Source organism: Homarus americanus, unplaced genomic scaffold (genome assembly GCF_018991925.1).
Source record: "Homarus americanus isolate GMGI-L3 unplaced genomic scaffold, GMGI_Hamer_2.0 scaffold11022, whole genome shotgun sequence".
Taxonomy (NCBI): Eukaryota; Metazoa; Arthropoda; class Malacostraca; order Decapoda; family Nephropidae; genus Homarus; species Homarus americanus.
The window spans coordinates 9,013,825-9,158,003 of NW_024737068.1; the positions used below are offsets into that span (position 1 = coordinate 9,013,825).

A 144,179-nucleotide genomic window follows, 5' to 3' on the forward strand; every position below is an offset into this window, starting at 1 on the left:
ATATCAATAAGTGTCTCAACCTGACCAGTTAAAAGACGGAACAATTATTATACCAGAGGGGGAAGGAGGTGGTGACAACAGTGGTCTATTTATATAAGTATTGTCCACCCCAAAAAAGTCAGTCATATCTATTGTAAGATTATATATTGTAAAATTAAATATTGTAATTATCTGTCATGGAAATTCAGGTGTAAGGGAAGTGGTTTTTCTTTAATGTTCGGTCAATTGTGGACTGTGGGTGTAGTAATGGATGCTAGGGTGAGCGATAGTGAACCATGGATTGTGGGGAATGGTTATTTAATTGTGTTGTATGTAGGGGTAGTTGAGAGTAATGTCTGTTATTATCAATAGAAGAGATTTGATCGGGGGAATGGAGGGAGACTAGTAGTAGTAGTAGTAGTAGTAGTAGTAGTAGTAGTAGTAGTAGTAGTAGTAGTAGTGGTGGTGGCATAGAACTAAAACACTCACTTTCACACTTGTTGATATAATAGTATAATGATGATGATAATAATAATAATAATAATAATAATAATAATAATAATAATAATAATAATAATAATAAACTCCCTGGTTGAAATCTTGATTAAATCTTTAACTAGCGCGTAATTGAATCTCTCTGTGTATCAAATTTAAATTAACCAATGAAAATAATCGTAGACGTTATATCTTAAAACGACTACTGCTAATTTATTTATCAACAGCCTCCCTCTCCCGTCTCCCTTTTCCCTCCCCTCTCTCTCTCTCTCCCCTGCCCCTCCTCCCCCGACACACCGAAATTGAATTCAAACACCATAGAAAGTGACATATAAATAATTATTATAATCCCCGAAGGAAATAATGATCGTTGGAAGGTCAGGTAAACTTTAAAAATGTATTTATCTGGTGAAAATAATGGTGTTTGGGTGTACCAGCTGACCGCCTGGCCCGCGCTGACTCAAATGGAAATATGAGTCAGCTGCTCTTCGTTAAATTGGCTGAATATCAATTATTTATTATTATCATTGTTTATTATTATTAATGTCTTGAGCCATTAGTGAACGGGTGCATCAAGTGTACCTATTGGCAGGTTGAGAAAGAAGATACTCAATCTTATCTTTAGGCTAGCTGGAACATCGACCTTGGAGACGAGCCTGCAGAAGTGTCTACCCGGCTGCTACTCCCTTCCCCTCTTCCTCCGTCTGTAGGTGTTGACAGATTTGATGTTGTTAAGAGTATAAGGTGTTGACAGAGTTGATGTTGTTAAGAGTATAAGGTGTTGACAGATTTGATGTTGTTAAGAGTATAAGGTGTTGACAGAGTTGATGTTGTTAAGAGTATAAGGTGTTGACAGAGTTGATGTTGTTAAGAGTATAAGGTGTTGACAGAGATAAGAGTATTGTTGACAGAGTTGATGTTGTTAAGAGTATAAGGTGTTGACAGAGTTGATGTTGTTAAGAGTATAAGGTGTTGACAGAGTTGATGTTGTTAAGAGTATAAGGTGTTGACAGAGTTGATGTTGTTTAGAGTATAAGGTGTTGACAGATATGATGTTGTTAAGAGTATAAGGTGTTGACAGAGTTGATGTTAAGAGTATAAGGTGTTGACAGAGTTGATGTTGTTAAGAGTATTAGGTGTTGACAGAGTTGATGTTGTTAAGAGTATAAGGTGTTGACAGAGTTGACAGAGTGTGATGTTAAGAGTATAAGGTGTTGACAGAGTTGATGTTGTTAAGAGTATTAGGTGTTGACAGAGTTGATGTTGTTAAGAGTATAAGGTGTTGACAGAGTTGATGTTGTTTAGAGTATAAGGTGTTGACAGATATGATGTTGTTAAGAGTATAAGGTGTTGACAGAGTTGATGTTAAGAGTATAAGGTGTTGACAGAGTTGATGTTGTTAAGAGTATTAGGTGTTGACAGAGTTGATGTTGTTAAGAGTATAAGGTGTTGACAGAGTTGATGTTGTTGTGTTGACAGAGTTGATGTTGAGTATAAGGTGTTGACAGAGTTGATGTTGTTTAGAGTATAAGGTGTTGACAGATATGATGTTGTTAAGAGTATAAGGTGTTGACAGAGTTGATGTTGTTAAGAGTATAAGGTGTTGACAGAGTTGATGTTGTTAAGAGTATAAGGTGTTGACAGATATGATGTTAAGAGTATAAGGTGTTGACAGAGTTGATGTTAAGAGTATAAGGTGTTGACAGAGTTGATGTTGTTAAGAGTATAAGGTGTTGACAGAGTTGATGTTGTTAAGAGTATTAGGTGTTGACAGATATGATGTTAAGAGTATAAGGTGTTGACAGAGTTGATGCTGTTAAGAGTATAAGGTGTTGACAGAGTTGATGTTGTTAAGAGTATAAGGTGTTGACAGTTGATGTTGTTAAGAGTATAAGGTGTTGACAGAGTTGATGTTGTTAAGAGTATAAGGTGTTGACAGATATGATGTTAAGAGTATAAGGTGTTGAGAGTTGATGTTGTTAAGAGTATAAGGTGTTGACAGAGTTGATGTTAAGAGTATAAGGTGTTGACAGGGTTGATGTTGTTAAGAGTATAAGGTGTTGACAGATATGATGTTGTTAAGAGTATTAGGTGTTGACAGGGTTGATGTTGTTAAGAGTATAAGGTGTTGACAGAGTTGATGTTGTTAAGAGTATAAGGTGTTGACAGAGTTGATGTTGTTAAGAGTATTAGGTGTTGACAGATATGATGTTGTTAAGAGTATAAGGTGTTGACAGAGTTGATGATGTTAAGAGTATAAGGTGTTGACAGAGTTGATGTTAAGAGTATAAGGTGTTGACAGAGTTGATGTTGTTAAGAGTATAAGGTGTTGACAGATATGATGTTAAGAGTATAAGGTGTTGACAGAGTTGATGTTGTTAAGAGTATTAGGCGTTGACAGAGTTGATGTTGTTAAGAGTATAAGGTGTTGACAGAGTTGATGTTGTTAAGAGTATAAGGTGTTGACAGGGTTGATGTTGTTAAGAGTATAAGGTGTTGACAGAGTTGATGTTGTTAAGAGTATAAGGTGTTGACAGAGTTGATGTTGTTAAGAGTATTAGGTGTTGACAGATATGATGTTGTTAAGAGTATAAGGTGTTGACAGAGTTGATGTTGTTAAGAGTATATAATCCACTGTTAGAAAATTCAGTATTTTTTACATGTTTCTTCTGTATTTCCGACCAGGAAACCGTATAAATTTGAATTACATTTTTTTTCTGTAAAATATTTCAGACACACTCTTTCTCTGTTTCAATTTGTATAATTATCAATATGAACTGACATTTTATCATACTATATACACTTCATGATGCAAAGAACATTTATAATTACATGTTAATGCTGTTATTTCTATATGTAATTACTGAATATGCGGTTGGCGGTTGTTTGTGCTTCACGGTCGTCGTATGTCCGTGTTTGTTTACATTATTCCAAAGAGCGCCACATCATCACATGGGGGCGCTGGTGGAGTGGTACCGCTCTTGCCTCGCAAGCAAGATGTCACAGGTTCGATTCCCAGGCCGGCGGAAGTTGTTTGGACACTCTTCCTAGTCCCCTTGGTCCCTGTTCACCTAGCAGCAAAGTAGGTACCTGCTGTAAATCGAAAGTTGCAAATTCGTGTTCAGGGATAAGTTGTTGGAGCTTCCAATAACTTCCAACAATCTGTTAATTCAACAGATATTTTATGTAAAAATATATACAGGATCTCTCTAAATTATACAGAAAATGTTTTGCAATAATATAACCAGTGAATTCTCTGTAAATTTTACAAGACTTTTTTAACAGTGTTGGCAGAGCTCATATTGGCAGATTTACTGTTGTTAAGAGTAGGTGTGAGTAAAGCTGATGTAGTTAAGAGTAGATGTTGGCAGAATAGGTGTTGTTAAGAAGTAATATTGGCAGAACAATTTTTTTTCCAGCAGGTCATGCGACATTTTTGGGGGAAAGAGAAAATTAACGTGTTTATATAGTAAAGATAATCTATATTATTAAAAACAAATATATAAAGGTGATTTAAAACTTACGAGCATAGTATAACTGCCTTTAAATATGCTAATTACCTTGACTCTTCAATTATTTCAAAGATCATTAATTAACACTACTCAGAACCTCAATTAGAATGTAAAGTAGTACCTTTGTATGAAATCTGAACCAAATTTATTTTACGACCCTAGTGTCACAACGGAAGGTTAAGTGAGAGCAGGAGAAGGGGAGGAATCTCTGATATATAAACATTCGATAGTGACAACCACCACTCAAACAGATTATCACCTGGGACCAAATTCTATTCAGATAACTTGCGATAACCACGACTTTAATCACTGTCTTGAGGGTTAGGAGGAGTGAGACCCTGATAGAAGAGACGTCCCCGGCTTTACACTATCTACACCACCAGTATATACACCCAGTTACCACCTGATCACGTTCAACGTTTTAGTACCCGCCTGCAGAAGAGGGTAATCACATAGGAAGATCGCAACACTATACTGACGGAGAGATGAAGTGGGCAGCAGCGATTATGGCGGTGACGGCCGCTCTAACTATGCACCAGGTATAATTTATCCCTGTTTTTGTTCGTAGATAATGCCACTGGAGTGCTTTGTTATGCCTCTTAAGGGGGTTTTAACGTTCTGAGTGCCAGAACCCCTGTGCATGCTAGGTAGTTATGCCTCGGTTCCCAGTGTTATAAAACAAATACTCTTGAACATGCTTGTAAAATGGGTATAAGGCTTCAAATATACCTTAGTTACTGGGTATAAGGCTTCAAGTATACCTTAGTTACTAGGAATAAGGCTTCAAATATACCTTAGTTACTGTATATAAGGCTTCAAGTATACCTTAGTTACTGGGTATAAGGCTTCAAGTATACTTTAGTTACTGGGTATAAGGCTTCAAGTATACCTTAGTTACTGGGTATAAGGCTTCAAGTATACCTTAGTTACTGGATTAAGGCTTCAAGTATACCTTAGTTACTGGGTATAAGGCTTCAAGTATACCTTAGTTATTGGGTATAAGGCTTCAAGTATACCTTAGTTACTGGGTATAAGACTTGAAATATACCTTAGTTACTGGGTATAAGGCTTCAAGTATACCTTAGTTACTGGGTATAAGGCTTCAAGTATACCTTAGTTACTGGGTATAAGGCTTCAAGTACACCTTAGTTATGGGGATAAGGCTTCAAGTATACCTTAGTTACTGGGTATAAGGTTTCACATATACCTTAGTTACTAGGTATAAGGCTTCACGTATACCTTAGTTACTGGGTATAAGGCTTCAAGTATACTTTAGTTACTAGATATAAAGCTTCAAATATACCTTAGTTACTGGGTATAAGGCTTCAAGTATACCTTAGTTACTGGGTATAAGACTTCAAGTATACCTTAGTTACTGGGTATAAGGCTTCAAGTATACCTTAGTTACTTTGCAAATGGCTTCAAGTATATCTTAGTTACTGGGTATAAGACTTCAAGTATACCTTAGTTACTGGGTATAAGGCTTCAAGTATACCTTAGTTACTGGGTATAAGGCTTCAAGTATACCTTAGTTACTGGGTATATGACTTCAAGTATACCTTAGTTACTGGGTATAAGGCTTCAATTTTACCTAAGTTACTGGGTCTGTACACCAAAATGCGGGCCTCTCTTCCACAATCCCCATCTCACCTCCTTTCCTCTCCTGTACAATCCCCATCTAATCTCCTTCCCCCTCCTCCACAATCACCATCTAATCTCCTTCCCTCTCTTCCACAATCCCCATGTCACCTCCGTCCCTCTCCTCCACAATCCCCAACTCACCATCTTCCTCCTCCCACAGGTGTCAGGGATGCCCTTGACTGCCGACTCACTGATCGACACAATTCGTGAGGGCTTCTCCGTGCTCGACACTCGGAGGGACTTGTGGTCTGAAAACTACTCTTCCCTGAGGAACATGACCACCGAGAACAAGATGAAGCTTAAGGAACTTCTCTTCGTCAGCAAGTTAGTGGAAGTTAAGAAGTTAGCAGAAACACGTAGCTTATAGGGCTTGATTTGCTGTGGTTGCCAGATCGTTTTAGCAGAAGTTTAGGAGTTGGTGGTAATTGTCACTTAAATAATGAGATGAGGAATCTTTACTTTGGGTATCTACTGTAGGGGTAAATAACTGGTAAGGTGAATGCCCAACATGTAAGAGAGTTGTTGTTAGAGGGATGTGATGAATGATACTCTGTACTTGTGAGGAACGAAAGAAGTGGGTGATGATGATGATGATAATGATAATGGAGTTCTAGTGAGAAGAAAATATATACTGTAGAATAAGGATTGCCTGATAAGAGTCTTGAGGGAGGTAAGATAATGAATTGTATTTCATTAAAAGACCATGGGAATGGCAGTAATGAGGAAAGGGTGAAGACATTTACTGATGTGAATGGGAGTTAAAGACGAACCGACAGATTGAATGTTGATGAGGTGAATGCATGTAGATTATGTTTCATCATTTCTTTAATTGTGATGTGTATGACTTTGGAGCGCCAACCTACTGTGAGGGTAAACATGGCCATTGTAAAGGCTAATAAAAAGAACTAGGGAGTAGATAAGCCCAAAAGAGAAAACTGTGTTATTTGGACACATTGTTTGTCGTGTTAGAAATTTATGGCGATTCCAAGAGATATTCATTGGACACAGAAAGACCAAGGAGAGAGAGATATTCTCCCATATTCTGCGTGACCGCTCGTTTTCGTATAAACCAACAGTAATACTTTTATCCTCTTCACCACTGATCGGCTCGTTATCCGCTTGAGCGAACGGTAACTTCTCTGTTACGCAATGTTGGCAAGTACTGGGCATGCACCGGCTCCTGAATGTACCTAAACCTGCTCCAGTGTTGGTCAATTCTGGTCTTGAAAGAGCTCACACTCAGTGCCGACACAACACTTTCTGGTAGATTGTTCCAAGAGTTCACAACTATCACTCCGAAAAAGTTACCCCCCTCACAGTTTTCTAGACCTGCGGCTTCTTCAATCTTGAGCTGTGACCCTGTGTGGGGCGAGCGTCCGCCAGCTTCAAATAAGGACACTCGACTGAGTAGTGCCTAGTTTGTTTGGGAAAACCCGAGAAAAGAGTTCATATTCTCAACTGTTCAACTATGCTGTACCTTCTTCAGAAACAAATATAGTTCAGGTTTGTTTTGGGTTTCATTAGAAACAAGGCTGCCAACATGGTCATATAACTAATGGAACATAACAAAACGTATTTCATATTTGTTTGAAATGTATAACTCGATTATCTCTCTCAGGCGATTATTACTGATTATTATATAAAAAAACACTGAAACAATTATCTAATAAGAGGTATCAGTGATTTGTTATAAATCTGTGTGTGTGTATATATATATACAGGTATATGTATAATCAACGACCTCACCAGCCATGACTCGAACCCTCGACCTAATGCATGGGACCAGGGAACACTACCGACCATACCACAAGAGCACTAAAAGCAGTTCTAGACTATGTGATATTTCACACAAAGCCTGTTCATCGAGCTGATGGCGCCATGAACCTTTCATTGGGAACTGCCCGTGCTGCTTATGTGGATGTCAGTAGCCTTTTACCGAATTCAGCTGGTATGAAACACGAGGTACCATGTATACTTATATGTTCAAAGTCCGCGTGTTATATGGACTAAAAATGAAGTGTGTGTATATATATATATATATATATATATATATATATATATATATATATATATATATATATATATATATATATATATATATATATATATATATATATATATATATATATATATATATATATATATATATATATATATATATATATATATATATATATATATATATATATATATATATATATATATATATATATATATATATATATGTGTGTGATTTTCAGCAAAATCTAATATTTGGCCTAAAACCACCAAAAATGTAATTCTTCCACCTTACAATTTTTTTTACCAAAACATACTTTTTTCTCAGAATTGAAATTTAAGGGGTTTAAATAATTAAGTATTTTCAGAATAACACACAAACCCTAAATCACACCTTGGAAACCCATAGTTGATGTGTAATTAGCCTTGAAAAATGTCAGTAAAATATTTCAAGGTCATTTTGGCCACTAATTACTCTGCAATCGAATCGTTGACCACATATTCATAATCAGCAAGCTCAGGAGTACTCATACTGTGATTTTCAGCAAAATCTAATATTTGGCCTAAAACCACCAAAAATGTAATTCTTCCACCTTACAATTTTTTTTACCAAAACATACTTTTTTCTCAGAATTGAAATTTAAGGGGTTTAACTAATTAAGTACTTTCAGAATAACACACAACCCCTAAATCACACCTTGGATACCCATAGTTGATGAGTAATTAGCATTGAAAAATGCTGGACCACATATATTTATAATCACGATTCGATTGCAGAGTAATTAGTGGCCAAAATGACCCTTGAAATATTTTAATGACATTTTTCAATGCTAATTACTCAACTATGGGTTTCCAAGGTGTGATTTAGGGTTTGCGTGTTATTCTGAAAGTACTTAATTGGTTAAACCCCTTAAATTTCAATTCTGAGAAATTAATATTTTGGTCAAAAATATACCAGCACTTCTCCAACTCTTAAAGTCAGGTACCCATTCACAGCTGGGTGGACTGGGGGTGCCCCAAGTTTAAACCAACAATCCCTAAAATATGACATTAGTACTAAACCCGCATGGTTGCCAAACCCCATTTCATATTTTAATACCTGTATGTTCAAAGATTCACTGAGAATGTTTTGCATGTATGAAGGAGCTGTACAGGTGTATGTAAAAGTATTGTATGTGTGTGTGTTTAAATTTTATCAAATAGGTCACTAAATCCTCACTGCTGAAAATTTACAAATATTCTTTGCCATTTCTTACTTATAGTACAGCATAACTTTTAAGGCATCTTACTGTAGGGTAGTAACAGCTGCATACCTCATCCACATGCAGGTTGGCCTTACCCTTTGTCTGGCAACTGTACAAAACCCAGATCCAGGACCTTAAGGATTTCCTGCAAAAATCTCCTCAAGTGAACCAAGTCCTGCCCTACTCTACATCTGTATCAGGTTACAATGCTAGCGGTACTTACTTCCATGCAGAGTTGATGCTCTTACTTAACCGTTACCACAAGTAAGTTGTACATTTAAGTTTAGGGAGTTGGCACAATGCTCTTTTTGATGCATATGGTATGTGTGAGAAAATGATGTTTAATGTATTTATAATCCTAACAATAACACATTAAGGGGTCACATTAGGAGTTGAGTGTTGCTATGGTACTGGTTTTAGAACCTACTATACAGTATGCAGTCTTCCCAGGACTCTGCTGGGTCACAGCACTGTATTGAACTCTGGCTCTTTGGTTGGAGATGGTGAGTGTATAGTACAGTATACTGAGAATACTATACTTAGTACTTATCAAATATGTTATTTATATCCCAGAAAATGTTCAGTTTAAGTTAAGAGAAGTCGGTAATAGGCATGACCTAATCTTCTCAAGGAATGTCCTAAATTTCCATAATATCTGAAGTAAACTTAAGTTACTAGTACGTACCAAAAGTAAACTTATTTTAAAAATTATAGTTCTGTTTATACACATACCTTTATACACATACCAGATAACTTTAGTTTTCATTAAACTCAAACTCATTTACCAGTACAGCACTGTGTCATAAGTAAACTCTAAGTACATAATTCATTTTAAAGGCTACAGTTCTGCTAAACTTCAGCAAAATTTAATAAAGTTTACTTCATTCTGGTATTAATTAACCTTTGATAAATACATTTCAGTACTCAGTAATCTCTTGCTAAACTTCAGTTGGTGGAGTTCTTTTTTTGTACAGTATTTCTGTGCTTCAACAAGTAAACTGTTTAAGCACAAACACAACAGTCAGTTCAGACAGTTATCATTAAAATGCTGAGAGAGATGTATTTCACAGTTTGTTTCTTGTTGCTTCATTGTATGCCTGTATCTGTGCTTCAACAAATTAATAATACTGTAATAATAATACAGTAATAAAAATTCATGGTTTATTGAAAGAGCATGGCAGCCAGAAGACTGAAAATATACTGTAACATAATTGGGAATGGATCGCTTGATTGGCAATTAATATACAAGTAACATAAGTCATAAGTGATACAAATATGATAATTATAATAACAAGGTGGGGAGGTCATACTACAGGGCATTTCAACATCGTAACAGTGCAAAAAAATAAGAATGGCAGGGAGTGAACACACTGGTTGACTGCGAGTTGTTGATAATTTTTACAATGGTTGGGACTGGACTGTTCTTATAGCAATCATTACATGCTCATATGGGCTGGATGCGGTTATGATGTCGAACAGCAATTCACAGATGAGGGATCTCGGGTAGAAGCAGGAGCCAGTGTTGAGGATGGTGCAGAATCTTCTCCCCAAATTTGCAAATGAGGTCATGATGATGACCAGAGAGAGCCGAGAGGGTCAGTGTGTTGAGTGCTTCTTGATATGTGGAGTAGGAGGAGGAGAGAATAATCTTGCACGCTCTCATCTGCACCTTTTCTAGGTGTTTCCGTTGTGTGGCATTTAGAAGTAAGCACTGAGGAGCTCGGGCACAGGAACTCCAAGGGATTTGAGTCGGCAGAGATGGAGACGAAAACTGGAGGATTTGACAATTGTACTGACTATGTTTTCCAATTTAGTTTGTTAACTTTAGTGATGCCGAGGAGCTTGGTGGAGTCCACAACCTGGAGTGTGTTGAGGCCGAAAGTAATGGTGCAAGGTGGAACAAGGCCAGAGGAGAGGTTGATGTGCATAACCATGGTCTTGGTATGGTTGATGGTGATATGGTTGTTGGTAGTCCAATTTTGGAGACTTCAGTATATTCTGGAGGGCACTGTAATTGAAAGCCAAGTTGTTCACACTGATCCCAATGGTGGAGTCGTTGACATACTTCCAGCGAGCAGAGGTTTCTCTTATGGCATCATTGATAAGCATGAGGAAGCAGAGCGGTCCCTCTTGGTGCCTTGGGGGATGTCACAGGTGAGTGACTGAAAAGTGGAGCCAGCCCCTTGGAAGCATACAGCTTGGTGTTGGTCATTGAGGAAGTCTGTAAGCCATGTTAAAAGACTTCTCCGAAACCCGAGGTCGATAGCTTTGTTGATGATTAAATTGTGGTCGACTAGGTCAAACGCCTTGGTGAGCCTTGACAGCCACAGACATCTTTCGTTTTTCCAGATGGCGGTACAGTATATGTAGTTGAGAAAGCTGACAAAACAGTGAGTGGTGGAAGAAGTTTTCATATTGCCAAATTGCTAAGGATCTATGGTGTAGCATCTTACATGATTTAATGGGAGAATGAGAAGCCACATGCTGATTCTTACTCAGGTCGTTTATTGTTGTTGTGTACCACGTGCCTAACACATTCGTGATTACACAGGCCTGAACACATTCTAACTTTGCTAAGAAGTAACAATATATAATGTATATATAATCAATAAAGGCAGCATATAAACATACACATATATATCATATGGCACCTACAATTTCAGCATAGAATCAGTCAAAAATGAAACTTTTGCAGATTAAGCTGGGTATTGGGGTGATGGCAATGGGTAGTAGTTCATTTAAGGATTGTGGGCTGGTTGACTTGGGCACTGGTGACATACATATTAAGTCTTCCAGTCTGCACACTGAATCACTTCATACACTAGAGTCTAGACTACAGGTAGTAAATATTGTGTACAGCCGTTAAGACAGTGGACTCGTAACACTTGTCTTGCCCGTGGTGTCCACCGTTTCTGTGTGGATGTTGGTCACACTAGAATAACCCGTTATAGTACATCCTTCTTTCCTCACACAGCCAAACTGTGGAAATGCTCTGCCTTCTTCTGTGTTTCCATACTCTTACAATGTCTCGCTTCAAAAAGCTGGTTTTCTGGCATCTTCGTGGTGTAGATTAATACAGTCTTTTTCTCTTCTATTTTTAATTTCTTTTTAGTCTTATTTTTTGCCTCCTAAGCCCCATTAGGGGTCAATGACCTGTGTCCAGGTGGGCTATTCCCCGTAAAATAAAAATATTTAAGTTTCAGGTGCGATAACATTTTCTGATTCTTAATACAGTATTAGTTTTCAGATAGATATCATTCAGGACACAACAAAACACATCTTCCTTCTGGCATTTGACTTCAAAGCAAGGTAATACTCTACTGTATATTCTGTACTGTGTGGGATGGCCTCCTCTTTTAATAAAATCTCTCATTTCCATTTTCATACAAAATTCTCATTCTGACTTTTCAATGCCCCTTATTTCAGGTTGTTGCTCTATGCAAATGTTATTATTAAGCATATACAAGATGTTAGTATAGATACTGATGGTGAAATCACAAATTCTAATGTAATGTACTGTACTGTACAGTACAGTACTGTACAGTATATGTAATCTTTTAATGACTACTGTACTATTAAACCTTCTTACAAATATAATTACTGTAATACAGTACCAGTACTCTTCTGTTCTGTCTATACAGTATTCCTTTTATCTGAAATTGTAATGCCTACTGAATGTCGCTATAATCTCAGCTACTGTATACTGTAGCTGTTTTAAGTTATACACAAGACTGCGCATATCTAAAGTACAAGCATTAAGATGGACGGTCATAAAAGAGGTTACACACTTGTAAATGTTGACTGAGAAGAACAAGTAACAGAAAGATGTGTGATGCTATAATGGGAGGTGATATTTAAATGGACTACTGTATACAAAACTGGGCAGATTATTAGCATCTGTATTGTGTTTAAAAAATACTCACATAGGAGGAAGTGGACTGGGTGAACTAATAAAGTACTGTATTTAACTCACTCAGCCCTAAACCTTAATTATCAGATATGCTTCTTCTTATTCTCCATCTTTCCATGAATCTCAGTGTTGTTGGCATCTTTAGAAATTTGCTTTTAATGTTTTGCTCGAGACGATTATGGAAGGAACAGTGTGGAAAATGCTATAATAGGGATCAAAAGAAACTAGCTACATTTCCTTTAGTATTTCATCCTAAAATCTGACTTTCTCTGCGTTTTCCATTATCCAGGCGTGCGGTACTTGGTAACAAGAACACTGATGGGGAAGTCAATGAGCGTGTAGAACTGGAAGGTGACCAGTTCCCTGCCATCAACCTACATGAGCCCTTTAGAGTAAGTCACTGTCTTTCTATTGTGACATTGGTGCTGCCTAACACATGTAAACTCACTTCATTATCCTGCAATACATTATTGTTCCTTTCCTTTTGTCCATCTAATATTGTTTCTGTCCTCAGTGATGAATTCTCTACCTCACCCCACCTGTCCTCCTACACTGGCTTTAACATCCTGGCAGCTGTGATAGATTTCCTCTTTCTCACTGGTACAGATACTCCCATCTTCGTACGCTGATATTATATGCTTATGGACATCAGGCATCCAATTTTATGTACAATATACAAGAGCCATGGTTAAGAGATGAAACACTGCACCTAAATGAAAGTTTAGTCACTGTATTGTAAATGTAGCAAATATGTAACATTATTTGTGGATGTTCTGTAAATTAATGCTGCATACTGTACTGTACAGTTTATTGTAATATTAGAATTCAAGTACTGTACACTAAACTCTTGCCAATATAATTTTGTCATGGGTTTTGGGTCGATCAAATTAGCCCATTATATATATATAATTACCCCAACATAATGAAATTACAGGGTACAGGGTACCTCAAAAAAAAAAAAAAAAAAACAGAAACCAGAAAACACAGTAAAAGGTAAGCAATTTTGAAAAGGATATAATAGAATAATAAAAACATCTAAGGCCACCTCATATACACAGTATAGTATAATTGTATGTATACACAAGTATCCCTTCTTACTTATGAGGGATAGGTTCCAGAAACCCACTGAGGCTCTTATTCAGGAAATCCTTGGATCAAGGTAAAGCACCTAGGGACTGGAAATCAGCCAACACCACCCCAAAACACAAGAAGGGTAGAAAAGGTGCAGCAGAAAACTACAGGCCGATCAACGTAATATCCTTAACCTACACATTAAATAGCCAACTTCAATAAAAGCCTAAAGAAGCATATGAAATACTATTGGCAGGTGTATGCATAATATCCATCTTTCAGTCATTCGTCAACTGACCATCTACAGGTACTACCATGGTCCAGTGTGGTCCATACCATCAGCTAGTCACCACCACCATGGACAACCCCATCAGCTAGTCACCACCACCATGTACAACCCCATCAGCTAGCCACCACCCCATCAGCTACATTTTTATTACTCTTATGACAATGATACAATACAATATGCATGTATGGTAAAAACTAAGAATGAGTCATATAATTATGCAAGTTGTGGTAATGAAGGATAAACTGTACTGAGAAGATTCACCATCGTGTTTTCCCTTTCATCATGGCTATTCATCAACTGTTGGTTCTTCACAATGCTCATGTCATTTAATAGTGTCTAATTTCACTATAAAAGGACATTTTTTCACTGTTTCTTAATACTGTACAATACATGTTGTGCTCAGCAGAGGACAGGTGGGTCTTCTTCGTGTTTTCCTTTTTTGCACTCATTATGCAGTGTCTTGATACATCTATAAGCGTCTAGTGAGTATATGCATTATTTTATTTTTTATCATACATATTAAAGTATCTTAATACGTGTACAGGTATACGAAAAACATTTGTAGTCTTTGAGAACTTTCAATATTTCACTAAACACAACCATATTGTATGAAGACAATTTTAGACAGGTGGTAGATTATATCATTGTAATTCATTGTAACTGTGTCCTTCACGTCTCATTATAATTGTAATTTTAAGTACAGTATATTCATTTACACTAATTTTTATTATCATGTAGTACACACTATTATGCTACTGTATTCAGTTAATTTTTTTAACTGTTTATTTAATTATTTTGTGATATTATGGTGATAATCATGTAAAATGATACCTGTATCGCTGTTCACCGGAACAATCGGTGCAGAAAACTTCCAGGAATGAGAGATTTCCAGTTAACGAGACGACTCTCTCAAAGCTGGAAAAAATTCCTCACCCCCCGCAATTTTCCAGGTACAGTACTCCCTCTTTATCGACGGATTTTTTATCGACGGTTTCGATTATCGACGGATTATTTAGCCGGATTTTTATTTTGGCTTTATTTGAACTCTGCGGGCCTTATTTGTACTTTCGCCACTAGGCGGCACTAGTGGCGTGACTAGCGTCTACCCGCGGCCCGCCTTCCCTGAACACAAACATCAGCCAAGCCGCGTGGGCAACAGTCTTTGATTTTCAACTTTTGCTGGTGGTTCATCACATCAACTTATATCACCATGCCTCCCAAACGACCTGCTGCTCCCTCTGGATCTACACCTAAGAGGGCAAGACGAGTGCTGACGCTGAATGAGAAGAATGAAGTGCTGAAACAACTCGACAGCGGTATGAGCTATGCAGCTGTTGGCCGCCACTTTGGGCTCAACGAATCCAGTGTGCGTGGAATTAAACAACGTGCAAAGGATCTGAAGCACGCTTTAGCTTCAAGTGCACCAGTGACATCAAAAGTGACAAGCCATGTGCGTGATGATGCCCTCATTAAAATGGAAAAAGCACTGAACATTTGGATAGAGGACCTAAACCGCCGCCGCATACCACTTGACTCGAAATTTATTAGGCAGAAAGCTAAGGAACTTTATGATAAATTTTCTAAAGGTGATGATCATGGTGTTGGTGATGGTGATGGTGATGATCAGGGTGATGGTGATAATCAGGGTGATGGTGATAATCAGGGCGATGGTGACAATTTGAAAAAATTTGCAGCTAGCAAAGGATGGTTCGAGAAATTCAGACATCGTTATGGGCTGCATAATATAAAAGTGACTGGCGAAGCAGCATCAGCAGACACTGTGGCAGGGGAAGCATACCCTGCAGAGTTTGCTAACCACATAGCACAAAAGGGTTATAGGCCGGAACAAGTTTTTAATGCTGATGAGACAGGCCTATGGTGGAAGAAGATGCCACGCCGAACCTACATCTCTAAAGAGGAAAAAAGTGCCCCTGGATTTAAAGTTGCGAAGGACCGAGTGACAGTGATGCTATGTGGGAATGCGGCAGGGCATATGATTAAGCCCATGTTGTTATACACTGCCGCACGACCTCGGGCTCTCAAAAATAAAAACATGAACTTGCTACCAGTTTTCTACAGGAACAACAAGAAAGCGTGGATGACATCTTATTTGTGCGTGGATTGGCTGAAAAACTGCTTTGCTAGAGAGGTGAAAAATTATCTGGATGAACTTGGCATGGAGTTCAAAGTGGTATTATATCTAGATAATTGCCCTGGCCACTCTGAAGAACTCAAGACTACCCACCCCAACATTGAGGTGGTTTTCCTGCCAAAAAACACCACCTCCATCATCCAGCCAATGGACCAGGGAGTCATTGTCGTGTTTAAGGCTAAATATGCAGAGAAGACTTTCAGCATGATTCGTGAGTGCCTTGATAAGGATGCTGATGTGACACCCAGAGAAATGTGAAAGAAATTTGATATTGCACAGTGCATAAACTTCATCGCTGAAAGCCACAATGAACTGTCGCAGAACTGTGTCCGATCATGTTGGAAAAAATTGTGGCCTGAAATTGTCCCAACATTCACAGGGTTCCCAACAGCCGAGCCTCAGTTACGCAACATAATAACTATGGCAAATGAAGTTGGAGGTGAAGGGTTCTCTGACCTAACAGCGGCAGAGGTGCAAGAAGAGTTATTGGGAAATGTTGGGGATCCATTTACAAGTGATGAACTAGAACAATTAGTGGAGCTGCAGGATGAAACAGAAGATGAAGTGAGTGATGATGAAAATAAGAACTTAACTTTAGATAATCTTGGTGAAGTAATAAGAATGAGTAAGGCCCTCTCTGCTCGTCTCTATGACATTGATCCCTCCCTTGATAGGTCCCTTAAAGCAAAGAGAGCTATTGAAAATGTTATGTTGCCATATATAGAACTGCAGAGGGAAATGAGAAGCAAGAAAGCACAGACCACCATCACCAACTTCTTCAGTCGCCGAGTGCTTGCCATCGCCGAACCTGCCGACACCTCACAACAACAAGACGTAGAAGCTGCCGGCACCTCACAACAACAAGACGCAGTACCTGCCCACACCCCTCAAGAAGATGCAGACCTTGACTAATCATACTCATCTGACCGGTCAGGCTTTTAATAAGCCTCAATCATCACACTTGTATATACTGTATACTGTATTGTTTACTGTAAGGACCGATGTTCACTTCAATAAATGAAATCGTAAGTTTGCTAGTATTTTTGTCCACTTATTATATTATTATTTATACACTATTATTTAAGGTTATGTGTAAAGGAAACGCATTAATGCTTAAAGGTACATTTATTCAACATATGCTAATAATAGTTAGAAAAATTACGTAACCATCACGGTATCGACGGTTTCTTTATCGACGGCCGTTTACAGAACGTAACCCCCGTCGATAAAGAGGGAGTACTGTAATGGGAAAAATATTTTCGGAAGTTCCAGAAATTTTGCATTTCATCATCTCTCAAACCTGGAAAAAACTCACCCATTTCCAGAATTTTCATGGTACTGTAGTGGGAAAATTTTCTTGGAATTTTCCAGAAAATGTGCCCCTCGGAAAATTGTTCCCAAAGCCGGAATTTTCCAGGAGATAATGCTGAACTTCATGTTATTCTAATGGATTTTTAAGTGTTACTGTAGAATATTTTCTTTTAGGAGGCAAGACTGCAAAAATGACCAAAATTGTTTGAGGAAACAAATTGTATCTTATGAAATCTATCAAATTAGCTCAAAATATTGAATTAGTGAGGGTTCAGTGTACATTCATATCTTTTGATATTACCTTTTAACCTCCTTCCTGTTAGAGGCCTTAAAGGGTTTCTCACATAATATATAACAGTAGTTAAGACGAAGACTATGAGCAAGACATTTTGTAAGCTTAGCCTTTATAGATCATTAAAGGTTAGTGCCCCCCCCCCCCACCACACACACACATAATTTTTTAGTGGTTAAACTTAAGGATGGCTAAGCTGGGGTAGGGGTAATCTTTAGGTGATCCATAAAGGCTACAATTTTGAAAGGTCTCGGACATGGTCTCAACTACATGACATCACTTATAAAGATTTTACATTTGTTCTCTCCATCATACCTTTCTTTTACAGTACTTATACTGTAGTCCTTTTTTTTTAGCTGATGGTAATAGACTAAGAAATTCTTTTTAAGCCTACTTTTTTAAATACAAGACTCATTATTGTGAGTTCATATTACTTATAGGTGAATATACAAGTAGATGATGACTGCATCTTTACTACAATCTGGCTGAAGAACTTCGACATGGATATACCAATGCCACTGCCAGTCAAACATCACTGGTGCTCAAAGGTTAGTCCATGTAGTTAGGTATCACCTAGGGAAACTCACTTCTTCTCTGTTCATTAGTGATGGCAATGGTAGAAACTCTTCCTATCATTTTAATGTATATTTTATACCAAAATATCTCTAACCCCTTCACAATGATGAGGCCACTTTTATTATTTTATTTGACTAATGCCAGGTGATTTTATTCAGCTTAATGGTGAACCTGTACACAGCGGGTTAAAGGAAGAAAGCTTTTCTTGGAAATACAGTACAAGCTTCCAACCTTTGTTCACTACAAAATCTGACAATCCCAAAATTTGATCCTTGTTGTAAAATCACCAAGTTACCCGGTAACGTTCACAAAAGAACTAAGTTATAATAAAGATTGTTGCAAGAGACTGCATTTATTTTTACTATGGTTCTATATTACTCAAGGACGACCATAAGTAAATGCTTTGTGTCATTTCATTTTACATTTTGGTAAAGTCAGTACAGTACAGTATTTCATTTGCTGAGGCAACCTACAAATTTATATCTTTTTCTTGTACAGGATTATTACCAAGTACAGAATACTGTTGTCAGAGTTGATTATGAACATGAATCCCCGAGCTCTGCAGTGTCTGAAGAATCCCAAGATAATGGTAACCATGATGAGGCAGATGACCATGATGAGGTGGATGACCATGATGAGGCGGAGGACCATGGTGAGGTGGATGACCATGAGGAGGTGGAGGACCATGGTGAGGTGGAGGACCATGGTCAGGTGGATGACCATCATGATATTCATCTCATTGCTGCAACCATCTATGAAGGCATTATCATGATATAGCCTTTTACAATGTCTTGGTAAGGTAACATAGCCAGTGTTTGCCATACCTGTTCACTAGATTTCATCAATTAGCTTTGTAACATAATTATGTTGAGACAGCAGTGTTAGACTCGTAAACTGTTGATGAAGAGAACAAAATAAACACATTTCAAGTTCCACACAGTGTATAAATGTCCCATGTCCTATGATGTTGCTTTCAACTATCTTAAATTTTGTACGAGTTTTATTTATTTATTTTTTTTTTTTACTAAATGATGGGCTAAATCCATCCTTAAATACTACCTTCAAAATGAACAACAAAACATCATATCTATTTTTATTTTGAGTTATTCATCAATAGGAAGGTGGATAATCTATGATTACCTCATGGAGAAGTGACCTTGCCTTGCTGGAAAAGAGGGTGCTCTTATGTCCTACATGTTGTCTAAGAAACAAGTATCTTCCTGAGTTTGGGCAAATACATTGCGGAAAAGTAGACTCATCCAACGCATGTATCTGTGTGTACGTTACTTTGTAAACAGTTGGCAGGCCTGTGGAACCTTGCAAAGGGGGAGGCAGTTACAGCACTGATTCACATAATTGCTTTCTCCGATGATCATTCATTATTGGGTATACGTGTTTGTATAGTATTCCACAACTAAAATAGAAAGTCAGCTATTTCAAACCATCATTTGTTGAACATCTCGAAACTTGTATCTAGTCAGGTGTATCAGATGAGCAGATGTAGCCACGGTTACACTTTTAGAATAATCTGCCAGGTTTCAATATTCATCAGCCAAAACTGGGAAGATACTTGTTTCTTAGACCATCTAGTAATGTGCAGTTTCCCACTCTAGTAATGGGTTGGTTATGAGAAGGGCATTGCTGCACTTGATGGAATACACAAAACTAATGCTGACATGCTGCTGCTGACATTGGAGGTAATGTAGCTAAATTGTATCTGGCAGCACTTCTTCTTTAGCTATTGTTCATAGATACATATGGTATTTCTTTACAGTGAGACTGTCAACTGGTTTTGCTCCATACTTGGCAAGAAGAAATGCTTTACCGGCCATAGCTAAGTCATGTGCAGGATACCGGGGGTTGTTGAAGACTTGCATCTGAATGCGTAATACAGGATCATCTTGAAGTTTTTTAAATGGGAGCTTCTTTCCTCTGTAATGCAGAGCGGGTGTTGTATCACAGCCGATAAGCGCATGCAGAAACAACAAGCTGTTATCCATTTCACACATAGCAATCTGTAATCTTTTGGTTCTATAAACCTTAAAGCTTTGTTTGCAGGCGTCAGCATCGTAGTATCTATAACAGGGTTTGCAAGAGCAATCAAGAGGATGAGAATATCAGTACTAGTACTGATTCAACTCATAAATCTCCTCTCCCTGCTGCTGTAGCTACTACTAGTCTGCCTGGTGAACTTACAACCAGCAGCCTCAAGCTGGGAGGAGAGTAATAAACCTTGTCTTGCTTTTTGTTTCCCAAGAACTCCTGCTGTGACATGGAAACTTGTACAGTATGTGATTTTCTACTACAACATCTCAGGAGGACGGTTTTCCTATACAGTATGACAAAAATGTTCCCCATCCTTTGTGCTAGGAATTCCATGCCCATTGAATACACTGTGAGCATTTCCAAACCCTTCATTGATGTACAGTCACAATCCAAAGTTTCGACACCCCCCTGGCTGGGCGTTAGTCGAGGCCAGGATTGAGGTAAGGCTGGGTGGTTGGACGCAGACATTCCACCACCACAACACTCCGAGACTCACAGCACACGAGAATGGAAGGAAATTTTTACGAATTTTGACATGACATGCACCTGCGTAACAAAATTGAATTCATATCATTGTTGGCACATATACCAATAGCAAGTTAGGAGTGAGGCATGAGAAACTTGGGCTGTTGATGGACTAAATGTATCGCGACACTACTACAGACAAAGATACTGTACCATGGTTAATGTGAATTGCAATTGCAACATTCCAAGTCAAAATACTCCAATGTAGTTACTGATACACCATTAAATATTGTAAACATGACAATATGAATTCCTAGTATGTGTGAAACCATAATATTCCCAGGGTTATGGTAATATCTATACTGTACATGTATAAGCCTCACCTTGTCGACTGACCGCTCACTCCTTGACGAAATTCGACCGCCGGCCACCCTTTATATATGCTGCCTTGATTCATGTATAATATGAGGACTCACATCTAGTGGTTCCAAACCAGTGTTTTGGGACCAGGCAAAGTTTTTCATGCTCCAATCTTAACATGTTATTGTTATGTGTAGCAACAATGCATTTGCATGCATTTGTTATGCAAGTTCATACCGTGTCAAAGTTCGTAATAAGTTCCTTCCTGTGCTCGTGCACTATGAGTCTCGGACTGTTGTGGTGGTGGAATGTGAACCTCACCATCGTAGTGCCTCGTTACCACATTGCTGAACTAGTCTGCGTCCCATCACCCAGCCTTAACTCAACCCTGGCCTCTGCAAACACCCAGCCAGGGGGGAGGGGGGTGTTGAAACTTTGGTTTGTGACTACAATGTGTACTGGGTGCATATCTGACTATATGATGCCAGACACTGCCACATAACATGGAGAAGAAGGTAGTTACCATCAATGATGTACACTGTTCCAAGGGAAAGAACCACTTCACAGGGCATCCAAGCTTCTTGCACTGGAACAAGGGAAGCTTTGTTTCCTTTTCACAAAGAGCAGTCATCAAAGGGAGCAGGGGGAGGGTGGGCAAACAGCCAGCTCAGATATTAAATTATAGCTTGAGCATTTTGAATAACAAGCTAAAACTTTCAGGCTATGCACAGGTCCCTAAGCTAATATAAAACCATCACTGCCAGTTAGAGACAAAATACAGCTTTTATTATGAGGGTCCGTGGGAAAATGTACTCAAATTTACAAAAAAAATAATATTGACAAAAGGTTTTTCAGGAATGGAGCCCCTTTTGCATAGAGGGAATGCCTGTAATATGAGTTAACGCACTTCAAGTACACCACAATATTAAATCACATTAATCACTACTAACAATATAAAATTTATACAGATCACTTCAAACACTCAGGATATTTATGAAAATAAAAAAATTGGAAGTTTTATTATGCAAAATTACTAAATCACATCTTATAAATATTTTTTTTTTTACTTTAATAAAACTACTGTATACAGATGACAATAGAGAGGAATATTCAGTATTTTAATAATGTCTATAAATCTTAACAGTACAGTACAGTACAGTAAATTTACCAGACTGCACAATAGTATAAAATTTGTTCAAACCTGTTTATACAAAATTCACTACAAATGCCCTTCAAAAATTCTCTTTAACGAAATCCATCATACACTGTACCTAGATTGTCTTGACAAGTGAGCGAGACATGTTTCTCATCCTCACCCAATAAAATTATGGAAACCTGAAACACTGATAAATGTACGGTGCATAATTTTAATTTACCTGTAATTTGTGACAAACTCATGTGAACATTTAATTTACAAAGACCTACAAATAATATATGATAAATACATATTTGTATGACTAACCAATAGGCAGCTTCACACTAGTTTCCCAGCAGATGCTTTCAAGATGAAAGTACAGCCCTAAGGTTTTAAAACTATAATGAATCAAGAAGAGTGTGTAACTCTTAAGACACCAAAAATCATTCATTATGTTAATCTTATATTTAAATTTTATATCAAATTTATCTACAGTGTTGGAGGAGGTGGGGAAAGGAGCAGAAGTTTTGGAAAAAAGTAATACATATTTAGAAAAACTGAAGATTCAGAGTTCCTGTCATACTGGAAGGATCAAGCGAGTAATGAGTCACAAAGCTCAACTGATATTGATAATGCTCTGAATTCCAAGCTCATAAGATAAGAGTCAGACCTGGGAGAAAGTGTGAATCACCTTATGGTGTGTACAGAGCTAAGTCATTCTGTCGTGTCAGTGCCCCTGAATAAGCTAACACCTCTCATCTGGAGGATGCTACCCAATAGCGTTAATAATAAATACAGTAAGGTCCTGCTTAACGTGGAGATGTGTTCCAGAAAAGGTGGTTTTTAGGTCTCACAGATGAGTATCTACCTAGCTCACAGTGCATTGTGGATGTGTTGTCAGCCCACAAGATAACTGAACAGAAGTAGGAAACACGGCAACATTATTATGACAACAGTTTAGTGCATATAGTAGTTTGAAGACTAGAGCTGTTTAAGGGTAGTTATACTAAATTAATTCTTTGGTATTTTCACTAAAAACTCACCAAGTGCTGTAATTATAATGATCCTGCAGGTATTAGCTAATGTAAACTACAGCTAGACCCCGACTTACGACAGGGTTAGGGACCCAAATCCAGGTCGTAAGTCCGAATGGTCGTAAATCCGACAAATAAAAAAAATAAAAAAAAAATTAATAAAAAATCTACAATGAAATACAGTACAGTAAAAGTAATAAATAATGAGGAATGGATACAGTACAGTTAAAGTAATAAATAATGAGGAAAGGATACAGTGTGACTGAGCACTTACCTTTAATGTAGTCAGCTGAATGCACATGGGGCCCCCATAATTTTCTAATTATACATGGAGACTACATTAACTGGAAACGTTTCGGTATAGAAAATGCATGCGTCATTTGAAGAAGAAGAAAAAAAAATGGTCACAACTGCGGCAGTCGTAAGTCGGGGTCTAGCTGTATTGGAAAAATTTTCCTTACTCATAAATTTGATATGAAAACAGAATGCAACAGTATTTTTTTGTCTTCTCTATTTCCCTATGTTAATTAAAATGGAACTGCAGTGTTGGAAAATAAACAGGCGGGATGAAAAAGTGGAGGCCTGAGTCAGCAGGCAGACATGTACAGCTACGATCGTCTTTACGGCAAAACAGCCTTTGACACAATGCATTCTGTTTTCTTTTGCATTATTGCACTCAGTACCATCACTCTTGCATCGTTTTCAGACATTTTAATGTCAACACACCTGGTTAGAATCAACAATGAATTGTGAGTGAAGAAAGAGAGCTGTAGATGGCATATATGCACTCGTGATGCTGGTCTGTGCTGCACCCAGAAAACAAAAACTGCCATGTAATGCAGTTTCACTGGCTAACAAAACTGGGTTAGCCTGCCACTGACTTCATCTCGATGAAGATCAGTTCACTCACCTAGCTTAGGGTTGCCATACGTCCGTATTTTCCCGGACATGTCCTCCATTTAGGTCTCGAAATCTTCATCCGGAAGGAATTTTTAAAATACTTCAAAAGTCCGGAATTTCAGCTTCCATCATTTTCTCCGCGGAAAAAAAAAACATGAAACTGTAATGACGGGAGAGAGAGAGAGAGAGGGAGGGTGGAAACCGTAGAGATCTCGTTCAGTTTTCGTCAGCTGGTAAGTAACTTGTACGCCTGTACGGTGTTGTCAACTTAGCTGTCAAATATTTGATTGATAAGGGGGTAGAAGTTGATGAAGTGTTTTGACCAAGTTAGTAACCTGAAGCAGTTTGTGGAAAATTACAAGTGATGAAGAATTTAGTAATCTGCCACCACAAAAAGTGGACCAGATACTTTGAAAAATCAAACATTGAATGTCACTCAGAATTGCTAAGAATTGCACAATTCTTCTTTGCTATATCATCTCGCAATGCAAATGTAGAAAGTTTTTTCACTGATGCAAAGCCAATGGACAAAGGAAAGGAACAAATTGAGTGTTAAACAACGAAAGGCATTCTGACTGTACAGTACAACTTCCGAGAAACACCTTGCAGTGACTTCTATACCTTTCTAAAGAGCAATCAGCCAATACTGAAAAAGATCCGATCTACAGAAAAGTATGCATGGGCACACCACACACAGTGGGGGGAGAAGACAGCAGCTAAGGGAATGAAGATGTTCAGCCTTAAGCAAAGGTAATTTTGTTAAGGATTTCTATACCATGTATGTTGTATATTAGCCTGTGTGTGCCGGGCGGGAGGGGAGGATGTCTTCGGGAGCGTCCTCTTTTTTGAATGTTCAGATATGGCAACCCTAACCTAGCTTGTCACTCGGTGACAAAGCCTGAATGATAATGGTAGCTTGATCACTAAAAAATAATCTCACTAAATCAAATCCAAGTTCAGGTCCACCACCGATTTTCCGGGAATGGATGATCCGGCACCTCTTTTAATCCGGACAAAATTACGAAAGGGCACTTGAAATTCCCACTACCTCCAGATTAGTTTGCTGGGCTGCCACAGATGGCATTATGTGTTAACCATGCTCACTTTGTTTATTTACTCTGCAGTTGTTGGTGGTGTATAGATATGTAAATACCAAGATATGTGAACACGCCTGATGGCAAGACTCTGTTACCATTGATTGTACCATTTATTCACATGTCTGTATTACTATATATTATCATAGCATGTCTGATATCTATGCTTATGTCTAATGCCTATGTCTACTCACTATGTCCCGATGTACTATGTCTGTACCGCGCTAGTCAAGTAACTAGAGGATCTCATTTATTGTCCTAGTAATGTCTAGCAATTCTCCCTGCCTAACTAGCTAACTTCTCTCAGATCGGCCCAGGCCTGGTTAAGACGAGGAGTTCCTTGTGCTGGCTCCTGTTTTGTATCGGTTGGTTATCCTGCCAAGTCTTGTACTACTTATGGAATATATCTACTGCTCGTGCTCTGGAGTTTGAAGAACCTTGTTTAGGATTGCATCCCACCACATGGCGCAGTTGAGTAGCTCCAACATAACAGTTTACAAGTTGCAATAGCCAGCCTCGTCTGTTTCCCGCCCAGAAGATGTATCCTACAGTGCCCCTGGATTAAAGTGCTTTGTGACCTTGTGAAGTGCCCTAAGTGAAGTGCAGTGCCTTTGATGTCTGTTTTGCTGTTTCTGGGGCCCTACAGGTAGCAGAAACCCTTTCAGCCCAGTTTTCAAGAGAGCACTTCAGGCATACATCCTCTGTCTGCGCCGGCCCGCAAGCCACTGCCCCCCTCGACTGAGTCATCACCGACATCTCGCCCGGGCGCGCGGAGGAATACAGAGACCAGTATCACCGCCGCCAGCCGCCTCCACTCAACTTCACAAATATTACAGTCAATACTCTTTTACTTGCCCGCCAGTTCCTGCACTTAGGCAAGTACATTGACGAAAACATAGCACTTCACCTTATTCTCCTTGTCTTTCCCATCGCAACCATACCAAACACGAGATGTCCGACTACGCCGATTTGCTGGGGAATTCAAATGAGGATTATGAGGAAGACGAAGCCTCACACGCCGGGCGCGCCAAATTCAAAGGATGGGACCCAGGATATACGTCAGTTAATTCACTTCCTACAAGTTTCCCAAGAGAAGGAAGCCCAAAGACGTCAATTAGAGGAGGAAAAACGACGTCAAGAGGAATTGTCAAGACAGTCAGAGGAATCAGCTTCCCGTCTTCAACTCCAACAACAACACCAAGCTGATAACCGCAAATTCCTGGAACTATTGGAATTGCTGGCAACGAGGACGACTTCACCAGCTGCCACAACCAATTCGCCAGCTTCAGCCTCGTCATCTACCCTTCAGACAATGCCTCCTCACACGTCACCTATCCCTCTTGGGTATGCCTCAGTGCCTTCTCAACCACCTGCTCCAGTCTCAACTCTCGTCGACCTCTCCGTGCCTCCTCCATTACCTGCCGTCTCGAGTACACCCCTGCACAGCAAGTCTCAGTTCCCAGCCCCCCATCTCTTCAATCTAATGCAACATATCAAATATACTGTCAATGGCGACGTCGTTTTCAAGACTTTGCTGTTATGTCTGACCTCAACCGAATGCCCCTTCATAAACAACTCATCCAATTAAGATCGTGCATTTCCCTCGATGTTCAACGCCTCCTAGAGCACACGGTAGCCATTCCCCCTGACTCCCCCATGTCAGTGACAGAGGTTTTAAACGCCTTGCAGAGTCACTTCCGAGGCCTCCGCAACGAAGCTTTGCATCGTAGGGAACTGCTATCCTGCAAACAAGCTTCTGGGGAATCATTCTCAGACTTCTACGCACGACTTAAGGACCTATGTACAGGCGATCCTATAACCTGTGCTGAGATCCAGCTCAAGATGATCTTGCTGATGGGTGTACGTGACGAGGACCTGCTTCAGAAACTCCTCACCCTCGACGTCGCCCCTTCCCCCACCGACTTCGTCACCTGTTGCAGGTCGTAAGAGGCCACAAGAGAGGCTGCCTCAGCTATACACTCATCGCTGTCTCAAGTTCACGCCGTCTCCACCCACAAGAGGAATCAACGCCAGATGCAGACGGCGTCCTCTCCACAGCCCCCGTCACAGTCACCAGTTTCTTCTCCCGAATCCTGCAGAAACTGTCAGCGCCAGCACGGTCCAGGAAAGTGCCCTGCGGCTGATAGTAAATGTCGAAACTGCGGGTTTCAAGGCCATTGGCCCCGCACAACTCGATGTCCTGCCAACAAGGTCTCATGCAATGCTTGCAACAAGCAAGGACACTTCGCCAAGTGTTGCAGGTCCACCAAGAAGCCTCCATCTCCAGGTTAAAACGTCTCTTCACAGCCCGACAGAACGTCCACACCACCGTCTCCCAAGAACAACAAAGGATGCCGACGCGTGGATGATGCCTCGAGTGACAGGTCCCCCAAGCCCGTCAATGTTCGTCTGTCCTACGGTGCCAACTCTTCCAACCTCCTGATGATACCTGACATGGGCGTGGACATCACGGTGATTGGACCAACACACCTGGACGCCCTCAACATTCCCAGGAGTAGGACATCACGGTGATTGGACCAACACACCTGGACGCCCTCAACATTCCCAGGAGTATCCTGTCACCCACAGCCATGAAAGACGTGCTCACAGCAGACGGGTCCCCGATGTCTCCAGCTTTGGGTTGCTTCAAGGCAACATTACAGCTCGGTCCCAAGTCTTGCCTTGCCACAGTCCACGTCCATGAGAGCATCCAAACCCCTCTCTTGTCATGTGGCCATTGTCAGGACTTGACCATCATCTCATCTGAGTTCCCAAAGCCCATCCTCGCTGTGACACACCTCAACAGGTGTGCAGAGATACCTGCTGCCGCCCGGGAGTTTTTTCTTCGTCAGTTCAGCGACGTCCTTGTCTCCAAGTCCGACCTCCAGAAGACGCCGCTCAAGAAGATGACAGGCCCCCCGATGAGAATCCACCTCAAGCCTGGCGCGACGCCTTTCGCCACCCACACACCCAGACCTATCCCCTTTGCCCTACGGGACAAGGTGAAGGCGGAGCTCGATTCTCTGGTGCAGCAGGGGATCATCAGACACGCCGGTGAGCAGCCCTCCGAGTGGTGCCACCCTATGGTCTTGGCACCCAAGCCTGTAGGTGTTCGCATCACAATGGACCTCACCCATCTCAACTCGCAGGTCTCCCGTCCCGCCCATCCATCGCCTACACCCATTCAAGCAGTCCGCAGCGTCACCCCGTCTGCAAAGTTCTTTACCACGGCGGATGCACTTCATGGGTACTGGCAAGTCGACCTGGCGGAAGATCGCCACCTCACTACATTCATCACGCCCCACGGCCGCTTCCAACACTGCCGCGGACCCATGGGCTTCGCAGCAACGGGGGATGCGTATTGCCTCCATGGGGATATGGCTCTGCGGGGTGTCACCAACTGCGTGAAGGTTGTAGATGACATCCTGCTCTTCGACGATGATCTCCCGACCCGCTTGAACCGAGTTCATCTGATGCTCACAAGATGTCGTGCCCATGGTATCACCCTGAACAAAGATAAATTTGTGGTCGCTGCCTCCCAAGTTAACTACTGCGGCTACAACATCTCGCCAGAGGGGATCTCATTTGATGAGGAGAAGGTCAAGGCCATAAGGGACTTCCCTACTCCAGCGAACCTGACCGACCTTCGCTCGTTTATGGGCCTGGCAAATCAGCTGGCCGACTTCTCCCCGAAAATCGCCAAATCAGCCCAACCTCTACGCCCCCTCATGAGCCCCAAGCGCTCTTCCCTCTGGACTCCTGACCACGACCTAGCGTTCAGGAATGTTAAGAAGGCGTTGCTGTCACCACCAGTCTTGGCACCCTTCGACCCGTCCTTACCAGTGGTCCTCCAGACCGACGCCTCCCGTCTATACAGCCTCGGATATGCCCTCCTTCAAGATCACGGCCAGGGTAGACTGCGCTTAGTTCAGTGTGGCTCCAGGTTTTGACCGACACGGAGACCAGATACACCACCATCGAACTAGAGATGCTGGCAGTCGCTTGGGCTATGGCCAAGTGCCGCCTTTACCTGTTCGGCCTTGGGCATTTCACCCTCATGACGGACCATCGCCCGCTCATACCCATCCTCAATCACTACACGTTGGACGCCATCGAAAACCCTCGCCTCCAACGTCTCAAAGAGAAGACCGCCCCCTACGTCTTTACAGCTGTGTGGCATGCAGGTAAGCTTCTGTGCATACCAGACGCCCTCTCCCGAACCCCTGTTAGTCGCCCCACACCTTAAGATGAAGTCGACTGTACCACGGCCGCGGCTCATGTTCGGTCTTTAGTGACACACAGCCACTTCTCTTGCTGACAAGACAACGACGACGCCCTCCATCGAAGACGATAGGACTCTCCAGGAGCTTCGCATCACCGCCGCTCAAGACCCGGCATACGTCCAACTCCTCGACTAAGTCTCCGCTGGATTCCCCACCAACCGCTACGACATTCAAGCCTCCGCCCTCCCCTTCTGGAAGCTAAGGGATAGCCTCTATGCGGACGGAGAGCTGGTGTTGTACGGCCCCAGGATCGTCGTTCCCGCTGCCCTCCGCCGGCGCACCTTATCCCACCTCCATGACAGCCACCGCGGCGTTGAAGCCACCAGGCGCAGAGCCCGTCACACCATCTTCTGGCCTGGTATTGACGCCGATATTAAGAGCACGGTGGAGGCCTGTGAGCCTTGCCAGCAACTTCAGCCCAGCCAGCAACAAGAGCCGTACCTGTGCAATGACCTCCCGAAGCGGCCCTTTGAGTCCGTGTCCGCCGACTTCTTTAATGTGGCCGGAAAGTCTTTCCTGGTGGTCGCCGACAGGCTCTCTGGATGGCCCGTGGTGGTTCCCTGTGATCGGGACACCACCTCTTCCAGGGTCATCCGGATGTTCTGTTGCTTCTTCCGGGAAGTCAGAGTGCCCTCCGCCTCCGAACCGAGGGTGGGCCCCCGTTCAATAGCCACGAGTTCAAGAGCTTCGCCGAACGCTGGGGCGTCCACCACATCGTCACCTCCCCTCATTACCCGCAGGTGAATGGCCACGCCGAGGCAGCGGTAAAGTCCGTAACATACCTCATCCTCAAGACAGCACCGACGGGGAACCTGGACTGCGAGGAGTTCGACAGGGGCCTACTGGAACTCCGTAACACCCCTACCCCTGCCGGACGCTCTCATGCCCAGGTGTTGTATGGCCGCCCCCTTCGTACTTGTGTGCTTGCCCACCCCCAGTCCTTCTTAGATGAATGGCAGATCAAGGCGGACGAGTGTGACCGCCGTGAGGCTGCCCGGATGGCCCAAGTGACAAGCCACTATGACGCCCACGCCCGCCCCCTTCCCAGGTTGACCGTCGGCCAGCAAGTACGAATCCAGGACCCGACGTCACACCGCTGGGACAAAGTCGGGGTCGTCATGGGCCGTGGCGAGTCCCGTTCGTACCAAGTCCGCCTCCCCAGTGGTCGTGTGTGGTGGCGAAACAGACGCCATCTCCGCCCAGTGCCATCCTCTAGTGACAAACCTTCCTCCCCGTCCCCTGTGCCCCCTTGCCCAGACCAGGAACGAAGGTCGTCAGTTGATCCTCCCATTGTCCCTCGCCGCTCCCCCTGACTCATGGAAAAAGAGTCCGTAGCCGCTCGAGATTGCACAACGAGCGTAAAGGGGGAGGGAGGTGTGTAGATATGTAAATACCAAGATATGTGAACACGCCTGACGGCAAGACTCTGTTACCATTGATTGTACCATTTATTCACATGTCTGTATTACTATATATTATCATAGCATGTCTGATATCTATGCTTATGTCTAATGCCTATGTCTACTCACTATGTCCCGATGTACTATGTCTGTACCGCGCTAGTCAAGTAACTAGAGGATCTCATTTATTGTCCTAGTAATGTCTAGCAATTCTCCCTGCCTAACTAGCTAACTTCTCTCAGATCGGCCCAGGCCTGGTTAAGACGAGGAGTTCCTTGTGCTGGCTCCTGTTTTGTATCGGTTGGTTATCCTGCCAAGTCTTGTACTACTTATGGAATATATCTACTGCTCGTGCTCTGGAGTTTGAAGAACCTTGTTTAGGATTGCATCCCACCACAGGTGGTAGCCCCTTGATTTTGTGATTCTTAGCTTATTTTGTACATATTTAACCCCAGCTTTGGCTTCAAAGGTAAGTACAAGTGTCAGTGGTGGTGTAAAGCGTAAACACCAGTCCATATCGATACAAGATAAGGTGGAACGCTTGAAAAAACTTGACCGTGGTGTTTCGGTGCAACAGGCGTGTGATCAGTATGGTATTAGTTAGTCAACTGTGTATGATATAAAGAAGCAAAGAGAAAAAGTAATGAGATTTTATGCAGAAAGTGATTCCAAGAGGAAATGTGCATTAGAAAAACAATAAAAGACAGTAAGAGTACTGAACATGATAGAGTGATGATGGAATGGGTTCAACAACGTCACATTGAAGGAGTGGAATTATCAGGTAGCATGATAATGGAACAGATGTTCCATGAAGAACTTAACTTAGAACATAACTGTGGCTATAGTGAAGGATGGCTTCAAAGGTTTAAAAAGCGTCATGGAATTGCAATGCGCAAGGTTTGTGGTGAAAAATGGTCTGCAAACAAGGAAGTAGCTGTCGAGTATGTGGTTGAATTTGCCAAGCTTGTAGCTGATGAACACCTCAGTCCCGAGCAGGTGTATAATGCAGATGAAACTGCATTACATTGGCGATGTACACCCCGAAAAACATTAACAACAGAGGATGAAGAAGAGCCCACAGGATTCAGGCAGTCTAAGGATCGAATTACCATCCACGGGTGCTCAAATGCAGCAGGTACTCACAGATGTAAGCCACTGGTTATAGGTAAAAGTAAATGCTTAAGCAGTGTATTTACCTCCAGACTGTACATCACTGATCCAGTCCCAAGACCAAGGAATACTGCGCTCTCTAAAGGCCAAGTATCGTTCACTGTTCATTAAACCTATGTTAGATGTGGTAAATGCTGGCAAGCCTGTAGAGACCTTTATTAAATATTTTAACATGTAATATGTGCTGTGGTTTGTTGCTAGTGCCTGGGACAAGGTAGAAGCATCAACACAAAAAAAAAGGCTGGCTTAAGTTGTGGCCTGCCTTGATGTTTGAAAATTTCCCTGAGGAAAGTGAAGACAATGACTTTGCAGGGTTTTGTGTCTCAAAAGAGAAGGAAATTGTTCACAAGTTGCTTGAGTATGCAAGAGGTGTTACAGGATCTGTGGCCAACGAAGTAGGAAGTCGGCTCAGTGAAGAAAATCTGACAGAGTGAATGAGTATAGACGAAGATGCCTTGTTGTTCATCACTATTCTGACTCTGAAATTGTAGATATTGTTCTGAATCCTGAAAAAAACAATGAAGGTGATGAAGAACACAGTGATGAAGAGGAAACAGATGAAGCTGAAAGAGTTTCTATTGACAAGTTGAGTTGTCGGATCAGTTTATCAAAGGGTTAGAGCAACGTTCCTTCGTGACATAACAACAACTAATTAATTTTTATTTGATGCATGAAAATTTACACAGGGAAAGATCAAAGCACATGAAACAAGTTCGCCTGGATGATATGTTTAAAAAGTTAGCCAAGAAGAATGCGTGAGAGCAGTAGACCTACACCTACAAGACCTGTGGCCTCAACTTCAAGTACCTCAGATGTGCCCCCTGCAACACCACAAGTCCAAGATGAAACAGACAGCAACCCTGACAGTCCCCAGCTTCCAGACCTTTGTAATTAGATCTTATTGGGTCAGAGGTATATTGCTTAATTATTATATACGACCTCTGTTAATCTGACAAAACGGATGGTCCAGCAAGGCTCAGGAACCAAAGGTGCCGGAAAATTGGTGGTGGACCTGTAGTATGTTCAATGAATTTTCACATCCTTAAAAACTAAGATCATTAAACCGAATTGTTGTTTGTTGGGTACTTGTTCAGTGGGACCTTACTATACAGTATACACATCCAATTCTTGAACAAAATTTTAAACAAAATTCTGAATAACACAGACAAAATGGCTAAAGAGGTATGCAGTTAGAAAAGCTAATAGTGAATAACAAAACAATTAAGTACAGTACTATGCTTAAAAAAATTGTAGTGATGAAGGGGATAAGCTTGTATGGATATATACAATAACAAAGTATCTCCGTTAGCCGGAATCCCAGTTATCTGAAACTCTCCAATGCCCAGGATTTGAATTTTTCTGAAGAAAAAAAAATCTAAATTTCGGGTCTGCAAATGAGTTTCCGAGGTTGAATATCAGGCGCATTTTCTGGATAATTCCAAGAAAATTTTGGAAATATTCTAAAAATTTTTTTACGGTATATGGGTATACTGTAATACAGGTTGTACCTCTCTAGTCCGGCATTCTGTGGTCCCGAAACTCCCGTGGTCCGGAACGATTTTAGTTTGTCCAATAGGTAGATAGGCAGTTTTTTTTTTTTTTTAACTTATCTGAATTATTATTATTATTACAGGAGTATTAAATTTTTGCCCCTCAGGCCCCAATGTGGGTCAGTGACCTATGCCCGGGTGGGCTAATCCCCTTAAAAAAAACAAAGCCGCGGGAAATTAAGGTTTGTTTACATCCGGCAGTTCGGCTGCTCTCTCTCTCTCTCTCTGCTTGTCTGTACAGAGTACAACATTTAACCCTTCAATATATATGAGCAGTAAATAAGTGTTGCTTTCATATTCTTATGTAGAGTAATGACGATATGTTTTCACATGTGCGCACTTACATACGAGCAGTCTCACTTTTTTTTTACCATTAATGGTTAGCTACTTATATTGTTCCATTTATTAACATTAAATAACATTACAGGTACTTCAAACAACCATATTATTTTTTTTTCATTAATTTACTACAGCTAAAATCAGGGTCTTATTTTCTTCAGTTTTATATGTAGAACCAATCAGTCACTGGTTTTGTAAGCTTTAACATAAACAATGCCGGCAGCCATCTCGTCTCCTCTAATATTCCACTCTAATACTGCACACACAAACATTAATTCAATAAAAACAAATTCAGAAACATTAATTAAAATATATATGAACAGTAAATAAGTGTTGCTTTCATATTCTTATGTAAAGTAAGGACGATATGTTTTCACGTGTGCGCATGTGCACTTACATATGCGATCTCTTTTTTTCTTTACCATTACCGTTAGCTACTTTTATTGTTCCATTTATTAACATTAAATAACATTACTTAAAACAACCATATTAGTTTTACTACAGCTACAACCAAGGTCTTATTTTCTTCAGTTTTATATGTAGAACCAGTCAGTCACTGGTTTTGTAATCAACGAAAACAATGCTGTGTCATTTCCTCGTGTGTTTTAATATTCTACGTATTATTAATGAATTGTAATGCTCATTTTGCACACAAACATTAATTCAATAAAAAGACATTCAGTAATAAATAATAATGAATCTTTTGTACATAAGAGAAATGACGCTGTTTACACGATTATGCACGTCGTCTGCACGTTGGCGGGCCGTTCAAACCCGTCGAAATTCAAGTTTCCGCTGTCAAATTTTTTTTTTTTTTGTGTGTTCCAATAAAATACGTTAAGAATTAAAAACTCGCGAAATTTGAGAAGCTACTATACGACATTTAACCCTTCAATATGTCTTCAAAGAGTTCATGATGCAGAGAAAGTGGTGCTAGTGCTTCCAAGCATAAGCACAAGTCACTAACTATCCAGGAAAGGGTGAATTTCCATGGTCCGGCACCGGTCAGATCCCGAAGTTGCCGGACTAGAGAGGTACAACCTGTATATTGTATTCTCATGTATAATTTTGCCACACTTTCATTGTCTTCTAAAACAATATTAATGTTACCCAGTATAACAGAACCTTACAGAATACCGTATATACCCGTGTATAGCACGAGTTCTTAAGACCAAATTTTTGGGCAAAAAGTTGGGGGTCGACCTCTATACGGGTAATAGTTTCGTTAGGTTGAAAAATATTTACCAGTAACTACCAGTAAACAATGGAAACGATGCACCAACGCACCACCCGCTGTGAGTGTCGGTACAGTTGAGTCATCATAGCAAGCCCAAAGTAGCCAAATGCATGGTATGGTATGCACAGGAGTATGTAGAACATAAAGTATTCATTTTTAAAAGTTTATTTATAGATACATAAATTTTTGTTAATTAAATTTGAAACATCAATATGATGTGAGTCAGGTCATCTACACACAGTTGCCAGTTTTAAAATTTTCCTTTTAAAATTTTAAGTTACCGAGTATTTCTTTTCCCAAATCGTTTTACAATACTTTAGGTAAAACAGTATACTATTGTGCAAACCCCACAGAAAAAAAATTAACAAATGGAGACACCAAAAATGTAAAAAAAAAAAATGCTGTCTGACTTGCAACACTGTTGGTAGGGTCAGGTGGTTCTAACGGTACCTGCCAGGACCCGGTAATCAAATTTATAACAATATCTAACCTCAATTACTGTAGTTTATCTGATGTAGGCAATATGAAGTAAAAAATACCAGTTAAAGTGAGAAATTGGAAGAGAATAAACAAGAAAGATGTTGGGCTATTTTTGGTAGGGCTGAGGGAGAGAGTACCAGCTGTTTGGTCTTTTTTGGCGGGAGAGTCACGCAAATATCCGTACTAGTATTTGTTTGGTGTTCTGTATTTTTAAAAATGAATACTTGTAAATTAAAAGTACCGTAACATTGTATTATATAAAATCTTGTCATATTTCTGGAAAATAAGAAGCAAGAAAATAAGAATACACCGGTAAACACAATTTCAACGTACGCTAAAATTAAAAGCTGCTTAAGAAGGGCCGATGCAAACACAAAGCCTTCGCGACCAGGGCTCTGCCGTATCAGTTAGACGGTACACGTGTTTTTCGAATCGTTTTCAGTTAAAAAACTTTTACATCACAAGTGAATTAGGATAGAATATTATTGTAATATAACAGTTTTTAACTGAAAACCATTCGAAAAGCGATTACGGTAACATCTTTTGAACGAAAGAAAGCGAGTCATTGTTTTTGTCACGATTTTATCCCACTTTCCACTGAATACGTACGTCATTTCAGCAAAAATATTACATTTCCATATTCTCAGAAATAAATAGTAGTTTTGCTGAAACGTGATGTATTTCAATGTAAATTTGGATAGACTACATGTAGAAAACAAAAGACTTTACCTAACCTTCCGATGTTCAAGATATGTTACTCGTATTTTTAATAGTTTTCGGTTAAAATACTGTTATATTAGTGATATTCTATTCATACTGTGGTTGATATAATACCTTCACGGAAATGTAATATTTTTTGCTGAAATGACATACGTATTACAGTGGAAAGTGGGATAAAATCGTGATGAAAACAATGACTGGCTTTCTTTCGTTCAAAAGATGTTACCGTAATCACTTTTCGAATGGTTTAGTTAAAAAACTGTTGTATTACAATAACATTCCCTCCTAATTGACTTGAAAAAATACTTGAATGGAAATATACAATATTTTTGTTGAAACTACCCGCGTTTCAGTGTACAGTGTCGTGATAATAAATGGTAAACAAGTTTATAGGACGTAGTGTTTCTCTGAAGGTTTTGTTGTTCCTTTACCCTCAAAAACTTGGGTCGACCTATAAACGAGGAATATCATAAATTAACGATTTCTTGGTCATAAAATCGGGGTCGACCTATATACGAAGGGGGGTTATAGACGAGTATATACGGTACACACTTATTGAGGATTATGTTTACTCCTTAGAACATTTGACATCTGTCCATGTTTGTTGCTAAGATGGGCAAAGAGTATATGAATATTTGAGTATGATGACAGAATATATACATAATGATCAATTCCATAAAAATGTGTGACACAAGGTAGATTGTTTGAGTATACAATTTACTGTTTGGTTGTGGAGCATAAACACCTGGCACTGTACAGTAAATCACTAAATAACACAGGACAAAGGTAACCCCCTGTGGTTGGTCTAGGTACCCATGAATCATTTAAAGTATGTACAGCACTAGGGAGAGGATTAGAAAAACATTATCACAGATATGAAATTCATATCAAAAAGTGTAACTTAACTGATTAATCTACAGTTTAAAATTATACATTAGTACCATTTGTATTCATTTTTAAAAGTGTTGTCAACTAACTTACAACTTCATCTTAATACAAGTCAGCGCTAACAGAATATCAGGTATTCAGCGCAGGTAAAATGATGATTTCAATACAAGTTCAATTCCCTAAAAAACGAAAATTATCTTCATGTTCATCTTACAAAGCAAATCTTCCCACAAAATAGTAATCCATGAATCAATGAATTAGAAATTTAAGTAATTAAGACACAGAAAGATACCAGAAAGAATATACCATACCAAAAACCACAAAGCAAAAATGCCTCTAAGTGTTACTCCACACACACACCAGATGTAAAGTTTGGTACTGTGCAATACAGTGACCCCTCGTTTAACGAACACCTCGGTTAACGTAATTTTGATTAACGAACTGCCTTCCATAAGGATCTTCAATTCGGTTAACGAAAAAAAATTCGGTTAACGAAGTTCTTACGAACCGACCTCAACATGTTTTCGCTTGCACTGACCGGGCAACCAGCTTTAGTATCAGTCCGCCAATACATTAATCGGTTCTAGGGCTTAAATTCCTTATTATTTTAGTAAATATCAAGACGTTTATACTATTCAATAATTTTAAAAGTTTAATATTCAATTTTTTAGTCATTTGAACAATTATTGAACATAAATGAAGGTAAAGTGACTAGTTTAATGCGTGGCATCCAGCCTCTTAACACAGCAAACAGGCGTTAGTCTCTCTCTGTTTTCACTGGAGGTAACATCTTGCTTGAGACTCTCTTCAACTAAACGCTTTTTTTCTGTGTTTCCAAGCAAATTATTGGTCATTTTGAAATATATTTTATATATTGACAATATATAATGCAGTGCAGTGTTGATTTAAAGAAAATAATCTTGAATTACACCAGAGAGCTAAAATTTTATGGGTGAAATGGTGCCATGGGGTGACTTCTCTTCCACCCCAATGCCTTCTCTTCTTCCTTTTCCTCCACCCCCATTCTAAATCCCATCATCATCATCCAGGAGCCTTCTACATACACACCTCAAAGTAAGTGAACTTTTCTACCATTTTTGTTGAATTTAGGAAATTTTCGGTGAGCTGGAACCAATTACCCAAAAACCCATTGAAACAATGGTTTCGGTTAACGAACTTTTCGGTTAACGAACGACCTTCTGGAACGGATTGAGTTCGTTAACGGAGGGGTCACTGTATTAGCTGTTCTGAGTACCCATGTAACAACTTAAGAACAGGATTGATAGGCTTAAGTGAAAATAGTTCCTTGTCTTCACTTCAACTGGCTACTTTACATAAGATATCACATGAAGTATTGAATGACGGTGACATAATTTTGTTTATACAGTACAGGTATATTTTTGTCTACCTTATTCCCTGTGTCATTGTCATAGCAATATATGGCCCTCAAGTCTTTGGCATCACAAATTATCACCTGTCATACAATATAAAGGATTATCTCCATCCATTAATCTGTTCATATGTCTATTAGTCTTTAAATCTGTCAATATGTTTGTATATCAATATGAATCGCTTAAATTCTGTAATTTATGAAAGATATTGTGGAAGAAAATAAAATCTAATATACCGTACAGCTCCATACCATCAATATTCTATCCTAGTTTTAAAATCAGTGTTTATCACCTTAATTCACCAGAGTTTTGACCTCCATCTGTCACCTGTCTTGATGATGTATGAGAATGCACAACGTTACCATGGAGATATATTACGGCACAAACTAGACAGTGACTGATGGTGATGTGTGCCTCCGGTCTAACAGGAGTCCTAACAGATGAGCAAAGATGAAAACTGTTGATTCTTAAACCTAACCCCAGCTGTTTATGATATGGTGTGGCAAGCCAAATTTGACCTTGATTCGCGATGCCTTTCTTACATTATTGAACAGAAGCACTTTGTATGGACACACAACTGTAGGGGAAGTCATAGAGATATGAGGACAGGTGGATGAACAGTGATATAACAGATGAAAGGACAGGTGGATGAACAGTGATATAACAGATGAAAGGACAGGTGGATGAACAGTGATATAACAGATGAAAGGACAGGTGGATGAACAGTGATATAACAGATGAAAGGACAGGTGGATGAACAGTGATATAACAGATGAAAGGACAGGTGGATGAACAGTGATTTAACAGATGAAAGGACAGGTGGATGAAGTGAAATAACAGATGAAAGGACAGGTGGATGAACAGTGATATAACAGATGAAAGGACAGGTGGATGAACAGTGATATAACAGATGAAAGGACAGGTGGATGAAGTGAAATAACAGATGAAAGGACAGGACAGGTGGATGAACAGTGATATAACAGATGAAAGGACAGGTGGATGAACAGTGATATAACAGATGAAAGGACAGGTGGATGAACAGTGATATAACAGATGAAAGGACAGGTGGATGAACAGTGATATAACAGATGAAAGGACAGGTGGATGAACAGTGATATAACAGATGAAAGGACAGGTGGATGAACAGTGATATAACAGATGAAAGGACAGGTGGATGAACAGTGATATAACAGATGAAAGGACAGGTGGATGAACAGTGATATAACAGATGAAAGGACAGGTGGATGAACAGTGATTTAACAGATGAAAGGACAGGTGGATGAAGTGAAATAACAGATGAAAGGACAGGTGGATGAACAGTGATATAACAGATGAAAGGACAGGTGGATGAACAGTGATATAACAGATGAAAGGACAGGTGGATGAAATAACAGATGAAAGGACAGGTGGATGAACATTGATATAACAGATGAAAGGACAGGTGGATGAACAGTGATATAACAGAAAGGACAGGTGGATGAACAGTGATATAACAGATGAAAGGACAGGTGGATGAACAGTGATATAACAGATGAAAGGACAGGTGGATGAACAGTGATATAACAGATGAAAGGACAGGTGGATGAACAGTGATATAACAGATGAAAGGACAGGTGGATGAACAGTGATTTAACAGATGAAAGGACAGGTGGATGAAGTGAAATAACAGATGAAAGGACAGGTGGATGAACAGTGATATAACAGATGAAAGGACAGGTGGATGAACAGTGATATAACAGATGAAAGGACAGGTGGATGAAGTGAAATAACAGATGAAAGGACAGGTGGATGAACATTGATATAACAGATGAAAGGACAGGTGGATGAACAGTGATTTAACAGATGAAAGGACAGGTGGATGAAGAGTGACATCAGAGATATGGACAAATGGTTCAAATGTCCTCATTTTCAATAATAATATTTAAGGCCCCTCCACTACTATGGTAACACAGTGGGGAAAGAAAAAATACATAGACTGATTTAACACCTACTATACTACCATACAGTATATAAAAAAGGAATGAGTGGGGTTGATATACCAAGGTTGTTTTCATTATGGCCTACTGGCGTCGTATATCAACTTACTCGATGACTGGCTATTTCAAAACAGCTTTTTAGGTGCGATCTTAGGCAACACAGAAGACCATGTAAAAATTGTAATAATAATAATAATAATAATAATAATACAGTACAGTAGTAGTAGTAATAATAATAATTAATAATGCTGCTGCGTGAGAACAGGGTTTTCACTGGTCACTATTTCGTTGCAAGGAATTCTCTCTCTCTCTCTCAGCTTCACTTTGCCCTCTAAAACAAGGAAAGCAACAGGTGCAATAACTATAAATAATAAACCTTCAACACCATTTAACAATCGATTTTTTAGTGACTTCTTATATTAATCAAATCATACACAAATAAGTTGCTCAGGCTCCTAGGTCCCAAAACTAGCACTGATATTAAAAGTGTTCTACATTCACAACCTACAGGCTGAGTGGGGCCAAAAGATATATAATCAATCTAAAGAGATATAGATCCATGATATGATATTAAGAGACACTCTTTATCTGGTATCATAAAAAGATCTTTGCCAACCACTGAGCCCAAAGATCTTTTATTTGGCAAAATTAACAAAATCATTATACAACAGTATTATGTAATGTTGTAAAAACCACAAGAGTTTTTTATCCATACATGAGGCAATATCCAAGATGTATTTTAATTTCTTAAAAAAACGAAGCACATATTCTACTTTAAATGGTAAACTGAGTTTTCTTATTGTGCAATGTCATCGAGCTAAAGTTAATGCCATTTTGTATATACATTTTTGAGATGACACAGTGTAAACAAAAGCAATGTGGCAAGCTATTACATTACAGTATGAAAAGAACAATACAGCCACTCCTCGACTTACGACGGGGTTAGGGACCCAAATCCAGGTCGTAAGTCGAAAATGCGAAAATAATACATAGAAAATCTAAAATGGGTGTCTCTTTTTCTTCTCAGCACCACAAAACTCTCACCTTTAAGCATGCCAGCCATTTTAAAGGGAATTACAAACGAAAATTTTGTCAGTACACAGCGCAGTCACTAACGTCAGGACTCGAAAATACGTAATTTGAAATTTTTTTGGTATGACTGGGGCGGTCGTATGTCCGGGTGGTCGTAAGTCGAGTAGGTAGTAAGTCGAGGAGTGGCTGTATATAGAGGTAGTCCCCGAGTTATGAATGGGTTCATTCCATAGGTTAGATTAGGTTAAAACACAACCTTGCACTTACTAAGCTATAATATTGTTATGAATATATTGGGACCTGTACAGTATATATTTTTAAATCCATAACACCCCTGACTCTGACAAGTCATAATAAGTCATAGTACAGGAAGTCTGAGTAGTATTCCTATGATCTTGGAGACTCCTAATTGCAAGTAAAATTCAGAGAATAATATTGCTTCCTCCTACTCTGCAGGTGGTGTCACTAGTGACCTTAATACTGCATCAGCGTAAATCAACTTTTCTCTTTTCGTGACCACCTCTTCTCTGAGATTAAGTGGGTACGTGGCATATATAACTACTGTACTGGCACGATTAATGAATATGCCACAGCTATATTGGTTTTCTAACCTCATTTCACGTGACTCTAAATATCTATTGCTCCACACAGAATAATTCTTGTATAAAAATCCTAGGGGCTATAAAATAAACATACATTAGATTTTCACCATTAAGGGGGCAATATATCTAACAACAGTTATATTTTAACATATTAGAATGTCTCTTCCGATACAGGTATCAACTTGGTTATAAATGCAAAGATTCCATGAATAAATCAGATCACATATCTAATATTCATTGCTACCTTTGGCAATCACTTGTTTCTTCCACCTGAATACATTTAAATTAAGTACCTGTACTGAGAAGACATTTGGAATGGAGTGACATAGACATCAACTTCAAACATGTGGCTGGCACCCTGACTGACACTAAAGTGCTGTATAACTAAAGCATCACAATGCAGCACCAATCAATGACCTCTGGCCAAAACTCATCTCTTCCCACCTTACTAACAGTAAAGATATTATACATGTGGTAATTCCATCCATACTTTTGTTATTTAAAAGCCTCTCAATAACTCCATACCTTATTTTTCTCAAGGTGGATGAAAATGTGAGGATACATATAAAATATATGTTGATCACAACATAGAGAAACACCACAGACAATGAAATATTGAAGGAAAAACAAAGCAAAACGTATATTAAATTGAGTTATATATACAGTACAGTATACATAATAACAAATTATGCAAATTACAGCAAATACATCATAAGCAAAAATAATGAAATGATATATACTGTGTTCAGCAAATTCCTCAGTGTGCTAATATATAATATGATCAAGCTGGTATATATAAAAGAAAAACTGTAAGTAAGGAATAGTTGGGAGCATCACAGTGACTGCAGGAGCTAATAATCTTATATGTGGGCTTTTACCTTCAATAATTTTTCAACACACAAAACTGTTTTTTGGGGGGTAATATTAAAACTGTTCTAATGAAGTGACAAAAATAAACCTTCCTGTCAGTAAAAGACAAATGATAATGACAGATTTTACTAGGGGGAGGAGGAAGGGGACTTGTGTCTCCCTTATTGGATGTCACTAAAAAAATTACATTTCTCTTTTCTTATAATTCACCAAAATTACCACTACTAGATAAACAGAAATGTTCAATTTACGCAGTTCATTCTTGGTTGATTATTTTTCTTCCCATTTTGTGCCATCCTCCAGCCTTTAAGGTTATGCATCCCATAGCATCCTAGAGCATATTTCAGGTGTAACAAGCCTGTTTTCTATGAATGGTTCAATCAATTGGGAACTGAAACACCCCTTACAGTATTCCTGAGAGCAACATCCACATACATACCCATTAAACAATGCCAGAGTCACACAAACATACATCTTGACTTTCAAAAACATATTAAACTTGGGAGTATTCAATACACTCGGCCCAAAAAATTGGAACCACATACTATTGAACTTTAATTAAGCCATATACTGTATTATAAATGAACCCACATAATAATTCATCTTTGAGTGATGTAAAGATGCTCATAACTACCACCCATCAAATGTATGTACAGGTAGAGTCCAGTGATCTCTTGACTAGAAATTACATAAATCTATTATCTTTGGGCACTGAACCACCAACAGCAGTTTCCACATACGATATAAAGATAAAACTTGAGAATTATAAAAGGAATGCATATAATAATACTAAAAATATAAGAGGATTTTGCTACAGTAAAGAACCATTCCAGTTGACATACCTTAAGTCAGTTACGGTACTTATTTCTGATTAGTAAAGTGAAGCACAATGATAATGGTAATGATGGCCAGCACAATGCCTAGGATAATGATGCAGATGCACAAGCGACGCCGACTTTTATTCTGAAAGGCACGAAAATATAACCATGTAATACCTAAAGACACACAATATCATTACAAGTACAGCAATTTCTTTAAAATAAATATGAAGGATAAAAGTATGACAACCCACTTATGGCCAAGGACTAATATAAGTGACTTGTTGAGATCTTAGTACACTGAAGACCTTATGACAAGTCTCATCACTATTATAGAATGCTAGTACTGCACAGCTTGTAGCAGGGGTTCCTAAACTAAGGGAAACTGTGACATTTCAGGGGAGGGGGAGAGCATAGGGGGGTCAATGAAAAACAGTGTCATGTATGGAAACTAAACACTACGTAAATGGCACACACACACCCACACCTACACACACTACTTCTTATCCAGGGTATAGAATTCCAGCGATATTCTTACCTGGTAGCGCGCAGCCTTCAACAACTCATCTCGGCCCTCCTCTACATGGCCATGGGTACTCTCCACATTGTCTTCTATGGAATCTGATGAAACAGACAAAATTGTGAAGCAAGTCAATTTGATGTTTTAACAGCATAGTAAACAAATACTTCACTATTTACCAAATTAGTCCAATTCGACTTAACATTGTCATCACAAATGCTGCAAATAAAAATTGCCAAATCTTCATTATTTCTAGCTATGTACTGTACTGTCCTGTTTTTGGTCAAATGCTCTTAAAAGACATTCATTAACCTTTGACTCTGTGCAAAGATTTACTGTATACAGTTGTTGACAGTTATACAATGGGGTTAGAGACTTCAAAACGACATCGTTGGGTGATCGATCACGCATCAATATAAATAACTTGTGGGGAGAAATAGGTTCCATTCCCGAGAACCTGAACAATCAGAGTTAGCACTCACAGCGGTTATTTTTTTACTCATAATTTCAGGTAGACATACATAATTTTATTAATCGTTCATACAGATTGTGCAAAAAATCAAAACATTAATTAACGTCAACACCTAAATAAGTATACAGGTATGCCTCATTTAACAATGGGGATGCATTCCTGAAAAACCTAATGTTAAGCAAAATTATTGCTAAACAAGGGACAACGAGGAATAATATCTGATTAGCACCCCAGTAGCAGGTGATTTCGGGAATATACTCTGTACTGTATACATAATTTTCTTCATGTTTTTTACTGACACATGCACACACAATCGTTTGTACAGAATGTGTAAAAAAAAAGAAAATAATTATCATAAGGTCAAAAACATGAAAGGAATAAACATTTCTTCGTGCCAGACACACTGTTGACAAACCACCCACTGCCTCCACACAAACGTTCACTTCCCACCCATGCTCTTCATTTTTCTTATTCTACAGTTTTATATTAGATTTTCTATATTTCTAGGTTGCATTAGAGTAGTGAAAAGATTTTCTACAACCTTTATAGTTTCTTTACACGTAACACTGGCAATGTGTGTTATGGGGGAGGTCTGTTAATACTTACAATGATTACTTTACATGATATTAGCTGCTCTTCACACTATTCCTATGTCATTCTTGGGTACTTGTGGTTAGACAGTAAGTAGACTGTCACAAATCACTCATAAAAATGTTGGTGAGAGAGACTGGAGAGAATTACCCATCATGACAAACAAGCAAAGACTATGGCGAAGCATTGTTGCTGGAGCCAAAAAAATTTTCCTTTGAGCTTTCCATTAGCAAGTGGACTTCCTGCTAGCCTTTAAGACAAGTTAATAGATGATAATGATAATAAATTTGGATAAATAACAACAAAATGGAAGAGAGAGGCAAGTACACGGAGTCATGGGCTGTTTAAAACTGCGGCCACTGTGGCGTTACCGATAGGAAAACAATGTGGCCACTGGCCAGCTAAACCCGCCAATTTCAAAACTAATCAGGTTAAAGAAAAAACAGTATTCAGGTAAATCTGGTTTCCTGGAGGCCAGATATATGGTCTGGTACCTGTATTTGTTTCTATATAATCACAAATCCTATATATTTGGAATCCTTAGACTCTTCAGATTTCAAAACATACAAGTAATAGTGTATAGCACAATGATACAAACCTCCCCACCAGCCACCTTTGTTCTAAATGTTAATACTGTTTCAAGGTATCAATGTAAATACTGAACAGTAAAACTTAAATGTAAAGCTAAATCAGGAGGTACCGGTAAAGAACAAATGGACAAATCTGAGTACCATGGATCTTCAAATATACAAAATTCACCATCAGCTGTGACTGTAGAGCCAATGTTTGGGCTGAACTAGAACTTAAAGATCGTTTTCCCTGAAGAGTATCCGAGGAAGAAATGTGTTTGACAATGAACCCATCTTAAAATACTCTCTGTCCATCAGGTTTCCAGTACAGATCACCTCAACACATGAGTAGGAGGCAGAATCAGAGAAGTGCCAGTCATCACATATCATAATGTAATACAGTGTACTACATTCACACTATATTGTATTTTTAAACACCCCCAGGGAAGATAACAAATACTCTGCCTGAAGGATCGGTAAAAGCACTAATCAACCTAATTCAATTCCTTGTTATGTCACAGACTACAGTACAGTACTAACTTTTATCTGTAACTCACCCACAATCTCGCCTTGAGCAGTAACCATAGAGGAAAGGTCACGCATAACTTCATTGATGTCAATTATGTCTGATTCCAGCTGACGTACTCTCTGCTCCCTCTCCAGATGCATTGCTGATTCAAACTCCAAATCCTGTCAAAAGTTTAAACATTAAATAAAAATGAAAGTGTATCTCAGACAGACCAAAAAATATAAAAATGTCCTCTTATAATTTTCATTATCATTTCTAAAGCATTACTACGGTAAGTGTCAGAATGAGTGGGTTTTTTTTTGTAACTTAAAGATTTTTATGTATACAATGTATTTTGGTGAACAGAACTTTTGCCCTTCCAGCAGGCACTGGGTAAGTGGAAAAAATTGTGGAAGATGTTTACTGTCATGGAATGGGCAGTTAGTAACAAGTGCATTGTGGCATGAGACTAAATGAAAGCACAGTAGAGACTTACTACTATGGATATTCAATGACCAATAACTGGATACACCAATATAACCAAACTTTGACCATTAGGAGAAAACACCAGCAACTGGACAGGTAAACACATCTAAAACCAGTTCAATATGTGTACAGTACTTGTGCTGTACACTGTATTTGTTTACTTAGTTGTAAAAAAACAAACAAAGAAAAGCATAAAGCATCCCTGACTAACCTCTCACATATTATGATGCAAATCACATCAAATTCGCCAGTTAATTGCGTCAAATTTAAGTCCGACATATACAGGATATTGTGAGAAAAGCTTACTGAAAGTACCAAAGTGTGGGTGGAATTCCACTGTTCATCAATTTCCTCCTGTCAGCTATGCTGGTAGGTCACATATGTCACTTTATTCCCTCTCTTGTCCTACCCACAATTAGTCATATCAAAATTCTAAAGCCACCGTTGGAAAGCTCATAAAGTTCCGTCTTCTTCAATTATATATAATACCTTGGTAGGTGTGTGAAAAATATCTGAGACATGATGCTGGGAACACAATTTTTTCTTTATTCATAGTGAAAAATAGTCTTATTCTCGTCTTATTTATTTATTTATTTACTTACGTTAAAGCCATGAAAATAATGAAGCCAGTGATGTATAAATCACACACAAAAAAATCAACTTCTTGTTGAATAAATTATTCACAGAACAAAGATGACTAAACCTTACATGAGTGGTCCCATATGACTTTTGTCGTTGTCACGGAAACTTAAAACCCATTCCCTGCTCGAGAAGGTTAAATACTAATTATATTTACAGTAACACCAACCTGTACAGTACTGCATTATAGACATAAAATTGAGAAATGGGTAAAATCATTTTGGAACCATAAGGCAAGCCACAAGTCCTAGTGCAACCAGGAGAGGATATCTAACATTACCCACAAAAGTAAAATTTAGGATTGCCATCAAGATATATATACAGTACCTCTAAAATAAATGTGTATGGAAAGCCTTATTTACAACTTCTTTAATCCCATATGCAAAAAATAACACAATATACCAGGATTTTTCTGATACAGTACAGTACTTTCTAGTCATCTTTATCTGAGGGACATAACCGTAGTTAGACTGAAAAATATCATTCATCATCACACACAGCTGGAACTTATCTTGTTGGAGAAATGAATGGTTATTGGATAGCACAGGTATGGGACCATTTGTTTGGCATGCTTGGGACCTGGGAGTTACCGGATAGGGTTTTATTTTTTTCCAGAATTTGGAGTGCCGAGCCTACAATGTACTAAATGTATAGTAAACTCTCTGTAACTGGTTGCAAAGCCTCTGTTCAGATCACTAGATTCATCCCTAAAAGTAACTTTACCTCTTCACTGTAATTACAGACATATACACAACAATAGCAAAAGCATATAAATATTAATAATGAAAGCACAAAAAGAGCAAAAATTATTAAGTTATCAGTGTATAAACTACGCTGCAGTTCTGTGATGTTGGGCACCTCGATGCTCACCTTAGTAACCAGCCCAACCGGAACACTGCCTGGATGGCTTCCCTAGCAATGGTGCTCTGTACCGTGGACCCTCCAACTTCCACATGCTCGCCAAAAGGTTTCACAGTGGAAACCCGTAGATACATAAAACTTTATACCTTATGATAGTTTTCTCTCTTTTTTTGTTTTGCACTTTCTGTATGTAGGATTATGTGTATACAGTATTTGTATATGAGTAAGTAAAAAGAGGAGTTGAAAAATACAGTAACCATAACATATAGCTGAGTTAGATATTTGCCTGCCTGGCTTGAAAATTCTTGGCGCTCATTTTAAACAATTCATCCCAGGACATTACCAGTTTTTGGAGCATTCTAGATAATGGTCCCATAAATTACAGATAAATACAAAATGAAAGGCAAAAAATAAAGAGTGACTTTCAGTATTAGTGTAAAGTCATTATGCTTATCTCTATAACTGTTAGCTTAACACTGGGGGGAGATGAATGAGTGAAAACAATGGTACCCAGTTGCTTTGTATTGTAATTAAGACTCACCTGAATTTCTTTCATTTGTTGGTGTTTCTTTTGTTCTGATGCAATCATGACATCAGTGGAAGCTGAAGTGGTGTCTTGTTCTACTGCTACCATATCTGCTGGTAACCGGGCAGTCCTCAGTGTACTTACAACTTTCTGGAAGCATCAACATCAAAATTATAACCCAAGAACTTCTGACAATGCCCTTCATAAACCTTAGACTGTACAGTACATATCTATCGAGCTACTTTACAACAGTTTGAAACATATGGGGTATATATGTAATAAACCTAACATCATCATCAATATCATCATGATTTTACGGATATCTTTAGCGCTTGCATGGGTTAGCTGAGATTACGGTCACTTGCAATTTCTCATCAGGCACTTACAACTTCTCCCCATGTCACCCTTAGCCCGTTGCTGGCTCTCCTCCCTTCCACTTATAGACTAATACACCTCTTGACCTCTTGTTACATTTATTGGTGGCAAGAGGACCTTCCCTTCATGTGAAAGGAAGGCTGTATGTGGCTGGTTTGGGAAGTATGATGTTTGGGAGTGAAGCATGTGCAGTTAAATAGGATGATTTATGCAGTCTTGGGTTAGCTGAAATGACAATGGTGATGTGGGTGTGCAATGTGACACAAAGACTGGAGGCACATTTGAAAGCTAAGATGGTGACTGGGTATTGAAAGTGTTGGTGAAGTTCTGCATAGAGGCAGGCTAAGATGGTTAGAGCATGTGGAGAAAATGAACGAATGGCACCTTAGTCCCCTTCAAAGTACTCCCCTTGGGACCTCACACACTTCTCCCAGCGTCCCTTCCACTTTTCAAAACAGTCTGCAAGGTCCTCTTTCGTCTTTCGGGATCTTCATCAGCTGCCTCGTCGCATTCTCCTTAATCTCGTCCATGGTCTGAAATCTCCTCCCTTTCAACGGCGATATTAGCTTTGAGAAAAGCCAGAAGTCGCAGGGAGCCAAATCTGGGCTGTAGGGGGACTGAGAGACCTGGGTGATGCAATGTTTTGCCAAAAAACCCTGCACGAGACGTGAAGAATGGGCAGGCGCCTTGTCATGATGAAGCTGCCAGTCACCACTTGCCCACAGCTGCGGTCGTTTTCTTCTTACTGCATCCCTCAGCCGGCGAAGAACTTCGATGTAGTACTCCTTCGTTATTGTTTGGCCTGGAGGAGCGTACTCGTGGTGGACAACACCTTCATGATCAAAAAACACCGTCGACATGGCCTTGACGTTGCTCTGACTTTGCCGTGCCTTCTATGGACGTGGAGATGCAGGCGACTTCCATTGGGAAGATTGGGCTTTTGTTTCAGGGTCATAGCCATAGACCCAAGACTCATCTCCGGCTATGACCTGTTTGAGGAAATGTGGGTCATTGTTAGCAGTTTGAAGCAAGTCCTCTGCAACTTCCGCACGAAATTCCTTCTGCTCTCGTGACAGGAGCCGCGGAACAAATTTTTCCGCCACGCATTTCATGCCAAGATCCTGCGTCAAAATCTCTGAAGCACTAGTCCGTGGAATACCTAGATCTTCTTCTAATTCTTGCACTGTCAATCGCCGATTTTCATTGATTGCAGCCCGCACACGTTCAACATTTTCGGGTGTTCTGCTTGTTGAAGGCCTTCCAGAACGTGGATCACTTTCAACGGATTCCCGGCCATCTTTGAAGCGTTTGTACCACAATTTTATCTGGGCTTCACTCATTGAATCATCCCCTAAAGCCTTCTTAATCATTCAAATAGTTTCCGCGGACGAATGTTCAAGTTTGTAACAAAACTTGATGCAGATTCGCTGATCTACTCGCTCAGTCATTATGAATGCAACGGTCACACAGTACCCGCGCTCACTCAACGGCGTCTGCTGGGCAACTGAGTTGTCCCACAAGAGTGTGGCTGTTCATGCATGCGCAGTATGGTCCTGTCTGAGTGGCTGCCAAGTTAAATCAAGGCCGCACGACCAGTTCTCACAATATTCACAATGGCTGGAAACTTTCCGGACAGACCTCGTTTGTTACTTGTTCTAACATAAGATATGATAAAAATGGAAAGTACAGTAAACCCTCGATAATTCGGCACATATGGGGCTCTGGCCTTGCCGAGTTATCCCAAATTCCGACTTATCGAGGCACTTCCCCCCTCCTACAAAAATACAATAAAAAATTATCAACCCATATATGTGTACATGTAATCACTAAATGTAAAAAATTAAATTATCAACCCATATATGTGTACATGTAATCACTAAATGTAAAAAATTAACACTTAGCAGCACTGCAGGTGAAGAATGAAGCATCATAGTAGGTGACACAGAGGCATGGTAGGTGACACAGAGGTATGGTAGGTGACACAGAAGCATGGTAGGTGACACAGAGGTATGGTAGGTGACACAGAAGCATGGTAGGTGACACAGAGGCATGGTAGGTGACACAGAGGCATACACAGAGGTATGGTAGGTGACACAGAGGCATGGTAGGTGACACAGAGGCATGGTATTGGTAGGTGACACAGAGGTCTGGTAGGTGACACCGAAGCATGGTAGGTGATGCAGGTAGCCAGATATGCCGAGATTTTCCCAGAAAATTTTACATATCTCAGCATTTCCCAAGTTATACTAATACATCCCAAGACCAAATCCACTCGAGTTATATGAAATTCTAAGTTATCGAGGATTTACTGTATGTCATTTGCGCATCATCCACCTTGTTTTTTACTAGGTATTCGATTACCTGTACTGCAGAATATTTTCCATAGTAACCATCGGGTTAATTAAAAGTTGTTTGTTTGAAAATTTGTGGCAATTATCATCCCTGAGACCTAAAGACATATAAATCATGACATCCTTACTTGGGTGACATGTGAAGATGTAGCAGGGAGCTATATGAGATGGATCAGAGAGCAATTCTTCAAAAGCATTTATGTTGTTTTAACATTTAATAGATACGCTATACCAAATTAACACCGTCTCTTAAGAGTTTTAAATGCAATACCTTTTGAGCTTCGGCAAAACGTGATGCAGTTGCTTGGAACTCATTATGTAATCGCTCTGCCTGGATGCGCCTCTGTTTGTCGCCGTGTGTCAGAGGTTGAAGCGTCCGCAGCAATCCAGTCGTCTCCTGTACTGATGCTCCTGCACTGCTGTTGATCTGTGTGCTGGTTCCACACAAGAGAAAAAATATGAAAGGAGATCTGTACAGCACTAAAGCATTCACAAAATTAAGTTTCATTCTTAATCTCTGTTTCAGCTCTTTCCTGCATTAGGTAACATAAAATCAGATTACAGTATACATAGCATGGATACATATACTGTACAGTTCAGTACTGCATAAATGTTTATATCTCCCAGTGCATAACAAGAGAGAACCAGGAAATGTTGTCCATCTATCTATACATCCATACACCTGACTCATGAATGTGATTTCTCAAAAACAATTTGACCTAAGAGCTTTGATCCTTTGAACACTGCTGACTTAGATGGACTTCCTGAATCAATCTCATTATTGTATCGGTTTTTTCCCTTCACTGACAGTTATGGCCAATATTGTTGGGTAATTAAAACAAACAGATAGGTGTAAGACTTAATATACAAGGTTATACAATTAATAGTCAGCAAAATGTGGACTTAATCCTTGTGTACAGGGCACTCTCTCTCTCTCTCTCTCTCTCTCTCTCTCTCTCTCTCTCTCTCTCTCTCTTTTGCTTAAAAAAATCATCTGGCATTACAAATAAAATATTAAGTGGTGTCTCCATTTTGAAAGAATTAAGAAGCCAATTTACCCTGGAACTGGCAAGTAGATACAGTACAGTACAAGGCATAAATGTTAACTAGAGTCGAGTTATCCTCTTCCTCACAACTATACTAAGCAATACACGACAACTCCAGTTACTGTACCATCATACAAACATGTAAGTAACCCATTAAATCTTTATTACAAATATAAATCAAACAGTAACAATGATTTGAGGTCATCTTTAATAATAAAATACTGTACAAAGAGGAGAAAAGCAGTTCTACAATTCAACAACTTTTGACAAATGCAATAGCTGAAATATAATGACAGTACAGTGTAGAGAATAAAATTTTTCCTTCTGCAATAAAATAAGGATGATGATGGAATTGGTGAGGATGAGAGGGTTGCTGAATGTGTATAAATAAGTGAAAAATATAGAGGAGAATAGAGATAGTAAAGGTGAGGTGGGGAGGGGGGGTATAAGGACCATGCTTGAGTGGAGGGAGACATCCTACAAACAGGGAGCAAAAGGTAAAACAGGAGTTAACATAGAATGGTTATTAAAGTAGACACAGGGTGATATTAGCGGCCTTAAAAACGATTCAAAACCTACATTCTGTCTCGTAGCTGCTGGCTGTCGGAGGCCGTCCCTACTTGCTTCAGTGATCGCTCCAACGTACTGGTGGCATTGTTGATTGTGAAGAGGTGTGTCGTAATCTTGTCACATAACTGAAATTTTTCCCACAGTAGGTCAATACTAACTTATGAAAAATACAGTACAGTAGTTGAAATATATATAAAAAAATGGCATCCTTATTCCATGAAACATAATTGGGAACAAAATATACTTCAATCACTAATAGGTAAACTAAAATAGTTATTCCGAGAATGGTGAATATGCAAGGAAACAGCTAATCAAGGAAGGACAAATTACCCAGGGAGGACTGAAGTAGGGATAAAGGGGGAGGTGGAGTGAGGGGATGTGAGAACTGACATTGATTCCAAAAAATAAATCACTTCCTTATCCTACATAAACTTCACCCCTTGACTAAAGGAATGCCACTTTTATTACTTTATTTGGCTAATGGCAGACAATTTTATTCAGCTCAGAGGAAAGCTCATACACAAGGGGTTAAAGGCTTGAGGAATGATAACTCTCTAAACAAGGCATGACAGATCACAGCTCACAGAAATATTTAAATTCTTGAGCAACATGTTGAACACAGATCCTAATCAGTGTCAATGTATACAGGATTCTTCACCAAGCCTTTAATACACAAGACAGCAGTGTGGCACTGATTGGCAAGTCACTTTCCTAATTACAGTATAAAGTCAGCTTGGATGAAGGTTGTGACCAGGGCTTGTACCAGAGATCCCCAAGGCAAAAGACAGGTGCACCCCATACTTGAGGGGTACAGGGGATCACCTGAAGATTAGCGCCCTAACTTATTTCATCTGGTATTTAAACACCCTAACACTACCTAGGGTGGTTACGTTTAGGTGAGGTTACGAAATGTTAGTACAGTATCAGGGTGTTTAATAATCATTAGATGATAGTACTGTACACAGTAAGCCGGAAGGCCCAATTTTCACTCATTAATCCACTACCTCTTGTACTCAACCTTCCTCTACTCTTAAGAAGTAACTACTGTACAAGTACAGCATCACAACAATTTAATTCATTTTCCGTTTTGGAGATGTCGGGGATTACTGAACACATACCACTAAAGGAAGAAGAGAGAGAGGAAAGAGAAGTGAGAGGAAAGAGGAGGAAAAAAAGAACAAGGAAAGATGGATGTGCAAGGAAAATGGGAGGGAGGGAGAAATGAATGAATCAGGAAATTAAGAAAAAAGGGGCACTGCAATCCAAAATGGGTTTTTTCTGGTCCTGTGCAGTACTTACACAAGCAGTCTCTCACAGGCACTAACATTCATCTCTCAAAACACAAGTCCTAACATTCACGTCCACTTACTCTCTTCTTATCTTGTTTATGCTCTCGACAAGGGAAATTTCAGTAAATACAGTACAGTGGATTGATATTTAGTGAATATGTTTCAACTTATCATCCTTTGTTAAAAAAATAAATAAAATAAAATAAATAAATAAAAATAAAATCTAATGCAAAATGTTTAAGAATCTGAAAATAAATCAAAACAGTTGACAATCTCCTTTAATGTACTGTATATAGTAATGATAATTTGGTCAAATACTATACTGTACTGTTAAAGGAATTAAAATATACATACCCTGTACTACATACTATTAGGACTGGATTATTTTTACAGTGTGATGTACAGTAGTTTCTCCTTCTCAAGAGATACACACCTGAAAGAATTCCGTTCCTGAATTTGCTGCAGGAGCAAATCCCACGGTTGGATTAGTGGTTCCATACGAGCGTTGTGAGCCCCCACCACCTTGCTCGCCGTTCAGACGGGAATACCCTGAAGCCATTGTCTATCTGCCAAGGCTGCAATAAATGACTAGAGTTAGTTAGGGCATCTTACTTCTGCTCTAGTCTTTTTCTGTATGGCTTTGTGTGAAAACTGAAAAATGGACTTTCATATGTAAACAAATAATTATTTTAGACCTAATATAATATCACCACAAACATATTAAATGATGTGGCCATGTACAGTAGCTAAAACAACTATCTGTGCATACTTTGTGGGAAACAATATGAGACCATGGATGATAAATTTGGGTATACGAGGGCTGTCACTAGTCACACGTAATATTTCGGAGCATGTCGACCCCCACCTGCACAGATAGTTGTTTTAGCTACTGTACACATAACTGTAATTACGGACCATGGATGTAAATCATTCAAAAACAACTAATGACACAAACAAATTAAAAAACGTTACTCAACCAAGAAATAAATGGTGACTGTTAGGGTAATTTTATTAGGTTCATGTTCTATGTTATAAGTGATTTTGCTAATAGTTCCCCTGGGTACTGTTCTGTTTACACAACCACGACACTTTATATAAAAATACAGTAACTGTACATCATCATCTTTACACTCGTTGACTTTCTTTGCTCTCCATAAGAAATTCGATTCACAGTATTGCACTTATTTTTTTTTAACCTGTGTACAAATTAAAGGAGTGCACCACTAAACTCATGTAGCTATATAAAATGACATCAACCAAGGCCAATATCCAAAATGGCTATGAAGTTAATAGCTTCTGCAGTCAATATGAACCAACCAGAACAAACTGAGCCTTACCTATTTAAACCAAGTAAGATATAACTGTAGGGAAGAAAGGTAAGACATGGTTCATGTTACATAGTCATTAATGATTTATATTTTTACTATCTACCTCTGTCCTCTTCGCCACTTATCACCTCGTTAGCCGCTTGGGTGGTGGGTCATGTCTCTGTTACGCACTGTCAGCAGCTACTGGACATGCATTGGCTCCTGAATGAATCTGTACCTGCTCCATTGTTGGTCAAATCTGGCCTTGAAAGAGCTACTACTCGGTGCCTTCACAACACTCTCTGGCAGGTTGTGGCTTCTTGAACCTTGACCTGTGACCTCTAGTGGGGTGGGCATCCACCAGCTCCAGTTATGGACACTCGGCTGAGTAGTGCCCTCTGAGATATTTATAAACTTCAATTAGGTCACCCCCTGCCCATCTATAGTACAAGCTAGGCAGCTGCAAATGTTCTAATCTGTCTGGGTAACTGAGATGCCATAGTGCAGGCACCAGTCTGCCATATAGACAAGGTCGCCATTTCCAAGAGTATATCTATCAAAATGGTCTAGCTGACAGGATGTGCAAGTGTTCAAAATGCAAAAGTAAAATTACACAGTGCCACTTCAAGATAAGTGCTTTCATTGATACCTGATATCAAAGTATATGTACACTAAGTTCTTTCTGCTTAACATTCTTGATCTTTGCTTCAACTCTAACCCCACACACTATTCATACTCAATTTCTGCCCCCTTAGAGTCTTCTGATCACAATATTATTTCTATTAAATCAAACTGGGCATGGGCACCTCCCCCACCCCCATCTAAATGCCAACTATGGCACTATCGGAGGGCAAGCTGGCAATCCTTGCGAGAATTCTTCTCTGACTTTCCCTGGGATGAATGTTGCCTTTCTACTCGGTATGTGCTGACAGCATTGCTGGGGTTATACTCGGTGGTATGAGTGCATTCATCACATCTTCTACCAAAACTTTCACTTTACAATCATGGTTTGATCGCTCCTGTTCTCCTGCATGTAGGGAGAGAGATAGGGCATATCGAGCTATGAAACTATCTCCTTCTCCTGTTACCCGCTCCTCTTTCATTACTTCTAGGAATCGTTGTAAGGCTATTCTTCATAGGGCCAAGCAGAATTTTATAAAAAGAAAGACCGCTGACCTGACTAACTCTTCATCTAGTAAATCCTTCTGGTCCTGAACCAAAAACATCTGTGATAACTTCTGCACTCCCTCTTTTCCGACCTGATAACTCTATAGACAACTTTCTCACTGATGAAGCAAATCTATTTGGCACCTTATTCTCCTTTAACTCCACCTTAGATGATTCCAACTCTATTCCTCCTGCTCCTCCTACTGAACCTATGCACTTTCCTATAATCTCCACTCACAGGGTTGCTGGTGTGTTATCCAGGTTGGATGTGAGTAAGGCGCATAGACCGGACAGAATACCCCCCTCGTGTTCTGAGGGAGTGTGCTGACATTCTGGCCCCTGTGCTTCCTCGGCTCTTTCGCCTTTGCCTCAAAACCCGAACTTTTCCTTCTTCTTAGAAATATGCCTCAGATCAGCCCACCCTGAAGAAGGGTGACCATTCTAATCCTTCTAACTATTACCCCAGTGCCCTAACTTCATCCCTCTCTAAGATTTTCGAAACTATCTTAAACTCTCATTTTCTCCATCACTTTGAACACCTTTTTCTTTTGTCGGATCACCAGTATGGCTTTCGCCAGGCGAGATCTACTGGTGATCTGCTCTCCTGCTCCACCCATCTTTGGTCATCCTCTTTTAAAGATTATGGGGAAACTTTTGTCGTGGCCCTCGTGGCATTTGACAGGGTGTGGCACAAGTCTTTGTTTCTAAACTTCCCTCTTATGGTTTCTCTCCCCCACTTTGTTTTCTAATTTCTAGCTTCCTTGAAAACCGATCCATGGCAGTTGTTGTCAAGGGATCGACCTCTCACTCTTTCTCTACCAATAATGGTGTCCCACAGGGTTCTTTTCTTTTGCCTACTCTCTTCCTTCTTTATATCAATGATTTACTTCACACTACAACTAATTCTATCCATTCTTACGCTGATGATTCTATTCTTCACACATTATAAAAATTTTTCCTTCCCCCAATTCTCAAACTAGAACTGATTCTAGAGCTGATATCATATCATCTATCAATGCAAATCTGTGCAGCATCTCCAAATGGGGAGGCAGAAACTTGGTTAAATTCTATAATAATAAAACAGTACAGTATTTACCAATTACACTTTCCAAAATAGAATATCTCCCACCAATCACATTTAAAAATGCAATCATTCTGCCAAATTCTAAAATAGATAAGCTAGGCCTCATCATTTCCTCTAAAATGTCAAGGAAGCAACACATCCACAACATTGCTAAAGCTGCCTCCCGAAAGTTGGGAATGCTGTACAGATGCCATAGCTACTTCACTCCTGAGCACTTGCTTCAAGTTTATAATGGATTCATTCACCCTAACTTAAGAGTACTGCTCTCATATCTGGGGTGGTTCTTCTTTTGTCCAACTGTTAGATAGGGTGGAATCAAAGTTATTTCGTCTTATTAACTCTCCTCCTTTAGTTGATAATCTCTCTTCCCTTTCTTTTTGCCGCAATGTTGCTTCACTCTCTCTTTTACAGGTACTTTAATGAGCAATGTTCGGTGGATTTGGTATCCTGTGTACCTCTGGCAAGGCTGTCGGCTCATTTGTTTGTTTCATAAATGACATGCCTGATGTTGTACACTCCTCCATACAAATGTTTGCGGATGATGCCAAGTTATTTCAAGAAATCAAGACTGTGAAGAGCTGCAGAAGGATCTCTGTGAGCTCCAAAAATGTTCGAAGATATGGCTGCTGAGATTCAATGTCACAAAGTGTAAGAGGATGCACCTGGGACGTACCAACGGTAAGGAGACGTATCATATGTCCCAACGGGATGAAGAAACTATATTATTTGAGACTGAATGTGAGAAGGACCTAAGTGTGTATGTTGACAAATAAATTATTGGGTCTTATATGAAGGTCATTCAGATATCTAGACAGTCCGTCCCTCGTAACGATCTTCAAGAGTGAAGTGCTTTCCCATCTGGAGTACTGTCGCCCCACCTGGTCCCCGAGATATGCCAGGGACTGTCAGTTGGTTGAAAATGTTCAAAGGAGGGCCACCAGACTGGTGCCTGCACTTCGGCACCTCAATTACCCTGAGAGATTGGATCGCCTGAACTTGCCTAGCTTATACTACAGACGGGCAAGGGGCGACCTAATTGAGATGTATAAGCATCTCAAGGGGCACTACTCAGTCGAGTGTCCTTACTTGGAGCTGGAGGACGCTTGCCCCACAAGGGGTCACAGCTCAAGATTGAAGAAGCCGCAAGTCCAGAAAACTGTGAGGGCAAACTTTTTCGGAGTGAGTTGTGAACTCTTGGAAGTCACACTAGAATAACCCGGTATAGTACACCCTTCTTTCCTCACACAGCCAGACTGTGGAATGCTCTGCCTTCTTCTGTTTTTCCATACTCTTACAATCTGCCTCACTTCAAAAGGTAAATTTGCACTGTCACACCGCACTCTGTTAGAAAGTAAAAAATATATTTTTCTAGTGTATTTGTGTGTGTTAAGACCGAATATGACCTTCATTTCTGGCGGAAATTAGCCAGGTTTTTTTTTATAAATTTTTTTTCGTTGGACGTTTTCCGAAAAAAAAATCATGGCAAAATACGCCAAAAAACACTAGAAAAACAAAAACAAAACCTAACCTAACCTAACTGACTCTCACCACATGATGGAATCACCTATTTCTTACCTTATTGGCCTGGTTCTTGTTCGTCGTTGGATTCTGAGATTCTTACACAACGCCACATATGTTGGTCTTTGCTTTATTTACATTCAGTCTTGCTCTTAGTACACTTTACTGAGGTTGGAAGAACACCATGCAATCGAAAAAATGCTATATTTCTTCGTTTTATTCCCAAAAACTCGCAATCAGCTCCATATAATTTAAGTGACACCATCGCAGACTTCCATGGTCGAAACTGAACTTAAATTTCGAAATATGAGACCCAAAATAAAACAAGAATTTGATTGGGCCAAATATACCGCGAATTAAACCCAAAATAATTTTAATTGGTTGTAAAAACAAAAACGCTTTTGACTGGCCGCGTGACGTGTACAGGAACGCATGCGCGTGATGATTTATGAAGGAGACGCAGGAGACACGCAGTGTTGGAGGTGAGGCAGGCGATAATGGAGGACGATTAATGGAAGAAAATAGAGAAAATTTTGGATATGCTATCTCCGTTATTATACATTTCCACCGGTAATGTAATAGATGAAAATTATCTTATAATTAGACGTGTTATTAGAATATGATAATAGATTGGTGGTAGGAATGTGCGGTGTGTAAACGCAAAAATATCCTTCGAAAGGCTGGTTTTCCAGCATCTTCGTGGTGTAGATTAATATAGTCTTTTCTCTAAGATTACTAAGTTTTCATTAATTGTTGTGGTATGCAAGGAAAGTACACTGTTACCCTAAACTGCACCATGACAACTGCATAAAGGGTTTAAGTTCCCTTAAGTAGTATTTTCTTAACACTGGCCATTTTGCTCAGGCCTGGCAAGATCAGCTCAACTGAACAATTTGCTGAGCTGTACTGCCAACCTTGCAGGACAAGAAATATACAACAGAAGTATAGACCATCTCTCCCCTAGAGACCAGTTGTTGAGATAAGCGGTCTCCTGCTCACGTTATACACAAATAACAAGCCAGTTAATAAAAGCCATTAGACGCTTCTAGTGACTTTTAGTTACATCTACTACCTCGCAATATCACGACAATTCATTATACAGTAAATATGATTTCAAATGTTACACATACTGATCAGATAACAACAATAAAGTACCATCATCATACCTGTCACCTACACACACTCAGCCACAACCCTCAAGCCCAACACCAGCTACCAGTACCAATGTTAAAACTATACTACGAACGCTTCAGCTACACAATTTATTATTTTTAAGGGATATATATCAGCCAAACTTCTTATAGCAAAATTAAAAATATCAAGCGACTATTTCATTAATTTTGTCTAGGGATATCTGCTTCTTGGAAAAACAAAGTATAGTGTTGCAGTTCTATTTGTGGTAGTCTTTAACATTAGTCGTCATACACAGCTGACCCTTCTATATTATGTTGCTCCATTACGATTATCAGGTAGTTTATGTTTTAGTAACGTCATTTAATCATAAACTTCGTAGAAATTTTCTTTTAAGATTAGTATCATCTAAGATGTGAATTAAGAAAAATAAGATTATGTCAAGGAATTAAATTTTTCCTAGCAATAAATAACAAGACCAGTTGATTCTATTGTGATCAACCACTTTTTTATGACATTAACATAGGGGAAACTTATGCAGCTCTGATACAAACATAAGAGGAATTTAAACCTGATTCGTGGAAAAGGAAAAATAATTTAATCATTAAATAGTTATATACCTATATTATGATGGATACTATATGGTCTGTGTTGTGGGTGGTTGTTCATCTACTATTGAATCCGGATCTTAATTCTGGTTTCAGTAAACAAATCTCTTGACCCACCATCGTCAGCACGTCACTCTATCTTTCTTCGCTGCATAACAGGGGACAAGTTACTGTAGTCTGATATAATAAATTGATATATACAGTGCCGTCTACTCTAAATGATCATTAATCAAACAACGAACTCGTCCACACAATGACATAATCTGTCGACCAGTGAGTCACACTTTCTCAATTGACTTTCTCAATTAAATGACTTTGAATGAGTTTAAAAGTTGTTACCGTAGTATTAAAGAGATCAACCGATTATTAATAATTAAATGGCTCATATTAATAATAATAATAATAATAATGATAATTATTATTATTGTTATAAATTATTTGGGTTAAATTGGATTGCTATTTTTGTACAATTGCTGTATCTCCAAAGACTAAAGAACCAAACATAACGGGAGGTAGGGAAATATATAACTATGGTAGGTTGGTACAAGCTGCAGTAAGTAATCCTTATTTACATATATGATCCAGTGTACAGGCTTTAATCCTGGCTTAAACTACTGGTGATTCCCCTGTTCCTCTCTTTTTATTTTATTTTTTGTTTTTGTTTCTCAAAGTTAGGTTAGGAGTTTCTTCTAAGGGGATTTGTCCTACACGGGGTCCCGGGCTGTGGTAAATAGGAGACGGGCCAGACCTGTACAGTACGTATTCAGAAACCTGAGCATTCATGTTCGAGACGGCCCAGAAACTATTACTCAGAGGCGACAAACTGTGTTTCTATTGGTCGTCATCGCTGCTCACTGACACGTGATTGGTGCTTTGGGTAAGTGACCTTGAGAGGACGACGCTGAACGACAACGTGTGGATTATTGATATTCTGTTCGATACGTTTTGCCGGGGCTTTTGGCCATTCCTCCTCACATTACAACAGCCTCCCCAGGTCTTCTGAATAATTATTTAGTCAGTTTGCAAAGATCAAAAGTAAAAGTATATTTATATGAAAATTGCAATTATAGAAAACGTATTGAAAAATTCGAGGATATTGCACTTGTAAATACTGTACTGTATATTCTATATGTTCTGTTTCTTCGTGTACATTGTGCCATATGTACACTACACCTGCATTGCCGGTTCCATGACAAAACCCCAACGGGGTTGTCATTTATCAACACTAATCTAACCTAACCTAACCTAAACATAAAAGTGTTTTATTTTATATTTTATAAATGAGACTGGGGTTTTGTCCGTTGGGGTTTTATCCGGTCACCGCATTGCCTACAATAATATACCGTATACCTGCACTCTGTAACATTGTCTACCTAGGGTTGCCATATCTGAACTTTCAAAAAAGAGGACGCTCCCGAGGACATCCCCCCCCCCTCCCGCCCGGCACACACAGGCTAATATACAACATACATGGTATAGAAATCTTTAAAAAAAAATTACCTTTGCTTAAGGCTGAACATCTTCATTCCCTTAGCTGCTGTCTTCTCCCCCCACTGTGTGTGGTGTGCCCACGCATACTTTTCTGTAGATCGGATCTTTTTTCAGTATTGGCTGATTGTTCTCTAGAAAGGTATAGAAGTTACTGCAAGGTGTTTCTCGGAAGTTGTACTGTACAGTTAGAATGCCTTTCGTTGTTTAACACTCAATTTGTTCCTTTCCTTTGTCCATTGGCTTTGCATCAGTGAAAAAACTTTCTACATTTGCATTGCGAGATGATATAGCAAAGAAGAATTGTGCAATTCTTAGCAATTCTGAGTGACATTCAATGTTTGATTTTTCAAAGTATCTGGTCCACTTTTTGTGCTGGCAGATTACTAAATTCTTCATCACTCTTGTAATTTTCCACAAACTGCTTCAGGTTACTAACTTGGTCAAAACACTTCATCAACTTCTACCCCCTTATCAATCAAATATTTGACAGCTAAGTTGACAACACCGTACAGGCGTACAAGTTACTTACCAGCTGACGAAAACTGAACGAGACCTCTACGGTTTCCACCCTCCCTCTCTCTCTCTCTCTCTCTCTCTCTCTCTCTCTCTCTCTCTCGTCATTACAGTGTCATGGTTTTTTTTTCCGTGGAGAAAATGATGGAAGCTGAAATTCCGGAATTTTGAAGAATTTCAAAAATTCCTTCCGGATGAAGATTTCGAGACCTAAATGGAGGACATGTCCGGGAAAATACGGACGTATGGCAACCCTAGGTCTGTGTACATTGTACAGCTACACTCGCACTGTACGTATTACGTGCTCAAACATTATGAACTTAATTCTATTTTATTTATTCATCATTTCACCACTGTCAGCATATTAGCCGTTCGATCGATTTGTCTGTTCTTTGTTTAGGACCTTCACCGGGTCGAGTAATAAAACAAGAGTACCCAGAATCCGTTGGTTGATTGATTGATACGTTTATTGAGATACAAAAAACATTAATACATCTCAAAGGGATGAAGTGACATAAGTCATCCTCACCCCAGTCCAGGAATGTCCCTCTCAGGACTCACATAAATCCCTAATATTAATCCGTTGGTGTCTTGTAGGATTACACTCGGGGCCGGAATTAAGCTTAATAGGGGCCTGAGGCAAGAACAAAATATACCAAAATTTATCAATGATTTCATCACTATTAAACTTCTGCAAAATAACACATTCAATGTTCATAAGAGACAGAAAATTGAGACGTTGCTAGGACATCGTTGAACGAAGTTCATGTTTTATATGCTTCAACTTCGGGAATGTTTGGATTTGGGGGCCCCTTAGAGTCGGGGGGCCTGAGGCCAGTATAATTTACACTGGATGGATGACCCCTTGTTCACGACTGTCCCTGCCAGGGATTGCACTCAATAATACTTTGGTACTACAAACACCCCTAAACCTAAACATTTTTCGAACTTGTATTTCGATTTTACTGAACAAAAACTCGATTCATCTTGTGCCGTAGCATAAGTTTGTTCTTATCAGTGGCTGCAGCATCAACCAACAAGGCACAATCTTTAAGGTACAAACACTAAAGAAAGTACAGTTGCACCACCAACACTTACGTTGTATACAGGTCCAGCACCTTCACCCCCGCAGGACGCGGGGGCATTGTTATGGGGCGGGGAGGTTGGCAACACCTTTGGTTTTATAACAGAAACGTATCCAGTTAAATCGTCATACAAGTTCTCATTTATGCAATGTATGCAGCTTGTTATATGCATGTAAGAATACAATATGTATATGTTTGCAGGTATACAATATATATATATATATATATATATATATATATATATATATATATATATATATATATATATATATATATATATATATATATATATATATAGTATTCAATGTATATTGTATATATGCAGGTATACAATATAGACTACAGGTATGCATTGTATAAAGACTATATATATATATATATATATATATATATATATATATATATATATATATATATATATATATATATATATATAAGTGTGTGTGTGAGTGCGTGTATACAATGTATATAGTAAGTGCAAGTATGCAACTTTATACGTCCAAATATACATCGTATATACAGTGTAGATACGTAATGTATACAGACACATTTCTGACAAACACCTGAACGTTACAGTTGCGTCACAGACGGTATCAACTGTAGTTTCGCCCCGTACAGTACAGGTTCAGCATCTACATTGTCACCCACGCTTCCCGTTGCCACAGGTCTGCCAACCCTGATTTTACAACCATTACCGTCTGAGTCGAAATTCATTACAAAAAAAAACCCAATAGAATGTTTCATTACCACATTTTATTGATGTTATAAAAACGTACACTATGGCGAGGAAAAACAAATTATCATTATTTTTTATTTAATACACAGTTCTATATCGTGATGCGTGTGGTAATTATTCTTAAAATGTTTCTATTTTTTTATAGTATATTCAACCTCATAAGAATGGAGGAAACTGCAGCGGGCATGTATGGCTTCGTTTTACTTAAGTGCATTCACCAGACTTGCCCAGCACCAAATTTAACAATGTTCATTACCAAAATCATCATCATTAAAAGATTGATTTTTCATTACCAATTTATACGAATTTTCATAGAAAAATTCCAAGCGGCAAATCGATGACATTTCCTACCACGTCAACGAGCGGGAGTGGGAGCTGGGCCATGGAGTCTTGCACCATGCTTCATCCCTTATTGGTTCAATGATATACAGGTAGCAGAAAGATACATAATTCAGTAGTCATACATATACACATTGATTCAGTATATACATACACTGTACAGGTATACGATATACAGACACTGCAAATACAATGTATAAACACCGTCCTTAAGTCACACGGCAGTATTTAATAGGGCAGGTGTACATAATACACAGACATTGAAGTATAACGCATTTAAAACTGGTGTATTATTTCTACAATACACTACTGAGGGGGTAGTGCTTGACAGGTATGGGGGTAGTGCTTGACAGGTATGGGGGTAGTGCTTGACAGGTATGGGGGTAGTGTTTGACAGGTATGGGGGTAGTGCTTGACAGGTATGGGGGTATTGTAGTTTGACAGGGGCTTGACAGGTATGGGGCTTATGACAGGCGGGGGGTAGTGCTTGACAGGTATGGGGGTATAGTGTAGTGCTTGACAGGCATGGGGTAGTGCTTGACAGGTATGGGGTGTTGGGGTAGTGTTTGACAGGTATGGGGTATGACAGGATGGGGGGTATGGGGTAGTGTTTGACAGGTAGGTAGTTGACAGAAATGGGGTAGTTTGACAATGGGGGTGCTTGACAGGTATAGTGTGACAGGTGTTTGACAGGTATGGGGTAGTGCTTGACAGGTAATGGGGTAGTGCTTGACAGGTAGTGTAATGGGGTGTTTGACAGGTATGGGGGTGATGGGGGTAGTGCTTGACAGGTAATGAGGGTAGTGCTTGACAGGTAATGAGGTAGTGTTTGACAGGAAATGAGGTAGTGTTTGAAAGGTATGGGGGTAGTGCTTGACTTGACAGGTATGGGGGTAGTGCTTGACAGGTATGGGGGTAGTGCTTGACAGGGGGGTAGTGCTTGACAGGTATGGGGGTAGTGCTTGACAGGTAATGGGGAAGTGCTTGACAAGTGCGAGGTATTATTTCCTAAAGCATTTGAAACCTCACCTTACAACTTATATTACTATGCTTTGTCTATCAACCCCTTGATTTGTTTGAGCACAAGACCAATACACGTCCACTTTCCACACAGCCCCCAGCGTCAGTAGGGGTATTCGAGACGTCATTGTTCCGTCCCACAATTGGGTGATAATTCTTTCTCATTGGTCGGCTAAATTTTCTTAACGTTATGATTGGTCAGCACCAACGCTGTGTCTGACTGGAGTGAGTTTTGTGTCGCACTCCCGCTGGTCTGGGAACGCTCGGCGCTCACCGTAGTTATTGGTCCTCCTGCCGCTCCCGCGTCAAGACGTGTAGCTGCTGCTCAAGGGACAAACATTGTAGTGTCGACCTGCATCCAACCACTACTAACTTTCATCTTGATCGCGAGTTGACTTAACCAGCAACATAGAGAAAGAAGTAAGTTTATTTTCTGTAAACTAAGTTATCTAAAATAATTACAATAGTGTCTGGTGTTTTCATAGTTCACAGATGTGTGCATACATTTAAGGCTCGCGTTTTTTTTTCCTAATATAATTTTCGCCACTTGGCTTACAGTACTCGCCGTTCGGGCGGATTATCCAGTGTTAGTACAGGGGGAAACTGGGAAATCCTGTGGTGGTTGGTAGTGAGGGTCACACTGGATAACGCCTTTCACACGTGTGTCCGGGCCGAGCATCGAACCCTTGACATATTGGAGTTATGCGCGCAGGCGGTTTAGTCAATAATTACCGGATAGTCATTTCCTTGAAATCTACAAATTTCCCAAGGAAATGAATGTCATGTTTAAAGAAAACCCATAAATGCACCAGAGAAATAGTTATAATGTTAAAATGCGAACATTAAAATAAATACCAAAATTAAAAATAATTTCTAACAATTCCGTCGGAAAATTAAAATTTTCCAGCATTTAAATAAATATGACCCCCCCCCACATACCAACCATACTAACGTAGTTGTTCAAAGTAGGCAAGGCTCTCAACAGTAGAAGGAAAATACGGGGTTTAAAAAAAATGAAACCTTAAATAATCTATAATAGGTTTTATTCCTCGTAACTGTCCCACAAATTTTTTCCTTTTTTATTACTATTACGCCATATTTTCGCCCTCGTCCCTGATATGTGCCCTGGTGGGCTAATCCCGTTAAAAAAATGTAGTAATAACAATTTAAAAACTTCATCATTTTTCCGTCGGAAATTTATATGTTTTTAGTATTTAACCGATAAAATTACCAACAATATTAGTTGTTTAAAGTGTGCAGGGCAAACTTTTTCGGAGTGAGGGTTGTAAACTCTGGAACAATCTACCATAAAGTGTTGTGACTTGACCAACACTAGAGCGCGTTCAGGTACATTTTCAATTTAATTGGGTGCAAGTTATCTTGGGTACGAGTCGACTTTTTGGGTACTCACAGGTGATCTTCTGGAAGAGGCTCACGCCTGTGACTCCAGCTCAATAGCCTCTTCTCTACTCAGACGGTGGCTGTGTGTGGCGGATAATTGTGCCCTAAAATTATATACTTGTTGATTTTTCCAGTATCTATCTAATTTTGCTTCAAACTTTTCCACCGTCCCCACATTCACTACCCACTCAGGTAAACTATTCCAGTTGTTGACAACCCTACTCGTGAACGAGTGTCTTCTGAGATTTAGCCTCGCTCTTGTTTTGTAGATCTTCTTTGAGTTCCACCGGGTAGTGTCAGCCTCCCTCATCTGGAACGACTGCTGTACATGCCTGGTCATAAATGCCACACACTATCTTGTATGTTTCCACTTGGTCCCCACGAGATCTTCTGTACGCCAGTGTCGGTAACTGTAATTCCCTTAGTCTTTCCTCATAAGATAAATCCTTGATCTGTGGTACTAATTTGGTAGCCCTCCTCTGTACATGCTCTACTGCTTCAATATCCTTAATGTGATATGGGCACCAAATTTGATTAGCATACTCAAGGTGTGGCCTAACCAGAGCAGTGTACAGAGCCTTGAATATAGGTGCATCCAGATGAACAAAAGTTCTTCTAATAATGCCCACTATTTTATTAGCCTTGTTGATTTTCTCAGCTAGATGGTCAGAAAACGTCGGCTTATCATCGATGACTACCCCTATATCCTTCTCTACAGTGGTCTTCTTGATCGTGGTGTACATATGATATAAATGGTCAGCAACTTTTGTTCTTCCTATCCTCATGTATTTACTATTTTCTGGGTGAAAGTTCAGCATCCACTTCTCAGTCCAACCCCTGATCCCATCCAGGTCCTCCTGCAGCATGTCACAATCCTCATCTCGTTCTATTTTCCTAAAAATCTTTGTGTCATCCGCATATAGATATACCTCACTGTCGTGTTAAATTGCTTTAGGCAGGTCATTGATAAAAAGGACAAACCGCAGGGGGCCGAGGACAGAACCCTGAGGGACCCCACTAGTGACCACTCTCCAGTCAGATACTTCTCCATTTACCACAACCCTCTGTTTTCTCTTACTTAAAAAAAATTCCTTACCCAATCAAGATATTTTCCATCAGTGCGATAACTAGATACTTTTTCTAATAGTCTTTTGTGGGGTATTCTATCAAAAGCCTTCATGAAGTCACAATACACTATGTCCACAGCCTGACTCGTCGATAATTTCCGTCCGCCTGTCTAGTACCCTAACAACTGTAGGACTGTTGACCTGCCGGAAATGAAGCCAAACTGTTTATTACTAAACAGTCCATATTTTTTCATATGGGATATCATCTCTTCCCATAATATTGACTCCATTAATTTGCAGATTACACTAGTTAGACTGACTGGCCTGTAGTTTCCTGGTTCACTTTTACTTCCCTTCTTATAGATAGCTGAGATATATGCAATACGCCAGTCCTCGGGTATATTTCCTTCTTGAAAAGAGCTTTCAAACAAGATCCTCAGAGGCTAAAGTAGTTCCTCCATCATCTCCTTAATGACTCTTGGATGTAACCCATCTGGACCGGGAGACTTATGTCTCTTCAATTTTTGAATCGCCATTCTTATTTTGCCCTCGGTTATCTCCAGGTGTTCAAGAGCTGGCACTTCTTTCTTGTTGGCTGTTGGTATCCCCCTATCTGGTTCCTTAATTAAAACTCGTGAAAATTGCTCAAAGTACATCTGCCTTTTCTTGATCATTCACAGTCTGATCATTCATAGTCTTCTGTACTTTTCCTCATCCTTGTAAAGATCTGTAATTCTAGCTTTTGTTCTTGTTTTTGTCTGTACATACTTCCAGAACACTTTTGGATTTGCCTTAACATTTTTCGCAATCTCTTGTTCTTTGCGTTTCAAGATGTTTCTAGTTTCCCATCTGACCTTGTTATTTAATCTCCTGTATTCCTTTTCAGTTTCCAGATACATTTCCCTTGTGCATGCTCTTTCATTGAACTTCGTTTTCATTATTTTCAGTCTCCCACAGTCTCTGTTTTTTCTTCACTTTAGCCCAGAGCTTCCTGTTCATAGGTAATTTTTCATTTGTTCTTTTCTGCTAACCCTCAGTCCTCTGATTATCTTCTTAGGGACACACCTGTCAATGACTGCCTGGAATTTTCCTTTGAACTTATTCCACTTTCTTCCAATATCTGGTTCCAATGATAAGTATTGGATCCACTCCATCGTAAGCCTTTGCTTCATCAGTCGGTAATCTGCTTTTTCATACATGTACACTTGTTTTTTACGTTCGTCTTCCATCTCCTGTATGTCACAATGGAAATAAATACAGGCATGGTCACTCTTTCCCAGTGGACTCTCCAGCTTGATATCTCCTACTATAGATTCTTCGTTACTGAACAACAGGTCAAGGGTATTGCCTGTGCTGTCTCCGCTTATCCTGGTGATTTCCTCTATATGTTGAGTGAGAAAGCAGTCCCGTACTTTCTCGATGAACATGGTACCAACATCATTCAGTCCCATTACAGAAGTATAATTACTCCAATTTATTTGTGGAAGATTAAAATCACCTACAATTATTTTATAAAGCACATTTTTATCATTGACTTCCTGCATAAGTTGGAGCAAATTAATATTATTGCTTTCATCACTATTAGGGCTTCTGTAAATGGAGGTAAATAGTAAATTACCACTTCTACATGGCACTTCTATACAGCAATATTCACAAAACTTAGTATCAAGTTCAACACTTTAAAATTTGGTTCCTTTCCTAATATATATTATATCTCCCTTCCTTATTAAGGAGATTTTGCTTTATAATGTCAGAACCTTCGATGTTATATTCTGCTGTAATCTGTTCATATCTATAGTGTTTTGGCTGTACCTCCTGTAGGGCTATTACTTGCGGAGTATTTTCCTTCTCCTTCAACTGTGCATTTAACTCTATTAACTTGTCTGAACTCAACACATCCACATTATTAAACATAAAAGAAATTTACCTACATTAACATTATGTTCTTGTTTTTTCCTATTTAATCAGTTTCCTTACACTATTTACACTACTGGTATGTACATGTTTCTCCTCTTTGAGCCTCACTACTTCTCTTGGACCCCTATTTTGACGACTCTTCGCCTCCACGGAGGACCCACCACTCTGTCTCTCCCCTTCCCGGAGTCCATCAAGTTTTTTGCCTCCTGCCATAAAACAGCTTCATTTTCTCTCTCCCTTTTAGTTAAGTCATTGGCTATTCTTATGTCTTGGAATTTCATATTACCTTGCAGGTTCCTGATGTTTCTAAATAGGTTGGCCTTTATATCTGCAGTAGATAACTTGACTAGCATAGGTCTAGCTTTTCCCTGGATAAATTTACCCAGCCTAATCACTTTAACTATTATCTCCTGGCCACTAGTGATGCCACATTCTTTTATTAGGTTCAGTGCATAAGATTTATCACTCAATCCTTTCGCTCATTGTTGGGGATCCAGATTCTGGCACACCATATACCACTATGTTGTTTTCCCTCTTCTTTCTCTCATTTAGTTCCTCTTATAAGTTCACCAACAGGCTCTGGTTTCCCTGTGTTGTCTTCCTGCTTCACTTCAGTGGCACTTCCTGTTGCCCTGCCAGAATCTACTTTCCCTTCTAAACCCACTGTTCTAGCATCCAAGGTTTCCAGTCTTGGGTGCGAGATGACCCTAACCCCAGGTTACCGGTTCGACTAATTACCCAAATGTAGCCGCAATTAAGTCAAATAATGGTCCTACATGAATAAATTGGATTGCCAATCACTTCTCGACTAGTATTTTGTCACACATAGTAAAAAAAAATGGAAAACTTACTTTAATCCGAGTTAATAGATCGCGTGCATGTACCGAGGGAGCGAGTAATTACCCAAATGTACCCAAATGTAGTCGCAATGAAGTCAAATGATGGTCCTACAAGCGTAAATCGGGCTGTGAATCGCTTCTCTTATTTGGCGTCGGTCACAAAAAATTGGCAAACTTAATTTAATCTGAGTTGTTAGGTAAGGTACATGCACTCGATCTATTAACTTTGATTAAATTAAGTTTACCAATTTTTTGTGACTTCGTGACACCAAATACCAGTCGAGATTGGCAGTCCGATTTATTCTTGTAGGACCATCATTTGACGTCATTGTGGCTACATTTGGGTAATTACTCGCTCCCTCGGTACATGCAGGCACGCGATCTATTAACTCGGATTAAATTACGTTTTCCAATTTTTTTTACTTTGTGACACCAAATACTAGTCGAGAAGTGATTGGCAGTCCGATTTATTCATGTAGGACCATTATTTGACTTCATTGCGGCTACATTTGGGTAATTAGTCGGACCCCCAGGTTACTGACCCACATCGGGACCTGGGGGGCTGAAAAGCAATAATACAGGTTGACAACCCTTCATCCGAAAGTTTTTTTGTTGGGCATTTTTTTTTATTTATTTTTTAAACGGGGATTAGCCCATCCGGGCATAAATCACCGATTCACATCGGGGCCTGGTGGGCAAAAATGTAATGGTAATAATAATTATAATACAGAGTAATAAGAATTATTCAGAGTAAATTAGATTTTTAATTAAAATACTGTACACCAAAATAAAATAATAATGATAATAATAGTAATAATTAAGTATAATAAAATTAATAATAATAATAACAATAATACTGTACTGTAATAAAATAATAATAATAATAAATACAAGAATGAAAAAAGATCAAAAGTGAGAAATGCAACCTTGACCTATAAATTATTATTACAGTTATTATTATTATTACAGTTATTATTATAATATTTCCCCAGGTCCCGATGTGGGACGGCGATCTATGCCCTCCCACAGCGATCTATTCCCGGTGGGCCATAATGAATACCGAAAAATTCCAAAATCCGAAATGCCTCTGGCCCCAAGGATTTCGGATAAGGGATTGTCAACGTGTAATAATAATACTTTGTTCATAGTAATTAAAATTTATGATAAATGATAAAAATAAAATAACTGACTAATAACAATAATAACTAATAATAACTAATAATAACTAATAACAATAATAATAATTAAGAACACTAAAGAAATAAATTAAAAAATTAACTGAGAGAAACGATGTACAGTATGTATGAATTGTATGTGTTATGTTGTCAAAGTAAGAGAAACAATTGAGACCCTGCAATTGTGTATAAATGAAGTAGAAAGTCAGATCAACAACCTGGGACTTGGTCACAATTTTCGTGATGCCATATGGCAGCAGGGTCTACCATTAGACAACACATTATGCTTCCAATATCTTCCCAGGCGGTAATACCTCCGCGTTTGCTAGTTCTCCCACGGAAAAAGTTAGTTAGCCCTCATAGTTTTCTGGACTAGAGGCTTCTTCAACTTTGAGCTGTGACCACCTATTGGGGCGAGCGTCCACCAGCTCCAGGTATGGACACTGGACCGAGTAGTGCCCTATGAGATATTTATACACCTCGATTAGGTGACCCCCTGTCCATCTGAAGTTTAAGCTAGGAAGTGCGGGTGCTGTAATCTCTCTGGATAACCGAGGTGCCGGATTGTAGGCACCAGTCTGGTGGCTCTCCTTTGGATATTTTCAATTCGACTGACAATTCTTTGTCAACATAAATACTTAGGTCCTTGTCACATTTGGACTCTTAATAGAGTTTTTCATCCCATTGGGATATATGATAAACCACCTTACCATTGGTACGACCAAGGTGCAGCCCATTACATTTCGTGACATTGAATCTTGGTAGCCATTTCTTCGATCACTCTTGAAGCTCACAGAGATCTTTCTGCAGCTGTTCTCAGTCTGTTTGGGTCTTAATTTCCCTGATTAACTTTGCATTGTCCGCAAACATTTGTATGGAGGAGTGCATAACTTATGGCATGTATTAATGAGACAAACAAATGGCAACGGACCCAATACACTGCCTTGTGGTAACCCTGCTCGTTATGGGTACACATTACGATTTTATACCATTAAACACCACATACTGCTTGCGATCATGGAGAAAGTCTCTGATCCATGCTAGGACACTTCCCCAAAACACGCACCCTTCCAGTTTAATTTTAAGCCTTTCATTGGGTACACTGTCGAAAGCTTTGGCAAAATCTAGGTATATATTGTCGACATTTTCACCCGTTACAGAATTTGGGTCCAAACATCTAGTACCTTGACAAATTGTGTTAGTAGGAATGTCCCGGCATAAAACTGTTTTGGCAGTCCCCATCAAAGTTGTTTTGTAGTAGGTGTTCCATCATGGCATCTCTTATAATGCTCTCTAGTACTTTACACACTATGCTGGTCAAGCCCACTGGCGTATAATTATTTATGGAGTGACAATTGTCCTTCTTGAATATAAGATTTGCATAGTTGTTCCAATGACTGGGGATCTTGTATTCACCCAGGCATCAATTATGAGAAGAAACCCACAATGGCCGACACAATGTTTATTCCAAAGAATTTTGGTCACAACTGTCACACCACAGTATAGTGACAAAGATCGGCACATTCATCACTACATAAGCTCCATATATACTGTGAAGACCGCTAACAATACCTCACCCCAACCCCACCTGACCCATCACCTCCTGTAGGGTTTTGAGCACCTTAGGCAGAAGAGACCACCAAGGCTCTCATCACAGGATCCAGCTTGAACATGCACTTTACCCTAGTTAAAATTGTTAAAATTTTGTATACAAATTGATTCTACTATCCTAAGTTTCATAAAATCATTGTACATTACTGTATTTGTAAAAAAAGAAAAGAAAAGGGGGGGGGGGGGGCTTGGTTCCAATCTATTGCATGGTTGTCTTTAAAAGCAACACAAAGAAATACCACATTGTTATTCCCTGCCTTGAAGGCATGGAGGTTAAATTGATTTTACGTACTTTCATCCAGTATATAATACTAATTATGTAAAAAATAATTTAACATGCCCTGCTTTTTCAGTAAATTTTGAAGTACCCTGTTCATATGTACATTTAAGGTGTTGGTCCCAATGAGTTTGGATAAAATGAAATGTACCTTACCTCAAATGTTGAGGGCTTCCACATTAGTCTTAGGGAAAATACTAATGTTAAAATTCTGTTGGAAGGTGAACATTTAACTCGTTCATAGACTTAGTGGAAATTATTTATTTCTTACCTCGTTTAACCTTCTTTGCAATACAGTACACACTTTTGAATGAATTGTGAATTTTACAACAATGGTGAGGAATACGGCAGGTGCATTGATGGCATCGTGTTTCTCCATATTGACAGAATTGGAAGCCCTCATCTGTGGAGACTATGGCGCCAATACCCAATTCTACAGCCTCGCTTGATGATAAGGAGAAGCTGAAGTTGCGTGCAAGGGACAGCTACAGCAAACCACATGATACACAAGAAGGTCTTGAAATACGGAAAATGATAATGAATAAGGAGCATAAGGATGACAAGGCTAAGGTACAGATGTTGTCCCTTGGACAAAAGACAAACAGGCCAACTAAAGTGATACTTTTGGTGGGTGCAACAGGTACCGGTAAGACGACCCTAATCAATGCCATGGTGAACTTCATATATTGTATCGACTTCTCTGATAACTTCAGACTTGTGCTAATTGATGACAAAAATGCCCCTAAGCGCTCACAGGCTGAGAGCCAAACGGACCTGATCACTGCCTATGCTTTCTACCAGTTACCTGGGATGCCTTTTGAATACAACTATGTACTGATTGATACTCCAGGCTTTGGGGACACCCGAGGTATTCAGCGTGACCGGGAAATGATGAATCAACTAGAGGTATTTCTCAAGCAAGATTATGGTGTTGATCAAGTAGATGGAGTTGGCTTTGTTACTCCTTCCTCCGCTGCTCGCTTAACTCAAACACAGAGATATGTCTATGATGGCCTGTCATCTATGTTTGGTAAAGACATTAAAGATAACATATATATAATGGCTACATTCGCTGATGCCAAAACTCCGCCAGTTTTGGATGCTCTTGTTGAAGCTGGAGTCCACTACTCTGGGTTCTATAAGTTCAACAACAGTGCACTGTATGCTCGAAACAGTACTGAGAATGGTGGCAGTGATGACTCGGATTCTGATGATGAGGACTCTGCCTACATTTGCAAGTTATTCTGGGAGATGGGATTCCGTAGCATGACTAACTTCTTTTTGAAGTTGGGAAAGACTACTCCAGCAAGTCTGACACTTACCAAGCAGGTGCTTGAGGAACGTAGTCGTTTACAGATGGTTGTAGTTGGATTACAGAATCAGATTCATCTAGGTTTGGGAAAGCTTACAAACTTGAACCAGGAGAGGGATATGTTGGCGCGTCTTGATGATGACATGAAAGGGAGTGCAAATTATCAGGAGGAAGTTGAAGTTCCCAAAATAACTAAGATAGATTTGGGTGCAAAACAGCATGTAACAAATTGTATAAAGTGTAATATGACTTGTCATTTTCCATGTTTTATTCCTGATGATGCCAACAAGGCTCATTGTGCGGCAATGACAAATAATTACTGTCATGTGTGTCCCGAGAAGTGCTACTGGGATTTGCATAAGAACATGAAATTTAGATACGAGCACACATGGATAAAGGAAACGCGCACAGTGCAGGAGTTGCTAGACCGCTATGAGAATGCCCAGAAAGGTAAACTTGATAAAGAAGGTGCCATTAATGCCATAGAGAATGATATTAACCAACATGCACAGATTCTCATTGCCATGATACGTGAAGCCCAGAGTCATGTGGAACGGTTAGAGGAAATTGCTCTAAAGCCTAATCCTCTGACAACGAAGGAGTACATTGACCTAATGATAGAGTCCGAGAAGATGCAGAAACGCCACAACTTTCAGAAAAGAGTTGAATTGTTGGAAAAACTGAAAGAGGAGGTAGCTGTCATCCAGGGAGTGCGTGGGAATTGTAACCAAGCATCGGGTGAAGCCTTGTTGAAATATTTCCATGGACTTCTTATTGACTGAAGTGTATGAATATTTAGTGGAAAAGAATGTACAGTACTGTTAAGTTGACTGAAATGTTTAAACATTAATAGTTTGAATGAACCTTGTAATCCCCATTAAACTGTTAAAAAATACTGTATAATCTGCGAGGTGAAGTATGAAGAAATATTTCACCTTGTAAAAACCTAAGTGTTTTTGATTGAGAGAATCCACACATGGAAATTATTTTGATTTAATTATTATTAATGATCATGAAGTGTCAAACAAGCATTCATTCCCTCTGAGTATAGGTGTTAAATTATGTTTTAAAACTAGGTTTTTCACCAATGAACTGATTAGGGAAAACTTGTGGTTTACCGGTAAGGTTTTTGAAGGATTTATGGTTATTTTTTGTTGACGCGCATTCCTGATAAAAGTAAAGTGATTAACATTTGTGTTTTTGTTTAAATATTTCACATAATTTTGGCATCAAATTTTGGCATCAATTCGACTAAACTTGAGTGAAGTAACAGTTGTTTTATACAGTAGTTGGCTGGTGGTATCCAAGGATTTAATTTAAATATTCTAATCAAAGGGAACAAATAGTAAGCTGTTATTGCAAGTTGAATTTGGCCACAAAAATAGTGAAGTACTGTGGATATTTACATAAAATAGATTATCTTAAAAAAAAAGATTAAAAAAAAAATTACCATGTTCATGATACTGCCTGTGATTATACCTGTACTGTATATGCTGTACAGTACTAGTTTTCTGAAATCGTGTATACTGTACGTACCATACTGTAATTTAATTTTGTAGTAATTCTGCAGTTGCCAGTTGCAGTGTAATGACCAATTTTATGTAACCAAATCTAATAAAATGAAATGTAGAGCAAATGATTTTAATTCTCAACCTTGTACATTATACAGTATATATTTTGAGGTGTACAGTGAAATATCAAATATATTGCACAGTATATGTACTCTAGTTTTACTGCTCCTGAATGTAATTTGTGAATCACTAGGTACATTAGCAGTTTAATGAATTAATTCGGATAATCTTCTAGGTTGGTCAATCGTATTCTAAGGCATTTAAATGCCATTTGTAAAAAAATTAAAATGCTCGATGGCATTTCAAGGCCCTTTATTTCCCCCCCCCCCCCCCACCACCACCACCACCACTATGGGTACTGTACCCAGTGAGATTTGAATGCCTGCAGTTGCTTAGCTTACAGTACTGTTTCTAGACAATAAAAATGAGCAAGGGGAGACTACGTATTAAAAATCAATATACACTTCGGAGGACATTACAGTATTCAGTCGATAAGTCATACCCGGAGCCAGCAGTTGCTTGCCACACTAGAGGTCACAGCTTGGGTGTAAACTGTTTTAGAGTGAAATTTGTTAATTCTTGGAATAATCTGCTAGTGAGCATTGTGGTGGCACTGAATTTTAGCTTTTCAAACATTGGTGCAGATTCAAGTACTGGGTACATTCTGGAGCCAGTTCTAGCAGACGTGTAACAAATGTGACCGGCCAACCACTGGCAAAGAAGATAAATTAAAAATAATGATGAAGATAAATTAAAAATAATGAAAAGGGATTAGATATGAACCTAAATTGTACTGTTGACCTTAGCCTTCAGAGGAAAGTAAAAATGGGTGGACATGCACTATTCCCTTTTCGATCATAATGAATAAAATTACTGCTTTTCCCAATCGGGGCACTTCAGCACGTGACCAGTACAGTATGTATTGGATTATATTTTAAACCCATCTTCAATATCTTGGGTGGGTGGGGTGACTAGGTATACGTGACCTTAAACAACCTATCTCCCTTTGAACCCTCACATGGTATAAAAAACAATTGTACACAATTGTGCATACAGTACAGGTTGACAACCCTTTATCCGAAAACCGAAAAATTTTTGGAGCAATTTTTTTTTTTTTTTTTATATAAACCGGGATTAGCCCACCCAGGCATAGATCACTGACCCACATCGGGGCCTGCGAAAATGTAATAGTAATACCAATTATAATAATTATTCATAGTAAATAAAATTTTTAATAAAAAAAATACAGTACAGTACACCAAAATAAAATAATATGATAATAATAATAATAATAATAATAATAATAAAATATAATAAAATTTATAATAATAATAACAATAATACTGTATTAATAATAATAATAATAATACTGTATTAATGATAATAATAATAATAATAAAGAAATACAAGAATGAAAAAAGATATAAAGTGAGAAACACGACCTAGATCCTATGAATTATTATTATTATTACAGTATATTAATAATAATTATTATAATTATTATTATTATAATAATTATTATTATAATTATTATAATAATTATTATTATAATTATTATTATTATAATAATTATTATAATTATTATTATTATAATTATTATTATAATTATTATTATTATAATAATTATTATTATAATTATTATTATTATAATAATTATTATAATTATTATTATTATTATACAGTAATTATTATTATTATTATAATTATTATTATTATATTTTCGCCTCCCAGGCCCCAATGGGGGTCAGTGACTTGTGCCCGGGTGGGCTATACTATACAGTATATATATATACAGTATATACTGTATATTATTTTTTTTTTTTACCGAGTGTACAGGTATACTGTATGCATGTCAGGAGTTAGCAACTGGGTCATAGCCTCAATTTAAAAGATAACATTACAGAAAACCGCCAGAGCTAACTTGTTAGGAGTAAGAGACATGGACTCTTGGAATAAGCTGTCGGAGATTGTTGTGATGGCATGAATATTGAGCTCCAGGTACTGTACATTCAAGAGCCCATACATGCCCAAATACTGTACAATTCAGAACTCTCGAACAGGATAATACTTTTTTACTTTTAACCTTTTTCCCACCAAACGTTAGCCGTCTGTTACACACTGTTGGCAAGTATTGGGCATGCACTGACTCCTGAATATATCTGAACCTGCTCTGTTGGTCAAGTCTGGCCTTGAAAGAGCTCACACTCAGAGCTGTCACAACACACTGGCAGGTTGTCCCAAGAGTTCTCAATTTCCTTGAATAACTTGGCATTGTCTGCAAACATTTGTATGGAGGAGTGTACAGCTTCTAGCTTGTTATGGGTACACATGATGATTTCTTATCATTAATCACCACACACTGCTTGCGATCATGCAGAAAGTCTCTGATCCATGCTAGGACACTTCCCCAATTCCTGTGCCCTTCCAATTTAATTCTTAGCCTTTCATGGGGTACACTGTCGAAAGCCTTGGCAAAATCTAGATATATACTGTCGATATTGCTGCTCTGTTACAGAATTTGGGTCCAAACATCCAGTACCTTGAGTTCAGTAATAAGAGTTCAGCAGGGGCATTCCATCTTAAAACCATGATGGCAGTCCTTTACAAAGTAGATGTTCTCTCATGGCATTTCTTATAATGCTCTCTAGCACTTTACACACTATGCTGGTCAGTCTTACTGGTCTATAATTATTTGTGGAGTGACAATCGCCCCTTTTTGAATATAGGACTTGCATGCTGTTTTCCAATCACTGGGGACCTTTTGCATGCTCGTTGCATAACTGTCTTTATATTTTGGGATGCACCATGTCAGGGCTGGTACTCTAATGAACCTATAGATTTGACAATTTATTTCTTATACCCTCTTCTGAGAAACACTGTGAGTCAGCACTGTCAAACCGTCTGTCCTCAAATGCAGGAAGATTGTTTGCATCCTCTCTTGTGAACACTGGAAAAGAATTTGTTCAATGCCTCTGCCTTCTCCTGGTCAGAACAGAATCTGTGTAATTACCATTTTCAAGCATTGGGTCCAGGTCTGATACACCTACTCACATTTTTAATTTCGACTGACCGTCTACATAGTAAGCTAACAATTGGCAAAAGTGTAAAAAAAAAAAAAAAGCTACAGTATTATTATTACATGCTAGTATATACTGCACCCTAGTCAAAAAGTTATAAGTAAGTTACAAAACATAAAAGGCTCCTCGTGGGCTTAGAATGCTGAAAAAAAAGTAGATACGTCCTGTATAGTATAATATGAAAAACATAAATATAAAACCTTATAATATACTCAATATATTTCATAAAAGGAGATAAACATTAAACAAAAGTACAACATGAAGAAGTAAACCATATTGAGATGGAGATGAAATTTATTATCATTTGTCATGGCATGATGACAGCCTGTTCATATCAATGGTTCAGTCAGTCGGTATCAGTGGCAACTTATGATTGTTAATATCTGTCGCATTAGTTAGAAGGGAATTCAGACACGACCTACTGAATTAAGGACAATCCCTCAGGTCACATCTCTGTCCTTCCTGAGAGAAAAAGAAGACCACCACTAAAATATTTTTCAGATTTTTTGTCATATATGTTTTTTATGGAAACTGATGATAAAATGTACCCAAGAGCTTTGTATCTTAATACTGTAATTAAAATAATTGCCATCAGAAAAATATATCTTTTTACAGATATGTACAGTACATACTGTATTTACGGATCTGCTGCACATCGTGTACACATTTGGGAGGATATTAACTACAAAACTCATTTTTGTCAAGTTTATGAGAGTATAGTGATCAAAGTACTGTAAAATATGTAGATTATTTAGTTGAAGGTTACTAGTGTGCCCTGAAGAATGCAGTGATGGCTAGGGACACACTGAGTAACACTGAGTCCGTTTATTATGGATGAGAGAAATACAAGTGGTGACTCGCGTGTGCCATGCACGGCTCACACAGTCAGACTGAAGCTGCCTTGCCATATGGCAGCCTCGGGGCAATGTTGCCACGTGATTATATACTGTATATAAATGCTACTCGGCACAGTAGCTTATGTACAGGGTTGCTACTCGGCACAGTAGCTTATATACATAACCTACATTAGTGACTAATTTATTTTTGGTGTAACCCGTACTGTAGTTATAAGCACACCAACATGCTCATATTTCTTTCACATAATTTATCACAAATACTAAAAATGTGTCGTTTCTTATACAGTACAGTATTTAGCAGAACAGTTTTGAGTCATGATACTCTCGCCAAAAACCTTATGGAATGCTTTAATCACTGCAATCTGAAACCATTCCGAGATGACAAGCCCCATTGTGTCCATTCTCACATCCACTGTGCCCAGGTGTTCAAGAAGTTTTTGTTGAGTGTAGATATCCTTAAGTATTTTTTGTAGTTGTTTATGTTAGGATTAATAAACTCGTTTATCTAACAGGAAATGGCTAACACTGCTGCAAAGTATTAACACCCAAGTAAACTACAGTACTGTACCTGCTAGTTGCAAGAAAACTGTAGTAATCCCTCGGTTATTGCTGGAACATCAGTGTTTGCATCTACTGATCATCCCTATGCTCAACCATGGCATCGTAAGTACAGTATATATAAGCCCAACTTATTGTTACTATATTAGGGTGTGTATCATGTTCACCTCAGAAAAGCTAAGTACAGGTACCTGTACTGTATTATAGAAATGTAAATATTAATACACAGGGTCTTGAAAGATTTTTTAAGTATAGTGCTGTATTTTGTTTACTGCTATAGTTGTTCAATAACGAGCAATCTGGGCTATCTATATACAGTTTGATAGTACTGTGCAGTACTTCAAACTTTCTTGAATTTATCATTCTTGAATTTATCATGGGAGGACTGCCATCACAGAAAAGCCCTAGATTTTTATACCCTGTACCATGTTCATTTTACTTTCACCTCAATAAGCCATACTGCCACCAGTCTTTCATCTTTAAACTGTATTGCTATAGATTTTTCTTTAGATTGCCCCCGAGGGGGCTAGTTTATTGGGCACCCCCTTACATCCTGTGCTAGGTGAACCGTTTACAGCGCCCATCTGTGAAGCATGCAGAGTTCATGCTTGCTTTTATGACTCGTGCATTAAGGGCATAAAAGTCTGAAGGGTCTTGGGATTTGTCAGCAAGTTACATTAAGTGACAGAATGATGAGTGCGTGGTATTTCAGCCATCACATGATCCCACACCACAACTAAATTTTTCACAGTCATGACACATAATGTCATACAAATGCCTTGGTAATACAGTATGAGCTATAGTTTGCTCTTGACGGTCCTGTACCACTCCTCAGAAATTTCATTTGGTATTAGTGGTTCAGTTTTGTGTTTATAATTTTGTCTTGGAATTGTTTTGGGAACAAATTTAATTTTCAAGTGGGTGTTTTGTGTCTGAATTTTGTTAAATAATACTAAAAGTAAAGAAAGACCATAGCCATAGAGTACACTACAGATTATGTGAAAAATGTAAAATTTGTCCTCAATTCTACTGTGATAGTGAAAGACAATACTTTTTCTCTAAACTAAATATAGTAGCTTTAGATTGTGCTCATACACCACTAAACATGATTATTTGCGATGTGTTATATATTTTCAACATGATTATTCCTATAGGATTTACCTTGGATGTTGCCATAACTGATAATCTGAGAGCTTTTAGCCACACTGTATGTTGTAAGTAATAGTGTATTAAAGATGATATTACCGGTATTTTCTTCTCATTGTCTCAAAATTGAAATGACTATTTTAAGAAATAGTTTACTGTTTTGAATATGTAAATTGAACACATTTTATGTTTATGACCTATGGACGGTCACATGAGACTTACATGTTTACCCAGAATTCCCAGTGTGGGGTCAGTTGAAATTTTTGTTACTGAAGGGATTCCTGTTAAAAGCCAGTAAACATTGCTGTACTGTTGCCCTCTCTGATCTCTGTGCTACTGTCATATGCCGTATGTCTTGTCTGTATATCAAGGCATGAGGAGTCTGCCACTTGCCTAGCATATCAATCTAGTAATTATTTATTAAAATAATATTTTCTCCTCTTATTTGAACTATCAGTATAGCAACAGTTTTTCTAGTTGGAGTAAACCCTGAAATATCTTTAATGAAATTCAATGGAATTAGAAGAAATATGAACGAGTTAATCTGTAAAATCCAAGCAAGGTTTCGAGAAAACATAATATTTGTTTTTCCCACCATCTTACAGCACTTACAGGGAGAATATTAGGCTGTTTGGCAAATAATCGTCTCTTTATATTCGCACTCGGTTATATCATGTTTTTTCTCGCGGTGAATGAACATAATCAAGTAACATTCTTACTGAACTGCCGTTGACTCATCCTCTGACCAATATGACTTGATGCATTTTGACATATTGAATTCTACAAGTTAGATGGCTACTTACCACGAGGGATCATTTTAAGAAATACTTGTTGCTTTAGCTGCTGTTCATGTTAGTCTTGGTAAACACTTTAACTAAATTAAAGTGGTGAATATTCAATTGCTTTTGAGCATTTTAACTCATTTCTTATACCATGATAAAATATTGTTTATTTTTTATTCATTATTTAATATCTGTACCTTTCAAATACACCATCAGAAATGCATCTCTTATATAATACAGTGGTATAATGACGGTTCAAGTAGTTTATATATATTTTTTAATTATAGGATACAGTTCACGTATTACCTTATTTATTATGTACAGTATTGTCTTTAATGGGGATACTGTACAGTGGTCTAATCATATTGACACAGACCTAACAAGGGCTAATAGGTATGAGGTGACACGGTGAATAAATGTTGGGGAGGGGGACTAGCCATTGCCAAGATTGCAAGTTTGATTTTATTTATTCTTTATGATACAGTATTCTTATATGATCAGCCTATTATGTTGTATGTTTCATCATAAATAATATAGCATATACAGTAGTATGAAATAAAGAAAATACAATATATAATTTAACACGGTGGTGGTGGTACCATTTGTTGCCGCGTACACATTTTTTTATTGTTTCAATATATTCTCGGATGATCAGCCTCTTATGGTGTATGTTTCATCATTAATAATATACAATTTAGAATACAGGTTGTACCTCTCTAGTCCGGCATTCTGTGGTCCGGAAACTCCCGTGGTCTGGAACGATTTTAGTATGTCTAATAGGTAGATAGGCAGCTTTTTTTTATTATTATTATTATTATTATTATTATTATTATTATTATTATTATTACAGGAGTATTAAATTTTTGCCCCTCAGGCCCCAATGTGGGTCAGTGACCTATGCCCGGGCGGGCTAATCCCCTTAAAACAACAACAAAGCCGCGGGAAATTAAGGTTTGTTTACATCCAGCAGTTCGGCTGCTCTCTCTCTCTCTCTCTCTGCTTGTCTATACAGAGTACAACATTTAACCCTTCAATATATATGAGCAGTAAATAAGTGTTGCTTTCATATTCTTATGTAGAGTAATGACGATATGTTTTCACATGTGCGCACTTACATACGCGCAGTCTCACTTTTTTTTTTACCATTAATGGTTAGCTACTTATATTGTTCCATTTATTACATTAAATAACATTACTTCAAACACGCATATTAATTTTTTTACAGTAATTTTACTACAGCTACAATCAGGGTCTTATTTTCTTCAGTTTTATATGTAGAACCAATCAGTCACTGGTTTTGTAAGCATTAACGAAAACAATGCCGGCAGCCGTCTCGTCTCCTCTAATATTCCACGTATTATTAATGAATTGTATTGTTCATTTTGCACACACAAACATTAATTCAATAAAAAAAATTCAGAAACATTAATTAAAATATATATGAACGGTAATACCGATATACGCTGTGTATAGCACGAGTTTTTAAGAACAAATTTTTTGGCAAAATGTTGGGGGTCGACCCCTATACGGGTAATAGTTTCGTTAGGTTGAAAAATATTTACCAGTAAACAATGGAAACGACGCACCAACGCGCCACCCGCTACGAGTGTCGGTACAGTTGCCAGGGCAGTTCTCTTGCGTCATCATGGCAAGCCCAAAGTAGCCAAATGCATGGTATGGTATGCACAGGAGTATGTAAAACAAAGTATTCATTTTTAAAAGTTTATTTATAGATACATAAATTTTTGTTAATTAAATTTCAAACAAAAGAAAAATACGATACCTTATTTCTAAATATTTTCATTAAATATTACATCACAAGTATATTTTACCTTAACTGTGCCTGAATGAATGTATTCTCAGAAATAAATATGGAAATGTAATATTTTTGCTGAAATGACGTACGTATTACAGTGGAAAGTGGGATAAAATTGTGACGAAAACAATGACTTTCACTTTCTTTCGTTGTTCAAAAGATGTTACCATAATCGCTTTTCGAATGGTTTTCAGTTAAAAAAACTGTTGTATTACAATAATATTCTATCCTAATTGACTTGAACAAATACTACGATACCATATTTCTGAATATTTTCATTAAAATCCATCAAAATCATTTTCCTTGTCATCATCTGCAGCACCAAACAGCTCCTCCCAGTCCTCTCCTTGAACAGCATCGTCATATGGATCAACACCATCGTCAGCCATAGGATCATCAATATCTTCATCCTCATTCACGCTCTCATTAGCCTCATAATCCCACAACAAGTCGTCTTCTGTTCCATCAAGAGCATTCGAAATCCCACATTTTTTAAAAGATTTCACCACAATTTCTGGTCTGATTGCATCCCAGGCCTCTACAATCCATTCACATAATGTTGCTAGTGATGGAGCTTGGATGTTGCCTCCCTTTGTGTATGTCTTATCGCCTTCCATCATCCAGTTGTTCCACTTCACTCTTACCGCATCTTTAAATGGTTTGTTTATGGAAACATCCAGTGGTTGGACAAGACTTGTTAATCCACCAGGAATCACAGCTGTATCAGTGTTTTTCTTCCTAATCCCAACAGTAACACTGTCAACAAGATGTGACCGAAACGTATCCCACACAAGATGACTTTTTTCTTTGCGCAGTCCCCCTGGTCTAAAGTTCCAGAATTTTTTAAGCCATACTTGTATGCCGCCTTCATCCATCCATCCTTTCTCGTGCACATGGATGATTATACCTTTTGGAATATTTTGCTTTGGAATTGTTTTCCTTTTAAATATTACCATAGGCGTCAGCTTTGTGCCGTCAGCCATACATGATAGCACAACTGTGAAGCTTGATTTTTCATGTCCAGTAGTTTTAACTAAAACTGTTTTTTCACGAACTTTATTCACTGTTTGACTGACTGGCATATCAAAATTCATGGGCGTTTCGTCCATGTTTTCAATACACGAAAGTCTATACGAGTTCTTCTTCCGGTGTTTGATTATGAACCTATGAAATTCAATAACCTTGTCATCAAGTTCTTGTGGAAGACGCTGTGATATTTTCGTTCTCCGTCTCGGTACAAAATCATTTCTTTTCATAAATCTTGTGCACCAACCATGACTCGCCTTAAAATCTGTGATGCCTAATTTCCTTGCGAGTTTCAAGGCAAAGATTCGAATTGATCCTCGGGAAACACCACATCCATTCTGTCGGTTTTCACTGACATACTTTGCCACTTCAACTTCCAACTGTGGCCACTTGTTACACTTTCCTCTGTTAGCACATTTGTTTTTTGGCATATGCTTAAGTTGTGCAGAGAGCTTTCTCCAATCTCTAATACTTTTTTCGGAAACCTTAAATTCCCTTGCTGCTGCACAGTTTAGTCTGTTCTGCATATTCAATCACTCTCAGCTTGAACATTGCTGTGAACTTTCTTCTTGAATCCATGCTGAAGAGAATATGGGTCAAGCACATCTACACTATAACAAGACCCAATTTGAAATATACACGTGGGCTAATCTTGATGACATAATATGATGAGTCAGGTCATCTACACAGTTGCTAGTTTCAAAATTTTCCTTTTAAAATTTTAAGTTACCGAGTATTTCTTTTCCAAAATCGTTTTACAATACTGTAGGTAAAACAGTTTACTATTGTGCAAACCCCACAGAAAAAAAAATTAACAAATGGAGACACCAAAAATGTAAAAAAAAAAATGCTGTCTGACTTGCAACACTGTTGGTAGGGTCAGGTGGTTCTAACGGCACCTGCCAGGACCCAGTAATCAAATTTATAACAGTGTCTAACCTCAATTACTGTAGTTTATCTGATGTAGGCAATATGAAGTAAAAAATACCAGTTAAAGTGAGAAATTGGAAGAGAATAAACAAGAAAGATGTCGTTGGGCTAATTTTGGTAGGGCTGAGGGAGAAAGTACCAGCTGTTTGGTCTTTTTTGGCGGGAGAGTCACGCAAATATCCGTAGTATTGGTATTTGTTTGGTGTCTTCTGTATTTTTAAAAATGAATACTTGTAAATTAAAAGTACCGTAACATTGTATTGTATACAAACTTGTCATATTTCTGGAAAATAAGAAGCAAGAAAATAAGAATATACCGGTAAACACAATTTCAAGGTACTCTAAAATTAAAAGCTGCTTAAGAAGGGCCGATGCAAACACAAAGCCTCCGCGACCAGGGCTCTGCCGTATCAGCTAGACGGTACACGTGTTTTTCGAATCATTTTCAGTTAAAAAACTGTTACATCACAAGTGAATTAGGATAGAACATTATTGTAATACAACAGTTTTTGACTGAAAACCATTCGAAAAGCGATTACGGTAACATCTTTTCAACGAAAGAAAGCGAAAGTCATTGTTTTTGTCACGATTTTATCCCACTTTCCACTATAATACGTACGTCATTTCAGCAAAAATATTACATTTCCATATTCTTAGAAATAAATAGTAGTTTTGCCGAAACATGATGTATTTCAATGTAAATTAGGATAAACTACATGATGAAAACAAAAGACTTTACCAAACCTTCCGATGTTCAAGAGATGTTACTCATTTTTTTAATAGTTTTCAGTTAAAATACTGTTATATTAGTGATATTCTATTTATACTGTGGTTGATATAATACATTCACGGAAATGTAATATTTTTTGCTGAAATGACGTACGTATTACAGTGGAAAGTGGGATATAATTGTGACAAAAACAATGACTTTTGCTTTCTTTCATTCAAAATATGTTACCGTAATCGCTTTTCTAATGATTTTCAGTTAAAAAACTATTGTATTACATTAATATTCCCTCCTAACTGACTTGAATAAATACTTGAATGGAAATATACAATATTTTTGTTGAAACTACCCGCGTTTCAGTGTAAAGTGTCGTAATAATAAATGGTAAACAAGTTTATAGGATGTAGTGTTTTTCTGAAGGTTTTGTTGTTCCTTTACCCTCAAAAACTTGGGTCGACCTATAAACGAGGAATATGATAAATTAACGACTTCTTGGTCAAAAAATCGGGGTCGACCTATATACGAAGGTTATAGGCAATTATATCTGATGAGTGTTGCTTTTCATATTCTTATGTAGAAATGTGTGATATGTTTTTCACATATCTTGCCCATACCCGATCTCTGTTCTTTACCATTATCGTTAGCTACTTCTATTGTTCCATTTGTTAACATTACTTAAAACAACCATATTAATTTTACTACAGCTACAACCAGGGTCTTATTTTCTTCAGTTTTATATGTAGAACCAGTCAGTCACTTGTTTTGTAATCAACGAAAACAATGCTGTCTCATTTCCTTGTGTGTTTTAATATTCTACGTATTATTAATGAATTGTATTGCCCATTTTGCACACATAAACATTAATTCAATCAAAAAGACATTCAGTAATAAACAATAATGAATCTTTTGTACATAAGAGAAATGACGCTGTTTACATGATTGTGCACGTCGTCTGAACGTTGGTGGGCCTTTCAAACCCGTCGAAAATCGAGTTTCCGCCGTCAAAATTTTAAATTATTTTGTTTTTTGTGTTCCAATAAAAAACGTCGAATTAAAAACACGTGAAATTTGAGAAGCTACTGTACGACATTTAACCCTTCAATATGTCTTCAAAGAGACCATGAAGCAGAGAAAGTGGTGCTAGTGCTTCCAAGTGTAAGCACAAGTCACTATCTATCCTGGAAAAGGGTGAATTTCCATGGTCCGGCACGGGTCAGGTCCCGAGGTTGCCGGACTAGAGAGGTACAACCTGTAATTGTACAGAAGAAGAGCCACCCCAAGAAGAGCAACTTGCACAGTGTCATAAACATCACAAGATTCATTACATGGAATAGAGAGAAGCTCCTGGACTGAATTGATTTCCTCAATTTACTGACCAGTGATGTCATTGACCAGGTTAATGTCTGATCCTTTACCGCCTTGCAGACAATGGCACATCCGTAATTTTTATAACCATTTCGTTCTTGTTTTTTGCAATCACTGGACAGATGTTCTGATGCTTAACTTTTACTTTTATCCTCGGCCACTGATCGGCTTAGAAATAGCCGCTTGGGCGATCGGTCACGTCTCTTTTCATTTATATTCTTCACCGAAAGATCGGCTCGCTAGCCGCCCGGGCGATCGGTCACGTCTCTGTCACGCACTGTTGGCAAATACTGGGCATGCACCGGCTCCTGAATGTACCTGAACCCGCCCCAGTGTTGTTTTATCCTCTTCACCACTGATCGGCTTGTTAGCCGCTTAGGCGTCGGTCGACTCTTTCCTTTATATTCTTCACCGGAGTCTTTCGCTAGCCTCTTCCAGACGTCGATCACGTCTCTGTCACACTGTTGGCAAATACTGGGCATGCACCGGCTCCTGAATGTACCTGAACCCGCTCCGAGTGTTGGTCAAGTCTTCTCTTGAAGAAGCGCTTCCCACACTGGTGCGTCCACAGCGCTCTCTGAGTGGGTGTTCCAAGAGTTTACAACCCTCACTCCGAAAAAGTTTGCCCTCACGGTTTTTCCGGACTTGCAGCTAACTTCAATCTTGGCTGTGACCCCTTGTGGGAGCGAGCGTCCGCCAGCAGCTCAAATGGAGACGCACTCAACTGAGTAGTGCCCCTGAGATGCTTATAAACCTCCAACTAGGTCCCCCCCCTTGCCCGTCTGTGGTATAAGCTAGGCAAGTTCAGGCGCTCAATCTCTCAGGGGTAGCTGAGATGCGGGAAGTGCAGGCGCACCAGTTTGGTGGCCTCCTTTTGAACATTTTCAACCAACTGACAGTCCTAGCATATCTCGGGGACCAGATGGGGTGACAGTACTCAGATGGGAAGCACTTCACTTTCCTGAAGATCGTCACGAGGACGGACCGTCTGAATGTCTGAACGACGCTTCCCATAAGACCCAGCAATTTATTTGCCTGATTTACCTTCTTCTCCTGGCTGGCCCGAGAACTTCCAGCTCATTTGTCCAACATACACACCTGGGTCGCCTTCTACTTTACAGTCTCCAACTAATGCATTTTTCTTCATCCCGTTGGGACATATAGTGCAGCCTCCTTACCGTTGGTACGCCCCAGGTGCATCCTCTTACACTTGTTGACATTGAATCTCAGCAGCCACCAGCCGACCATTCCTGGAGCCCACAGGGTCCTTCTGCAGCTCTTCACAGTCCGCTTGGTTCTTAATTTCCCGGGAAATAACTTGGCGTCATCGGCAAACGCATTTAATGGAGGAGTGTAGCGTCAGGCACATCATTTATGGAAACAAACAAGCAACAGCGGGCCCAATACACTACCCTCGCGGTACCCCACTTATTACAGAATACGGATGACGATTTCGTGCCATTAATCACCACACATTAACTTTGCGGTCATGTAGAAAGTCTTCTATCACGCTAGGACATTTCCCGAATTCGTGCCCTTCCAGTTTGATTTCCAGCCTTTCGTGGGGTACACTGTCGAAAGCCTTAACCCGTCTAGGTAATAATGTCGATATTACCACCCGTTCTAGAATATGGGTCCCAAATATCAATACCTTGAGCAATTGTGTATTGTCAACAAAAGCGCCCGGCATAAAACCGTGTTGGCAATCTTTTACAAAGGTTGTTTACATTAGTAGATGTTCCATCGCTGCATCTCTGATAATACTCTCAAGTACTTTACATATTATCTGCTGGTCAGGCTCACGATTCTATAGTTGTGCATTAGGTGCCCTATCGCCCTTCTTGAGATAGGACTCACATAAGCCACTTTCCATTCACCAGGGACCATTTTATCATCCAGGCATTTACAAAAACAGAATCTTCACGGGCTCTGCAAGCTCGTTTTGCACAGCCTCCTTAGCACTCTAGGATGCACCATGTCCAGGTCCAGGACTCTTATGGACCCCTTTAGCCTGGACAGTTTATTTCCTAATACCCTCTTCTGTGAACACAATGTGGGTCAGTCTTTTGTGTCGAACCGTCTGTCTCAAACGCAGGAAGGGTTAGATTTGCATCCTCTCTTGTGAACACTGAGGAAAAGAAACATTCAATGCCTCAGCGCCTGGTCAGAATCTGCGTAACTACCATCTTCAAGCCTCCAGGTGCAATGCTCCCCTACTCGCGTTTTCAATTTCGACTTTGCATAAGCGGTAAAAGCCTTCAGGTTTGACTTGACCTCGCGTGCAACCAGCCTTTGGAACTCCTTTTACTGGCCCTCCTACACTCTATCTTTGCTTGGTTTCTGGCTCTTGCATACGGCATCCTCCTGTCTTGCTCATCGTTTGACCCAACCCCACGTCTTGAATTTCTGGGTTTTCTTCTTAATTTGTCGACCGCCGCATGGTTCATGTGTAGGGATCCTATTTATTCCCTAGAAAAGCACTGGGTTTGGTCTTGGAGTATATATTTAACGCTCGATCAAATGGGTCATTTACTAATTGTGGTATTCAGCGTGTAGTGTCCTCGTTCTTGTACCTTAATAAGTCCAGGCCAGTTAGTACCCTCATCTCTTCCTCATCCCATTGTAATTTCCTTGTAATATTTTTTCCTTGGCCCTGGCCTTATCTTGAACTAGGTAACAGTTAAATCTGAATGACAACACTGTATGGTGACTGCTTCCAACTGGGGCAAAGATGTTCAGTTGGCCACCCATACCCTCCTCGTTTGTTATGATGAGGTCAAGTGGCTTGGTATTTGCTCCCCTCTGTAATGTGCCGGGTCTCTCACATGTTGGAACAAGAAAATTATCTCTCAAGTTTCTACAAAAAGTAGCAGGATTATTCAAGTTATTCAGGGTTGACTCGTTTCTCCAGTCGATGTCGCCATAGTTAAAGTCCCCATGATAAGGAGGTGGCTGGGTTGGTATGCGCCGCATTGTATTTTATTAAGGTTCTTAAGTTCCTTTGATTTAGTGGGCCTTTAGTTCAGGGATCTGTAGATACACCTACGACGATAAGTAAGTCCCCTCCCTTTAATTTAATTTTACTACTTGGACTCTTCAAAACATCCTCTCCTGTACCCTCGCCTGGCTGGCTCACAGGGTCTTGCTAAGCGTGAATAACCACACCCTCACCACAGGATTCTTGAGTTAGGTTCATAAATGGTCATATCAGCAATACTGAACTCATTCCTCTGGAGTCGATTCTCATTCATGTACAGCAGTTCTCTAGCTCCTACAATATCTGGTTGGTGTACTCTTAGTAGTGTTTCAAACTCCTCCTCTTATCAAGGAGCAGTGTCGGTATTAGTGTACATGACGTCAGAAGCCCAGGGTATTTGTTCTCATTAACGTCTCTGCTCTTAGCCTTCAGCCGCTTAATTCTGCAGCATTTGCTAAGTACACTGTATTTTGCAGGGTGTGGTTAAAAATGTCATTGTTTACACGGCGCTCGTTCCCTCCTGTCCGGTAGGCTGAGCTGGTGCCGCCTCCCGGGTGGGGGGTTGAGTGGGTGGAGGGTGCACTGCTGCCCCCTGGCCCTGTGTCGGCACACTTGTTTCCACTACCCTCCCCCTGAGTATAACCCATGTGCACCTGTCCCCGTTCTGTCTCGACTCCTCCCTCTTCTGCTTCAAGTCCAGCAGGAGCTTCTTGTGCTGTTCCCTCTGCATTACCGTGCGGTCTGGGTGAATAAATACATCTCGAAATGCCTCGCTCCTTGCTAAGTTTTTTGCCTGCCGGATAACTTGCCATTTTTCCTCCTCACTCCCTAGTGTGATCCTGAGGGGGCGAGGCTTAGCCCCCTGCTTTTGTCCCAGTCTCCTCACATCCTGAGGGGTTGCTGGAATCTTCAGAACCTCTGTGCAAATATTTTGAAACAGCACCTTGTCGTGTGTTTCCTTACTCACAGTTCCCTCTGCCTGGCTCTCTGGGACTCCAAAAACTATTACATTGTTCCTGCGCTGGAGCCGTTCCTGGTGTTCCTCCTCTCCCCTAACAGTAGGTGCGTTAATTTTCATTTCTTCGACACACTTTTTCAGAGTCCCAATCTGCTGTAGAACCTGTACTGATTCTGCATTACTCTCCGCCCCCCCCGTGGCCCTCCTAATACGTCAGCATAACTCCTCTTAGCAACCACCTCCATTCTATTAGCTACTTCCTCAGTCTTAGCAAGGATCTCTTTCTCAACTTGCTCCAGTTTGTCAACCAGCAGGGCTCCTGCTTCATCTATTTTCGTCCCTAGAGAACTCGTTCCCTTATGGATTGCAATCGCTTCATTCACCTTGACTATGCAGCCAGGGCAATACCAGCAACAGCCATCAAGCTTTACGGCAGTTAGTAACTTCCTAAACGCTGCATTAGTTAGGCCTGCATCCTCCATATCCGACGTCTCCCTGCAGTAGTCACATATCAAACTCATGGTTGTTGTTGTTGTGGGTGGGTGCAGACTGTGTATAAATCTACACCTATTTCAAAGAAAATAAAGAGAGAAAAAGTACTTAGCTACTCTCTGTTGCCTATGGAGTTGTCGTCTGCAACTGTGTACACTGTATCTCCCTGTGAATGGTGTATTGTAGGCACAGTTTCAGTCCTTGAGAAAGCACACAATCAACATAAAATTTAAAGTCTCTGTGGCACCTATGACACGACTTGGTTTCAGCTGGCACGGTGCCTTTCCAGCTTGCTTGCTAGTGAGCGCTCACTTTAAGTTATTTACAACTTCAGCGGTCACTGATGACACTATGAACTATCACTGTGTACACTGTATCTCCCTGTGAGTGGTGTATTATAAACACAGATTCAGTCCTTGAGCAAGCACACAAACAAAATAAAATTTAAAGTCTCTGTGGCACCTATGACACGAATAGGCTGGCAGTTGTCCTTACCAGCTCGATTGCCAATATGTATTCACTTTAAGTTATTATAGTCTCTTCTGCATTCACTGATGACAACTATGAACTGATTTAACTGAAGGCACAGTACTACACTCCCTGGTTGGCCTTTATCACAGCCGTGACCACAACACCCTAAAAAATAAAATAAAATAAAAGCTTTGTCATGTGGCAGTGATTGTGTGGTTATAGGCCTGTGACCCTGGCTGCACCTCCAACTCGGTGGAAATTGAGTTTTCAAAAATACAATCGTGTCTAGCATGAAAAGTCCGACATCGATTTACACTTTCACCTCACTAAGACGATCTTGACGAACTTATGTAATCACTGTCCAATTTCTGCCGCTCTACATCGAAGGCCCGGATGCCGAACACGCTTTGTTACAGAGACGCAACACGACCCGCCCGCCCGCCCTTGCTTTATGTATTGATTATATGTGAAAAGGCTTCTCTCATTTTATTATCTCTTGACTTATCACAAAACTGGCTGCAGTTGTGTTACTTGAGGATTTCACTCATTTCATGAATATTCTCTGCCTGCTGTTTCAGTTCCTAAAGAGCTTTCTGTTTGGCAGTGTTACAGTTCCTGAAGAGCTTTCTGTCTGGCAGTGTTACAGTTCCTAAAGAGCTTTCTGTCTGGCATCTCTGCTGGATACTTCTCAGTGAAGGCATTGAGCTTCCTGTGAATGTTTTTTTAAGATTGAATATTTTGTTGTTGGCCAATTCTTAATTATATGTTGGAAGCCCCCTTGAGCTCTGTATGAATGCAAAATATTCAAGCCAGTAATTAAAAAAAAAAATCAACAATTAACATTCACTACCAACTTCCTTAAACAGATATATTGTTTTTATTTAAGGTGAATTAATAATTTTTAAGCAGGAGCCACACAAGTCTCGTGAAAAAGCTGCAGGTTGCCGACCCCTGCCCTAGGTGCATTTTATGCGTTTTGTGACGTATCTTAGCAACCATTCCTTTGACCACTTCTGGAGAACAGATCTTTCTGTCCATTTGGTTTTTAATTTCCCTGAATAACGTGGCATCATCTGCAAAACATTTGAATGGAGAAGTTTACGAGTATAGCTTCTGGCATGTCATTTATGAAACGAACAACAATGGGCCCATTACACTGCCCTTTGGTAACCAGCTTGTCAATGAATATGCCATTAATAACCACACACAACTTGGGGTCACAAAAAAATTCTGATCCATGCTAGGACACTCCTCTGAATTCTGTACCCTTCCATCTAAGTTTTCAGCCATTCATGGGTTACACTGTTGAAAGCCTTGGTCAAGTTCAGATATTCAGTATACAGGATTGTCAATATTGCCACCACACTCCAGGATTTGGGTCCAAACATCCAGCATTAGTAATTACATCATAGCAGGAGCATCTTGGCATAAACCTATGTTGGCACTTCCTTTACTAGGTTGTTTTGTAGAAGATGTTCCATAACGGCATCTTTAATAATGCTTTTTAGTACTTAACACAAACTATTCTAGTAAAGCTCACTGGCCATTGATTATGTGTGTGTTGGCAATCTCCTTGTTTGAATATAGAAGTCACACATGCCATTTTCTAGTTGCTGGAGGCCATTTGCTTGTCCACGCATCTGCAGACAGGATTTTAAGGGGCTCAACAAAGCTTGTTGTACACTCTCTTAGCACTCTGGGATGTATGCTGTCAGGCCCTGGGCTCTTATGTATACCTTTAGCTTTGACAGTTTGTTCCCAACATGGTACTGTACTCTCTTATGAAAGCATAATGTGCATCAGCACTTTGTTAAACGGTGAGATTTTTCACATACTCTCCTCTGAACACTGATGAAAAGAATTTGTTTAACGCCTTCACTTCACTTTGTCCTGATACGAGTCAGCATCCCTACCATTTTCAAGTCTTTGATCTGATAGGCCCAAACATTGTCTTTAATTTAGATTTTGTTTAACAGTCGAGAGACTTTGGGTTTGACTTGACTTTGCTTGCAATCTACCTCTGGAACTCTTTTTTTTCTCTCTCTATTACTCTGACTTTGATTGGTTCCTGGACCTGGCATACATCCTTCTTTCCTGCTCATAATTTGTTGCAACCCATCTCTTGAATTTCTGAGATTTCTTATCAACTTCCAACTGCTGTGTGACTCATGTGTAATGGTATCCTTCGAGGCAGTGGATACCGTATGTATTACCGACTATGATCTTCAAGGAAGTATCTGCATTCTTGTTTACCAGTAAGTCTGGTCAGTGAATAGCCCTCATCCTGTTGTAATTTCCACTGTAATATTTGAATCTTGGGCCACATGATGGCTGGTGCCAACAGGCCTAGGTGTTCCTACTCGGCCACCATATCCTCCTCATTAGTTAAGGTAAGGTAAGGTCCAGCGGTTTGGGTGTTTGTTCCCCTCTATAATGAGTCTGGCATTAGCCAAATGAAATAATAAAAGTGGCATCCCCATAGTGAAGGGGGTTATCCCACGTGACCCGAGTTTAACAATGACATCACTAGGGTTTGGAGATCATTTAATTGGAGAGTAGTCATTTAAATTACTGTATCTATTTTTGTCTACATTTAGCATCTTCGGTTGACTGCACTTTTAATAACTGAAGAACCCCAGAAGATTAGGGGTCCTTAATGTTATACTACCCAGTGATACGTGTTTTTCTTTTCTCTAGGACACCAAACAGAGAAGAGATATATGTCTTCCCAGATGAAGTTGCTCCAGGGTGGATCTATGACAAACCAAACAAGAATTTTTACTGCCGTGAAGACAACTTGAAGATTAACCCTACCATTTGTGAATCTACCTCCTGTAGATATGAGATTCAAATTTGGGATAAGAGTCATCTTCTTAAATTGTTAAAAAGTTCCGAGATCTTCAAAAAATCAACATGGGCACAAGAAGTCAATGAAGGAAAAAATGAAGATACAATACTTGTGAAAGGAACTAAAATAATTGAGAAAAAAGGTTGTGATACTGTAGCCCATCAGCAGCATCACATAGTTGAAACACTAAATTATAAGACCTATATTAATATGCTTATCCATTTTTCATGCCACCTGGAGAAAGGAGCAATATCTACCTTTGAATCATATCTTAATGAAATGTTAAACGGAAGTGCTTATAGCTTTATTCCACGTGTAATTGATGACACATGTACAGAGATTTATATCTATCCTCACTGTGGGAAGACTCAGAGAACAAATTCCATTAAACATAGTGTACAGGAATTTTGTCACTTTCTCAAGGAATCAAAAATTGGCAACAATACATCCTCTATACATGTGATGGAGCCCACCAAGGGTACTGCATGTGAATACTCATATGCTTCTGCTTGTAAGAATTTAAAGACGACCTTTTCAGGTACTTCAAAAACAGCTCGGAAACAAAATAATTTTCAGCCTTCAGGAAGTGTAATGAGTGAGAGGGAAAACACTGCTGAAAATGTAGTGAACAGAACACAAAATCAACAATATGTTGTAAATGAAAATATTTCCAACCTTGGGACAAATCATGTACAGTACACTGTTTATTATTATGAAGGACTGAAACAAAATAGCAATTCACTTTATCGAACGGAATCAATCCCTGTCCATAATAATGATATATCAGCACACACTCATTATGGCAGCAAGAGTTGTTTGAGGAATGGGAAACCATTTTCATCCACTGAAAGATCTCTGGACTTAAGGAAAGTAGATAAATCCCAGAAAGAAACTCGACTGGCTGAGGTCCACAGTCAGTGCTCCAGCAGTCAAATGAGACCTCTGATTGACAAATTATATGATCCAGAAAATGTCTCTCATGTGCCTGAAGTTAAACCTTATACAAAATCTATTGGCCCAGATGGTAAAGGTGAAAAGGTTGGTAAAGTAAAACCTGGAGATAATGCTCTATGCTCGCAAGACGTAGGTGCTTTGACCAGGAGCCAAACAGAGATTAAAAACTCCAAAACTTATTCAACTAAAAACTGTAGCTCTGAGTGTTTGGCTCCTGTTGATCATGTCGTTAAGTCTACTAGTCAGAGCATTTCAAACATTAATAAATTACAAGAGAAAGTTAAAATTCCTTATTCCAGAGAGACATCTAATATTGTTAAGGAAGATGGACCCACTGTTGTGTCAGAAAAGCAGATTCATAGATTTGGAAAACAAACCCCTGATACTGGGATAATGTTAAACAAAGATAAAGGCTCTGCTATCAGCCAGACCAGACCAAATAAATATGAACACAACTCTCTTGCATCAGGGGTTCAAAGTATCAAAAGTACTAAAGGCCATGAAAATAAAGCACCAGTGGGAAATGAACCAAGTAAGATCTACCCTGATTTACAGCTGGAATTTCCTTCTGAATCAACCAAAGCTTATGAAGATCAGGAACATTTGGAAATGAGGCTGAATAATCATAATCCTGAACCAAGGACAGGTCTTGCTTCTCATTGTTCAAAGGCTTCTGAAAGTCGAGCACAATTAGAAAAAGGATTAAATAACCATTCCCCTTGTGTAAAGAGAGATTTTACTGCTGATAATATAAGTCAAGGCACAAATTTAGGCTACAGTTCTAGGGAAAATTATAAGAGAAAAAGAGATTCCCTTAAGTCACACGCAGCATGCAACAAAAATGAGGAAGGAAAGCATATAGATTTTTCCACCTCGCATGTAAAACCATCTCTTGTAAATGATTCTAGACCATCACCTCAGGAAATACAAAGCAATGCTGGAGTTGGCAGAATGACTCCAAAAGAGAAAGATGGCCCACATATTGTAAAATCTCAATTCCATGGACATAATAAAGTAAGTGTAACTGGAGGTAAAGTGAATATCACTCTCCTGCCTGGTTACCTCAAGCCTGTGGAGGAAACTTATGATAAATGTGGAATGATGAGAAAGTTTTATGGTATTCACTCAGATAAGAAACCAATAACCATAATTCTACTGGGAGCTTCAGGAAGTGGGAAAACAACACTAGTGAATTTTGCTGCTAATTACTTCAGCGGTGTTAAAAGTGCTGATGATGCATTGGTACACGTAGTGGGAAACTCGAATGATCTGCGGTCACACACGACATCAATAACTGCCTATACATTCTGTTTTAGTGAGGACGATACTCCAGTAACCATCATTGACACCCCAGGGTTAAACGATTCTTCAGGGGCAGAAGTGCGAGATCACATCCAATCACTTAAAACCTTCTTGGCAAATGCTGCCTCTCAAAATTATGAGATCCATGCCATTGGTTTTGTGGCACAGGCTCACCTGGTACGCTTAACCTCATCAGAACGACTTGTTATGGATTATGTCTCGAAACTGTTTGGTCAGGACATAGCCGAGAACTTTATAGCCTTTGTTACCTTTGCTGATAATCAGGAAACTCCTCCAGTTGTAGAGGCCATGAAGAGCTATGGGGTAAATTTTAAAGTTTTCTTGAAATTCAATAATTCTCTCATCAGTAACATCAAAACTGATAAAGTTGATGACCTGGACAGAGTTTATTGGAGAATTGGCTGCAAGAGCTGGAAAAAATGTCTGAAATCTCTCCAGAATCTCCCTGCTCTCTCTGTGAATACTATGAAGGCCGTACAGAATGAAGTGTATGCAACGACAGTGGTAGAATCTGCCGAGAGAGATTTAAGAGATGAATTAAGGGCATTCTTTAATCTTTGTAAGGACCTTAAACACAAAATTAAAGAGGTAAATCTCACCGGTGAGAAAGTTTGGGAGTTGGCAGCAATTCTCAAATGCATGAAGTCTACAGAACTGAATTGCTCCTTAGATACTGAAAATATTTTGGTTCAATTTTCTCAAGAAGTTTGTAAGGAAATTGGTGATACTAATACAACTTCTTATATCCAGTTACTCTCTCTTGTCCCTTCAAGAAAGTTATTTAAAGGTACTATTGGAGTCCTGCAAGCCATGACACCTATTTACAAATATGTTGATGACAACATAAATAAACTGAAGAGAACTCTACAACAAGCACCAGAAGTTTTATATTGTCATGAATGTAAACACCACCATCCTTTGCGCAGAATATACCCTACTAGTTATTATTATGTACCTTTTCTGGGCAACAGTACATTATTTATTTCGTACAAGTGTACAGCATGTTCCTGTCGAGGAAATGATCATGGAGTCGCACCAGTTGATGAGAAGACCTCAGGCAGTTCACAAGGTTTTACCACTAATAAGAACAAATTACTGGAACACACACTAAACTGTTTGTCTACAGTTTTGTCAGAGTTCTGCATGCCAGGATATAGAATAAGTGTTTATCGTTATTTACAATACATCAATTATGATGCAAAATACGATTTTGGTGTGCTCATGAAAGACCTACAAATGGCCAAGAAATAAGTAAGGCAGGTTTTTGAAGTAGTATGATTAGAAGAAAGTTTGGGGTAAAATTGAAAATCACTGTTAAAGGTAAATGACTTTTGGATAGGTTGTAAGAAATGTATGGTAATTTAGAGTTACGAACCAGAGAGAGAACATGCAGAATGGCGAGTTGACCTTGGGTATTACGGCCAACTTATGCAGGCATGGAAAATGGTAGTAAAACGGTGATGATGAAAAAAAAATTGTTTGAGAAGTGATGGAAATACTATACTATACTATTCTGTACTGTATATTGTACAGGGGTATTTGAAAGTTGTAAAAGGGAAAATAGTAACTTAAAATTATCTTGTAAAATATTGTATTTAGTTTTAGGTGTATAAAGGCTTTATATTTTCTAGCAACTTCTGCCACTTTGTTTTTCTTCTGTTGGTGATGGGTTATTCCTCAATTTGAAATGAACAAAATATATTATTTTCATGAATAATAAGTCAGTGAGACCCTTATTTGGCGGTTTATTATAAACATATATATCCCTACTTTTTGATATCTCTGTTTTTATGTAGACTGTATTTATGAAGATAACCTATATACAGTACAGGTACTCCCCGACTTACGACGGGGTTGGGGACCGACATCCAGGTTGTAAGTCGTAAATGCTTAAATAACGCATAGAAAATCGAAAATTTGGGTCTCTCTTTCTTCTCAGCACCACAAAACACCCACTTTTAAGCTTGCTAGCCATTTTTAAGTGAATTACAGATGAAAATTGTGTGTGTACAGACTTTGGGACTCAAAAATACATAATTTGACCACATTTTGGTACGACCGAGGCAGGTCGTAAGTGCGGGTGGACGTAAGTCGAGTCGGTCGTAAGTCGGGGAGTACCTGTATTGTGAATGATATGGTGACATAAATATTACCAATAATAATAGATTGACTTATTTACAGTGTCAACATGTTACATGTTATTAGGTGCAGAATGTTTCAGGAACAACTTTTTTCTTTTTAAACCTTAAAGATAAAACTGAAAGTGCAATATAAAATGGTGCATATCTTTTTAGTTTATAAAATTAAAGAAAAAATAATCCCAATTCTGTCTTTTAGAAAATATGAAGGTTTATTGGAAGGTAATGGTGTTATCCTTTTGTATTTTCATATCTGTCAGAAATTGTATGTTTACTGCTTGGTTGTTGGATACTGTTTGTGAAACACTACTGTACTGTATTGGAATGTAAAGGGTGCAGTATTACTCTTTGTGCTGCAAACACTTGAGTTTTCTCTTAAATGTGATTATATTGTTAACCTAATACAGTAGTAAATAACAAACTTTGGATGTATTGTGGTTCAAGAGTTAATTACAGGCCAATCCTGATTTACATTGCTCCCTCCCACCCTCTTTAGATTTTGCGAATTTTGAAATTATAATTTTATTTTTGTCCAGTACAGTTATTTTAATATACAACGAAAAACCTTGACATTACAAGATTTATACTATATGCTTAGATACCAACACTGGCACTTGGGAGCATCATGTACTGAACTTGGACAGGTTGTACGGTGTACTGTAGAATCTTTATCACTGTAGCTGTACTGCTGAAGAGCTTGTATCATATATTTAGGGAAATGATACAAATACAGATAAAAAAAATTGAGGACAATGATAAATTTACATCTTAAAGTAGTTCTGACTGCCAATCATGTAAGAGACAAAGGCTGATAATTGACTACAGTTATCAGTTGCATTGAAAGGGAACAAGAAACTGATCAAATTCTGACAGCAATTGTGGTAACTTGCTTTAAGATACAACACAGGAGACGAACGAAAATGTAGGTTGATGAAAATTAAGATTGACTGCAAGTGTAGATAATATAATCTTTTTCTTTTCTATTTTTAATTTCTCTTAACTCTTGTATTTTATCGACCCCTAGACCCCCCCTTGTGGGACAATGACCTGTGCCTGGGTGGGCTATTGAGGTTAATTGTACTGTTTTTCCCCCAGTAGCATAACACCTGTTGTATAATGGGAGTTAGTGGCAATATATTTGGTGATTTACTAATTTTTGCCAATTTTTATTTTTAGGATTGTAACTCATTCGTAAATTAGGGTTGGCCTATACACCCTGTACTTGTGTTAAGTTAAGAATAATGGTTTTTCATGATATATTGGGACCAAATACTGAGTGATTACTGATTTAGAGCATTGTAATATACATATTCAAATAAAATACTGTGCTTCAAACATACAGCATATAACTTTACCTATGATGATTATAGCAATTCATAATATTGAATGGATCATTATGTTTGGCTTGTAGTTAATATACACAAGACATGTCCAAAGGAAAACAAAATTATTAATAAACATATCCCCATCATCTTACAAAAAATAAAATCAGACTCCTGTACAGCATAAACTTAGCAGATGATTGAAACTAAAGAATTAGCTAACACTTTGTTGAGGCTTCCAGGTATTTGTAACATTGTTGTAAATATTTTAACATGATACAGTATGACTAGTGCCGTTGAGGCTGAGAGTAATGTGTTACCTGTATATTTATAATTTTTTCTGAATGAAGTTGCTCTCACTCCTGAAACCAGTTGAGAATAAAGAGAAATAATGGAAACTGCTACTGTACTCTTAAACACAGTTAAGTACGGTATACTGTACTAGAAACACTATTGAACACCAGTAACTCACTATTGTACACCAGAAACACTATTGTACACCAGTAACTCCCTATTGTACACCAGTAACTCCCTATTGTACACCAGTAACTCCCTATTGTACACCAGTAAAACACTATTGTACACCAGTAAATCACTATTGTACACCGGTAACTCGCTATTGTACACCAGTAAATCACCATTGTACACCAGTAAATCACTATTGTACACCAGTAAATCACTATTGTACACCAGTAACTCGCTATTGTACACCAGTAACATGCTATTGTACACCAGAAACTCACTATTGTACACTAGTAACTCACTATTGTACACCAGTAAATCACCATTGTACACCAGTAAATCACTATTGTACACCAGTAAATCACTATTGTACACCAGTAACTCGCTATTGTACACCAGTAACATGCTATTGTACACCAGAAACTCACTATTGTACACTAGTAACTCACTATTGTACACCAGAAACTCACTATTGTACACCAGTAAATCACTATTGTACACCAGTAACATGCTATTGTACACCAGAAACTCACTATTGTACACCAGTAAATCACTATTGTACACCAGAAACTCACTATTGTACACCAGTAAATCACTATTGTACACCAGAAACTCACTATTGTACACCAGAAACTCACTATTGTACACCAGAAACTCACGATTGTACACCAGAAATTCACTATTGTACACCAGAAACTCACTATTGTACACCAGTAAATCACTATTGTACACCAGAAACTCACTAATGTACACCAGAAACCCACTATTGTACACCAGAAACTCACTATTGTACACCAGTAAATCACTATTGTACACCAGTAACATGCTATTGTACACCAGAAACTCACTATTGTACACCAGTAAATCACTATTGTACACCAGAAACTCACTATTGTACACCAGTAAATCACTATTGTACACCAGTAAATCACTATTGTACACCAGAAACTCACTATTGTACACCAGTAAATCACTATTGTACACCAGAAACTCACTATTGTACACCAGAAACTCACTATTGTACACCAGAAACTCACTATTGTACACCAGTAAATCACTATTGTACACCAGTAACATGCTATTGTACACCAGAAACTCACTATTGTACACCAGTAAATCACTATTGTACACCAGAAACTCACTATTGTACACCAGTAAATCACTATTGTACACCAGTAAATCACTATTGTACACCAGTAAATCACTATTGTACACCAGAAACTCACTATTGTACACCAGTAAATCACTATTGTACACCAGAAACTCACTATTGTACACCAGTAAATCACGATTGTACACCAGAAACTCACTATTGTACACCAGAAACTCACTATTGTACACCAGAAACTCACTATTGTACACCAGAAACTCACTATTGTACACCAGAAACTCACTATTGTACATTAGTAAATCACTATTGTACATTAGTAAATCACTATTGTACACCAGAAACTCACTATTGTACACCAGTAACTACTTTTCGCTACCAACTTTTGGAGCTTCTATTACTCGTATCTAGTAGTGCGAGGCTCGGGCCCCCCATACATCTGAACAGCACAGAGCCCCCACAGGCCTAAGGGCCGTATTCACAGTCCTCATGTCTGACTGATGGTGAGCCCAACCATTGGCCATCTGATGGTTGTGAAAGGCGAGTTCATTCAAGAACATGCGTCAGACATTCAATACCGTTGGGATACTAATTAACCGGGCAGGGCTACCAACATTTTAAAATCGGCTGAATGGCCCATTGTTGCCACAACCCAGGTATTGAGTATCCCAACAATATTTCCTTCAAACACGAAAAAAATGAAACCATAAAAAAAATATCACATAACGAAACGATCATTAAAGTGTTAAAAGAATATCTATGGGATATAAAATTATTATCTTCTGGTATTTGTGAAGTTTATTTTGAAGGTTAAATTTTACAGGGTGTTGGTCACACTAGGGTGGCTGATGGTTGGTGTGCTGTGGGACAGAGTCGGCTGTCACAACACAGACCGGGAAGGTGCGGTAATTATGAATAGCCATGAACAGAGCATACCACTGTCCTTTAAAAAGTGCAATGATCTGGTTAGCCATAGTAATGAGGACAAAGTTATCCAAGAAAAGGCAGTATTCATCCAACCTGAAATATGGCCTTAACTTTTAGCAAGTGGCTTTCTTAGCCGAGAATTGCTAATGTAACCATATCACGTTTATTTTGTAGCCTCGTCAACATTTCACAAAATTGTTACACAGTAGTTTGTAAGTGATTTAATGTTTCAGAATGTTAATATTATTACATTCTGTTTTACTTAATTTCTGTTACCCATTCTTGAATATTGTGCCCCAGTTTGGTTCTCAACTGCAGTGCAACTAAAACATAATTGATAAGATTTATAATAAGAGCCACATTCATTTGCGATGAGGCTGACTACTGACTAGGCTGATCTTAAACATCATCATTTTGTTGGTAATTTGTGCTTGCTTTATGAAATTTACATTTCTTACTATAAAAACCTCAATTATTGTGTACTTAAACATGCAGGTGCATTGATATATCTACAAGTAGATATTTTTCTTCTCTTAAATATTGCTTACAGTCCTTGAGTATTTAGCAGCTTGGTGTTAGTTATGAACCACTGCACACATGATCAGCTGGGATTATTTAACACTTTTTTAATAAATAACTTGACAATCTTTGAATGTACTGTATATGGAAACAAAACATTGTGACCAACACACTCATTTCCTATCAGTTTTGAATATATTCTATATCAATACAGGTTGTACCTCTCTAGTCCGGCATTCTGTGGTCCAGAAACTCCCGTGGTCTGGAACGATTTTAGTTTGTCCAATAGGTAGATAGGCAGCTATTTTTTTTTTTTTTTTTTTTTACTTATCTGAATTATTATAACAGGAGTATTAAATTTTTGACCCTCAGGCCCCAATGTGGGTCAGTGACCTATGCCCGGGCGGGCTAATCCCCTTAAAAAAATAAAACAAAGCCGTGGGAAATTAAGTCTCTCTGTCTCTCTCTCTCTGCTTGTCTATACAGAGCACAACATTTAACCCTTCAATATATATGAGCAGTAAATAAGTGTTGCTTTCATATTCTTATGTAGAGTAATGACGATATATTTTCACATGTGCGCACTTACATACGAGCAGTCTCACTTTTTTTTTATCATAAATGGTTAGCTACTTATATTACTTTTTTTTTTTACTTTTATCCTCTTCACCACTGATCGGCTTGTTAGCCGCTTGGGCGATCGGTCACGTCTCTTTTCATTTATATTTTTTTCACCAAAAGATCGGCTCCCTAGCCGCCCGGTCACGTCTCTGTCACGCACTGTTGGCAAATACTGGGCATGCACCGGCTCCTGAATGTACCTGAACCCGCTCCAGTGTTGGTCAAGTCTTCTCTTGAAAGAGCTCACACTCGGTGCCGTCACAACACTCTCTGGTAGATTGTTCCAAGAGTTTACAACCCTCACTCCGAAAAATTTGCCCTCACGGTTTTCTGGACTTGCGGCTTCTTCAATCTTGAGCTGTGACCCCTTGTGGGGCGAGTGTCCGCCAGCTCCAAGTAAGGACACTCAACTGAGTAGTGCCCCCTGAGATGCTTACACACCTCAACTAGGTCCCCCCCCCCTTGCCCGTGTGTAGTATAAGCTAGGCAAGTTCAGGCGCTCCAATCTCTCAGGGTAGCTGAGGTGCCGAAGTGCAGGCACCAGTTTGGTGGCCCTCCTTTGAACATTTTCAAACAACTGACAGTCCCTAGCATATCTCGGGGACCAGATGGGGTGACAGTACTCCAGGTGGGGAAGCACTTCACTCCTGAAGATCGTCACGAGGGACGGACCGTCTAGATATCTGAACGACCTTCTTATAAGACCCAATAATTTATTTGCCTGATTTACCTTCTTCTCACAATGGCCCGAGAACTTCAGCTCATTGTCAACATACACACCTAGGTCCTTCTCACACACAGTCTCAACTAGTGCAGTTTCTTCATCCCGTTGGGACATATGATACGCCTCCTTACCGTTGGTACGGCCCAGGTGCATCCTCTTACACTTCGTGACATTGTTCCATTTATTAACATTAAATAACATTACAGGTACTTGAAGCAACCATATTCATTTTTTACATTAATTTTACTACAGCTAAACTCAGGGTCTTATTTTCTTCAGTTTTATATGTAGAACCAATCAGTCACTGGTTTCGTAAGCTTTAACATAAACAATGCCGGCAGCCGTCTCGTCTCCTCTAATATTCCACGTATTATTAATAAATTGTATTGTTAATTTTGCACACACGTACATTAATTCAATAAGAACAAATTCAGAAACATTAATTAAAATATATATGAACAGTAAATAAGTGTTGCTTTCATATTCTTATGTAAAGTAATGACGATATGTTTTCACGTGTGCGCACTTACATATGCGATCTCTCTTTTTCTTTACCATTATCGTTAGCTACTTCTATTGTTCCATTTATTAACATTAAATAACATTACTTAAAACAACCATATTAATTTTACTACAGCTACAACCAAGGTCTTATTTTCTTCAGTTTTATATGTAGAACCAGTCAGTCACTGGTTTTGTAATCAACGAAAACAATGCTATGTCATTTCCTCATGTGTTTTAATATTCTACGTATTATTAATGAATTGTATTGCTCATTTTGCACACATAAACATTAATTCAATAAAAAGACATTCAGTAATACACAATAATGAATCTTTTGTACATAAGAGAAATGACGGTGTTTACACGATTATGCACGTCGTCTGCACGTTGGCGGGCCGTTCAAACCCGTCGAAATTCATGTTTCCGCCGTCAACATTTTTATTTATTTTTTGTGTGTTCCAATAAAATACGTTAAGAATTAAAAACTCGCGAAATTTGAGAAGCTACTATACGACATTTAACCCTTCAATATGTCTTCAAAGAGACCATGACGCAGAGAAAGTGGTGCTAGTGCTTCCAGGCATAAGCACAAGTCACTATCTATCCAGGAAAAGGGTGAATTTCCATGGTCCGGCAATTTCCATGGTCCTACACCGGTCAGGTCTCGAGGTTGCCGGACTAGAGAGGTACAGCCTGTACAACAAAGTTTGGAGGGTGAAAGGTTTTTATATACATCGGGACTGCCATAGTGCGGGTACCTCCTCCCGATGTCATGTTCCAACAATCCTGATAACAAACCATAGCAAGCCTGATCCACTGGGTCTGCCATTGTGTCTCTGGCGTCACTAAATAACCACACCTGATGGTGTTCCCGATCGGTCAGGTGATGTAACGACTGAGTATGGCCCTAAATCTGGCTCTGGGTTCCACACATTGATGAAATTTTACCGATTTCCCATTACCTGTACTTGTTCTGTTTGTCTATATTAAATGTGCTTTTTCTTTATAGGAATCAAGAACTTGAAGAAGTTGCTGTCCAGAAGGAGGAGGTGTACCCTGGGTGGACGTTCAATATCTCATCCAGGGAGTATTACCCCAGTGATAGTGGATCGAAGGTTGAGAATGAAACTAGTCTCAAGTTCTTTGTAAACATTGAGAGTGGAAGATACTTGAAGGGATTACAACAAAAGGTTAAACCTTCAAATCTACCCTGGTTGGATGATCTGGGCAAACAGAATGGCAAAAATGCTTGTTTGATTAAGGGAACCAGAAGGTTGGAAATTAGAGGCTCTAACACTTCACCACATAAGACTAGGCATACTGTTATTTCAGTAAATTTTTTTATTCAAGCTCATATGTTATTGATTTTTTCACAGGAATTAAATGTACAAGACAAAAAAAGTATAGAGAGCTCTTTGATGGATGCACTATATAACAGTTCTGAACTTGACATTCCACAAAGTTTATCAAGAAATTTTGTTTCTGCATTTGTGTATAATGACAAATTTAAAGGTGTGCAGATGAGTACTTTAAAAATTTCCATGAACAGATTTGTTAACTTTGTGAAAAAGTCTAAGTTTTCTGATACCCCTCAGACTGCTTGTGTGATGAAACCAAATCCAATAGTTTTGCACAAGACGTTAGCAGGTAATGGATGCATAACAGATAATTGTATTTGTCCACATGAAAATAATGTCAAGGAGGAACTTCAGCTCCGAAATGTGAGAGATGAGGCTGAAAAAATCAATTGTCAACAAAGATCATTAAATGAAATGAATGTTAACGTGCAGGACTGTACAAGGTCTCCTGAACAGCAGCCCCAAATGCAGGCTCATTTAGATCCACAACAGCCACCCAGTAACACACTTCAAGTAAGCAGTCATCTCGCAGATAATGTGCAGGAGCTGAAGTCTCATTCTACTGCTGAAAGTTATTCTCATTCAGGTCATTCATCACATATAGGTATAAGTGGAAAGTCCTTCAATGCACATAAGCCATCTGAATCTGAGATTAATTCTTCACTCACTGAGGATTGTGAATTGGGTATGAAAGGAGTCCTACAGTCAGATACACAGAATATTACTGAAAGGTTACTTGAAAAGTGTGGAAGAGCTTTGGATAATAAACTTGTGGAATATTCTTTGCAACCAGAACATCCATTACCTGCCAAGTCAGAGAAACATTGCAATAAAGACCATTTGTTTGGCAAAGAAACTACTACTTCAAAAACTAATCCCTGTACACAAGTCACCAATGTGAATAAATCTTCCAAGGTCAGCAGAGAAGAAACTCGAGAAAGACAATACTGTAATACAAAGTCTGTCACCTCGGAGACAAGTAACGGTCAGAAAGTACATCAGGAAATCAAGGACCGTCATCAGGAAACAAGAGAAACTCACAAAAATAAAGAAAACGAAAACTCTGGATTTTTGTCAAAGAAACAAAAAGTGGATAGTTCTCAACTAACACAGGGAAGAGAAATTAACATTACATCAGCAAAGCATGGGAATGAACATAAAATTCCGAAGCATAACACTAGAAAACATGATGAAAAGGTCATGACGTTTCATACCGTGCAACCATCCAATCTATCCTCGGGTCCATTTGGCATGAAACGGATATATTTTGGGGCTGACAGCAACAATGCAAAAGAGAAAGTTATAATTCTCATTGGAACTTCAGGGAGTGGGAAAACTACTTTGATAAACTTCATTGGCAATTGCATCAAAGGTGTCAAAACTGCAGATGAGGAGTTGATTTTTGTAAAAGTAAATTCAAATTGTGCTCCCGACCATACAACATCTACAAATGTGTATACTTTTTACTTCATGGAAGATGATATTCCAATCACAATTATTGACACTCCAGGGTTATGTGGCTCTTCTGATGCAGATGTGAGTAATAATATTCAGGCTCTTAAAACCTTCATAACGAATGTTGCTTCAAAGGGTCTTGATATTCATGCCATTGGTTTTGTTGCACAAGCGTATCAGGCATGTCTGACTCCAACAGAACGTCTCATCATAGACTATGTGTTTACACTGTTTGGGCAGGGTGTCGCTGACCACTTAATACCATTTATAACATTTGCAGACAACCAGGTGGTTCCTCCAGTTATTGAGTCCATGAAGAATTATGGAATAAGATCCAAGGCCGCCTTAAATTTCAATAACCCTGTGATTGGCAGAAATCCAAGTAGAGAAATTAATGAGATGGAAAATGCATACTGGAGGATTGGGAGCAAAAGCTGGAAAAAGTGTATAAAAATTATGCTAGAGCTGCCACCACTCTCTATTAATACATTTAAAACTGTACAGAGTGAAGTATATGCCACAACAGTAATGGACTCTGCTGTCAGAGATTTAAAAGCTGAACTGAAGATCTTCATCGATTCATGCAAAGATTCTAAACATATGACTAAAGAGGCATTTAAGAGTTGTGAGCAAGTGTGGGACTTAGCAGCAGTTGTTCACCATCTAAAACGTTCTCAGGAGTCCAATGTGTTAGATGTGGAGAGAACTGTGAAAATTTATGCAGAGGAGGTATGCAGGGAAAATACCTTTCCAGTGAATGACTGTGTCGAGCTGCTTTCTCTTGCACCTTCAAAGGGTCTTCTTGGTGCAGGGATGGGGATAATCTGTACCATTGGACCTCTTTACGAGCAAGCTAAGAAGTTTCCAAAATTAAAGGAGACTGCCACAAAGAAAACTCCAGGATTTCTATACTGTAAGTGCTGTAAAGCAGTTCATGAAATAGAAAGGAAAATTTTTGAGGGAATAATGAGCATAATACCTGGTTTAGGAATGAGTAAAGACATCATAACTTACAAATGCAAACACTGTAAATGTGATAGTAGTCGGCATGTTACAGCATTTGAAAAGAATACACAAACATCAGTTGACCTTCCCTTCAAATATATGCTTACTAACACTGAGAAGGCTATTAATGATATTCTAAAAGAACATGGTCGTTCAGGACAACAGATAAGTAAAAATCAGTATTTGCATCATGTGAATGTTGCATTAAATTGCAATTATCAGGTCTTGATCGATGATCTCGTGAATAATAAATAGAACTAGATATTGTACAATACCTGTCCTTGGTATTGATATATCAAACTAAATTAAATCATTTTCTATAAAACTTGCACATTAAAGTTAATTTGATAAAAGTAATGGATAGTTAAATGGATTTAGTCATTTCCTTTATGTTTTGGTTTAAAATTTTAGGGAAATTATACAATTGCGGTGCTGGATTTCTTTATAATTCTCCCCAGTTGCAGAAAAAACAAGTACTGTAAACAGATGAGTAATGCATTGCAAAGTGATGCTATAATGATAAATTTCAAGATATCATCTGTCAGTATTGCTTATCTTCTTCATGACATACAAACTTCTAAAGCTTCTAAACCTACGGCAGAGTAATGTATCAACATTTGGTTTCTCAACATGACAAAAGTGTTTCAGAAATTTGATAATGAAAATCCAAGTTAATTTATTTATTCTTAAACAGCACCATATTTAAATCAAGTACCGTGCACAATTGTGTTTAAAGATTGTTTGGTTCTCACTATATGTAACTCCTGAAACTGTACTGTAATCAACATCGAGTAATGTACAGTATTAATAACTGATAGGTTGTACATTTCTTATAAGTTAGAGAAAAATAGCAGCCAAATATCCTTTGATAGTACTGTACTTACTGTTGTATCCTGGTTTTAAGAATATCAAATTAAAGCATTCAATACAGTATCAAAGTACAATAGTATTCCTTAAAGTCCCTCTCAAGAGATCCCTAACTCATTAAGGTATTTTGTATTTTCTAATCTGTAATGTTTACTTAAAGGCTTTTATTGTTGAAGTGTAGTACTGTACCTGTAATGCAACATGACACCAGTAATGGTTTACGATTTATGTATTGTATTGATCTTTCCAAACTACATAGACACAGTGAACAAGTTGTGTCCAAAGTTTTGTTCCCATCAATAGAGACATACTGTATAATAATTTTGAGGTGCCTCTAATATGCCTTTCTACTGTGTTGCTACTGGTGTTGTTACATTGATGTGATTATAGTGTACAGTAGTGCTGTACTATATATTAATGGTTAATTTGTATTATCTTTACTCTTTGCCATTTACCAGTTACTACCAATTTCTTGCCCTTTCACATACATTTACCCCATATCTTTTTATTCATGTTACAGAATACGATTTCGCATTGCTGCTATATTTTTGTTTTGTTCAGTTTTCTCCTGAAAATATGCCCTTGAAGACCTTGGTGGATAAAACACTCATACATTATTACATCAGTTATAATGTTTATGTTCTCTTTCTCCTTCTAGTGCTCTGTCATATTTTTTCTTGTGGTAATAGGACAATGGTCTAGAGTATATGGTCAGAACAGGCATTGATCTTCTATTGTTGTACTTGAAGTTGATTTTTCCTAAATATTTTATGTAAGTGAAATTTTATGCAGTTCAATTACAAAAGATTGTATGTAGTGTTTATTATTATTATAATAATAATACATGTAGTATCCAGACACGTCCTGGTTAATTATCTCATTTGAAATTTACCTGTCCTGTGCCACCCATCCTATGTATACTTATAAGGAGACTATTAATAATATGAATACAGTTCCCGGCATGTGGCTTTCTGGTTCTTCAAAGTGAATTTTGCTCAGTAAAGGTATTGCTTCAACTTTTGTTTTGTTAGTACTGTACGTTCTCTACAAATAAACAATATCTATAAATAATACTGCATCTATAAACTGTTTAAGGAGTACCTGTACAGTCTCACCCAAAAGTTGGTTAACTCTCCCAGCCAGCTATTGCTGCACTGCCTGCTTCATATGTATCAACTTAAGTCTGTTACTTTGAACCTTTAGATTCATTAGTATCGGTTTTATGTTCTAGTTGGTACTGAGACAGTTTCAAACATCTGAAGCAGGCAGTGCAGCAATAGCTGACTGGGAGAGTTAACCAACTTTTGGGTGAGACTGTACCAACTAAAAATGAATCTTTGTACATAATTGTATGGTTTATTAATTGCGCTTCAAACTGTATTTACAATTCCTTCAAGATAAATGGGATACTTCTTACTAGACCTTCCAAACACTGAACTATGGCGACTGTTGAAGGGAAGAGATAACTCGCAAAATAAAAATTTGTGCTCGAGAAAACTTCCTCTTTCTCTGGGTTGAACCAGGAACTTTATCCTCTAGTGATTCTGGGTTATCGCTGCACCTTCCCCTATCTAGTTAACAGCAACTGATACAGGACCACACACTCAGTGCAGGCTAAGAGGGTTTTCACGGTCAGGAACAACCATATTCCCTAAAGTAAAAAAAAAAAGGAAGATTTCTATTTGACATGCATAGTAAGAACCTTGGATATAATAAAACATTATTTAAACTAGAGTACCGAGTGTTGAGATATGAATTGTGGGGGGAAAAAAAGAGCTTTAACGTAACCCCCAACCCCCTTCTATATCATAGTTCTCCAAGTCACCCAATAGCTGAACATGATTTGTTCACTCGACTACTGTGAGGGATTGATGGTTATATTACTACTTCCAAACCATGAATTTTGTTTTCACAACTATCAGTACTTCCTTCGTTAATGTGAAGTAGAAAACATCATGAAGAGACTGACAACTGTAGACCAAGAGGAGGCAATGTTTCCAGGTCTAAAGAAAGTTGTATCTAAATTGAGCACCTACTGTACAGTATAATGAGATTTCAAAGATAAAGCTGCCTTGAAAGAGAATACCAAAATATTAAGGCCATATTGTTTGTTGGATTAAAATTGAAATGTATAAACATCTCAAGAGGGCACTACTCGGTCGAATGTACAGTCAACCAAAGATGCACTGATTTCATCCTGGGTCTTGTACTCACGCAATATTACCTGGCAATACTTGGTAAAGTAAGACTAATGGTGAATGTGATTGCTGGATCTATTTTCGGCTGTATCTTTCTCAGAATAAATTCTAAACAAACTAAATGTAACATTTTTTTAATGATAGCTATTCATTGTTTATTTAAGATCATGAGAAGTTTCCATATGTTCGTATATTTGCTTAAATAATGAAGAAAATTGGATGTGTGAATCTTGTGGCACGTTTGGTAGTAAAGTTGCCTATTCATTAATTTTCTTCATTATTTAAGCAAATATACAAGTGTGAGCTCTTTCAAGACCAGACTTGACCAACTCTGGAGCAGGTTCATGTCCAATACTTGCCAACAGATACATGACCGATCATCCAGTTAACGAGCCGATCAGTGGTGAAGAGGATAAAAGTAAGAAGTAAATGAAAGTACTGTAGTATGTAGTATTTCAGTATGGACTATATAGTTGAGGGGAGATAGTTTATTAGCATTGATTTGAAAGTTTTGATGGAACAGTTCCAAGCAACTTTGGGACGGTGGGCGGTAAGCCGAAAATGTACAATGGTCCACACTGAGGTCTTTCATCACCTGTTTGAACACAGATGGATCAGATGGTTGGGCTTTAATGAGCTCATACTTACTAATGGTCTTATTGTACAGATCTTCTGTGGGTAGGAAGATATTGGAGGTGGTTTTAGATGAAGAGGGCCCATTTTGCACACACTGTGACCGGGTGACAGCACAAGATGGGAAAAGATGAGGAGTAGTTTCTTCAAGGTCAGTGGTGGAGCTGACAGGTAAGGGAGAGTCGACTGTCTTTATGTTGGGAACCACTAGATCTCCTACCAAGTCATTACCCAATAATAAATGAATGCCGCTCACAGGCATTGGATCTTTCCTAATGGCTATGTGCACTTCCCCAGTAATCAAGGGACATTGGAGGTGCACTTTAGCTAAGGGATAGGAAGAATGGGATGAGAGATCTGAAATTAGAACACTCATTAGTAAATGCGGTAGATATATCAGGAATGACGTTAAACAGGAGGATAGATTGTGCTGCGCCCGTATCACGTAGTATACGAATAGGGAAAGAACGAGACCCCTCTATGATTGAAATTTTTCCCTCATAGGTGAATGAAGAGAATAGATCCTGATGGGGCCTTTCCACATTGGTGGTTGCTATTGGTTTGGATTTGGGATCCAGGAATCTACTTTTAGCAATTCGACACTTTGGGTGTTTACAAATCTGGATCGTATGGCCTGGGGTTTTACAGTAAGAACAAGTAAACTTGGTTGCATCAGGGGGGTAGGTGTGGGACCTTTCGACCTACCACTCACGCCCCCAAGGTTATCATCAGAGGAGGACCTAACATGTCGGGAAGTACCACGTTCCCTACTGCCCAGTGACTCCACCAGCAAGGAGTACCCATCAGCCAGCTCAGCAGCACGCCCTAAATTAACCTCTCCACGCTCCTCCACATGCTTCAAGATGTGAAATGGTATCTTGCTCTTCTACTCCTCCAGGACTACCAAGTTTAACAAATCCTGAAATGTGGAGGTCTCTGTAGCCTCTAACCACTTCTTAAAAAACCTAAGCTTTTCTTGAGCAAACTCAACAAAGGTGTGTGAAAATGGTTTGGTTAGTTTACGAAACTTCTGCCGGTATCCATCTGGCGTGATAGCATAAGAGGTGAGGATATTCTGTTTTACGTTATCATAGTCATCAGTCTGGTCTAAACAGTTATAAACTCTACGAGCCTTAGCACATAATTTAGGAACTAACACCGACACCCACTGGTCCTTTGGCCACTCATTCTTCTCGGCTATTTTCTCAAAAGTCCTAAATGACCCGTCCATATCGGATTCATCAAACCCGGGAAAAAGCAGTAGCAGGGTTAAAAGCAGCTAGTTTCTCTTTTAATGCCACTTCTTTCGATTTAAACTCCGATGTTAAGGTGACTTCTGTCTCTCTCACCTGTAGTTCTTTCAGTCTAACCTCCTGCTCCAACTTGGCCTGTTCCATCCTTTCCTCATGCTCCAACTTGGCCTGTTCCGACATTCCCTCATGCTCCAACTTGGCCTGTTCCAACTTTTCCTCATGCTCCAACTTGGCCTGTTCCAACTTTTCCTCATGCTCCAACTTGGCCTGTTCCAACTTTTCCTCCTACTCCAACTTGGCCTGTTCCAACTAGAGTTCTTTCATTTTGATTTGGAACTTGAACTAGCTCGTTCTAGTTCTAAGGCGTCTACTCTTTGTGCTTTTTCTTGAGGGCTAGCCAGACCTGAGGCAACTTCTGAGTGAGGAGGGGTGGTGGATAGTGGTTGAAGTTTCTTGGACATGGGCGTTAATCAGTCAACAGAGGATTCTTTTAAAACTTCTTGTTGAACCAACATTTCAATTACTTGATTTTTTAACATTTCCTTAGTCAGTTGCTGTGAAAATGGGATATTGTAATAGTTGGCTATTTCTTTCCATTCTTTCTTCAGGTTATTAACACGTAATTTAGCTACGGAAGGATTTTCAATAAAATCCTGGAGATCAAAACCTGAGGTGGCCATTGTTAAGAAAACTAGGATGAATTAACTAATGGTCAAAAGATAAGATAAGTGGATTACCCTAGAAAATATCACGGCAGTGGATAACCAGAAAGTCCCGGAAACTAACCAAGTTATACCTAGGGAAATTACACTTATGAAAATTGTTCTTCTGATAAGATCCATAAATAAGGATAAGAGACTTGAAAGAGGAAGGGCGTATTACGGCATTTATATAAAGATCCGGATTAACAACCCTTGAGTAAGCAGGAAGGGCGTATTACGGCATTAATATAAAGATCCGGATTAACAACCCTTGAGTAAACAGGAAGGGCGTATTACGGCATTAAAAAAAGATCCGGATTAACAATCCTTGAGTTACTTGATTATTGACCACGAATGAGATAATGAGAAGAACAATAATTGAGGCTTTATAATTATGGGGTCCTGGTAGAGTGGGGCGTCCCAAGATATAACTTCACCCTAAACTAGTGACTATGGAACAGCCTACTCCGGAGTGAGGGTACGGCATTAAACAGATCCGGATTCTTCCCTACACTCGATAAGACTTACTACACGACTGCCACGTGTAATAACAGGTAAGCCTTATGACACTTGGAACCTAATATCCTACGTCTGTCACTCTTACTGTACGATAATACCAATATATGCACATATATATGAAGGGAGCTTTAAACCACCGTAAAGCAATTGTGAACAGAAGTGACTGGAAGGAATAATTAACAATGATTAACAAAGGGGGGGGGGAGAAATATGGCACTTAATGTTGAGTCCTGTCACGGTCGCCATTTGTTACGAGTTGGGGATTTAGAATATAGTTAAAAGTCTACCCAGATCCCAACAGGCAACAACAATAAAACAAAGACAATCGGACTATAAAAGGGTAGACAAAGGATGTGAGTTTTTGTTGTGTATAATAAAGTACCATAAATTCCTTAACAAAATATTCAGCTTTCTATAATTTACCCTTAACCATACTTAACCTAAACATTAACAGTATATACATATTTATACAACATAAAACAATCGTGAAGCAAGGTGGAGGTGGGGAGGCAATATAAGATTACAAATACTTAAGTGCGGAGCTGAGATGGCTGACGAGCAAGGCTGAGTATTGTAGAAGACGGTAGGTAGTCACTGTGCCGTAGGTTTCCAGGATAGGTGATCCTGTGGTCACTTCCCAGAGTGAACTGAACTCTCATCGAACTGGAGCTGACAAAGAAGACTTTGAGGAGGTGACGCAACAACCAGGATATGGAGAAGGGAAACCCCGGAGTGGTAACTAAGAGTAGTCATACTCGGGTTTCGCCCCTAGATGGGTAGGTAGATCAGGACAATAGATGGCGTGGTTCGTAGTGCTGGGTAGGTAGATCATGACAATTGGTGGCGTGGTTCGTAACAACATGAACACTGATATTCACTCAATTGACTAAGTTAAACTGAATTAATAGGCGGCGGGGAACACACGTGAACATACCTGGAGATACGTTGAGGAAGAGTCACGAATTCGTGATTCTCCCTCGTGTAGAGGTATATACGTGCACCTGCGGGGCAGCTTGGGCCTCCATATTCATGCCAGAAAGGTCGATCTTACCAACAACATACCTTCTCTACCATTTTGGATCACCGTATACTTAATTATGAACTCCGGTGTTCCTGATCAGGGTAATTTCCTATGTCTATTCATATAATCTAATCAGAGGTTGAGCTTTCCAGGAAAAGGTGGAATATACACGTTGATAACATCAATTCTGCGAGCTCAGGCCTGAGGCGAACAAGGACCTATTCACAGGGAGACGTTAGATCTTGGAGGTTATACCGGTTGACAGAATAATTCAGGAAATTAATGACTTTCTTAAATAGACAACTGACTCTAACTAAACTACAAACATCAGATTCTCTGATGTCGGGGCGACAAAATACTACAACTTCACTAGCGATCAGAAACTCATGGGTACCCCCACGGACGACATAAAATACGCCACTCTAGCTGGCAAACTCAACACTCGCTAACTTGACACGTCTTACTAACAATAAGGACAGTTGAGGCGTTCAACACCACTCACAATGGGTCTGGAAGGTTCCAACTGTAAACAGACATATCTAAGTTGACTCAAAACAAGGGTGTTCTCTCTCACATTCAAATTCATTTTATAGAGAGGTTGGTTTCAGTAAGTCAGAGAAAATGGGATAACGGAGGACTGAGGTGTCTTGAAGTGATGAGAAAACGGACTCCTCAGATGGAGGACTCAAAATAAAAGCAGAGGTACATGTTTTGTGGGCTATTGAGCGTAATATGAATCATTTGATTTTGGCGTTAACTGACGTGTATGACCGTGGTCGTTACAGTCACACGGGGTAACGAGGTGTATTAAGCTCACACCGAGGTATACAATATATTTTCTTTGAAGTATAGTTTTGGATCACTACCAACACTTCACATATTTCTAATACATTTATTATTTTTTCCAGATCATTATCCTTATATATTTTCATCTGATACCTGAGGTAGCTATGTTTACTAATCGTTCACAGACGTAAATATTATGACCTTCAGACACGGTTTACACGCGGTTACACTTATCCCTTATAGTACACTACTAACGCTAGTCCGTATCAATTGACCTTCCCAATCATCATATAGACACCTTGAGTTCTACTTAATACTATCAGTACATACACTTAATATTCTATGCCCGTACATTGGTACAATTCGTGTAAAACAATATACAGCAGGTAAGTTACCCCTTACAAAAGTTTCTCGAATTCTACCGTTTTCTGTGACTACAAGCGAGGTGGATTTGAATGTTATGCAGCATTATTTGAATTGAAGATATATTAAGGATAACCATGATGTGCGCAGTACATCATCCTTAATCTTCCTGTCAGCAGCACCAATAACCTAGTAAGTACATCTAGGAAGCATTATCAATAGCCTAGTACAGTACACCTAGTTAAATCCTCAATTGCCTGATACTCAACAAACACCAGCATCAATTAGCTTAATACATAATACATCTAGCTGACACCACCATTAGTCCTATTATTTCCAGCTAACACCATCACCAACAGTTTAGTATACATGGAGCTAATACGATCAAAAGTACTTTATTACTTATAGTTAATACTGTTACGAACCACGCCATCTATTGTCCTGATGTACCTACCCAGCACCACGAGCAACGCCATCTAGGGACGAGACACGAGTATGACTCGTCTTAGTTACCACTCCGGGGTTTCCCTTCTCCATATCCTGGTTGTTGCGTTACCTCCTCAAAGTCTTCTTCGTCAGCTCCAGTTCGATGAGAGTTGAGTTCACTCTGGGAAGTGACCAAAGGATCACCTATCCTGGAAACCTACGGCACAGTGACTACCTACCGTTTCTACAATACTCGGCCTTACTCGTCGGCCATCTCAGCTCCGCACTTAAGTATTTGTAATCTTATATTGCCTCCCCACCTCCACCTTGCTTCAAATTATTGTATGTTGTATAAATATGTATATACTGTTAATGTTTAGGTTAAGTATGGTTAAGGGTAAATTATAGAAAGCTGAATATTTTGTTAAGGAATTTATGGTACTTTATTATACACAACAAAAACTCGCATCCTTTGTCTACCATTTTATAGTCCGATTGTCTGTTTTTTTGTTGTTGTTGCCTGTTGGGATCTGGGTAGACTTTTAACTATATTCTAAATCCCCAACTCGTAACAATACATTATATAATTAACACCACCAGTGGTATATGATATACTGTAGTGGATCCTCTCCCCTACAACTCCCAACTGAGCTCCGGCCGCGCGCCTACCAGCCAATCAGCGTACAGCACATGAACATGAAATGCTAGTGACAGGGGGGAAGGAGGTTCAGGGGAAGGATAAAGGGAGGATTGAAGTGAATTTTAGGAGGAGAGAATAGGTGCAGTGGCTAAACACCGCTTGCGTGAGGGAGTATAAGTTGGAGGCAGCAGCAACTCGCCCGGACGCGGCCAGGAGGCGACAGGACAGAGTCAGGCTAGCGTCAGGTGCGTGTTGGGTTGGGCCATGGATTCTCAGTGCTTGGTCGGCTTGATTGTGTGTGTTGTTTTCTTGTGTGGAGGAAATGTCTTGGTCTTCTTTCTTGGTATTCTTCTTAGCTTGATGTAGATTTTCTTCTAACTCTCCTCCTCTTCTTGCTCTCTTGAAGTGTCCATTCATTCGTGTTTTGGTCTTGTTGTTCATCTTCCTCGTGTCTTAAGTCCTCATAGGTGTGGAAGAAGTCGGAGACGGTGAGGTTGACCACGTGGGTTTCAGCTCCATGGGCTTCGTGGTGTTCTTGGTTCTGTTTGGCGGGTGTCTTTTCTTGAGTTTTCTTTTCTTGGTTTTTCTTTTCTGCAGGTTTTCTCTTGTCTTGGGAGCGTACAGCAAGGAGGGCCTTTTTGTAGCTCAATTTCTTGTCGAGACGAGCCTTGGCTATCCTGCATTCCTCCTTCCATTTCGGGCAGGTCCGATCGGCGGAGGAGTGTGGGCCACCACAAGCAGCGCATTTTTTAACTGTGTTGGGGCAGACCGTGTAGCGGTGTCCGGGGCTGCTGCACAGGGAGCAGGTGTCCTCCTGTGCCTCACACTTGTTTACAGTGTGTCCGTAGTGCTGGCATTTGTAACAGCATTTCGGTCTGCAGTAGGGCTTGACTGGCAGTTACCCACGCCAGTTGAGCCTCCTTGGGTAAGGTTGTGTGGTGTCCGATGAGGGCAGTGGTGTCGGACAGCTTCTTCACAACTTGGAGTTGCCCCTTGAGGAGCTCACTCAGCTCTGCTTGGTCCACGTGGGCAATTTCGGCGTGGGAGATTACTCCCAGCTTCAGGTTGTCCCACTTGTAGGCAATCATATTAAATGGAATGTCGTTGATGTCTGGGATCTTCGCGAGCTGTACGGGCATACCCTTCTAGGCGAAGGTGATCTTGATGTCACCATGGAGCTTTAGACGTTCCACCTTGGTGACCCCCACGATCTCATTAGTTTCAAAGAACTTCTTGAGAACTAGGAGGTTTAATTTCTTGGGGCAGGTCGGCGTATCCGGACGTATCCGCGCCACGTTATCAAACTCGGAACCGTTCATGGAGAGAGAGGGTTAGAGAGATGCGTACAGCCAGCTACGCCGAGAGACTAGGTCTATGCAGTGGACGTAGCGGTACGATTGCCGACCTAGTCTCGATCTTCAACCTCCAGCTCAGGATCAGAGCGTTTCACACCTTACGCTTAAGCCGCTGTGATTGGCCCTCTTGCTACGCTCACCCCAAATCCTGATCCTCGTAAATTGTATAAATACGGCCATGCCTGGCCAGGGAGACCATGAGGATTCGCCAGCCAGCCTTCGCCGTGAACGGACCTCTCTTCTGACCCTTCACTGCTAAGCAGCCAGCCTTCTTTCTACTGTTGACCTGACTACAACTCGACCTCTCTGTCTACCACTGGCCTTCCCAGAAATCTTTTTGGGGGCAACGCCCCTTGGGGGTCTCCGCCTTTGGAAACGACCACGACTGTCACCGGACTACCTCACGAGCGTTCAGGACTATCAACTCTAGTTAGCCCTCCCCACGGGTAGAGTGAGTGACCCACACTCCTGCTGGAGGGCAGCTATTGATTGGCAGTACTGACGTGGTTTGAGGTCTTTCTTGCTGAAATCCTTCCTTACTTACCCTGGCCGAGGCACCTGCTTATATTTAAGTATTCGTGCTAGAGCCCCTCCAGTGGAGCACACCTCACAGAAGGTGGGATTGTGTGTGTCCGTTGGAGGTCGGGGAACACAGGCTAATCCGGCAGTGGAAAAACAGTGATAGTGCAGTTACACCACTGTCCGGGGGTCGCCTATAGGCACACTAAGAAGGGTCTTCAATAGCCTTCTTTATCACCCACAATTATATGCTAGGAAAACACAAACAAATAAACCAATGGCTACCAAGGTTAGACTCAAGATTATAGACAAGAGAACAGCCCCTTCACGTTCTCAGATAACTGAAACAGCGTATGGTACACTCAATGTACCCTTCACAAGGATTTTCTCCTCGAACGATGGATACACTGCAATATGCAGGGGCTACAGGGATGCGGATACCATTCTGAGCCCTGAGGGAATGCAAGCCTTTGGAGACATAGGACTCCAGGTCATTATGCCACCAGAGGTTAAAGCAAAAAGATCAGTATTTGTACGTGGACTTGACTACGAATTTGGAAAGCACTCGGCACAAGAAATAAAAGAAGAAGTAGAAATAAAAAACAACTGGTTAAAAATCGAAGAAGTGGTAAAAATAATGCAATACACTCATTGCCTAAAGCTGAGATTCACTGACACCTCAATGGCAGACAAGGCCCTGGAAACTGGAATCTTGGGGTTCAACATGTCAGTACTCCCTAAACAACTAGAAAGGGAGAAATATGTTAATATTCTCACCTGCTTTTTCTGCTATGCACATGAATCACATGCAACAAAAGACTGTCCTCAAAAGGAACTTAAAATATGCTCTGAATGTGCAGAAGAAGGCCATACCTTCCGGGACTGCAAGAATTAATCCAAAGTATGTATAAACTGTAAAAATCAGAAGGAACCTGGATATAAGACCCACAGAACCCTAGCAATGGCCTGTCCATACAAGAAGAAAATAATAAATGAAAAAGTAGCAAAGGAAAAACAACAACAAGAACAGAAGGAGAATACAACATATGCTGCTATTGCAAAGAAAGTAGTTGAAGAAACAACACAACCACAGAATACCACCAAAATTGTACTGAACGAAATACGAGACTACAAAGTGCTCATCTGCCTATTATACTCGCACATAATGAACATAGGGAACCCAGGCACGTTCGAAATAGAATGAACAAAATGCTTGGAAGAAACAACCTCCCAACAATGAGTTTCCCAGCCAACCCAGCTTCCGGATCTGTGCTACAAGCGTCCCACTTAACCAACCCAGATGCACCACAGGAGACAGACAACACAGAAGAAAAAGGAGCAGCAGAGCAAACACCAGCCGCAACAGTACACGAAACAAACGAAGCTGACAAGGCAAAGTCACAAATGATTGAAACATCCACCCAAAGTACAGCAGAGAGGCAGGACCTTCAAAATAACATCCAAAGAGAGACAGGAGCCGTAAGGAAAAAAGTCTCAACAGCAACCATGGATACCCAGGGCGAGGAAACGCTACTGACTTTAGAATGTGCAGACGACTGTGAACTACAGCTTCACTGGTGTGACAAAATATTTATCCCTAATGAATGCAAAACGATGCCAGACATTATACAAGCCATAACGAAACAAGAACTAAAATGGACCTACTCTAACGACAAATACTCTGAAGCACTAGTGGAAGCTTACATGATAAACCAAAGGATTAAAATAAGGAGACACAACTTCAAAAAAGAAGAACAATGGAAATTCCAAAGAATCCGTAACGGACTGGTTCCGGACAAGAGATCGCCACCCGAGCAACAAGCAAGAAACAAAAAACCAAAACACAATGAATAAAGAAAAACCCAGAACACTTACCATCATACAACACAACGTCCGCAACTGGGAAACAAATAAAAACAACCTTGCAAACACATACCTCAGTATTGATCCGGACATAATTTTAATAAATAGTCACGGCAATTCAAATTACAAGAAAATAAAAATATTTGGATATAAAACTTACCAAAGAAATAAAACAGAAGAATTAAATGATGGCGTGGCCATTGCTGTAAAACACATACTCAAACATCAAATCATCGACGAATTCCAGGATGAATTCCTGGGAATCAAAATAACTACCACACTAGGAGAAATAGCAATAGCCACAGCATATTTACCGCCAAGACGGAACTACCTGCCGGCCCCAGACTTGATAAAACTATTGAACTACAACTGCCCAACATGTATAATAGGAGATCTGAACCCAAGACATCCAATATTCGGCCACGGAAACAGGAACAGGGTGGGCACTGCACTGTATACCATAATGAACACAGGGAAGCTGATCCACCTAGGACCACACTTCACCACATTTATTGGCAATAACAAAACAACAACCCCAGACAAAGTCTTCACCAATAACAAGGCATTCCTGAATTACCATATAAAACAAGGACCACTAACTACCAGCGACCACATTCCAATGATAATAAAACTATCCACAAGCCCAATCCAAGTACCAACAACCCCACGTTTCCAAATGCAAAAAGCAGACTGGGAAGGCTACAGGAAGCAACTAGAACAAGTTAAGATCCCAGATTTCCAAGGCAAAACACTAGAAGATATTGACAACGAAACAGATACCCTTATACGTAACATCAAAAAGGCAACAGAGAATAACATACCAATCACAACATATCGAACGCTACCACACATCAGGACATCCCATGAATTGCGAATGCTCCAAGTACAATACAATAACATAATGATGTACATACAAAACTATCCACCAACAACAGAGCTTATTAGAAACTTAAGGCAAATACAACAAAAGTTAAGAGATGAAAGCCTGATAGCACACCAACAGATATGGAACGAACTAATAAACAACCTGGATACCACAAGAAATGACAAGAACTTCTGGCAGAACGTAAACAAAATGCTAGGAAACGACAAGCCTCAACAAAAATACATAAAGGACCAAAACGGGAAAAAACTCTTAGAAGAATAAGAGATAGACTCAGCATACAGGAAAGAATGGAAAAAAGTATTTCAAATATCAGAAGAAGAAAATGAGGAATTTGATGAGGAACACGAAAATCACATCTGCAGAGAAACGGCTGAAATGATACACAGGATAACCCCATACCATGTGGTGGACAAAACCAGGCTCAACCCGACAGAACCAATTACAGAAGGAGAACTGCTACACTACATCAGGCACACTAAAGAAAAAGCACCAGGATTTACAAAAATCACAAGAAATATGATCCTATACCTACCCAACAACTGCACACAAGGCATCCTTGAAATATTTAACTCAGCTTTGGCAAGTGGATACTTCATTGATGCATTTAAAAACGCAAAACTCATATTCATACCGAAACCAGCCAAAGACCACACCCAAGTAATAAACTACAGACCGATTTCCCTACTCGAAGTTATAGGAAAACTATTTGAAAAGGCAATAAACAAGAGAATCAGAAAACACAGAAGTGAAAACGGACTACTAAACCCCAGACAACATGGATTCACTGAAAAAAAGGGAACACATACTGCACTAGCCATAATCACGGAAACGTTAGCCAACAAGAAAGCAGAAAGAAACCAAGTCAACATTGTATTAAGAGACGTTAAGAAAGCGTTCGATAAAGTATGGCACCTAGGATTAAAATTTAAACTGCTTCAATTAAGTCTCCCAGAACCAATAGAAAAAATCGCCTGTGACTTCCTAGACGATCGCACGGCACAAATACAAATTGGCAGCTTTATAGGACCACCCATAAAACTGAAAAGTGGAGTACCCCAAGGCAGTGTCCTTTCACCCACGCTGTACAATATCTACACAGCAGACCTACCAGAACCAGCTCCCTGCAGTGAATACATAAGTTTTGCAGACGATATCACACAAATCATCACATACCCTGGCATATCAACAGCAATAATGGCACAACATACTGCCAACGCAATAAGAGAACATCAACCAGTACGAAAAAAAGTGGAAGATACAAACGAACACCAACAAGTTCAAAATAATCCCAATCGCTAAAAGGAAAAAAGACCCCATTATAGTAGACAACAAAGTAATTCCATATGCCATGGAAGGCACTGTCCTAGGGCTGAAGATAACAACAAAAGGCTACAAAACATTCATCACCGAAAAGCTTGCAAAAACCAGAAACATGGTAATTAAATTAAAACGCTTCAGAAGCCTGTCAGCAAAAAACAAGTTAAAGTTATATAGAGCCTTTGTCCAATCCCGACTAGTATATCCGCCAATTCCCCTACATGCAATAAAACAAACAAACAAAGAAAGTGCAGATAATTCAAAACTTAGCCCTAAGGGATGTATATAACATCAGATATCCTGACATAGTCACCAACCGTCAACTACACCAACGAGCGCAAATAGAACCCCTAAACATTTACCTACACGAACACTCAAAAAGAATATGGACAAAGTTAGAAGAAATAGAGCCAGGACCAATCAAAGAATGGATGGAAGAGACAGAAGACGGAAGAAGAGAACACTCGTGGTTCCCTCGCAGTAAAAGAAGAGCCCTAGAACCCACACCAACTCCACTCTACTAAAAGATGCAAGGTTACCCCAGTGACAACCTTGGCAGCCCTACCACTTACAACATTAGATCATAAAAAGACGGGATGTTCTTAGCAGAAACACAAGTACCTGCCCTAGACTCCTCACCATTGGCTAGGACACAAGACCCGAAAATGTAAGGCATAAAATTGCAATAGTTGCTAAACAAACAAACACCTGACATAAATATAACACCCAAGACGAAAATTAGCTGAAACACAAACATGAGATAAACGAAGCACTTGGGTTGAGCCCCAAGACCTAGCATTCTACTACTATTTTCCAATTTCCTCGTTTTCTTCTGCACTATCCACCAACCCCAAGTCCCTCCAAATTCCACCATTATTCTTCAAGTCCAGTTCCCGCACCACCAATCTATGCACCTGCATCAAGATTTCTTCATACTTTACTTCATCCATCAATCGATCGGAGACCATTCTACACCCGGCTACCGGCCCAGCAACATCTCTCACAGCTCCTCACCACCCAGCTTCCTCAGAAACCTCCTCGCCCTACAGGACCTCTGAGCAAGCTTCTCCTTACCTAGTCACTCCTGAGCACTGCACTGTACAACAATATATATACAGAAAGCGCATTGTGAGTTTCCTTCCTCCATCCCATCCTGAGTGTGAACCAAACAACCTGTTCCCCACAATACCGTATATCGACAACACCATCATCTATAGCTTAGTAATTTGTCATAACTGACGGTTATCATCATAATCACCCTGGTAACTAACATCCACCTTAACCACCACTAGCGAAGAACTAAAATAATACTATAGTTTACTTTACTAATATAAAAGTGAATAAGAAGTGGTACTAACAATGTACACTGCCTCCCACACCATACCATGAGTAAATTATCAGTAAAGCGAATAGGAACAAAAGTTTTTGCCAAAACACTTGGATACTATTGTGTCAAATTTCAGCTTCCTAGCTAAAAACAATGACTTAAGACATACCCAGGATACGTAAGGCATAAAGCAAACAAATTTCTGCAAGAAAACCGCAGGTTCTAGGGTTCTACCAAGGATTCTGGACTATAGGAGGATACAGGATCATTACAAAGGGCGAACGCGTTTCACCCCGAATGTGGCACCACCAAGCGGACGCTACGTATAATAATACACCTTAAGCCCATGTACCTTATATGATAATGTGTGATAACACCAGGTTATTCAATAAAAACAATTTATATATAGTCAATAGGTTATTGACATCCAACTTTAGATATCTAGGAATAAGCATGCAAATTATATTTTACTGCAAAATAATCAATGTGTTGCTTTGAGAAATTATCCCAAGATATCTAAAATTGGATGTCAATAACCTATCTTGACCATAGTTATTTTTTTATCGAGTAACCTGGTGCCATCGCACATTGGGCTTAATGATTTTATACGTCGTGCCGCTCGGTGACGCCACCGTCACGGGAGGATAAATGTTCTTTCACAAGTAGTGATCCATCCTCCTATCGTGCCAGTATCCCTAGTAATACCAAGGAGTCTATACTCATGTTAGGAGGATGGCTCACTCTATTGGGCGAACTCGTTCATCTCCGACTGGCGTTTCCAAGCGGCTGTTAAATGTAAATAACAGCGGACTAGGATAAAAGGGGAGATGTAGATTTCGGTGAATTTATTGGGTTTATTGTCTTGTGCACTTTATTTTACCTCCAACAAGGGGATGCAATTACTATACAGCTAATAATTTCTCCAGCAACATCAAAAGGAACAGAAACCAGTTTTTCTATCGATAACAAGTATCCAGAGAAGTGAATCGTAAACGTGCTTGTTGACTGTTCATTAGTTTTTGTTGTATCTTTTTCTATTTAATACATTTAGTATTGATAAAGATCCACTCTTCATAATTCCTAATTAATATCAGAGAATCAATAGGATATATAAAATGAGCAGGGTACTGTTGTAGTGTCGAAATTATAAGACTGGAAATTTTAAGTTTTGGTCAATCGTTTTAGGGCCGCCCACGACTTTTTGGACGAAATTATGTTATTCCTGTATATTTGAGTTAGTTTTGAATGGATTTCACTTTCACATCTTTAGCAAATCGACTAGAGGATGCAACTCATCCCGATGAGTCAACTTGAACCTAAGAAACGAGTACAACCTAACCTAACCTAACCTAACCTACAGTAGGAGTCTGATTACACTCAATTTTTTTAGCCTTAAAAACCTGAAGACTGAAGAAAAATCTCATGTGGATATTAGCATACATAAGCATCTTGTGCCGAGGGAGGCAAAAGGGTATAGTCTCGCAGCAGCTCTCAACAAGATCCAAAACACAGAATTAGTTTTTATTTTAAATATGAAAAGAAATATCCCAAGTAATAAATCGAGGCGGTCCTTCTATTAACCAAGTCTTATCTGTTACCGTTATATTATCATACAACGTTTGAATAATACGCTATGTAATAAACTTGTGGTAAAGATTCAGTAGAGTACAACTACGGAATTCTATATTAATTTTTTAGAGTCATTAATAAACTAGCATTAACAAAATAAGATGTGAAAAAGTGATGTAACTGCCAAGTTTGTGATCAACTTGTAAAATAGTGATATTCTTTTTATTACTACTAGGCTATAATAGCCGCCTGTTCAAAACTACTACAGTAACATTCAACGGTTAATTGTCTGATTTTTCTATTAATGTTGTAAATCTGTAGCTACCACCATCGCTTTTACTGGAGAACAGAGTGGATTATATTCCCTTATGTAGGCAAATAATTACCTTTTTTTACAAAATAATAAATGTGTAGGAAATTATATCTATACCTAGATACCTGAAGTTGGATACAGTAATGAAAATATCATTTAAGGCACAATGGGTTTAATGTGTTTTATACTTAGCAGGCACTTGGCGACGCCACCGTCGCGGAAGGCTAAAAAATTTAACATTGGGTGAGTCATCCTCATAGTATAGATAAAAAGCGCAGGTGTTAAACAAATCCTTTTCCTCAGTGTTCACGAGACTATGCGAACCATCTCCCTGCGTTTGAGAGAAGGCGGTTTGACACAGCGCTGATGCACATTATGTTCTCAGAAGAGTGTATTAGGAACAAATTACCAAAGCTAAAGGTTTAAAAGAGCCCTGGCTGAGCCACTCAAAATCCGGTTCTGCAGATGGTTGGACCTGCAAAAGGACCCCAATGGCTGGAAAATGGCGTACAGTATGCGAGTCCAATATTCAAACGGGTAGATCACTACCCCACGGATATAGGCCAGTGAGCTTGAGCATATAGTGTGTACAGTGTTAAGCACTAGAGAGCATTATAAGAGTTTCTGATGGAAAATCTTCTACGAAGCACTTGTAAACGAATGCCAACATGGTTTTATGCCGGGACACATGATAGACGCAATTACATAAGGTACTGGATGTTTGGACTCAATTCCTGGAGCGTGGTGCTAATATCGACATATACAATATATCAGGACTTTGCAAAGGCACTGCATAGCATACCTCATGAAATGCTGAAAATTAGACTGGAGGAGGTCAGAATTTGGGTGAGTGTACAAGCATGGATCGGAGACATTTTTCATGACCGCAAGTAGTATGTGTTGATTAATGGCACGAAATCGTGCTGCATACTTGTGAGAAGCTGGGTACAATAGCGCAGTGTGCTGGGACCATTACTGTTCGTTTCATAAATTATATGCCAGAACACCTAAATATTAGTCCCCCAGCTTACTTCACATGGATATTAACCACCCTCATGCTAATCTACACTAACTCATAACTTAACCTACCCTAACCCCTAAGGTAGCAAATGGGTCGTTAATCTTCATGTAAAATAAGCTGGGCGCAAATTTCCAAGTGATAGGAATTATTTATACCATGTTACTACCCAGTAGGGTGTGTCATAGGAGGGAAGATCAAAGCAAAACTAATGGCCCATCACTTTTTTGGTAGATTTTAGTGTATATAAACAGAAAAACAATTTCAGTTTCACATCCTTTTGTTAGGGAATTTGCAAGAAGTGAAATTTATCTAAAATCTAATGCATGCCAGCTGCATTAGTGTATTACACCAAATAGTGAACATTGCTTTTCTAGATTGTTGGCTCTTTAGTCAAACTCCAACTGGGTCAGTTATTTTTCTGTTTCAGATTCTGATGCATTTATGTTGATATTATTTGCATACGTCAGGGGTTGTGATTGAGTAGAACCAAAATCCGCTATCTTTAAAGTCACCATCTTGGTTCGGGAGAGCTCCCAGTTTGAGCACATTAGATGCTTTGAGATACGGTGTTTTAACTTCAGGCAAATCAGTGAAAAGAACCAAAGAACTTACACAACAAAGACATGCTGGTGATATGACCAAAGTTGTCTTATAATAGTACACTCTGGCTAACGCTCAGTTCAAGCCTCCAGTCATAACAAAGTCAGGTGAAGAACATTAGTGAGAGATCACAGCCAGTTGGGGAAAAGGTAAGAGATATTCTCTGGGAGAAAACCTAAAGTATATAGCTTGCTACAACTGACCAGTTATTTGACATACCATTTGCAAGTGCCTAATTGTTCTCTGCCATTCCTGAGTTGATGCGATCGTGACTGTAAACCGAGGCCCACATCTCCTGTATTTGCAAGCGTGAACTGAAGATTCCCTCAGACTGAACTGGTATTTGCCAAAGCACAGAGAGTGAAGATCAAGAGTATAGGGCTCAAGGATTTCAGCCAAGATATTCCGGAGTCCAAGACAGGAGGCTGCCAAGAGAGAAGAGGGGAGAAAGAAGAGTTGCTGAGAGAAGAGACCTGGAGAAGGCCCAGGGTGAGGTAAAAAGGCCAGATGATTGAATTAAGCTGATTCAGAGTTTAATGACTTCCCCATGGCTGATCCAGAGTGCTGGATTGTAGGAGAATGGTGACTTTGTCCCCAACCCAGAAAGTAATGATCCAAACTCTTCCAGGCATAAGATTCGAAATAGGAAAGATATCCTGAGTATAGCTCGTACAGCCACGCGCGACACCACACCACCGGTCTCAGAGAAACTGCAGAGATAGTAAAACAGCCGCCTGGAAGACGGTGGTTTGATAACACCATGATGTTCACCTGGTGATAGATCATAAATAAAGTATGAGGAGTCAGAGAAACTTGTTGGGTAACTCCAGAAGAGTGAGTTTGATAAGGATAAGAGAAAATGGAATCAATTGTTTGTTCTTTGATGGGAGAAGGATGACACTAAAGTGTCATGAAAGTTGGAGATTCTGATGTTGTTCCTGCCATGGTAGAAGGAGGAACACTACTCCTCAAGCAGGAACTAGGGGGAAGTATCTGTGCATTTCACTCCAGAGAAAGATGACATCAGGAAACTAGCTGAGATAGTGGCAGATAACACAGAACTGCCCAGAGAGAGGAACGTAGACCAGACCCCAGGTTATTGAGGACAGAACCAACACGAACACAGGGTGGGCAAGGGGGGGGCTGGCAGTGGATAGAGCGGAAGATTGGGAGGAAGCTGGTCTGGATTGTTTCCAGACCTCCACACCAACGAGAGCTGCTACCAGACATCTGATCCAGGAGCTGATGCAGGCAAGATTCCTTCAAACAACAGATTATCTGGTCCTCTTGGCAAGATGTTGACTCTGCCACTGAGTTAGAACAACTGAGCTAAAAAATCATCATGCTGCCTCCACCTGTTGAGCTTGCAATATAGCTGTTGCTGACGACCTGAGTACTGACCAGTACTAGTGGTTACATGATTTGCAGTGCCATCAAAACTGGGGTCATGCTCGATAGACTTGCTTACCCGCAGAGACAGGTCCAAGTCTTCAAGATATCTCTAGGTGGCTCACAACGGCCTTGTGTTCTGTAGAATTTAAACAAAGTCATCAGAACTTGAAAAGGAACCAGCTTTGCCAACCTGGAGACTTATTAAACATCCATCGACGTGAGTGCTTCCAGCTGCCAAATTGGTTCAACACCAAGGTCAAGTCACTGTTCTCCGAAGGTCCGAGGCATGTTCTTCAGCTTGGAGCTCCTGGAGAGCCAGCCATGAAGGTTGTTCAGATTGTGGAGCAGATCGTGAGGAGATCTTCCTGGTGGCGTTTCATCCTGAGGCAGTTTTGCAGACAACAATGCCTGCAGTAAGGATGAGGAGGAGAAGAGTGGCATTCAAAAAGATCTTGGATATGAGACTTAGGAGAGAATCTTGGCATGACGAATCAGTTGAGTGACCATTCCTTCAGGGTCAGGAAGACTCCTGAAGTCAATCTAGGTGTTAAGACCCTCACTGATCTCATAGATCCGGGATAATATCCAGGCTGGCAGCATTCTCTACCTGCAGCCTCACCAATGTTCAAGTCAGAGCTTTCCTGGACAATTTATGACACCCTGTCGGCCTTTTATCACCCAGGAGTGAGCGCAGTACAGCAGGTGAGCGAAGCAGCAGTCACAAGGCCAAAAACAGGAGAGGAGGGAAGGCTGCATCGAGCCTGTGGTGGTCAGCAGGGGAGGTGATGAGAGAAACAGAAGCAAGAAAGACATGTTCTCTTTGTGTAGTAACACTGGGTCAGGTGAAACTGGTTTTTGTATTTGATGATTTTGTTTTCTAAAGGAATATTAAATTTAATAAATAAAGTCAAGATCATTCATTTCACTATTCTGGATCATTTCATCCCAATAAATTAACCTGGATACATTTACTTTTTACTTAAATTGTTGTATTTAGGTGTTGCAAAAGGGCAGGAATACTTGAATTTTCAAGATTTCAGTTAAATGATTTCAAAAAATGAAAACTTTTTCAAATCTGAAGATATCAAGATCATAGAACTACATCATTAATAATTACGGGCCGACGTTAAACTCAAAAAAAAATTTGCCCGAGATACAATCTCTACCACCCTACCCAGTGCAAGTAATTCGAGAGTCGGCATAAGAAAAGAAACTAATAATAATTTCAGTGCCTCTGAGAATACTTTATTCATTCTCGCCATTAGAGTTCTTATCAACGTAGAACTTAATCGTCAATAACTCCGGGTGCTGATTATCAAGGGATTATACAGTGAATGTTCCTCGTTATTGAAGATGTGATAATGCAACTTGTTGATTTTAACTAAACAAAAAAATTGCCACCAAAATTGCATAACAATAACAGAGACTTCACCCTAAGTAGATACAAAACTGCTTAGAAAAACTTACCTTAGATTACCCGGGCCCTAACTGGCACTATGTAAGTATACTGTACCAACGAAGTCGGACTTCACTGTAATTTTGGTGCTGTTTTCGTACATAATTTTTGTGTAACTATGATGCATCAAGACTGATATCCGTATAAAGAGTTCATCAATTATTAGCTTAGGTACTCGGTATACTGTGCGAAAAAAGAATAATTTTCGGAGGCCTGCCTTATAATACACGGCTTGAATCATTCAGGTACACCCAATGCTTACCTCTCTACAGGACTTATCATTAAACAAGTATATAAACATTATTTACCAGAATTATAATTATACAAGATTATTTTCTTCCGGGAAATATATCGACAAATCTGATGAACTGAGTGATACTTATTGTGCAGCCGCCGCGCTGTACTGAAGGTGCGGTACAGTACCATCATGTTGATGAACTCCGGGCTATTATTATCCTGATAGCATTAAAATTGAAGTTTGATAATTTATATATAAATCTTAAAAATTGCCAATGTTATGAAAAATCTCACTTCCTACAACTATAAAGCATCGTAAAGTTTAATGAATACTTTGCCCAGGGCCAGATACGGATATTTGTTTACTTCGATAGGTATGCCAGTAATCAACTCAAACGATAATATTAGATTACACTATCTACCTCCTTCACCATAGATAAGTTACTGGCTCAGACGTAAACTATCTGTCACTCATGGAAAGCTAGGACATCATTGAGAGTGCAGTAACATTCTCATGGCTGAGGGTTGGTGACCACATTCTTCCGCTCTAAACGTTCTCGGATTATTTTTACCAATCCTCCTAGGTTTTGTATCTTTCTGGAGACTCACTTTTTAATTTAATTCATCATTACGGTGACATAATAAAAATAATATGAGTCGTATTATCAGCTACACCCAGCTTCACGCATCAGTCGGCCACCAGCGTAGGAAGGACCTCCACCACCCAAGGTGATTATGTTAACAATTTCTACGCAAGTCATAATATTTTCAATTCGATTTTTTTCGTGTTTCTAATTTTTGTCTTTGCAGTCTAACCTAACCTAACATAACATAACGTAGCCCAAGGTATAGCCAAGCCTAGCCTCGCCTAGGCAACAGAGAGTAGCTAAGTACTTTTTCTCTCTTTACTTTTTTAAATAGGTGTAGATCTATACACGGTCTGCACCCACCCACAACAACAACAACCATGAGTTTGATATGTGATTACTGCAGGGAGACGTCGGATATGGAGGATATAGGCCTGACTAATGCACAGTTTAGGAAGTTACTAACTGCCGTAAAGCATGATAGCTGTTGCTGGTATTGCCCAGGCTGCATAGTCAAGGTGAATGAAGCAATTGCAAGCCATAAGGGAACGAGTCCTCTAGGGACGAAAATAGATGAAGCTGGAGCCCTGCTGGTTGCCAAACTGGAGCAAGTTGGGAAAGAGATCCTTGCTAAGACTGAGGAAGTAGCCGATAGAATGGAGGTAATTGCTAAGAGGAGTTATTTTGACGTATTAGGAGGGCCACGGGAGGGGGCGGAGAGTAATGCAGGATCAGTACAGGTTCTACAACAGCTTGGGACTTTGAAGAAGTGTGTCGAAGAAATGAAAATTAACGGACCTACTATTAGGGGAGAGGAGGGACACCAAGAACGTCTCCAGCGCAGGAACGATGTAATAGTTTTTGGAGTCCCAGAGAGCCAGGCGGAGGGAACTGTGAGTAAGGAAACACACGATAAGGTGTTGTTTCAAAATATTTGCACAGAGGTTCTGAAGATTCCATCAACCCCTCAGGATGTGAGGAGGCTGGAACAAAAGCAGGGGGCTAAGCCTCGCCCCCTCAGGATCACACTAGTGAGTGAGGAGGAGAAATGGCAGGTTATTCGGCAGGCAAAAAACTTAGCAAGGAGCGAGGCATTTTGGGATGTATTCATTCACCCAGACCGCACGGTAATGCAGAGGGAACAGCACAAGAAGCTCCTGCAGGACTTGAAGCAGAAGAGGGAGGAGTCGAGGAGGAACGGGAACAGGTGTACATGGGTTATACTCAGGGGGAGGGTAGTGGAAACAAGTGTGCTGACACAGGGCCAGGGGGCAGCAGTGCACCCTCCACCCACTCAACCCCCCACCCGGGTGGCGGCACCAGCTCAGCCTACCGGACAGGAGGGGGCGAGCGCCGTGTAAACAATGACATTTCTAACCACACCCTGCAAAATACAGTGTACTTAGCAAATGCTGCAGCTTCTGAGAATGTGGGGGGAGCGGGTTTATTACTAAGAGCAGAGACGTTACCGAGAACAAATTCTGGCTTGAATGTCGTGTACACTAATACTGACACATAAGAACATAAGAACATAAGAATGGAGGAAACTGCAGTGGGCCTATTGGCCCATACTGGGCAGTCCCGTTTACACCCAACCCCTATTGCTCATATGAGCATCCAACCTATGTTTGAAGCAATTCAGCGTATTCGAGTTAATGATGATATTTGGTAACTTGTTCCATTCATCCACTACTCTGTTTCCAAACCAGTGTTTACCTATTTCACGCCTAAATCTAAATTTGTCTAATTTAAAACCATTGTTACGAGTTCGCTCCTGGTTGGATAGTTTGAGTACCTTTGTAATGTCCCCTTTGTTTAGCCCTGCCTTCCACTTATACACCTCTATCAGGTCGCCCCTCGCTCTACGTCTCTCAAGGGAGTGCAGATTAAGATGCTTTAACCTGTCTCTATACTCAAGGTTCCTAATGCCCGGGATTAGTCTTGTCATTCTCCTCTGAATTCTTTCCAAGGATTCTATATCCATTCTGTTCCTTGGTAAGAGAGAGGAGTTTGAAACACTACTAAGAGTACACCAACCAGATATTGTAGGAGTTGTAGAACTGTTGTACAAGAACAGGAGAATCGACCCAGAGGAATGCGAGTTCAGTATTGCTGGATATGACTCATTTACGAACCTATCTCAAGAAACTTGCAAGAGGGGTGTGGTTATCTACGCTAGGCAAGACCTTAGAGCCAGCCAGGCGAGGGTACAGGGAGAGGATGTTTATGAAGAGTCCAAGTGGTGTAAAATTAAATTAAAGGGAGGGGACTTACTTATCGTCGGGTGTATCTACAGATCCCCAAACTGTGGCCCACTAAATCAAAGGAACTTAAGAACCTTAATAAACAACGCGGCGATGCTCAACCCTAGCCACCTCCTTATCATGGGGGACTTTAACTATGGCGACATCGACTGGAGAAACGAGTCCACCCCGAATGACTTGAATAACCCTGCTACTCTTTTTGTAGAAACTCTGAGAGATAATTTTCTGTTCCAACATGTTAGAGACCCGACACATTACAGAGCGGAGCAAACACCCAAGCCACTTGACCTCATCATAACAAACGAGGAGGGTATGGTGGCCAAACTGGAACACCTTGCCCCAGTTGGCAGCAGTCACCATACAGTGTTGTCATTCAGATTTAACGGGTTATTCTCATGTGACCGACATCCACAGAGAAATGGTGGGCACCGCGGGCAAGACGTGTGTTACGAACCCACGGCCTTGCCGGCGGTACACAGGATGCCAAATCCACTGAACATTGCTCGTTAAAGGACCTGTAAAAGAGAGAGTGTGAAGCAACATTGCGGCGAAGAGAAAGGGAAGAGAGATTGTCGACTAAAGGAGGAGAGTTAATAAGACGAAATGCCTTTGATTCCACCCTATCTAATAGTTGGACAGAAGAAGAGCCACCCCAGATATGAGAGCAGTACTCCAAGTTAGGACGAATGAATCCCTTATATACTTGGAGCAACTGCTCAGGAGTGAAGTAGCTGCGGCATCTGTACAGCATTCCCAACTTTCGGGAGGCAGCTTTAGTTATACTAAGGATGTGTGATTTCCAGGACATATTGGAGGAAATGGTGAGGCCTAACATATGTATTTCAGAATTTGGGAGGATGATAGCGTCCTGAAATGTAATTGGTGGGAGATCGTCTACTTTACAAAGTGTAATTGGTAAATATTGAGTTTTGTTACTATTGAACTTAACCAAGTTTGTATCTCCCCATTCAGAGATGCTGCACAGATCAGCGTTGATAGAAGTAATGATATCAGTTCTAGAAACAGATCTAGTTTGAGAGTTAGGAGGACGGGGAAAATGTGAGGAAGAGTGAAGAGTAGAATCATCGGCGTAAGAATGGATAGAATTAGCTGTAGTGTGAAGTAAATCATTGATAAAAAGAAGAGAGTTGGTAAAAGAACAGAACCCTGTGGGACGCCACTACTGGTAGAGAAAGAGCGAGAAATCGATCCCTCGACAACAATTGCCATGGGTCGATTCTCAAGGAAGCTAGAGATGAGAGAACAAAGTGGGGGAGAGAAACCAAAAGGGGAAAGTTTAGTTAGCAAAGACTTGTGCCATACCCTGTCAAATGCTTTGGAGATGTCGAGGGCCACGACAAAAGTTTCCCCATAATCCCTAAGAGAGGATGACCAAAGATGGGTGCAATAGGAGAGCAGATCACCAGTAGATCTCGCCTGGCGAAAGCCATACTGGTGATCCGACAAAAGAGAAAGGCGTTCAAGGTGACGGAGAAAATGGGAGTACAAGATAGTTTCGAAAATCTTAGAGACGGATGAAGTTAGGGCAATGGGGCGATAGTTAGAGGGATTAGAATGGTCACCCTTCTTCGGGATGGGCTGAACCAAGGCATGCTTCCAAGAAGAAGGAAAAGTTTTGGCTTAGAGGCAAAGGCGAAAGAGGCGAGCAAACACAGGGGCCAGGGCTTCAGCACACTCCCTCAGAACACGAGGGGGTATTCCGTCCGGTCCATGCGCCTAACTCACATCCAACCTGGATAACACACCGGCAACCCTGCGAGTGGAGATTATAGGAAAGTGCATAGGTTCAGTAGGAGGTGCAGGGGTAGGAAGGGTAGAGTGGGAATCGTCTAAGGTGGAATTAGAGGAGAATAAGGTGCCAAAGAGGTTGGCTTTCTCAGGGGGAGAGTTGGCTATAGAGTTATTGGGACGGAAGAGGGGAGGAAAAGAAGGCGTGCAGAAGTTGTTACAGATGTTTTTAGCTAAGGACCAGAAGGATTTACTGGAGGAAGAATTAGTCAGGACAGCGGTCTTTCTTTTAATAAAATTCCGCTTGGCCCTACGAAGAATAGCCTTACAACGATTCCTAGAAGTAATGAAAGAAGTGTGGGTAATAGGAGAAAGAGATAGTTTCATAGCTCGATATGTCCTATCTCTCACCCTGCAAGCAAGAGAGCAGGAGCGATCAAACCATGATTGCAATGTGAAAGCTTTGGTAGAAGATGGGATAAATGCACTCATACCGCCCTGTATAACCCCAGCATTGCTGTCAGCACATACTGAGGCATCCCGAGTGGGAAAGCAACATTCATCCCAAGGAAAGTCGGTGAAGAATTCTCGCAAGGATTGCCAGCTTGCCCTCCGATAGTGCCATAGTTGACGTTTAGAGGGGGGTGGGGGAGGTGGTCGTGCCCAGTTTAATTTAATAGAAATAAGGTTGTGATCAGAAGACCCTAAGGGGGCAGAAATTGAGTATGAATAGTGTGAGGGATTAGAGGTAAAACAAAGATCAAGAATGTTAGCAAGTTGATCGTGTCGATCAGGAACGCGTGTAGGGTGTTTGATTATTTGTTCCAAATCATTAAGTAAGGAAAAAGAGAGTGCCTCAGCTCCACCTGGGTCATCCTTTGCAGAGCCAAGCCACTCTCTGTGATGTACATTGAAATCCCCTAGGTAGAGGATCTCGGTGTTGGGGTGTGTGGATAGCAACGACTCATGGTAAGAAGTGAGATAGTCAAAGAGTTCGAAATAGTTGGTAGAGTTGGGAGAACAGTATAGGAAACAAAGAAAAATAGTCACAGTAGGTCGAGATATTTTGAGCGAGATGACATCATAAAGGGGAGATTCAAGATCCGTGAGTAGGGCTATAGGTGTACGTGTATTGCAGTAGGCACATACACCTCCCTTAGAACGGAAGTAGGTATAAAGGTTGTAGTTAGAGACTTGAAAAGGTTTGGGTGAAGCTGCTTTGGTCAGTTGAAGTTCGGGGTTAGAGATCGTGGGAAGAGGTTAATAGATGGTGCTCCACAGAAGAAAAATTGGATCTCAGTCCGCGAATGTTGGAAAAGTGAAGTGTGAAAAAAGCCGATCCTCCAGCAACCGTAGTGGCGTCAGTTGAGGCCCCAGTAGCTTGATGATGATCAGGTCGGCCCTGGGGTCCACAACCTTCCCGACCAGTGGGACCCATCCGAGAAGGCCCCGCTTCAGTATTAATATCAACTGACACAGGAGAATAAAATAGAATGAATAAAACAGATCGAGAATGAGTACGGTTTTAGTTGTGGTGTTGTCAACAGTAAGAGACAGTTGAGACCCTGCAATTGTGTGTAAATGAGGCAGAAAGAAAGATGAGCAACCTGGGACTTGGTCACAATTTTCGTGATGCCATATAGCAGCAGGGTCTACCATTAGACAACACATTATGCTTCCAATATCTTCCCAGGCGGTAGTACCTCCCTGTTTGGTAGCTGCTTACTACCTACTACCTAACAATTGCTCAAGGTATTGGATATTTGGACCCATATTCTGGAACGGGGTGGTAATATCGCCATATTTACCTAGATTTTGCCAAGGCTTTCAACAGTGTACCCCACGAAAGGCTGAAAATCAAACTGGAAGGGTACGGAATTCGGGGAAATGTCCTAGCGTGGATAGAAGACTTTCTACATGACCGCAAGCAGTGTGTGGTGATTAATGGCACGAAATCGTCATCTGTACCTGTCACAAGTGGGGTACCACAGGGCAGTGTATTGGGCCCGCTGTTGTTTGTTTGTTTCATAAATGACATACCTGACGTTGTACACTCCTCCATACAAATGTTTGCCGATGACGCCAAGTTATTTCGGGAAATTAAGAACCATGCGGACTGTGAAGAGCTGCAGAAGGACCTCTGTGGCCTCCAAGAATGGTCGAAGAAATGGCTGCTGAGATTCAATGTCACGAAGTGTAAGAGGATGCACCTGGGGCGTACCAACGGTAAGGAGGCGTATCATGTGTCCCAACGGGATGAAGAGACTGCACTAGTTGAGACTGTGTGTGAGAAGGACCTAGGTGTGGATGTTGACAATGAGCTGAAGTTCTCGGGCCATTGTGAGAAGAAGATAAATCAGGCAAATAAATTATTGGGTCTTATAAGAAGGTCGTTCAGATATCTAGACGGTCTGTCCCTCGTAACGATCTTCAAGAGTGAAGTACTTCCCCATCTGGAGTACTGTCACCCCATCTGGTCCCCGAGATATGCTAGGGACTGTCAGTTGGTTGAAAATGTTCAAAGGAGGGCCACCAGACTGGTGCTTGCACTTCGGCACCTCAGCTACCCTGAGAGATTGGAGCGCCTGAACTTGCCTAGCTTATACTACAGACGGGCAAGGGGGGGGATCTAGTTGAGGTGTTTAAGCATCTCAGGGGGCACTACTCAGTAGTGTCCTTACTTGGAGCTGGCGAACGCTCGCCCCACAAGGGGTCACAGCTCAAGATTGAAGAAGCCGCAAGTCCAGAAAACCGTGAGGGCAAACTTTTTCGGAGTGAAGGTTGTAAACTCTTGGAACAATCTACCAGAGAGTGTTGTGACGGCACCGAGTGTGAGCTCTTTCAAGACAAGACTTGACCAACACTGGAGCGGGTTCAGGTACATTCAGGAGCCGGTGCATGCCCAGTATTTGCCAACAGTGCGTGACAGAGACGTGACCGATCGCCCGGGCGGCTAGGGAGCCGATCTTTTGGTGAAGATAAATGAAAAGAGACGTGACCGATCGCCCAAGCGGCTAACAAGCCGATCAGTGGCGAAGAGGGTAAAAGGTAGCCTAACCTAACGTAAACCTAGCTTAACCTGACTGACCCTAGAGTAGTCTCATAAATGTTGTAGCATAGACAACGTTTATTTATTTGTTAGGAACATTAGCTGGGAAACTTAGAAGTCAGATGGTTGCACCCTCTTCTTGGAGGTCCGCTGAGGTCACAAACTTCATATTAGACATTATTATGAAGGAAACCCTCATTTTATTTGTGAAATTTAAAGGGATGTTTTTAAATGACAAGAAGGTGAATCCAGGTATTTCACCGGACTGAAAATACGAAACTAATTCAGTTTAACGCTGTTTCTTCCCCGAACAAAATAGAACTAATAAAATATCTCGTCTTTCCTATATTAAGTGCGTTAATATATTTTGTATCCTTCATATAAAAGCCGAAATTAGCTTGTCAATTTTTTTTTGAGATAACAGGTGCAAGGGATTATTATTTTTTTTTTACAGGTATTAGCCCACCCGGACACAGGTCACTGGCCCACATCGGGGCCTGGGGGCGAAAATGGAATAATAATAATTTATAATTAATTAAATTTATATAAAAAATAATAAAATATAATAACAATAATAATGACAACA

The 144,179-nt window shown here is 39.6% G+C and overlaps 4 protein-coding genes across 8 annotated transcripts in view; 3 read left to right on the forward strand and 1 right to left on the reverse strand.

Annotated features, from left to right (window-relative positions):
• The first annotated feature begins 4,327 nt into the window (after nucleotides 1–4,327).
• On the forward strand, nucleotides 4,328–19,403 carry LOC121872936. The gene is made up of 7 exons (XM_042376071.1): nucleotides 4,328–4,525; nucleotides 5,788–5,951; nucleotides 8,954–9,133; nucleotides 12,110–12,178; nucleotides 13,069–13,171; nucleotides 18,335–18,442; nucleotides 18,969–19,403. The coding sequence occupies exons 1-7, from the start codon at nucleotides 4,472–4,474 to the stop codon at nucleotides 19,245–19,247; spliced, it is 957 nt and encodes a 318-aa protein (XP_042232005.1). The 5' UTR covers nucleotides 4,328–4,471; the 3' UTR covers nucleotides 19,248–19,403.
• Nucleotides 19,404–40,431: 21,028 nt separating this feature from the next.
• On the reverse strand, nucleotides 40,432–61,353 carry LOC121872937 (syntaxin-12-like). Of its 2 annotated transcripts, XM_042376073.1 has the most exons (9): nucleotides 61,306–61,353; nucleotides 55,497–55,638; nucleotides 53,784–53,899; nucleotides 52,430–52,592; nucleotides 49,448–49,582; nucleotides 46,970–47,102; nucleotides 44,799–44,881; nucleotides 44,285–44,405; nucleotides 40,432–41,269 (listed from the first exon to the last, which is right to left on the reverse strand). In XM_042376073.1, the coding sequence occupies exons 2-8, from the start codon at nucleotides 55,620–55,622 to the stop codon at nucleotides 44,304–44,306; spliced, it is 858 nt and encodes a 285-aa protein (XP_042232007.1). In that variant the 5' UTR covers nucleotides 55,623–55,638; nucleotides 61,306–61,353; the 3' UTR covers nucleotides 40,432–41,269; nucleotides 44,285–44,303. The 2 variants fall into 2 exon arrangements, with proteins under 2 accessions (XP_042232007.1, XP_042232006.1); XM_042376072.1 differs by lacking the exon at nucleotides 40,432–41,269 and having other exon boundaries at nucleotides 43,194–44,405.
• Nucleotides 61,354–67,305: 5,952 nt separating this feature from the next.
• Nucleotides 67,306–115,869, forward strand: LOC121872938. Of its 4 annotated transcripts, none has more exons than XM_042376074.1 (3): nucleotides 67,306–67,482; nucleotides 82,679–82,829; nucleotides 98,112–104,012. In XM_042376074.1, the coding sequence occupies exons 2-3, from the start codon at nucleotides 82,822–82,824 to the stop codon at nucleotides 101,788–101,790; spliced, it is 3,687 nt and encodes a 1,228-aa protein (XP_042232008.1). In that variant the 5' UTR covers nucleotides 67,306–67,482; nucleotides 82,679–82,821; the 3' UTR covers nucleotides 101,791–104,012. The 4 variants fall into 4 exon arrangements, with proteins under 4 accessions (XP_042232008.1, XP_042232009.1, XP_042232010.1 ...); XM_042376075.1 differs by lacking the exon at nucleotides 98,112–104,012 and adding an exon at nucleotides 109,874–115,869 and having other exon boundaries at nucleotides 67,308–67,482; XM_042376076.1 differs by lacking the exons at nucleotides 82,679–82,829; nucleotides 98,112–104,012 and adding an exon at nucleotides 75,737–78,297 and having other exon boundaries at nucleotides 67,325–67,482.
• A 20,551-nt stretch (nucleotides 115,870–136,420) lies between these two features.
• Nucleotides 136,421–144,179, forward strand: part of LOC121872939 (putative inorganic phosphate cotransporter) — a 16,236-nt gene continuing 8,477 nt past the window's right edge. Inside the window, exon 1 of the mRNA XM_042376079.1 lies at nucleotides 136,421–136,673. The gene's annotated coding sequence lies outside the window, so the exon portion shown is untranslated. The remainder of the gene's footprint in view (nucleotides 136,674–144,179) is intronic.

Excerpts from the sequence above, each read along its gene's own strand:
- LOC121872936 (XM_042376071.1), top strand. The coding sequence starts at position 4,472 with ATGAAGTGGGCAGCAGCGATTATGGCGGTGACGGCCGCTCTAACTATG. Across the intron at positions 4,526-5,787 it reads CCGCTCTAACTATGCACCAG|GTGTCAGGGATGCCCTTGAC; the intron begins GTATAATTTATC and ends CTCCTCCCACAG. Across the intron at positions 13,172-18,334 it reads ACCTACATGAGCCCTTTAGA|GTGAATATACAAGTAGATGA; the intron begins GTAAGTCACTGT and ends TATTACTTATAG.
- LOC121872937 (XM_042376073.1), bottom strand. The coding sequence starts at position 55,622 with ATGGCTTCAGGGTATTCCCGTCTGAACGGCGAGCAAGGTGGTGGGGGC. Across the intron at positions 53,900-55,496 it reads CAGGAACGGAATTCTTTCAG|TTATGTGACAAGATTACGAC; the intron begins GTGTGTATCTCT and ends GAAAAATTTCAG. Across the intron at positions 44,882-46,969 it reads TGCTCAAGGCGAGATTGTGG|ATTCCATAGAAGACAATGTG; the intron begins GTGAGTTACAGA and ends CTGTTTCATCAG.